This window comes from Gorilla gorilla, chromosome 9 (assembly GCF_029281585.2).
Source record: "Gorilla gorilla gorilla isolate KB3781 chromosome 9, NHGRI_mGorGor1-v2.1_pri, whole genome shotgun sequence".
NCBI classification, from domain to species: Eukaryota; Metazoa; Chordata; class Mammalia; order Primates; family Hominidae; genus Gorilla; species Gorilla gorilla.
The window spans coordinates 25,607,718-25,751,896 of record NC_073233.2 but is presented as its reverse complement, the minus strand read 5'-3'; the positions used below and the strand labels follow the sequence as shown (position 1 = coordinate 25,751,896).

General features: G+C 43.0%; 2 protein-coding genes, 1 long non-coding RNA gene and 1 pseudogene across 10 annotated transcripts in view; 2 read left to right on the top strand and 2 right to left on the bottom strand.

Annotated features, from left to right (window-relative positions):
- Positions 1–22,058, bottom strand: part of NAV2 (neuron navigator 2) — a 775,852-nt gene extending 753,794 nt beyond the window's left edge. For all 3 annotated transcript variants that reach the window (XM_055356422.2, XM_063711041.1, XM_063711042.1), the window contains exons 1-2: positions 21,955–22,058; positions 16,240–16,894 (exon numbers count right to left, since the gene is read on the bottom strand). In XM_055356422.2, coding sequence (XP_055212397.2) covers positions 16,240–16,314 — 75 coding nt within the window. In that variant the 5' untranslated portion in view covers positions 16,315–16,894; positions 21,955–22,058. The remainder of the gene's footprint in view (positions 1–16,239; positions 16,895–21,954) is intronic.
- Positions 22,059–53,717: 31,659 nt separating this feature from the next.
- On the bottom strand, positions 53,718–124,951 carry LOC109028924 (uncharacterized). 4 transcript variants are annotated; one of them, XR_008669493.2, is made up of 8 exons: positions 124,723–124,822; positions 122,752–122,934; positions 113,963–114,009; positions 85,171–85,359; positions 74,882–75,048; positions 65,510–65,832; positions 58,618–58,789; positions 53,718–55,514 (listed from the first exon to the last, which is right to left on the bottom strand). It is a non-coding gene; the product is annotated as an uncharacterized lncRNA (long non-coding RNA). The 4 variants fall into 4 exon arrangements; XR_010135448.1 differs by lacking the exon at positions 85,171–85,359 and having other exon boundaries at positions 65,749–65,832; positions 124,723–124,951; XR_010135449.1 differs by lacking the exon at positions 122,752–122,934 and having other exon boundaries at positions 124,723–124,849.
- On the top strand, positions 91,326–92,411 carry LOC101150035 (proliferating cell nuclear antigen-like; annotated as a pseudogene).
- On the top strand, positions 124,571–141,815 carry E2F8 (E2F transcription factor 8). 3 transcript variants are annotated; one of them, XM_055354967.2, is made up of 13 exons: positions 124,571–124,755; positions 126,022–126,145; positions 128,115–128,393; positions 128,756–128,912; positions 131,177–131,491; positions 131,715–131,876; positions 133,873–134,010; positions 135,410–135,613; positions 135,916–136,003; positions 136,256–136,790; positions 140,359–140,491; positions 140,608–141,002; positions 141,383–141,815. In XM_055354967.2, the coding sequence occupies exons 2-13, from the start codon at positions 126,131–126,133 to the stop codon at positions 141,563–141,565; spliced, it is 2,604 nt and encodes an 867-aa protein (XP_055210942.2). In that variant the 5' UTR covers positions 124,571–124,755; positions 126,022–126,130; the 3' UTR covers positions 141,566–141,815. The 3 variants fall into 3 exon arrangements, with proteins under 3 accessions (XP_055210942.2, XP_030872267.2, XP_018892968.2); XM_031016407.3 differs by having other exon boundaries at positions 124,628–124,845; XM_019037423.3 differs by lacking the exon at positions 124,571–124,755 and adding an exon at positions 125,281–125,704.
- Positions 141,816–144,179: the final 2,364 nt, after the last annotated feature.

The window sequence follows — 144,179 nt, the reverse complement described above, 5'->3', positions numbered from 1 at the left end:
CAGCTGTTGATTTCCCCATTTAACAAAGAATGAAGCTGAGAAACACCGAGGTGAAGTGACTTTCTGAAGGTCACTGAACCAGGACTTTCATCATTTTGACCACAGTGCATGCTCTTAAGCCACAGGTGATTCAGTGAAATGATGTATCAGGTAGGAAAACAGGGAGAGACCTGAAAGGAGTGAGAGAAGAAAGAATAAGAGGAAAGTGATAGAGAAAGTTTCAAATGGATAGAAATGTGAGATGAATCTTCAGTAGTGACTAGGGGTAGATGGTTGGAGAAAACTGGAAAGAATGAGGTGAAGGTAGACAGATTTCATCTCTGTTTCCACTAGGAAAGCCAGTCTTACTGAGATTTGCCCAAACATAAGCTATTGTCTTCTCTGAACTCTATCATCTATATCTGTGAAACTTGGGCTCTAAGCATATCTGGAAAAGAACTTCAGATGGGATCATTTGTCGCTCATTCTTTCCAAAAGGAGGTGAATTTCTTGCCCTCAAAAGAAAGCTCAGATTAATAAAATTTTTCCCAGAGATCTTCCTACAGAAGGTGAATGAACAAAAACCGAAATATTGTTGTATGGGTAAACCTAGCTTTGCATAGTAAACAAATCTGTGAAAAATAACAAGAGGTGACAGTTTTTTGTAAAGTTCTCTAACTAAAAGAATTCCATGATGACATCTTCTGTAAAGCAAATCCCTATTTTATACAGTGGAAAACAGACCCTTAACTCCTTAGATTTGGAGAACTGGATGTTCATGTGTGAATGTGGCTGTTGTACTGCTACCGGGGCATCTGTCTGCTCCAGGTCACTGTATCCCTCTTGCAGTCCTGTGCTCCAATAGTGATGACCCACTGTGTTCAGGGGCTCTAAGCAGACACTGCAGGGGCTCTGGGTAGACATTTCAGGGGACACAAATATGCCAGAACAGGCTAGCAGGAGCTAAAGACCCATTCACATATGACTAGGATCAAAATTGGAAGACAGAGACAGAGGGGGTGACACTGGCTGCTTTCAGAACACCAAGCAAGGATCAGTTGGTTCAAGAGAAAGTCTGGCCACATGTTTGAGAAATAAATAAGCAAGCATCCCTCTGTCAGGAAGGAGAGCTTCCTTTCCTGGGGTGGTAGCAATGGCAGAGCAGATAAGAGAACCAGCTACGGCTTCTGTGATACTGTGATATAATAAGAAATATAAATATATATATATATATATATATATTCTCATCACTGATTCCTGGCAAACAGCTTCTGAAACCCTTGGAATTTCCTGAGTGATAGGAGTGAAAGGAGCACCTTTTGTTATTCATAACAAGCACTTTTCAAGCATACCTGTGTTTATGTTAAGGAGGTGACTCTTTGGTGGACTTCTGGAAAGGTTCAGGATGGGGGCTGGCTGCCAGAGGAACCAACTATGTGATTAGGGTTGGAACTTTCAGCCCCACCCTCTGGGGAGGGGAGAGGGGCTGGAGATTGAGTTAATCATGCCTGTGCTGTGAAACTTCCATAAAAATCTATAAACCATGAGATTCAGAGAGCTTCCAGGTTGAAGAACACAGGGAAGTGCTGGGCGGGTGGAGGCCCTGGAGAAGACTGGAAGCTCAATGCCCCTTCCCACACACCTTGCCTTGTGCATCTCTTCCATTTGCCATTTTCCAAGTTATTTCCTGTATAAACCGGTAATAAGCAAACTGTTTTCTTGAGTTCTGTGAGCTATTCTAGCAAATCATCAAACCTGAAGAGAAGGTCTTGGGAACTTTCAGTGAGAGGTACAGGTGGTCTAGACATGCAATTGGCATCTGAAGTTGGGGCAGTCTTGTGGGTCTGAGCCCTTAACCTGTGGGCTCTGATGCTAATTCCAGCCAGATAGCATCAGAATTGAATTGAATTGTAGGACACGCAGTCAGAGAATTGGTTGGTGTAGGAAAAGAACAACCCACATTTGGTATCAGAAGTATTCCGTGGATAGAAATGAATCACAATAGCAGAGCTTCAGACATACTTGGGTTTGAATTTCAGTTTCATCACGTATTAGCTGGGGGATGTCAGGGAAAATTACTCAACCTAAGTTTTCTCACCTGTAAAATGAGGATGATGATAATAATACCTTTGGAACCAACCCAAATGTTTATCAATAGTAGACTGGATAAGGAAAATGTGGCACATGTACACCATGGAATACTATGCAGCCATTAAAAAGGATGAGTTCATCTCCTTTGCAGGGACATGGATGAAGCTGGAAACCATCATTCTCAGCAACCTAACACAGGAACAGAAAGCCACACAACACATGTTCTCACTCACAAGTGGGAGTTGAACAATAAGAACACATGGACACAGGGAGGGGAACATCACACACCAGGGCCTATCGGGGGGTGGGGGGCTAGGGGAGGGATAACATTAGGAGAAATGCCTAATGTAAGTGATGGGTTGATGGGACCAGCAAACCAGCATGGCACGTGTATACCTATGTAACAAAACTGCACTTTCTGCCCGTGTACCCCAGAATTTAAAGTATAATTTTAAAAAACCCTTCATCATCAGATTGTTGTAAAGATAATAGAACAGTGTCTGATATACAAAACATGTTCAAACATTAATTGTTGAATGACTGGATGATCAAATGAATGAATTGATAAACAAATAACAACTAATACTGACACAGTACTTAGTAGGTGTCAGGCATGTTTCTAAATGTTATTAACATGTTTAATTCTCAAAATGGCTCTAAATGATAATAATACTATTATTACCCTATGTTATAGATGAAGAAACTGAGGCACAGACAAGACAACTAAGTTTCTCAGAGTCACATGTCCAAGAAATGGTAGATTTGAATTGCAAACCCAGGTAACTACAGAACCTGTGTTCTTCTCACTATGATGATGGCAGATGGCAAGTGTCCAATAATTACAGATGTTATCTATTGCTATTATATTATTATTTATGCTACAGAGCAGTGCTTTCCAAACAGGTCTGTGTACTCCTGGTGGTATACAACATTATTTTAGGTGGTACATTGACGAACTTTTAAAAAAGTTAATGATCGTGGTTTTATTTCAATGGGTATTAGAAAAATAAGTAGTTCATCAAAACCCAAGATCTCATTGATATTATCCATGTGACAAAGCTCAATTTAAAAAAAATGAGTCGATTTAAAGACACATAAGGTGGTAATAATATGGTAGAAATTAGATCAGTGGAATGTTAATGTCTAATAATGGTATGTGATGGAAAATGGCACAGGCTTTGGAGTCACATAGAGCTGGCTTCGAGACCTGGTCTACTACTTCTAGCTGTTGGACTTATAAGAAAGTTACCTAACTTCTCTGAGTCTTTACTTTCCCATCTGTAAAGTGGGAACAATAGTACTCTCTTGTGTGTGCTGTTCAAGTGAAGTTAAAGTGACAGTACATACCTGCACCTGCATTACAGGGCCTCATCAATTGCTAGTCCATCTCCCTCTCCAGCTCATCCTCCTCCCCATCCAGAGCCACTGTCCTCACTCACCTCCTCTCCATCCCCTCTACCTTATCCCCCTAATCTAGCTGAAATCCATGATATTTGGGCATCATTATGGGAGCCTAGGGATTCTCCTCTTAACCCAGCTCCAGCAGGCGAATTCCTTCCACCACCTCACTTGTGTTGACAAGATTTGGAGACTCTATAGGAATCCAAATGGGAAGATACTCCAGGGACACAAGCAGAAATTAGATTTTTTTTCAATTACCGTAGGCAAAGGGCTTCGTGATGTTCTACTAATGCAAATGCTTATTTGCCGTTTCTCTCTTTGCTGTCCTATGGCAGGCCCTGCCAGTGATTGACGGCCACCAGAAAAGAGAGCTCACACATCCCACACTCATGTTTTCAAGCTGCATTGATCTTAGATGGCAGAGGAAGCTGGCTCCCTGGGCTTCATGTAGTGACCTCAGGACTATGGATGGCATCCAGGGAGGAAGACACTTTAGAGCCCGGAACTTTGGCCTACCTTCCGTGCAGAAGGATCCCCCCATCCCCAAAAGCAACCTAGATACCAAATGCCCACAAAAGGCTAGATAGACCAAGAAGTCAATGAATCTCACACCAGTCCAGGAGCAAACTGATACCCAAGGATAAGATGTGACACCCAGTCATGCCTGTCACTCGAGAGGTGACGTGCTGGGATTGGAACCCAAGTCCACTGTAAAGTGTGACTTTTTCTCAGATTTCTATGGACAAGAAATGGTAGTCCCAAAGTAGACCCACTAAAACCTCAATAACAAAATGTTTAGCAGAGGCTGAGAGACATAAAAAAGAGCTCACTTTTAGTCAGCACCAACAAAATACACCAGGTGTTGTGCGAAGTACTTTACTCATTTTATCTAACCTAATACAACCCTACAAGGTAGAAACTATTGCCATCCTCATTTTATAGTATCTAAGCCAGTTTAGCGAGGTTACAAAATTTTCCCAAGATTTCTGGACTTTTTCCCAGGACTTTCTGAGGCCAGGATTGAAACTCAGATCACTCCAGGTGTCACAATTTTTTCCACCTCATCATTATGCTTCCTGTTTTCCATTGTCAAGAACTCCATCTTCTCTGGTATATTCCATCTGCCAGTTTGTGGGACCTAAGTAGACATTTATTTAAGTATCCACTTGATGCTTGTTTGCTCCATTGGACTGAGCTTTGCGAGGACAGGGGCAGTTCAGTGGGAAAGACAAACATTCAAGAGATGATTCCATCACTCCCCTGACCATCTACCACAAAGAGTGCCTCCTGCTCTCCAGCCTTCTTCTTCCTCCCCTTTCTACCAGGTTTTTCCCAATAGCTTAGAGATGTCAATCACTGCCTGTCCACTCATGCCTTCTTCTGGAGCGATCCACCCTCAAAGGCTAGGTTTTATACCATGTGACGCTGTCCCTACCCTAGCGATAATTGACTGGCCCAGGGACAGACAAAGAACTTGGGTGGCTGATCTATCTCTATGGACTTGCTTTGTTTACATAAATATATATTTCTGACACTTGTTAAAACAGTCGAAGAGACTTTATGTGAGACTATTGCAATAAAAGCAAAAATTTCAACAGGGGAGAGAGATTGGGCACAACTCCAAATATACCAAAGACAGCTGAGGATTTATAGCCTATGGGCAGAGTGATAGGGGATCAGTGGGTGGAAAATTACCAAGAGGACATGTCAAGGATAGGGGGCTTCTTGCTAAACTGACCTAACAGGATGCTTGCTACAGACAGGTCAAGGACACATACATCAAACGTGGGGAATGAGGAATTTGATCAGGTCTCAAGGGTGAGAAGATTGTGCTAATAATTGACTTAGCACAGTTCTTGCTAAGACCAGGCTGGCAGGCCAAAGACAGGATGGGGGCCAAGGCTGAGATTTGGCTGAAGAGACAGCTCAAAGGAGCCTAAATGAAGTTTAGTCAAGGAAAGAGTCTTTGTCAGTTTCTAGGCACAACAAGATGGGATAAGCCAATTAGATCAACTCGTGACTCTGAACTAAGAAACCCAGAGGGAAGTTCTCAGTAGACAGTGATATTAAAAGAGACAAGTAGTGATGGTGGGTGGGGGCAATGAGGATCAGCCTTGAAGGGAAGAGGGAAGAGAAAGAAACCATGAGAAGCAGTGGAGGAAAAGTATTAGGAAGGAGAGAAAGGACCTGCTGAACCAAGACAGGCAGAGAAGTGACCCGACAGCCAAGGAGGCACGCATGGCAGCATCTTGAGCCCCTGATTTCCTGAAGCCTGGCTGACACTCAAAGGAACAACCTTAATTAGCGTCTCCTTGCTCAAAGCTGTTTCTCTTGAATGCATTCTATTTTTTGGAAAGAATAACAGCATTCCACCTTCTCTTCTGGGTAAGCATTTCTAAATGACTGGTGACGTCATTTGTTTCTATTTCAGAACATTCCGTGGGCTTCAACAGGACACTGACTCTGCCCTCAGAAACTGAGACTCCTCATTACTTGCTCTCACAATTTGCCCCATTGTGCTGCAACATGTAAGGGCATATTTTGCACTGATTTATTCAGTACATCCCCTTTTGGGTACATCTGAGCCACAGTTCTTGCCTCTTATCTTACCTCTAAATGATCAGCCAACACAGACATCAATGAAATGACCTTCCAGGTCACCTGTCACCATGGACCCATGGAAATTCAAAGGGAAAAGGCATGTCTCTACAGTGGGGGTGACAGGGATAATAGATTCACAATAATAAAACTGGGTCTTCACAGTTATGAATCCCCACACGCATAAAGACTCACAAATGCAGAACTTTTACCTCTAAGCAGTGCTGCCAGACACTATTTCTCCCATCCCAAATCAAAGACAATTAAAACCTTCTCCTTTCTAAGAAACTACTGCTCTGTGCCACAAAGAATCTAACTCAGAGAGTCAAAGGAGAGTCCTAACTCTCCCGTTTACCCTCTCGTTTGGAATGTCAACTGTCACTCATTCATTCAACAAATATTTCCTGATCATCTACTGTATGCCGAACACTGTAATATGTGTTCTGAATACAGAAACAAACATGAAACTGAATGGCTAGTGAAAAAGAGAGACTTTCAGCAAACAATTAAATATAGATTTACACATGTGAGGTGCAAAGTGTATCTAAGAACAATTATTTATCCTACTTTTTAGCTTCTCATGATGATTTTCTCATATCATTAAGGATTTTTACTTATTGCATTTTTAAATTATAACAGTGGAAACAAGGAGAAATATTTTAACTTAAATTTAGACTCACACACCTCTGTGTAAGAGGTGGGAAGAGGGGGTCTGAAGGAACCTTACTCACCTAAGAAGCAGACAAAAACCTGGATTCTGAACATAAAGGCACAGTGTTCCCAGGTATCCAGATTGGTACCTCTATGATGGCTTCACAAGAGATGAAGGACATACGATCTTGCTGTTTGTAACCAAGATCCCGATTCTTGTCCCTCAAGTCTCACTGTGACCCCAGAGATTCAAGAGAGTGTAGATGCTGGAAATGGATACAGCTTTGGGTAACTTTATCTTTACTTACTCAGCTTAAGGAAGAAATCCCCTGTACATCCAAGCCCAGTTCTTAACTTTCCTCTCTAACATATGCAGTTACATGGCTCTGGCTCATTCCCCAAATGACCTCCAATTCCCATGTCAGGAATCACCCTGACTTGGCTTCTTCAGCCACCTGTCCCAGTCCCATATTTGCCTCTGCTTCCTCCCCGCAAATGAACTCAGAATGCAGATGCAAGGCTGCAATGTTGTTCCTCATCTTTGGAAGAAGCTGGGTTGTAAAAAAACATCTACTCCTGCTCTGCCATCCGCATCTCCTCTCATTTCTCTTCCCAGCCCCCACATCCCTCTCTTTCTAATTATACCAACGAGAAAGAAGATTAAAAATTAATGCCCTGAGGATGGGAGTCAGAGATATCATTATTGTGATTCAAACCCCAGGCATGGAAGAATCTGATCCAAGCTTTGGGAGCAAAGTAGCCTAGGATGGGTTTTGGAAAACCTTGATTAATTGTAACCCACCTCTAGGTAACCAGGTATTTTTTCCTGGTGCTGAGGTTATAGGGGATGCCACAGAGTGTATCAAATGAAATTCAAAAAAAATTTCAAGTAAAAATGCAACTTGTAAGGGGTGTCTTAGACACACTTACAAAGGTTTAACCTAATCCCTACATGACAGGGTCCTGCATATTGTAATTTAATGTGTGGAAAGATGAAGTTGAAGTAGTTATTACAGGATTGCTACATAAAGGGAGATTTTGTTGTTTCCACTGACTGTACTTCTGAAACAGAAAAGTACACTTTCTTCTAGAAAGATGTGCAGAACACAAGTTTAAACCAGAAGGAATTTTATGTGACCTTCAGTTAACCAAAAGGAAATTCAAATGCAGTAGCAGCAGCCACCCACCCCCATCCCCATTTTACTCCTCCAATAGGCCTCTTACAGGGATTTTTGCAAAATAATGCAAGGGAAACATATGATAAGAATTATAATAGATATCATTTAATACTTATGTGCTAAGTACTGTGTTAAATCTTCAAGTACATTATATCTCATAATCCTCACCAAAAGTTTTATTATTAGCATCCTAATTTTCATAATGAAAATGGAGAGGCTAGAAAGGTTAAATAAATTATCCCCTTAATAAAGTCTCAAAGTTATGTGATTAACAAATACCAAACAACCTGGGTGACATTGCTGCTCTTTCTCCCTCTAGTTTAAAACCATACTTCAGAGAGTTTAAGAAAGGAATAAATAATGACACAGTATAGACCAATAGGATAAAATTAAGTCTAAAGAGATCAGGTAAATAAAAGGGCTTTAACAAATGTGCCAATCCTGGATCTCTACACAGGATGCCAGTGGGAGGGCTGGCACTGCATACCACTTAGCATTAAATTTCATCCTTCTTTTGTGCTGAGGACTCAATGATTTGGTTTCTGGAAGCCAGGTTGGGATAGAGCTGCAAAGCCAAAGTAAATTCAGTTTACTTATGTTCAGAGCTATCCTTGTGCAATTTACATGAGTCTATCAAAGAAATGGAGAATGGCCACCTATGAGGGTGCCTGAATCATTGTTCAACTTCTAGCGGCTTTAAGGACCAAAAATAACCCAACTTTTCCGGCATCATTAAAATCAGGTCCAGAAAAATGTCAAATTGTCTTCACTGTTGAAAATTAAGCCAAAATAAAAAATATCAGCATTCATTTCTGCTGATTGAAGAAGGCCGTTTTATTCCCTGGAAAACAACCCTAATACAGCCACTGTGGGGGTTAAGGTTTCATGAATGTTTGGGAAACGCAATTCAGTCCATAACAGCCAGCATCCATGCCAGCTGCAGCCCCCCCAAAAGGCCACATGGTTCCCCTGTGAGCTGCTTATTTAGTCCTCTCTTCAGTGTGCCTTTCACTTGGCCCCTTATAGGCAGAGCTCACGTTCCCCCTCCTCCAGAGAAGTCCTCCCTGACCTCTCCAAACCAGAAGGATGCTTACCTAATAACACAGTCACTGCTGGTTGAATTGCCTCCCCCAAGACACTGGAAGTGCCCAGAAACAGGAGACAATATCTAAGCTCATCATCATGATCCCAGTGCCTCATGCTGTGGCTGGCTGGCACACAGTAGGTACTCAACAAAGTAGGATGAATGAATAAATGAATGAATGAAGACTAATCGTGCTATCTCACATTCTCTTCATTGAGATGAAGGCTGGGAATTGGTCTGACCCCTTTGCCATCCTCCCCCCTGACCCTATACCTGAGTCAGGTCTCAAAGCTTACTGAATGGAGTTGCATCTGGCTACAGTCTCTCTCCTTTCTTCTTCAGTGATATTTGAAATGTGCTGTGGTAGGTCCTCACTGTCCATCCTAAGCTCTTGCTTAACACTCCCTTCATTCATGTAAGGAAGACAGGTGGGCCCTACAGGCAGCAACCTGTCAGAAGGCAGATCAGTTGTAACTAACTGCTGCTACCTCCAGCTCCAAAGGAGCAGCAGCAAACACTGGCCCAGGCCAGGAAACAAGCATTTCAGCTCATCTGGGGAGCTGGGGCTGAAGCCTCATCCTCACCTAACATGTCAGTATCCATCAATCCAGACCCCTAACCACACCTTCAATGCCCCAGAGCTCATATCACTATGGCCAAGGAAAATCCCTCTAAAGTAGCCCAGCCTCACTACTGGCCTGGGATTGACCTTGGGGACGGTGGTGGCATACAGCCCTGACTTGCTGAATGACATAGGCATTGTTCCCGGGTAAACAAAACATCTGTAAGATGTCATACAGGTACCATGCAGGACTGAAGAAAGAGAAATGGAAACAAGGGAGCCAGCCAGGAAACTATGCCACCATCCAGGCAAGAATTCCTGGACCTTAAACTAGGCTGGTAGCAGTGAGACTAGAAATTCCACTATTGATTGAAGAAGGCCATTTGATTCCCTGGAAAGCAATCCTAATCACAGTCACATTGAGAGTGGGAGTGTGTGTGTGTGTGTGTGTGTGTGTGTGTGTGTGTGTGTGTGTGTGTGTGTGTACATACTTATGCATGGATGCAAAGATGTTGGGAAAATAATTTTTAATTATGGGCAAGGTAAAATTTCAGTGGGTTCCTGGAGTCTAGCAGACAACATCAGTTGTGGAACCTTGGAGAAGTCCCTTAATCACAGATTTTACATCTGTAAAACAGATTAATAATACCTACATCATGGGTTTGGGATATCTAAATGAGATAAAGTAAAAGGCGTGCTAGTTCCTCCCTTGCAAACGGGTTGCTCAATACATGTTATTTACTTTCCCTGTCTTTACCCCATTGATCTAATTTTTTTAATCCTTTCCAAAAACTTCACTAAATCTAACCACTTGTGCTTGGGAAAATTAATTTAAAGCACTTGTTTTCCTTCTACATCTAAAAGGAATAACAATTGTCCTGTTTCCACTGGCACAAACGAAGTGCAAAGGCACTTCTACCATGAGAAGCATTAGAAGGTGTCATTACCTCAAGTCACTCCATCCAGAAGGCTGCCAGTCCCCATCAGCCACTGATGCATTGAAGATTGGCAACATCTGAGATTCATCCGCCTCCATTTGGTAGGTCTAGTCACTAATGCAAATCCTCTTGCTTCTTCCTTCAAATCATGACTTCAATATGCCTTTTTCTACTCACCAGACCCAGTCTAGACTTCCTTCATCAAATGTTTTGATGACTGGAGAGAACTCCTAAATGTCCCCTTGAATCTTATTTCTCCCTCCTCTCTCTATGAGTAGACAACATATTAAACCTAAGAGGATCAGATTCACCTCATGACCACAGGGAAAGAGGAATCTCAATCCTATAAGTCACATTCATTCATTCAACCGATATTTACTAGGAGCCTATTTCATGCTGGGGATGAAAAGATGGACAAGACCTCCTCAAGGAGCCAACCATCTGGTTCAGAGATGTGACATGTGGGAAAATGTCTGGGACATAAGGGGAATGTGGTGAACTCCTACCCAGGCTGCACTTAAGCAAGGTATAGAAACAGGAGGAGGATCCATTCTACATGGAGGATAAACGAGGAGTCTGGGAGTGAGGGCCTTCTGGATGGGTGGGCATGATACATAAACAAAGACTCAGAAATGGGGGGAAATGTAAGGTCTGTTCAGGAAAGAGCAATCAGAGCTTAACAAGAAGAGAAGATCTGGGTAAGAGAATAGGAGAATATAGAAGTCACAGTAATCCCACTTACTGAATACTTACGTGCCAGGCACAGTGCTGAGCATCTTGTAACCTACGTACCTGTAAATACCACTGGGGAAACAGCTCCAGGAGCATACAGAATGCCTCCAGGTTTAACACTGAGGTCAACGAGACTCCAGTGAGATTCTAACTTTCATCCATTATACCCTAGAAGTCAGTGATGATGTAAATTGCCAAAGGCTAGAGAGGATGGCTTCTTCTGAAGGAAGACATAGTGGGAAACCACTGAGTAGGATAACAATAGCTGGACTCTGGGACAAGTAATCTAGCCAGGAGTGGAGAATAAACTTAAGAAGAAGAAACAGAAACAAGAAAGCCAGCCAGAAGGCTGTACCACTACTTGGGCAAGAATTCCTGGACCTGAAACTATGGTGGTAGCAATGAAACTAAAAAGCACAGACAGGCGCCAGATACACGTGACACAGGAACAAGTAGGGCCGATGACTGGATGAAAAGGTGGTGGGCCTGTGAGGTGGGAGAAGGTCAAACAATCCTGAGTTGCAAACCCAAGTGACGAGGAAATTGGGAATGCCATTAATAAAAATGAAGACAAGAGGCTGATGGGGCAAATATGATAGTATATTACCCTTTGAAGGGCAGGGCTTGGCAGATCCAGAGCAGTTCAGCCAACCCTAGAAATTTTAATTACACTAAGCCCGAGTTCACACTCTCCAAAGACATTTTTAAAAACTGGCTCCAGGAAGCTTTCATGCTGAGAAGTTGACAGCTAGGAGAATATTCAGACTGAACCATCTTTGTCACTACTCAATCATCAAGCATCTTAAAAAAAAAAAAAAACCAACAATTCTTATTTTACAGTGTTCATCCGCTGTGGGAAACCTCTGTCTGTGAAGGACAAACTTCTAAAGAAGAGTAGAGAAAAATCAATCAAAAAGTCATTCCCTTGACTGATCAATAGGTGTCTGTCAGGGAAATTTTACTTCTCCCATCTATGCTAGTTAAGTAGGTTCTTAGAGCACTGAACAATACTTACCTCACTGAATTTCTCTATGCAGAAGCCCCCTGTCTCCCCGGCTTTTTCCTCACTTCAGCACAGAATTTGAATCTGACAAGAGTTAGGGATGCATAGAGAGCTACCATCTATATGTGGCACCCAGGTAAGTCTTCAAAGGAATAGGGAGGAGCTTTGAAAGCTCTGAATGATAACCTGTCCTGGCACAGGGGACAAGTGGGCACATTCACATCTGAGAGCTGCCTCCTGATCTTCCCACAGCCAGCCGCTAAGGTCTCTGCTCAGAAGACACCTCCTCAGGGAGGCATCCCCTTATACCAGCTAAAGCTCATCCTCTTGGGGCAAGAGAAGAGGTCTAGATCTTAATACCTTATGCATCTGTGGCTGCATAGGTGTGTATGAGGTAGAAAAATTCATCTTCATTGATTTGTAAGCTTTAAAAGTACACACTTTACTGAATCTAAGTTATGCATCAGTTAAAAGGGAAATTCAAGAATAATCATAAATATGAAATGTATACCTCTCTCACTCACTACACCAACTTTGCCCTATTAATTTTCTTTAGAGCATAGGCCAGTGTCTGGAAATAGATGGTGTAGTTATTTGCCTGTTGTTGGCTCTTCAGAAAGGTACTGTCTACCACAGTGGTCCCTAGCCACATGCAGCTATTGAAGTTTAAACTAATTATAACTCAATAAAATTTAAAATTTGGCCACACTAGTAACATTTCAAGTGCTCCGTAGCCAGATATGGCTAGTGGCTACTGATTTGTACAGTGCACGAATAGAACATTTCCATCATTGCAGGAAGTTCTGTTGGAGAGCACTGATCTAAAACATAGGCTTCAAGAAAAAAGTAGCTTTGTATGTCTGGTTTATATTTAGCTCTTAGAAAGGTGCCTGGCACAAGGAGGCAATTCATAAATACTTCTTGAATAGATGAATACTGGAATTATGTAATATCAAAAAACAGAGCCCAAACCAAAAACCTGGAAACATCCTAAATATACATCTATAAGGGATTAGTAATATAAATTGTGGCACTTCTACAGTGTAACTCTATCCAGTGACTAAAAGGCATGATTTGGGTGTGTATGTAAGGACTCAGACAGATACCCACATTATTTTAAATGACAAAGCAAGCTTCCTAAAAATATGTATGGCATGAATCCATTTTATTAAGAAACACAAACCAAAAAAAGTCGAGAATAATATGTACGAAACTGTTAATAGCAGTCACTGCTGGATAGAATTAGAGAAATGAGAAATTTATATTCTGTATTCTTCTATAACATTCAGATTTGTGATGTGTATGTATTACTTGAGTATTTTTTTAAGGATTTAAAACAAAATCACATGCAGCCCTCTAAGAACAAAAGGAAAAAAAGAAAGCCCACATTGCAATCTATCCCAAGGATATGTGGAACATTTCTTAAATATTTATCAAGTGCCAAAGTCGTTCCCAGCTATATTCCATTTAATCTTAATAATATCCCTATAATAAAATCCCCATTGTCCTATGTTGAAAATGTAGACTCTAAAAATCAGAGAGGTTAAGTAGGTTTCCCAGGGTTGCACAGCTAGCACACAGCACCATTGGCATTTGAACCCAGGTCTCTAGTTCTATAGTCCATGACGCTTTTCACTGCAGAAGGTATATGCACGTACCCACAAACAGCCAGATCCTATTTGGCCCTAAACTAGCCATTTCATCCATATGAAACCCCGAGCAATCACCAAGCTACAACCAGGTGCATGAGAAGTGGCTTTTCCTTCTTGGGACATTGGGAAATACAGCAAAATTGGATCTAGCTAGCCCTCTGCCTTGTCTCTTGACTTATCTCACAATTGTCTTTCGCTAAACATCTCTTACACACAGACAGAAATGCCAGGAGGATCTGGTGCCAATGAATGCTTGGTAACTTAAGCATGCTGGTGGAGACTTCCCAGCTCTCCAGCAGATGCCTCGATTGTGCCTTTGTTGGATTTTCAGCCAATCCCCCCTGAAGAGGAGTTTTCAGCTCACCCGAGGTATATGAGCCAAACACTGTAGAGTCGCCTTTCAGCTTCGTGGACAAGACATTCCAGGCTGCACGCTGAGAGGCTTGTTTAGCTTCACACTTGATGCAAATGGGGTGTATGTTTACCCACAAACACACACATGCACACACCAACAGAAGCTGCTGCCGCCAACAGAAGCTACTGCAGTGGCGGTATTTCTAGAAGCCCAGAAACTGTACTCTGGGCAATGTGGAACTCGATCACAATGCCTATCAGGAAAAACAATCTAATTCTTTCTACACAAAGTTTCAACCACAGCCCAGAAAATTCAGCAGAAGATGAAATGTAATACTCTGTTAAGCCTTATTTTGCCAGCGCAAGTGAGAGCTCACCCAAGCATGGAGATTCATTAAAATGGATCTTACATATATCATTATAAATTTAATAATCGCCATGACGGCTAGAGTTCAAGTTAAAATGAATGTCAGCTGAGCATGACCAATTGATGTTACCCCAGCTGCCGCAGAGCCTCACTTGGGGTTATATTCTACTTCCAGAGGCTCCATAGTACATGTGGACCCAACGCAGCCAGAGCCAAGAACAGATGGGAAATGCAGACATCTACACCTAGCCAAAAAGAAGCCATCATAATTGCATATTATCTTGCTGTACCAGCCCAATTAAAATTGTCTACAGTGTCAGAGGTCCCAAATGTTCCTCCACTAAGTGTCTGGATACCAAACTTGGCTAATACTTAGTCAAATGCAATCAATCCTGGGTTCTGTTCACAACTATTATTGATTTTTCTCCTATCTCTCTGAAAGCTTCCGTAGAAATAGGAGTAGACAGGTCTAGTAGGTTATACACTTAATAAATCAAACACCACAAAACAAATCCCACTTATCTAGGTTGCCAAGATAGTGGGCATTCTTCCCAAATTATAGCGACAGCAGTTTCGGAAATTGAATTTTTTGTTAAGAATGGAGTCAATATTTATAAAATGTTTTTGATTATTTTTATCCTTGGAAAGTCAGAGAAAATGCAATACAAAATCCTTTTTCATACACACACACACACACACACACACACACACAGAGAGCCACATAAAATCATAAGGAAGAGTCAGAAGGACAGTTTTCATCTCCATGTGTATTTCACACTGGGAAGAGTCAATCTTTGAGACTCAGGAGGAGAGGGATACCCACACCACTCTGAAAGAACATCAGAAGTCTCTTTTTTTTTTTTTTTTTTTTTACCATCCACAACATTTCAAAGGAAATGTCAGAAATTATTTTCAGTTCAACAAAAATTTGGACTCCGCTAGAGCAGTATTTAACCCTTGCCACGCCCCAGTCTTAGCTATGCCCCAAGAGTGAGAAGATGTAGCTTCAACTTTCTTCCTAGACAACCAACCACCCTATGCTACTCCACAACGCGTCTGCCTTTTAAAGACAAGTTGAACTTTAACTGGTAGACACAGGTCCTGGGTGACTGCAGCTTTCAGACCAATGACAGCAAATGACCTACACTCAACAGGCCATTTTAAATGGCTGTGACATTCTCACGGATAGGGCCAAAGAGTGCAGTAGAATATGTTTTTGATCCATAAACACAAGAGCCAGACAACCACACAGAGAATAATTCAAACAAAACCTCCGCTGTCAGGAGCAACATTTCCAAAAGGTGCTAAGAGTGTGTGAATCCCGAAGGGGGCTTCAGTACAAAGAAACTCATATTGGACTTTGAGAACACCAACATTTTTTGTTAACTCCCTCAGTTAACGCTTATAAATCTTTGCCTTTTTGGCTGCCAGGACTGAATTTTTTTTCCCTTTTCTTTATCTTTCTTCTTGCCTACCAGTAAGTCAAGACACCCAGCATCAAGACATAGCAAATCTCAAGCCACCATGCTACCTCCTTCCGGAGAGAAAGACAGACAAGCATGCTCAATGATAACCACCTATGCTCTCTGAATCACACTTAGCAATTCCAGCACCATAATCCAATCAACCAACAAAGTTCTGCCACTTACCCTCTTTTGATCTTCCAGTCCGTGGATAACTGGCTTTCTCTTCTGCTGCTGGCTGGACTCAGAAACCGATTCCATTTCCCAGAAATAAAATCCTCTCTCTCCTTCAGCGATGCTTCCAAATCCACAGGGGAACAAAATAACCCACACAAAAGTGATGCATGCAACAGCCAGACAGAGTTCCCGCCAGCCAAGGAAATAAGCACCACCTCTTCAAAGGTCTTCCTGTCTTCTTAAAATCCACTCGGGAACCTCACTCGGCACCGCTGCCTTTGCAATGAGGGTGACTGCTGCCGGCATCATGAGAGCTAAGTCTTGGGGTTTTACTTTAGGTCTGAGACTCGCTTCATGAGAGCCCAGAGGACAAATCTGGGCAAAGACGAGTCCATATCCTAAGGCACATACCACATTACTGCCCCAGAAACCCTTTCCTTCACTGTCTTCTTGGCACAGATAATTTATATGTCAATAACAATGTAAATGGGCATTTAATCCACCAAGCTGATAACATCCACATCCCTCTCTGGCAGCCCCTGACTCCCATAAATCACTGCAAACACTGCGCGGAAAGCCGCCCCTCATGGCTCCTGCAAGCGTTCATCACAGCGGTGGCTCCCCTCCTGGGCTGTCATCTTCCTTCATGGTGTAAGACCCATACCTGAGGAGAAAATGTTCAACAGTCAGATTTGTCTTTTGTAGAAAAGTACAGATTTGAGCTGTCTTTCCCACCATCTGGAGCCACATAGTGAGGCCTGAACCAAGCAGCAGCCGATGATCGTTTTCCAAGCTCCTCTGAGCACATCCACGGACAAGCAAACTCCAGGGGCCTCACGGGCTCCCCACTTCTCACGTTCTGGAAATAAGCACACCGGAGCTGGAAATGAGTTATCTTTCAAACTTCCATGGGGTGGATGATCATCATCATCATCATCATCATCATCATCAGAGGAATAAGGCACGAAAGTATGAAGAGACAGGGAAGCAATGGTCTGTGAAGCACAAAGCATCAATATTTTCCCCCCAACTACAGCTGCAGGAGGCAGTGTATGGCAGGCGAGACACCAGGGTCCTCAGGGAGGGTGAGAAAGAGCAGCCGAGATTGTCTCAGGGCCGGAAAGCAACTGCCTATGGAGCCGCATTCCCTGCCTGGGAATCTGCAGATAGAGCAGACACTCAGTCACCTCCTGGCTGACGTCACAGAAGCTCGGAGGGACAGGGAGGGAGGAGAGAGGAAGGGACCTCTGCACCAAGAAAAATATTCACACTTGGTACACCCTCCCATAAATAGTCCAAGAGGTGGGGACATATCTGAGGATCCTAGGAAGATCATGCACCAACAAGTAATTATGAATGCCTCCCCCCACAACACCAGCACCATCAGGAAGGAAAGGAATCGGGGGTGGGGAGCTCTTTACTAAAAGGCACTAGTCTTGCCAGCATTTGTAATGAACGCACTAGCCATTCTACAATTCAGGCCATGCCAGCCTCCGGGAGAGCTGTGGCCAGATCCGGCCGCAGCGGGTACTAGACAGAAACCCACAGACCCTCCCTTGCAGCTGTCCTGACTGGTGGCTACTTTGGAATAAGGCCGAAGCCATCCCCTGTCACAAAAGGCTTCCGCACAGCTCAGTGCCAAAGCAGGTTAAGAGGCGGACATGAGACTCGGCCACAGAGGGCTTGTGAGGGGGGAGGAGGAGGAGGAGGAGAAGGACTAGCAGATGCTTGGGAGAGAAGCAGCAGAGGGGATGTGACTTCACAGGTACATCCCTCTTAATTGAAGGCTTGTCCCACACACGTGAAACACTCGGCCAGAACAGATTTCTGCAAGTGAATTCCCAAGTCACAGATGTTCTGAATTTGGTAAGAATCAGTGAGGAGCAGAATGTTCAGAAGGTTATCTTGTGTACCCAAGAGTGGGTGACATTATAGACAGAATGACTGAAGCCCTCTGCTGACCCAGGAAGTAGCTGAGCTTTTAGAAAAAAGTAGATACTCTCTTTCTGCTCACCACCACTATCTCCACAGCCCCTTCAAGGGATCCTTTGCAAAGGTGAAACCTCAGAATCATTCTTTTTAGCTCCCGACCACAATGCAAGTGAACTCTGACAAACTGGCTATACGTATTACCCTTTTCTGAATCCAATTGAAACCTCAAACTAAAAGACTCAGGCAGACCTAGGTTCAAATCTCAACACTGCAGCTTCTTGGGTGACCCTGAGCCAGTAACTTAATCCGAATCTCAGTTTTCTCATCTATAAAGTGAGGAGAATGATACCACACAAAATTGGAAAGATCAAGATCACCTATTAACACAGAATAGGTGATCAAATGATAATTGCTAACATGTACTGAATGTTTGCTATATGCTTAGTGCTAGCTACTGCTTCACATATTCATTTATTCAGCACATCTCTGTTAAGGGCATGCTGTGTGTCACTTCTTCTGCTTCAAATAGAGATGTTTAGCTTTGTATTCGAGATGAGACAACTGAAGACAAGAGAGGTCAAGTAACTTGCCTAGAGTTACACAGCGAGGAAGTGTGGGTCTAAAATTTGAACCCAGATCTGACTTCAAAGTTCCTGCTCATATCCATGCTGCTCTGGAAGGAGTACTGTTGTCTGACTTTTCACAAGCAGGCTGAGTTCAGAATCTACACTTTTCATAGCTACTGGCCCTCCTCGTGAATAATAATAAAAGAAAAAAAAGTCCGGTGCCAAAAACGGTCTCCTGCTTGGAAGGCCTTCTCCATCGGGGCTGCCTCATTGACAGCTCTGGGCTTTCTCTGTATCTGAGAACAGCTCGGCACTCTGTGCCAGGCCCCTGTGCTGGAGCTCCCTCCTGGGTGAGACCCTGTCACATCCCATCACACCAGCCGGCGCACACGCCCCAAGTGCACATGGGGACAGACGCTCTCGCCACAGAAATACCTCCCAACCAGCAGGAAGTGGGAGGATGTTCAACACCTCCTGTGAGCCTTTTGTTTTTTTCTAGGAGTCAGTCTCCACCAGTTCTGGGGCTGTTGCTGTCCTTGTGCTGGAGCCAGAGGGGAGAGAGTCACAGGAGAAAGAGGAGAAGCAAGGATGCTGTTGTCAGCTAGCTAGCTGCCACATCCAGTCTATTTCCTGACTGGGCAGAGGGGACTTCAGGAGAGTATGCCCTGATGTAAAAGCTCTGGTTTCCTACTGCCAGAGAAATCTCAGGATGTTTAAATACACTTGAATGAAAATGAACTGAAAGAAAGGATTCAGGGAACATTTAACTGAATTGTTGAGAAATGAACATGCTTGCTGGATTGATCCCTAAATGCAGCAATGGATCAGCAGCTTCTCCTCTCTGTGTCATAAGTCAGTTAGGAGCAGCTGCAAGGGAAAGGAGAAAAACAAGAAGGCCTGGCCAAACTGCACCATAAGATGAGTGGGGAGCATTGAGGGCAAGCCCTGGCTTCTCCTCAAAGTTCAGAAGACAAGCCCACTCTTACTGAAGATCTTCTGAACACACTGCCAAGACCTTTTCCTGCCTGGTACAAACAGCCTCCAAAAGGCTTCAAACTCCCATTCCACATCTGCCCAAATCCTTCTTCCTCTGGGCAACCACCCCGGGGTGGGAGGTTGGGTGGGACGGAGGTTAAAGACAGGTTTGGAGATATAGCCCAGTACATAGATGGTACAGGAAAAAGCTTCCTAGTCTTAGAGGTAGAGGCATCCTTCAGAGGGACCCGCTGAAGTCCCTTCCTGCAGTAAAACTTCATTCCCTGTTAAATGCCAATTTAGGATTCCAGGTGCCAGACAAGTCACAGGCCAGGCCTTCTTAGGTATAACTTACTCCTTCTGCCGTGGGTGTTGGAATTGTGAGCCCAGCTTTGGCAAAATATCCTTAGATTTTCCCAAAGTTTGCAAAATCAGGCAATGCCCTTTTGGCCTTTTCCTCACTCCTGTCCCTCTCTCCAGTGGCTGCCGGGACTGGGGAAACTGGTTTTTAAATCTGGATTAAAGGTTGGAGGGTTGGGGGGCCTCACCTGTTTCATCTTATACCTGGAATTAAGCTTCTAAAAGAAGGGTGCATCTAAAAGAAGGGTCTTTCCAATGGCCTAATGAACACTTATCACCAAAATCGCATTTTTAATTCGCCCTTGGTGTCAATAGGGGAAACAGAAGAGCTTCTTGGAAATCTAGCTTTTCATTAATCAATCAATAAATAAGTTACATAAGAGGTATGAAAGAGAACCAAGGAGGCATGGTGGTTTCTGGGCTGAGTTTCTAATCTAGGGGCTTTTTTGCTCCCAAAGGGAGCCCGTGAGCCGGCCACTTCTGCTAAGCCACAGGGGAGGGAGGGCAGACCCAGCCGCCAACCCTGGCGCCTTTATCTGTGCACTGCGAGCGAGCGGAGCGTGCTCCCGCCTCTTCCCTGAAGAAAAGAAAGGATCACACACAAAAATAAGTCACTAGGGCCCCAGCTGGGCGACGCGGGCTGCCACCGCCGCCGCCTGAGTCCCTTTGCAGGCAAGAAAGGAGCCGGCTCAGCGGAGCGCACACCCGGGAGGCACCGCGGCTCCCAGTGCTCGGGCGCCCCCTCCCCGCCCGCGCCCTAGCCCGCCGCCCGCAGCTAACCGGAGCGTGGGAGAGCGAGAGCCAGGGGAACCGCAGGCCTGGCCTAGTTGCCCCCGGCTTGGCTCGGATCCGATCCACCTACACCACCCCCACCAGCACATACACACGTATGGACAGACAGGCACAGCAAAGAGACACAGACCGACACAAGCACAGCAGATACTCGCAGACATGCAGACAGACACACATACAGACTTACAGACGTACATCCATATACACAGATCACAGAAGCTCAGATCACAAACGAGGAAGCACGCCTCCACAGAGGGACCCGCGCAGACAGGTACTGGACCTACATTCGGAGACAGACGTAGCTAGAAAACAGAGGCGCAGACAGAAAACACACGCGCTCATAGATACACCTAAAGACTAGCACACAGAGAGGAGGACACACAGACCGAAAACACAGAGACGCCGACAGAAGGATCCACAAATAGCGGTATTCAGACACAAGCACCTGGAGAGGGCGTTCACAGACACCCATGCCAACAGCAAACACAGAGGGACCCAGATGCGGGGATACACCCAGAGACACAATCACGCAGAGGGGAACCCACAGAGACACGCAAACAAGACAGTCAGAAACACAAGAACACGCACAGGAGGTGGCACAGCCTCAGGCACGTACGCCCAGAGGGACACACACCCACTCCGGATGGGGGCGTGCGCAGTGTCGCTGGAGGCCGGGAAAGTGCGCCCCCGAGCTCGCAGAGCAGCCTCGGAGCACTGCGCCGGGCGCCCAGCCCCGCATCTGCTGGGGAAGAGTTTCCCAGCGCATCTGTGAACAAGGGCCCGCCGGCCGTCATCGCGCACGGGTGGCTATGCGTCCGCTGGCCCGGTATCTATGCTGCGGTCGGGTGGCTTGAGAGGCCTTGGCCCTCGGTCAGAGTCCCGCAGCAGAGGTGTGGCCCCCGAGCCTCTCAATGAGGGGCCGGCCCTCTCCCCAACGGCAGTCCCCACCCTGCTCTGGACCCCGGAGCTCAGCACAGAGCATCCCCAAGTCCTCTCCTCCTTGCCCACCCAGTTGCACCGCAAACTTTCCCAGGCCGGTCCCGCCTCCGGGCAGTCCAGCCAGACCCGACCTGGGGGAGGCAGCATAGGGAGTTCCTACCTGCGCCCACACCGGCTTCGCGGAGCCGCCTCCTCCAGCCGGTCTCGCACTGCACTCCGGCCCGCGCTTCTCAGCCGCGGCCGCTGCCGCTGCAGCCGCTCCTTGCCCTCCCGTTACCCGGGAAACCGCCTCCTCCTCCCTCCCGCCAGCCAACCAGTGCAGTTCACATGGCGCCTCGCTGCCAATCGGCGGCCTCGCCACCCCGGTCCCCTTCCAGGGTCCCGAGCCCTTTCCCAGGCTAGGGGACCAGAGAAAGAGAGAGGGTCTCTCCGGAGCTGCTGCTATTCAATGGCAGACCTGCCAGGCAGAGACATGCCAATCATGCCTGCTAACGCCCTTCTTCTGTGGGACAGACGCACCTGACACTTCAAGGAAGACCTGCATCGTTGGACAACCTGAGTCAGAAGATGCCTCCGGGCACCTGGTTCAACCTCCCACTAAATCCAGGAATCCCCTGGACAGGAGCCCATCAGGGAGCTGTCCAGCCTGTGTCCAAACACCTCTCTGGATGGAGCTCTCTGAAGCTCCCAAGACAGTGCTTATTGCCTTCCGGATTGTAGAGCTCTGGTTGACAGCAAGCTCTTTCCAACACCGAGCTGAAATCTCATGTCAAGACCCGTTTCTGCTTCTTGGACACGCAGAACAAGGATCCCTGGGCCACCTAACAGCCAGACCTTCTGTAACCTAGAGGGCAACACATCCCGTCCCCAAGATTACCCATCTCCGGACAGTTATTCATTCTTCTTACCTTACCCAGGGCCATTTTGGAATCTGGGAGGCTTGTGCTCCCCATGTCCCTTATCTCTCTTTCATGGAGTGGCCTAGTACATAAGTGCCCACATTAGAGGATATCAGGAACCCAGTACTGCAAATAAGACTTGAACTTCTGAAAAAATGTTCTCTCCTCTCCTAAGTTGAGGTCAGGTCCAAAGAGTAAAAGGGGAGGCCAGACATGTCTGGAGAGGCACTACCGTGGACATTTCTCTCTTTCCACTCCGCCTCCAATCCTATCATCCGATCAAAACTTGCCCCACCACACAGGGTGCCCAAGGTGAGAAAGCAAGGAGTCCTATTGGTCTTGGCAGGAGAGAGTCCTGGCCTTTCCAAAGTCTCCAGGGGCCACCAGCCTGCAGGGCCTGTCCATAGCCACAGGCAGATCTTCCTATACCACCGTCTGGTGAAGACCAGGTGGGTCCAGCATTCTCAGGGTGTTATGTACACAGACATCCCATTAGAACAGGAGGTCAAGACACACACCAAAGCAGAAGGCCAATCCTGCTGCCAGGCCCCTGTTTGGGAGGCAGGAAGAGATTGGGGCTCAGGAAGGGAGCTACACTTGTCTGGCGTCAGAGCAGGAGGGATTGATGAGGACCAGACAGTACCCAGCTGGATCTCTGCCAGCTCCAACCATCACTCTCCAGGTCTGGTTGTAGGAAGGGGACCCAGCTGTAGGATGAGGGGATGGCAGAGGTGAGGGAATTGCAGCTGGGGTGGAAGCTCATGCTCACTCAGAAACATTCACATATATTACACTCCTGGGCCCTGTCCCAGAGGGGCCCATTGAGACTGCTCACAAGACAGAGCTACAAAATAAAACCCATGCTCTTTCTGAGCCAGTCAGCTCAGAGAGGCTTGCAAGAAAGTCTCTCTGAGCTCATGCAAGGAAGAAAATCAGTAGGGTCATGGTAGGGAAGTGACATTATGAACCCAGTCATAAGGAGTGTGATATAGTTAGAAGAACACAGACCTGAGTTAGACAACTTGGGCTGAAATCCCCTCTCCACCATCATCAGCAATGTAATCTTGTCTCTGAACCTAGATTTGCTCATCTATAAAATAGAGAAGTTAATATTCCTCTTCATATAGACGTTATAAGGATTTGATGTGATCATGGATGAGCACAAACTTTGTAAATAATAATATATCTTACAGAGACAGACTTTTATCAATATGCCCACTTTGCCCCTGTGATGGTTAATTTTATGTGTCAGCTTGTCTAGGCTATAGTATCCAGTGGTTTTTTTTGTTTTTGTTTTTTTGTCAGACATCATTCTAGATGTTTTGGGGAAAGTATTCCGTTAGATATAATTAACATTTCAATCAGTAGACTTTGAGTAAAGCAGATTATCCTTCCTAACATGGGTGGGCCTCATCCAATCCATTGAAAGCCTTAAGAAAAAGATGGATGTCCCGAGGAAGAAGGAGTTCTATATATGTGTATATTCCATTGGTTCTATTTCTCTGGAGAGCCCTGAATAATACACCCCCTTCCTGGAATGATGATGATTTGCCAGGCAAATCCAAGGAGCAGACACAACCAGGTGGTCAAATCTGTAGCCTGATCATGAGCCTGGAAGTCATTGGTACACATGCATATGTTTCCCCAAGCCCAGTACTGGTAGGTGTTGTCTTATTTTTATAGATGTTTTCAACCCAACACTCTGTGCAACAATCTTTCACCTACTAGGGGTGGGCAATCTGGAGAATATTTTTCTAAAACAGCTACCTTTCTCTCCTGCCATTATGCCACGTGCCTTAGTCCCCACCTGCATGCTAGGAGCCAGGAGAGCAGAGTCTTGTCCATGGAGATTCTGATCTCTGTTTCTCTCTCTCTAATTTTCTCTCTCTCTCTCTCTCTCTCTCCCTCCTTCCCTCCCTCCCCCACCTCTCTCTCTCTCTCTCACACACACACACACACATATTGTGATCCCAAGTGAGAGTTGCAGTGGCAAAGACCTTAACACCTACTGCCAACAGCAAGACAGTTTTTGCCTCAATAAAGGATGACCTATTTTTTAAAATTATAGCCAATTACCCATGTAGGATCCTAACCCCAAACCTGACAGTATCACCTAAAGATAGGGTTACTTCAATTTCAGATATTGAAAAACAGGAATCAGAGTATAACCAGGTCTCCCAGGGAATGGAACCACAAGCCTAGGGACTGTAGAAACTCCCTCTATGGCTTCTGGGGGAATGCACCTTATCTCCTTTTCTGTTTACTCACCTTCCTCATGGCCTAATATGACTGCCAGTCTAAGTGTCTACATCAGGATCTCTCAGTGCAAACACCCAATAGAATTTGCTCACAACCTCTGGAACTTAGTTCAGATTTTCATGAGAGAATCTGATTGGTTGTTGACCTTTGGGACAAGTCAGGGGGTCAATCAATGGTGGCAAACAAGAAAGGGACTTTAGAATGGTTAAGCAATGTCAGACATTTGTAGCACACAATAAAAAGAGGACAGGCAAAAGTACTTACTCAGTGTAGCTTCTGACTCCTAAAACTGAGCCCCTGCTGCTCCTCAGTTTTCTTGTCTTCAAAACAAGAATATCCGTGTTGCCCTCCTTCAGAGCTAGGGAATATCTGAAGCAAGTGTATGTGAAACACTTTAGGAAATTAAAGCATGTCCTTTCTTTCCCTAATTTAAGGAAAATCTTCCATCCAATCTTGAGAAGACTTGAGGAAGAAGTAACCAATCTTAGAATTCTGGTAAGCAGACACAGTACTAGATTCAGCTTAGACACTGTCTTACATGAGCTGGGCATCACAGAGGTGAAATCTTAAGTACAAAAATGTTCTCTCATGTCTTTAGCTCTCTCTGAATTGGACACAGAGTCAGCTGACCAGCAGACCAAGAAAGGAGATGAAAAATGCATTTTCAACCTTTTTTTTTTTCTTTTTGGACTGGTGAACTTTCATTACCTTTGGGGATCCAAATCTAAGAATTTTTCCCCCAAATACTTGTCAGAATTGGTTGTCTTCTGCTCTGGAATCCCATAGTTCTTTGTTCCCATCTCTTTTATGGCATTTGTCATGTCATACTGTAATCATCTCTTTTCATATTTATCTCCCTTACTACTCATTCATTCAATCATCATTCACTCACTCCTGCAATAAATTGTATTACTTAATAGACATTCTGAGATAAAGTAATGAACCAGGTAGGGAAGGTCCCGCCTCTCATGGTGACAGTGGGAAAAGATGGGAAATAAATAAATATTTAACCCAGATAATTTGAGAGAATAATTAGAGCTAGGCAGAGAATAAAAATAAGATGATATGAGAATGACAAGGTGCTACCTTCATTTGGGTAGTTGCAGGTGACTTCTTTGAGAAGAAGAAATTTAAACTGTGATTGGTGAGAAGGATACAGCCATGCAGGATCAAGGAAAAGAACATTCCAGAAGAGGCAGCTGCTAGTGCAAAGGCCATGAGGCAGATGGCAGAACTACAAACTTGCTGTGCTCATGGAGCAAAAAGATGGTCAATGAAATTGAAGCATAGTGACTGAAGGGAAGAGCAGTGCAGGATGGATTTGGACAGTAGGCAGAGCCAGATCATATAGAGCCTGAGCCCACTGAAAGGCAACTAGATTTTATTCCAAGTGCTGCTAGAAGCATGGGAGTTTTCTGCGTTTGGAAGTGACCTGATATGATTAAATAGATCACTCTGGCTGCTTCATGGAGAATTGACAAGGATGGAAGCAGGGGGTTCACTTAGGATGTGATTACATAGTTCAGACAAGAAGTCCACTGGACCAGGATGGTAGCAAATGGATGAAGTTGAGGAATACTTTGGAGTCAGAATCAATAAGACTTTCTAATGGATTGGAGGTTGAGGGAAACAAATCATGTATATCTAGATTTTTTTTACTTGAGTCACAAAGAGAGCTCCCTCAATGCAGAAGTTATTTCTTGTTTCTTTTCCTACGCCCCACTACTGGAAATGAACCAAGCACATGAGATGCCTATTAAATGTTTGGATGGATGGATTAGTGAATCCTTTAGAAATATCTTGTTCATGTCATCCTGGGAAGAAACAAGCCCATCAGAATAGCAAGCACAGGGGAACATCCACTCTTTCTCTATCCTATACCCCTTCATGATGTCATCTTTATCCTCACCCAACATCTTTCTCTTCCTTTAAGACTTAGCTCAATTAGTCTCTTCCAACATGCCAAACTAACCTCACTCTATATTCCCTCACCTCACCCTTACCCTCATACATACCACTTGAGTTTATGGTATATTAAATACATATGATTATGCTTTCTTGCTTCTTCATTCATGTATTTAATAAATTTTATTGAGTGCCTACATATGCCAAGAACTTTCATGTCTGTCTAACATATCATTGATGAGAACACACAAAGAATCAGGAAATCTCTGAGAAGTCAAAACAGATGATGCCAAGGTTTGTAGGAAAGACCATAGCCTTCCCAGGTCCTCATTCAGGGTCTGATGCTCTTGGTTTACTCACACTTTAAATGGGTTCAGTTAATTCATTTTCAAGCCCACAACAAATTAGGTCCCTACCTAACTGGGAAAACTGACAACTGTAAGAATTAAGGGACAACAATATGACAGCAAGAGAGGAGACCAATAGACCTACGAAAAACAAAACAAAAGGTCTGGGCGATCTGGGACCATTTAGTGAATGGACAATCAATCTTACACATCTCATCCATTCATTAAATTACATGAATCCATCATAATGCTGACTCTGAATTCAGCCAAGTTTTATACAGCAGGAAAAAATTCAGTATGCTAGAAAGCTTTTCAAATAAATTGACTGGAATTTAAGGGACAAGCCCAGAGCTACCAAAAAGTTCAATTGTCAAAAATAACTGGAATTATATATAGCTAATATTTTACACTGATAGAACTGTAAACTTCAATTTATTGAACAACTCTAAATGCCAGTAGCTTTAAATGCTTGACTTCATTTAAGCTTCACAATAACTCTATGGGGTAGGTACTGTTATCTTTATTTTATCAGGGAGATAAGAGGAAGAAACAGCATCAGAGAGGTTGAGTAACTTGTGTTTGGTCACAAAGCCAGTTTGCAGCAGTTCTTTTACAACCAGATCAAAAGCTGAAGGAAAGAATAGACTGTATCTATTTCTCCTTTTTTCTTCCTCTTAATGCTTAGCATAGATCTGGACAGATAGTAAGTTTTCAAAGTAGGGACTCAGGGCTCATTCATCCAACAAATTTGTCCCAGGAACTGTTTTGGCACTAGATATACATTGGAGAGTAAGCCAGGCATAACTTGTCCTCAGGGTGCTACAGCATGAGGAATGGATGGACCTATTCCATAGTCTTTCACAAAACCAATTTGTTGTTGTCCTACTAAATATGACTCTTACTCTGGATCTTTGGGAATCAGCTGAAGTTTCACTCTTGAAAATAATAAATGCCAATAACAGCAAAGTTAGACATTTGTATTTGAAGAAAAGTCATCACCGCACCTATCTTGTACCTGTTTCTCAGGCAGCCTGAAGTCCTTATTTTATATTGCCACCCTTCTACAACTTCACTGAAGGGTGGCTTAGTGAAAGTCACTTCCAGTTCCTGTCTGGACTTTGGTATCCTCATCTGCAGAATGGCTGTGGTGGGGAGGAGGAAGGGCAGAAATGGACTGGCTGGGACATTCTGGTTCTCTCTTCCTCCTACTCCTGGCATTTTTTCCTCAAACATTTCTGTTAACATCCTTTACTCAGCACCACCATGGTTGAGTAGCTAGAATAGAAGGAAGGAGCCCGATTACCCAAGTGATGATGGGTTGAGACAATGTAGCATTATCTGAAATAGACAGTGGCTGGGAGGGAGCTTATTGTCAGCTGGCAAGGGGTGGAGGCAGAGGGTGGGCTGGCTCTGTTTTTCTTGCCATTAGGGGCTGGCACCTCTGTGAGCATGGGAGGATGCTATAAAAACAGGCCTGCAGTGAAACACCCACGGGTGGCATGAGCATGTCAGTTAGGCTGGAGGAGTCACATGTGGAGGAAGAGCCTCAGAACGGAACTTCCCAGGGAGGTTGGAATGGGTAACAAGATTCAAGCTCTACGTTTATTTCAGTAGGCTGTTTTGGTTTTCAAGGTATCTTAAAAAAAGAAGGGGGTCATATATGTACTGGAAATGGAGTCGAAACTGAAATTGTAAAACAAATCCAACAAATATTTATCAAATGCACTATCCTCACTACTGGAAATGCCACAGTGAACATGACAGGTGAGCTTTCTTCCATCAAGGAATTTGTATCCTAGCAGTGGAGCCAGTCATTAAACACAGAAACAAATATACAACGTGGATAATCTTAGATAGTAATGATGACTGCCACAAAAGAAGTAAAATAGGATGATATGATAGTGAATGAGGTTGGGGAGAACAGCATTTCATAGGGTGACCAGGGAAGGCCTCTCTGAGGAGGTGACAATTCAGACTAGACCTGGAGGAACTGGCCAAGTGAAGGTGTGGGGGAAGAAAGAGCAAAGAGCAAGTGCAAAGGCCCTGAGACCACGATGTGTCCGATGTAGTCAAGAGACCAATGTGACTAGAAAGTAGCAAATAATGAAACAATGTTACATGAATGAGTCAGAGAAGTCTGTTCTAAATGCAATGGGAAGCACCTGGAGAGTTTTACGCGGATAAATTTTCAGAAGTTTTCTTTGGCTGCATTTTTGAGACTAGATTATAAAAGAGGGAGCAGGGGGACCCATTAGGTCACTGAAGTCACCTGGCAGGAGACAATGGTGGCTTACGTAGAGATGTGAAGATGGAAATAAAGGACAGATGCTGTCTCTCTCAGACTCTGCCCACTCTCTCATCCTCAGTTCTCACTGCTAATTGGGTAGCCTAGTTCAGGCATCAAAGGAGGGTCTGATTGCCCAGGTCATTTCAACATACCAAGCCAACCTATGGGTCATCTCCTCTCTCTTCGTCAAGTGCTCACCTCTAGGGCAGGTAGGAGAGACCGGGTGCATTTAATCAAATCAGGGCCACTAATGCAGTGGGGGCTAAGGCAGGCCAGCCTTAGCTGTGTACTAAGGTGGAAGGCGCAGAAGGTGCTGTGTGCCACATGCAACAACAGGCAGGCCCAATGGTGATCTTAGCCAGCACCTCCATACCACTTATTGTCCCAGGCACTGTTCTACATTCTTTAGATATAATAATTCATTTAATTCTCACAGTTATCTCATAAGACAGATACTATTATTATCCATATTTTTCAGAAAAGGCAATAAGCACAGAGAAATTAAGTGACTTTTCCAAGGTCACACAGCTAGTTAGGGGTGAAGTTGGGATTCAAATTCAAGCAGTCTGACTCTTGAGGCCTTGATCTTAACCACTGTTGAAATCTTCTCTAAAGTCTAGCTCAAATATTACTGAGAAGGTATCCTGAACATGGATGTTGAAAAAAAATAGGAATAAATATTGCCACAGCTGCTGCTGCTGTTTTATCTAGTGAAACCACGAAGAGACTTTCTACACTGCCTGGTTTAAGCTCCAGCTCTTCCATTTACTATTTCTAGGATCTGGGTAAAGAACTATAACTTATTTGAGCCTCAAGTTTATTACCTAAAAGTTTATTTTCTAAAGATAGAGATACCATCTGTCCTTGCTGTTGTCTAGGGATTGTTTGTAAGACAACAATTACAATGCCAGGGGAAAGGTGCTCTGATAAATTAAGAGTGTGTTCTGCAAGTAAAAGCTTGTTACTCCATCTGAATAGTGTTTGTTTCTTGGGTGTGTGACTCTTCATTGACATTTTGTTTCTGTGAATTCTTCAAAGGGAAGGCTTTTTGCTTTGATGACGAGACCCACCCACCCAAGCTTCCTGTGTGTGGATCACGACCTTCCCTGGGAAGACAGGTGTGGGGACCCTGGCTTGGCTCCTTTGCATAGCACATTGGGAATATTTGCATTTCCAGTGTCTTGTTTCTCCATTGAATCGGGGACCCATTCTATTTTTTTTTTTCTTCCTGTGGCATCAGATGAAAGTAGCCTGGAAGTCAATGCAACTTCCTTTCATCTCACAGTGTGTCCAGTGGCCTCCTAACTACTCAAAGCCCAGCAGGCTAAGCTGAGCAAGGACACACAGAAGAAAACTCCCACTTAGATTCTTTTGGAGGGATTCCTGGCTACTTCCTGACTGGCACTCCCTGACTGCAGCCACACACACGTGCACGCACACACACACAGATACACACACACACACACACACACAGCAGTGCACCCACAGAGCCCCAGGGAGCACTCTTCAAGACATCTTTGAAGTCTGATGATGCCATTGTCTTCTCCCATGGGGTTGGCTAACAGAAGCCTACATCGTCTAAATCCTCAGAGAAAATACAAAAAACTCTTTTTTTCTGGGTCAGTAGGTAAGCTTTGTATAAAAAACAAAAACAAAAAAAAACAAAGATGTATTCTTCATGGAGAAAAATGGCAGTATGAATGTTTTTACCACGAATCTCATTGCCTTCCTTTATCTGCAGAAATCTCCCATGGGGATGGGATGCTTGGCTCTAAGCGATGTGTAAGTGGGTACAGGTGATAGTATGTCGAATGCCAGGGAATCTTTGAACCCAGAGATTCTGGCTCCACAAGACCTTGTTTCTGTTTAGCTTTGGTTCTGAGACAGTTTTTAAATATTTAGGGTCCAATTCCAGCAGGCTTACTAAGCATTTTGGGGGCAGAGGGTGTGATAAGTTTACAATTTGTAAATATAGGAACCATTATTTTTGCTATCAGACTGAAAAAAAAAACTTTTTAAAGTAGCATTAAACATTACTGGTGAGGGCAAAAGGAAACAAATTCAACAAATATTTATTAAGAACCTACTCTGTGCTAGGCATTGCTCTAGGCTAGATTCACTATGGTACAGGAAATAAATGAACAAAATCCTTGCTTCATGGAATGAACATTCTAGTATAATTCATTGTGCTAGAAATGTGTATACCTACTAGAAAGTAGGATGCATGGAACACCTTGAAAATGTGTATGTGTGCCCTTTGACCTGAAAAGTTGTGCACCCATATATGTACAAGAATATAAAGTTTGTTTGGGAGAATAAAAATTTAGAAAAGAAAAACCTAAATATATAACATGAAGGTACCATTTACATTCATTATGGTCTGCTTTTATAACTGAATACCATGCTACTACTAAAATAATATGGAAGAACATTTATTGATTTGGAAAATGCTAATGATACATTGCTACACAGAAAAGTAGGTTTCAAAATGGTAGGTAGAATATGATTCCACTTGCATAAAAATGCTTATGAATGGAAAAAATTTCCAAAAGGTTATTGTTTAATTTAGCAATATTTACTTAGCTTACTTACTGTGTGCCTGGGCCCTGGGGTTACCAAAATGAACAAGATAAGCCAAGTCCTCTCCCCTCATGGAATTTGTGGCAGTTATCTTTGAATGGTAGAACTTGGGATAACTTTCATTTTTTCCATTTGTTTTTCTGTGTTTTCCACATCTTCTAAACCAATCAGATATTCCTTTTAAAATTAATTTAAATTAAACATAATTTGAAAAATAAACCTTGGAGATACTGTTCGTGGTTCAGGATTGAAAGACGAGCCTTAGGAATTAAAGCACACCTGTTATGTCCTTCCTCCCTCTGAGGAGGTAAATGAGATGGCCAAAAATGGTATAGCCAGAGGACAAGAACCAAAGAGATAGTGCAAGACAAGGACCAGGGTTGAGAAGGAGAGGCCACGTCTCTAGCCAGGATTTGGGGAGAAGCAGACAAAAAGTCAAGACCAGGAGGTAGAGAGAACAAGCACAAAATGGAAGACAAGGAGAAGGCCCAGCTCTTTGCCATGAGTAGGGCAGAAGTGCCCAAAGCCCCTCTTCATGCTGCCTCCAAGTTTCGTGAGATGTCAGTGGGGGACAAAGGTGCAGGATCAGCGACAAAGGTACAGAATCAGGTGGGAATTTTCTGCCACCTCCTTAAGCACACCCACCATCAGATTAGCAGTCAAATGCTGAAAACCAACCAAACACCCATAAATGAATGATTAAGGTCCTTTTAACACTTATCCCTATGGTGGCGAAATAAAATTTTGAGATGCTAGCTTATATTTTATTATTTTTTCCTTATAATTCCTTAAAGATTTGGAAATAAAGTTCAAGTGTTAGGTATTGGTGGGTTCTCTGAGAACGAGGTCCCATGCCTTCACCCATATCATCCTTCCCTCCATCCCCAAGGCCAGTCCCTGGAAAGAGTAAAAATTATTTTTAAAAACATTGTTGGGGGTATTTGAGAGCTGAGGAGACCCATGACTCACTTCTTTAGGGTAGCTCAGAAAGATGGTCCCCATAGCCCCTACCCCAGCATGATTTCACGCATTGGAGTAGAAGCAAGTCTACTTGCAGTGGGGAGGCTGGCGTGTAGAAGCAGGAGAGATCAGGGTGCTTCTCCTGCTCTCATTCCACCTTCCTTGAGTAAAGTTCCACCACCACAGGTATCTGTGTCTCTTTTGTGATTCTAGCTCCCGCCAACTAAACCCTCCCTACAAGGTCCTATAGCTCCAGCCAGGCAGCCTCTGCCCTGGTTCTAGCCCGAGGGTCCTGGCTTCTGGGCCCTGCAACCCCACCATTTCTTCATGTCCCTCCATCCCTCGTGGTGATAGTAGTTTCCCCCGTAGCTAATCCTGTCCCGTTTGGCATCTCAGCCCTTCTATATCCATGTATTCAATTTCCTGTTGTATGTTTGATTTTGTTTGTCTTAACTGGACTTTGACTAATCAGAATCAGAAGGCTCCTCACTCACAATTGAGATCTTGATGCCCTGTAAGTCCCCTGGGAATTTATCACAATCCCAACAGGAAGAAGGGAGGCAGAACACCTTCAATTAACTGAATGCACCCTCACGAAAACCTGGGAAACCTTTGGATGGTTTCGTTTCCATGGAACTGATCAGTGGGTTTTTTGTTTGTTTCTTTGTTTTCTACCAATAGGTGTAAAGGGAGTTCAAAATAGAGCTAAAGTTATAGAAAAATAGAATGATTATCTTTGCACACTTGAATATGTAGCTGGTGAAATTCCTACTCACGACATAAAATATAAACCAAATAGTCCGGGTGCAGTGGCTCATGCCTGTAATCCCAGCACTTTGGGAGGCCGAGGCGGGCGGATCACGAGGTCAGGAGATCAAGACCATCCTGGCTAATGCAGTGAAACCCCGTCTCTACTAAAAATACAAAAAATTAGCCGGGTGTGGTGGCAGGCGCCTGTAGTCCCAGCTACTCAGGAGGCTGAGGTGGGAGAATGGCATGAACCTGAGAGACGGAGCTTGCAGTGAGCTGAGATAGCACCACTGCAGTCCAGCCTGAGTGACAGAGTGAGTCTCCATCTCAAAAAAAAGAAAATATATATATATATATATAAAATAAATGCATGCCATCATTTTGACTAAGTAAAATTTATATGCATGTGGACAGATAAGCAAAGGAATAGGAAAACAATTCCTTATGATAAGGTGGGAAGATAATACTTTATTTTTAAAAATATGTTACCCTTTTTAAAATGAGATGTTTTCACTATAACTCTTACAGGTCATCTAGAAGCCTTAGTAAAGCAGACATCTTCTCCATCCCAGGGTCATCATCTGTGGAAAATGGCAAATATTCTTCCCCTGGAGCAGCACAAGTGAACAGGGGCATTTTAATTCTGTGGAAAGGCTGACAGAACCTGAAATGTAAAGCTAAAAATATAGGCAAGCAGCAAAGAATAGCAAAGGCGCTAAGATACATGTATCCGAAGCAGGTGTTAGACACTTTCTGAAGCCACATCATAATTCAACTAGGTCACATGGAAGGCTTAGATGACACAAGACTGAGAACTGGTGCAGAGCCGAGGCACCCTGAGAAAAGGAGGGCAGTTTGACCATTTTGGGGGTTACCTCCCTCCTGAGGTTAGATGACATTGTTCTGCTCTCTCACAAACCAGTTCTTGGTAGCCTTCTGAAAAATATAAGCCTGGACTAGAGGGGTTGATCCATTCTCCATGTCTTCATACCCAGGGGGATGGGTGAATGGCCTCTGCAGAAAATTTTGAAAAGGAGACACTTAAGAAGTAATAGCATCTTTTGCCGGGTATGGTGATTCACACTTGTAATTTCAGCACTTTGGGAGGCCAAGGTGGGAGGATCACTTCAGCCCAGGAATTTGAGACCAGCCTGGACAAACATAATGAGATCATATCTACACACACACACACACACACACACACACACACACACAGACACACACACAGAGTAAAAGAATTAGTTGGGCATGGTGGCATATGCCTGTAGTCCTAGCTACTCAGGAGGTGGAGGCACGAGGATGGCTTAAGCCCAGGAGGTCGAGGATGCAGTGAGCTATGATCATGCCACTGCGCTGCAGCCTGAGTGACAGAGCGAGACCCTACCTCAAAACAAAAAAAAAGGAGTAATTGAATCCAAGAGGAAACAGTTCAGCATAGTGGTTCTGATCACAGACTTGGAGCCTTGCAGACCCAAGTTGGATCCCAGCTAACCACGTACTAGATATATGACTCCAAAGCAGCCCTTAACCTCTCTGGGCCTTAGTCTCCCTATGTGTGTAATATGGTTGATAATAGAATGTACCCTAGAAGATTTGGGAGAGTAGTAAATGAGATCATGCTGATAAAATGTTTAGCACATAAGTGCTCGATCAATGTTAGGTGCTACAATTTTATGGAACTGCAATCCCTAAGTTTGATTTCTTAGGATAAACTAAAGATGTCAAATGCAATATATATTGAGCCACAGACCCTGTAGTAGTCACAAAAGGAGAAAGTGAAACGAATATGCTCCTGTTAAACCTTTCTTCTGTTCACTGTTAGTTGGCAGAGAGAAGGGAGAAGAGAAAATAAATAAATAAGTAAAACCCAATCAGAAAAGCTGGAGGCCCAGTGGAGAACCCTTTACTGAGGCTGACATGGGAAGTACGTATGCTCCAGGTTACAAAGGATTTTGAATAATGTGTGTCTCTGAGTGTTTACGTAGAAGTTCTCATCTATTTTATAAGCAACTCTGCTCTTCTCTCAGAAGTTGGGACAAATAGGACTCAGGTCACTCAGAGGAAAGATAATGGGTCCTTGCCCATGCCTCTGAGATCAGGTAAGCATCCCTCACAATTCAACCTGCTCCCATGGCCTTCTGAACTTGGGCACCATTGTGGACCCAGGGAGCTACAATTTGGATGGGCAGAGGGAAAGGAACTGCTGGTTGTTAATTTGTGTTTTCAGACCACACATCCAGTCTCAGGAAATTAAATCACAGATCCAAGCTGGATGTTCCCCAGTCCTGTGATTCTTAACATTTTGAAGGGCCAGTACTCTTGGAAATCTGATGGAAACTTTGGACTCATCCCCAGACAACACACTCAAGCACGATGCACACATGCTGATGCATACCCTATTTTTCATACTATTTCAGAGTATTTATGAAGCCACGTGAACCTTCTAAGATCCAAAGATAATTTGATTCATAAGACTTTTTAATCCTTGAACAGGAAATTTCAAGTGACATCCACTTAGGATAAATAACAGTATAAAAACAAACAAACAAAACACATCCTTTCTGTAGCAAAGACCAGCTGCTCCCCTTGCTGGTTTTTGCGTGACTCTTACAAATTTCAGGGATTCATGTGGTAAAAGCCCAATTTCCCCTCACATTCCAAAATCCAATCACTCCCTCATGTAATGGCCTTCCTTCCAAATATTCCCTGGACATCCCTAAGGCACATCCCTGTTGTCCCTCCTAAGCAGCTGGGCAGTCAAGGCAAGCCTCATTGCAAAGTTGTCAAGGCAAAGGCAGGAGGTTACATAATTCCAATTAGCAGAAGCCCTACCAACTCTAAACAGCTCCTTACCACTTCATCATCCTTCCCCTCCGAGGAAATAATCACAATTGCCACTAACATCCTGGAAACAAAAGCCAACAGAATAAACACAGTGCTCTCTGGCAGACCTCAGGATTAAAATGTAATCTCAAAATAAAGTCTAATAACTTTTCCCCTTTTGAACACACTTGGAATAAAATTAGCATATAAATCAAAGCTTAATTAGGACATTGTAACACTGAACAGCACCGGCTGGTATTAAGGGTTTCAGGCCCAATATGATGCATCAAATAAACACCGTAATTAGAGAACAAAATCAGGGTGGTCTCCTGGTAATCAATCACCCAGCTAGGTTCAAGCTTTTCAACTTGAGGGTCATCTCTGCTTTCTGTCTTGTGGATCTTGCCTTCCAGCCAGTCTCTCCCAAGGGATGTCATGCATCTTCCAAACTGTGTTTCTGGCACATCTCTCCAGCTCTTGGCTCTCAAAGGGGAGTCCTGGCACCAAGCAGGGGTGGGGAAACTTGCAGATTGTTCAAAACAATAGTTTGTGGGCTTCCAGAATGAAGCATTTATTCCTTCTATGAGCTGTGCTATGCCCATTATCCAATCTAGACAAATACCTGCCTGGGACAGAAAGTCAAGAATCCCTGAGAACCGTCCCCTCTGCTTTCACTATGCTCCAGCCACATTGCCATCCTTGCTGTTCCACACACACACACTAAACAAATGCCTGCCTCAAGGCCTTTGCACAGGCTGCTCCCTCTCCCCAGAGTGCTCTTCTCCCACAAGGCTTTCTCCCTCACTTCCTTCAGATCTCCCCACCAAAACGTCACTTCATCATAGAGGTCTTTCTCACCTCCCTTATCTAAAATAGCACTTCCTAACCCTTTCTAACTCCCTTCGTTGGAGAGTTTGAGGGGCTACAAAATAGCACCCTTCTGCTCCGTGTTAGTTCTGATGCAATAAAGAAAAAAAAAAAGCAAGGCAGATGGGAGAACAAAATCTCACCTTTATTTCCAGTACAGTTGATATTAGAACATGTGGCTGATATCTGTGGGCAAGAGGGCTTCTGGGTGCTGACATGCAGACTAGGAAGCGGGGTCACCTGAGAAGTAGGGCAGGAGGAGCAGAGCTGGCTGGAGCTTGCCATGGACAGGCTCACTCCCTGCAGAATGGAAGAAAGAAAGAGCAGGATCTTATGTGCCCTGTTCTTTATCCCAAAATCACCAAAAGTGAACTGGGCCCTTCTGCCAGGAGGAGTGTTCTCAAGGGCAGGTGCTCCCACCCCACATGTCCTAGTATAATTACCCATGAGCTCCTTGAAAAGCTACCTGATTTCTCATCTGCTTCAGCTTTCCTGACCTCCATGAATGCAGGACACTATTTGTCTTGCTCACTGCTGTATTTGCTGCACCGTGGCAAGCCCTCTTCCCTTGGGAGGGGTCCATGCAGCCTGAAGTTGGGCTTGGGTTTACAGTTTCCTGGGGCTGGGCCACCTGTTTGAGGTCATGCTGGGGCATAGGCAGAAGTCTCCTCCAGTTTCTCTGGCTTCCTCATCCTGCTTCTCTTCCTAGTGTCTGCTGGCTCCCTGACACTGCTTCCAGACCACCAGAGCCCTGCATGGGAGCAGAGATCCCTGCCTGAGCCACATCTCTTGAGCATCTGAGCTTCACCAGTCTCTGGCTCTGCGGGGAGTGGGGGGACCCAGACAAGGTGTCACAGACCATGCTCAGGGAACGCAGCCTGGTAGGGAAGGTAGATGTATAAATATCTTCAGTGTGGTCATTTCTGCATTAGACTGACCAATACTAATGACTAATACTGATGATAGCTTCCATTACAGAGTATCCTCTACAGGCCAAACCTAAAGCTGAGTAATTCACATCTATTAGCTAATTTAGTCCACGATTATTTTATGAAACAGTGACTATTCTAGTCCCATTTCGCAGGTGAGAAAATTGAGGCTGAGAAAAGTAAATTACTTGTTGAAAGTCCTGCAGGTGGTAAGTGATGAAGTCGAGATTCAAGTCTAGGTCTGTCTAACTACAAAGCTGAAGAGCCTAAGCTCTTCCAGCCTAACCTTTCCCCTCCTGGGTTCATCTTCTCCCCAGGCTACCTCTCCCCACGCTGGCCAAGAATAAGGGATTAATGACCCCGCAATGCTGCAGGCTTGGCAGCCTCTGCCTCTTCCCACATAAGATCATTTGCCAAACAGGCGCTCATCTCTCCCCGTCTTGTTCATGCCCGGCAGGGAACCTGTGTCCTTACCCTGAAAAATCCTTCTCATCCTTCTAGGCCCAGTTCAAATGTCACCACCTCTATGACCACTCTCCTAGAGTCAAATTTAATCACACTGCTTCCCCATTCATGTCAAGAACATGCCCCTATTTCAGTGGTTCTCAAAATGTAGTCTCTGGACCAACAGGATTTGCTGCAAGTAGAACTTGTTAGAAATGCAAATTCTTGAATCCCAACCCAGAGTTACTTCAATATTAGAATTACTGAGGGTGGGGCCAGCAGTCTATGTTTTAACAAATCCTGCAGCTTTCATACAAAAGTTGAAAAGCACTGCTCTATTTTAACACATCTCATTAGAGCCACATATATAGGTTTGAGAAAATTTTTATTCTGCGAGGACCTACACGGCCAGGACTGGACGCTGTTGAGAGTTTGTCACACAGTATGTGCTTAGTTGGCTTTGAAAGTGCTTTTTTCCGCCAGCAATTGCCTGGCAACCATGGCTTAGTGACGTTAGCAATGACAGCCAGACTGAGGTTGGAGGCATGGGCCTTTTGCATCCTTTGCAGCAGGCTTCCTCCTCTTGTCTTGTACCTGCTTGTTGAAAAAAAGTTAATGATTTTTCCTTCATTTATTTCACAAAAATTTATTGAGTGCCTACCAGAGACCAGACACCACTAAATATGAGAATACAATGACAAGTAAAATGCCCACTCTCTCCTCATGGGGCTAGCACAGGAGACACATACTCGTCAAATAAAAAGGGCCAAATCAAAGTGGCATTTACATTTATTAGCTTATTTAATTGTCACAAGTAACCCTAAAAGTGAGTAGTGGTGTCGTCTCCTGTCTACCAACAAGGAAGTGAATAAATAAAGAAACTTGCCCAAGTTCACGCAGTTTGCACATGACAGAGCTGAAGTTTCAACCCTGCAGGCATTTGTTCCTGCTCTTAATCACTACACAATGCTGCCTTAAAATAATTACAGAACAAAATTATAAACATTGATAATCACTTTGAAAAACAGTACATAAGGGCACATGACAGGGAAACCTTATGTAGTCAGTGAGGGGAGAGGGTGCAGTCAGAGAAATACCCTGGAAGAGGCCACATCTGAGCTGGAACCTGAAGGATAAGCAAGAGTTAACTTGCCAATCAGTGAGGCAAGGCAAGCGTGGGTACAGATGAGGCCTTTCCCCAAAGAGGAACAGCACTTGTAAAAGCCTTGAAAAGGAGGCCTGGGGGAAGTTGCCAGTGGCCACAGCACTGGGTTGAGGGTGGAAGAGGATGTGGATAGAGGCTGGAGGTATGGGCATTGTCAGACTACCATGACAACAGTCCTTATCCTTGGCCCACTTTTCCAAAGCAGTGTTGTCAAACCAAGGGTTCCACATGGATGGATGGCTCCACTGTGTGTGAAAATGTGGCTGAAGTGCAGGAAAATCTCATCATTCATCCACTCAGTCATTCAGAGATATTGATTGTGTGCCTACCATGTGCCAAGAGCTGTTGTAGGTATCGGGGACACAGCCCCATTCTCCTGGAGCATATCCAAAGCAGGCCTGGGGAGAGAGGACTCTCTGACAACTGACATTTGCATTCCTTCATCAGCACTGAGCCTGGGCTGTGTGCTGCTTACTGTGTTAGGTGTTCTATTGGATGGTCTGGTTTGCATTTTAAAAAGAAATTGAAGGCACATTCCAAAATCACAACTATACCTCCTAGTGGCTAAAATGGACATCTCTTAATAATTTCAACAACCACTTATAGCTCAGGATTTGAAACATTCCTGAAGAAGCTGGCATTAGATAAATCATTTTGGACTGCTCCATAAAGTGAACTTTGCTAATAGAATCTAGGGTAATGAAATGAATGTCTCCAGACCTGTAATTCATCCTGCATAACATTTACACACTCCACTCTGCTGAAATCTTGTCAAATGACTTCAGTCAGCAAAGCTCAGCCTGAAGAGGAGGTGGAGAACTAGCACAAATTTGTTCAAAAACACCTTCCAGAAAGCATTTTCAAAAGCTGTCTTCATTGCTTCTTGTTTTTTTCTTTTTTCTTTTTGTTTATTTTAAGTTCGGGGGTACATGTGCAGGTTTGTTATGTAGGTAAACTTGTGTCATGGGGTTCTGCTATACAGATTATTTCATCACCCAGGTATTAAGCCTGATATCCATTAGTTATTTTTCTTGATCCTCTCCTTCCTTCCACCCTCCACCCTCAGGTAGGCCTCAGTGTCTGTTGTTCCCCTCTATGTGTCCATGTGTTCTCATTATTTAGCTCCCACTTATAAGTGAGAACATGTGGTATTTGGTTTTCTGTTCTTGCATTAGTTTGCTAAGGATAGTGGCCTCCAGCTCCATCCATGTACCTGCAAAGGACATGATCTCATTCACTTTTATGGCTGTATAGTATTCCATGGTATATATGTAGCACATTTTCTTTATCCAGTCTACCACTGATGGGCATTTGATTCCATGTCTTTGCTATTGTGAATAGTGCTGCAATGCGTGCATGTGTCTTTATGATAGAATTCTTTATATTCCCAGTAATAGGATTGATAGGCTTAATGGTGTTCTGTTTTTAGGTCTTTGAGGAATTGCCATTCTGTTTTCCACAATTGTTGAACTAATTTACACTTGCACCCACAGTGTATAAGTGTTCCTTTTCCTCCACAACCTCCCCAGCACCTGTTATTTTTTGACTATCGAATAATAGCCATTCTGACTGGCGTGAGATGGTATCTCATTGTGGTTTTGATTTGCATTTCTTTAATGATCAGTGGTGCTGAGCTTTTTTTCATATGCTTGTTGGCCGCATGTATGTCTTCTTTTGAAAGCTGTCTGTTCATGCCTTTTGCTCACTTTTTAACAGGTTTGTTTTTTATTTCTTATAGATTTGTTTAAATTCCTTATAGATGCTGGATATTAAACCAGATGCATAGTTTGAAAATATTTTCTCCTATTCTGTAGGTTGTCTGTTTGCTCTGTTGATAGTTTCTTTTGCTGTGCAGAAGCTCTTTAGTTTAATTAGATCCCATTTGTCAATTTCTGCTTTGTTGCATTTGCTTCTGGCATCTGTCATGAAACCTTTGCCTGTTCTCATGTCCAGAATGGTATTGCCTAGGTTGTCTCCCAGGGTTCTTGTAGTTTTGGGTTTTACATTTAAGTCTTTAATCCATCTTAATTTGAATTTTGTATATGGTGTAAGAAAATGGTCCAGATTCAATCTCCTGCACATGGCTAGTCAGTTATCCCAGAACCATTTATTGAATAAGGGGTCCTTTCTCCATTACTTGTTTTTGTCATCTGTGCCAAAGATAAATGGTTGAGTGTGGGCAGCCTTATTTCTGGGCTCCCTATTCTCTTCCATTGGTCTGTGTATCTGTTTTTGTACCAGTACCATGCTGTTTTGGTTACTGTAGCCCTGCAGTATAATTTGAAGTCAGGTAATATGTTGTCTCTAGCTTTGTTCTTTTTGCTTAGGATTGCCTTGGTTATTGGGGCTCTTTTTTGGTTCCATATGAATTTTAAAAGAGTTTTTTCTAGTTCTGTGAAGAATGTCATTGATAGTTTGACAGGATTAGTATTGAATTTGTAAGTTGCTTTCGGCAGTCTGGCCATTTTAACAATATTGGTTCTTCGTATGCATGAGCATTGCAATGTTTATCCATTTGTTTGTCATCTCTGATTTCTTTTAGCAGTGTTTTGTAGATATGGAAGAGATCTTTCGCCTCCTTGGTTAGCTGTATTCCCAGGTATTTTATTCTTTTGTGGCAATTGTGAATGAGATTTTGTTCCTGATTTGGCTATTGGCTTGATAGCTATTGGTGTATAGGAATGCTACTGATTTTTTTACATTTATTTTGTATTCTGGAGATGTCACTGAAGTTATCAGCTTAAGGAGCTTTTGGGCTGAAAGTATGGGGTTTTCTATTTATAGAGCCATGTCATTTGCAAACAGGGATACTTTGACTTCCTCTCTTCCTATTTGGATGCCCTTTATTTCTTTCTCTTGCCTGATTGCTCTGGCCAGGACTTCGAATACTATATTGAACAGGAATGGTGAGAGAGGGCATTCTTGTCTAGCATTGGTTTTCAAGGGGAATGATTCCAGCTTTTGCTTATTTAGTATGATGTTGGCTGTGGGTTTGTCATAGATGGCTCTTATTATTTTGAGGTATGTTCCTTTAATACCTAGTTTATTGAGAGTTTTTAACATGAAGGGGTGTTGATTTGGCATCAATATGCAGATACCACTGAAACTGTGACATGTTGGTTTCTCACTGCACACAGAATAAAAATCAAATTCCTTTGCTTTGTCTATAAGGTCCTACATAACATGGAAGTCCCCCATATCTGATACTACCACTCTCCTCACTCCTCCAAACCAACATTTTCTGGGCACCTCAAATAAGTCAAGTTCATTCCCATCACAAAGCCTTTTTTATTGCTATTCCACTGCCTAAAAGGCTATTTTGTAAGATTCTCACATGGCTGGCTCTGATTCTTAATGTCACAGCTCAAATGTCACCTCCTTGGAAAGACTTTTGCTAATCACCTTAAAGTTCCTCACCTTTAGCACTCACCATTCTCTGAAATTTTCTTGCTCTTTAAATTTACCTGTTTTTTCTTGAATCTCTCTCCCCCTACTGAAATACAAGCACCATTTAGAGCAAGGTCCATGCCATATTTTCAGTTTGAACACTTTGACCTTGGAAGCTAAGTGTGTAAGATGCAATGCCTGGGTTCCTGAATCACTGGTTGGAGGAGAGCTGCCAGGTGATAATGAACAACTATTTTTGTATTTCAAATGAGATTTGGCAGCTTGTCTGTTACATTAGCAAACATATCCTTAGCTAATCCAATACTTTTTGACCATTTTCTATCAGGTTGTTAGAACTTGTTTGATTGATTGGTAGAAGTCTTTTATATTCTGGATAGAAATCTTGTCTATGTTACACAAGTAGCAAATATTTTCACTGGGTTTGTCACTCAACTTTGAACTTTCTTTACGGTGTCTTTGTTTTACAGACATTCACAATTCTTATCTAGTCAAATCTGTCAGTATTTTTTATCATATTATAGACTCTGTTATATGCTAAGAAGGGTTTTCTCTATACCAAGATTATAAAAGATACTCTCCAAAGTTTCCTTCTGGTTCTTCTATTTTCCAGCTACAATTATTCTTATATATTTTATAGATATTTTTGTTATAAGCACCTTTTCTCCTAGTTGCCTAACTAGGTAATGTTAATATATAGGAAGGTTACTATTCTGTATTCAGCACCTTAAGTACAAATTCTTAAGAGTCAATCTTCTTAGATAGTTCATCCAAACAATTTTATCATCCTCAAATAATTATAACTTTGCCTCTTTCCCTCCAATATTTGTATCTCTCATTTCTTTATCTTATCTTACTGCTTTGGCAAAGGCTCCAATACCATCTTGATTAATCCCAGGGACAGTATGTGTCCTTATACTTTTCTTATCTTTACTAGTGAGGCCTCTGTTATTGTACCATTAAATGTGATGTTTGATCCCTTCTTATGCTCTTTACATTTTAAAACCCTCCTTCTCTTCAAAATTTACTAAAACCTTTAATTAGGAAAAGATGTTGAATTTAGTAAAATCTGTTTCAGCACTCAGAGAGAAAGTCATATGGTTTTTCTCCTTTAACCTATTAGTAAAATGAATTCATTAACAGACTTCCTAATGTTAAGCAATATCTGCTTTCCTGGAACAAAACTTTACTCTGTCATCATATGTTGTACTTTTAATACTTTTCTGGATTTGATTTGCTAATATTTTATATAGAATTCTTTTGCGACTACATTCATAATCATGTGTATCTATTTGGGGCCAGTGCTCTTGAATGTTGGAAAACATGATATTGAAAATCATAGATCCTCATGAATTAGGTGGTTTATTAAAAGGATACCTGGGATAAAGTAACAGAATGTATAGGTGTATCTGAGGCTGTTGGTGAATCCCTCAGCCAAGCCAATCTACTCCTCATTTTAGAGGCCCTGCTGATGCTCTGGAACTAGAAAAGAAAACCAGAACATGTGGGAGATTTGAGGTTTGGTGAATTTAATATTGAAGACGCTAAAGAGGTGTTCAATCATTGCAGTAAAAGATAATAGAGGCTAAAGTAACAAAAGAAACCCAGACTGCACCCACGTATCTGGGTGGGACCTCTCTAGCTGAGAATAAGCAGAAAAAGGAAGCACACAGGAAGACATCGTGGGCATTTTTCCTCCAGAATTTTACAAGCAAAGGGAATTTCATCTTGAAATTTAATGTCTCAATGGGACCATAATAATGAAAGAGAGTTTACATTCAAATTTGGAATGTTTCAGATTGTGTAGGTGTGTTGTACATATTTTGTACTAGCATATACAACATGGCTAGGCATCATTTGAGATGGAAATTGAATGTAAGATAAATTTTTTTATAATGTAGAATTACCCGGAGTATTCCTAAGATACAGTGACCTAGAGTTAAGAAATGCTTTTCTGATAAGTGCTTGAGGGGATGGATACCCCATTCCCCACGATGTGCTTATTTCACATTGCATGCTATATCAAAACATCTCTTGTACCCCATAAATATATATGCCTACTATGTACTCACAAAATTTTTTAAATTATGAAAAAAGAAATGCTTTCCTACTGCCCATGTCAGAGGCTACATTGCACATCTGATCCTAGGAGAATAGAAAGGAGCAGTAGGAGACTTCAGGTGAGCAGCCTCACAAAGGTGAGATCAGGACCCTTCTGATAAGAACAGCGTCACCCCTGGCGGCTGACCTTGGGTTTGACTATTAAGACCAGTGGATTAAGACAGAACAAAAGGAGGTGGGTATAGAGCAAGAGGACCCTTCAGCCCCTGTGCCATGAATCCCAACTCTGCCTGCTCCCTTGATAACCTCACCATTACCAAAGGGACTGTGGATTGGTAACCTGATGGGTCAGAGCCCAGAACTTTCAGTGGGGAATTTTTTTTTATAAAGTTACTTTTCTTTAAAGGTCAATAACTATAGAGTGCTCTTTTCTCCTTCTTACCTCCAATTAGGGCTTCTTGTCTTCAGAAAAAAAAAAATCTGGCCATAGCTTTCTTTCTCTCTACCTTGTCTGTATTTGTCCAAAAAAAAAAGGGGGGGCATGATCTATTCTGCAGATTGAGACAGAGAGAGAGACAGAGAACGCTCTCCAACTTTCAGCACAGCTGAACTTGCTATTCCCAAGATTTCGATTTAAACTGGAGAAGTGGAAAAACCCCACTCCTGAATCTAAGCCAGACTCTACAATTTAGCTTTTGCCAAAGGCCCTGTCTTGTGCCAAGCACATGTACAAGTATTAATATGGTTATGCTTTGATTCCCTTTCTTCTGTTTCTGAGTAGCACATGTGTCCTCAATTGCATGAGAAGAGGTCAGGATCTAGCCATTGCCTGGTTTTTTAACCATCACAAGGGACCAAACATCTCCAACCACAACAGAACCAGAGTAAGGATTGGAGCCCTGGCTGTCTTTCTCCATAATTGGCTCTCTCTACTTCTGCATGAGACCATAGATATGCATCATTGGTTTCGTTGCTCACAAGTTTCATGCACCTTTATCTTCCCCTTTGTTGGGTGTCTTGTGCTAATTATTTTTTTAGTTGTCTGAAGAACTTCCTTAAGGAGTTATTTGTTTAAAGTTACATGAGCAGCGTACTTGCTGAGACTGGGTCTTGAATATTTATTTATTTTGCCTTCACATAAGAAGAATCATTAAAATGATTATAGAATTATAGGGTATCTATTTTTTCCCCGCTAAACTGTATAAACATTGCTCCTTCGTATTGCAGCATTTAGTGTTGCGGATTAAAAATCCAATAACGGCATAACCCTCTCTCCTTTGTAACTGGCTTATTTTTCCTTTTTAAAAGATTGCAGGATTTTTCTCTTGGTTAGAATTCCAAAATTTCAGACGTATATAGGTTTGTACCTTGATAAAAGTGAGAGTTTTAGTCTAAATTCACATTTCTTCTGTTACGAGAAGAAATTTTTTTATGTTTCCTTGATTATTGTCTCTCCTTTATGCACTCTGTTCTCTACTTCAGTATATTTATTTTGTGGTTCTTGGACCTACTAAATTCTATCTTATAAGTTTATCATTTATTCTCATAATTTCTATCTTTGTATTTTTGCTCTGCATTCTGGGAAATTTCTCTAAGTTGTCTTCTAATTCACTAATCTTATTTTTAGCTATATGCCCCTTCTAACAGTTACTGTCTCCATTTCTCTTTTCTGTTTTGTTCTCAGGATTCTTTTCTATTGCCTGATTTCCTCTATTTTGTGTCAACTTTCTCTTATTTTGTCAATTAAGTGTCTTTTAAAATACCTCTGAGAATATTCATTAAACTTTTTCTTCCATTTCCTACATTAGCCCTGTTTCAGACAGAAACAGTCACTCCAAATTCTCAGCCTGATCACCTTCCTTTGAGCTCCTGATTCTCCTCATAGTTCTGATTTGTTCTTTGCTTTTCGTTAATCCTAAATGAAGACCTATCCTGGTCAAGACTGATGGCTGATATGGATTTCATCAGCTACTACAGAGACCATTACTTGGGTTCCTCTCCAAAGCCAGGTGTGATAAGATAGAAGAAATGGGTTTTAAGGTGGGCCTCTCTTCGGGTCCACAGGATGAGTGCAGGATAGCCGACAGATGACCCCCTTCAGGCCCAGGAATGGCATCAGCAACTCCCAACAGAGCACAGTGTTCACACCTTGTGCAACCTGAGGATGAAGGCTGTGGTCAGACTCTCTGAGTGAAGCTAGACAACTCCCCAGGTCTTTAAATTTGACGCTTCTCTCTACACAATGACACCCTGCTTCCTACCTCCCACACTTAATGCTCATCCTAAATTTCCTAATCACTCCCATTGTATTAGGCCATTCTTGCATTGCTATAAAGAAATACCTGAGACTGGGCTCTTTATAAAGAAAAGAGGTTTAATTGGCTCACAGTTCTGCATGCTGTACAGGAAGCACAGCTCCAGCACCAGTTTCTTGGGAGGCCTCAGGAAGCTTACAATCATGGCAGAAGGGAAGGCAAAGCAGGACCAGGCACTTCACATGGTGGAAGCAGAGCAAGAGAGAGTGAGCGAGGTGCCACACACTTTTAAACAACCAAATCTTACAAGAGTTCACTATCGCAAAGACAAGCACCAAGGCGGAATGGTGCTAAACCATTCATAAGAAATCCACCCCCATGATCCAATCACCTCCCATTCACCTCCCACCAGGCTCCACCTCCAGTACTCGGGATTACATTTCAACATGAGATATGGATGGGAACAAATATTCAAACTACATCACCCATATATACCCTTAGTGATCAACACTGAGTAACCATCTGGCTTTGGTGATTGATAGGCTGGGGGAGGGAGCAGGATGATTGCAGGAAGATGCACAACCTTCCGGCCTGGACAACAAGGTGCGCCCCCAACAGACTATGAGCATTTGGAGAGCTGAGAGTGGGTCTTATGCCCCTCTATTTTTAGCCCCTAGCACTGTGCCAGCACACGCTGCCTGCTTGGTGAGTGACAATGGAAGAAACGATGTGCACTTCCAAACCAACAGTCTTTTGTTCCAAATTTGATGCTGTTTGGCAAGTCCTTCTCACCCCCATCATTACTCATTCCCATGCCCTGGTTTGACCATCTTTGGCACAGACTTCAAGGTTGGCTCAAATATCGCCTTAAAGGAAAACTTCTCTGCCCTTTCCTGTGTACCTTCAGACCTCATCAAAACACCTGTTGTACTCTGTACATTTGTGGTATAGGCTCCAAACAAATGTGAAAATGAATAAATGCACAAATAAATAAACCCCCCACAAAACTGTGATCCCAAGGCAGAGATCACATGCCATTCAATTTCACATCACTGATGAGAATGCTTCAGCCTGGCACCTGGCACAGAATGGCCAATTATCATATAACTGAATTGAACAATACACAGAGTATGATTATCCCCAAATTAGGGCATTTCCATATTATTGTCAAACACTAGGAAATAAAAAATACTTAATGATGGAGTCTCAGGCACCATATTCCCTTAGATTCAGGCAGGAGAATGACAGGAAATTCATTATTGGGCACCCTAAGACATGCCAGGCACTGTAACAGGCACTCTCATCATCATAAAAGAGAAGATAATATTTATCAAGTACTTACCTACTGCCAAACAATGTTTTAAGTATTTCATATATGAAAACATATTTGACAGCACTGTCAGATAGACATTAACATTGTCCTTACTTTTTATAAGAGTAAGTCAAACTAAAAGGTGATGTAATTGTTCAAAACTGCAGAGCCAGTAAGTGGCAGAGCTAGGATGTGAACCCAGGCAGTTTGGTTCTAGAATATGGCTCCAAATAGCTGCAGTATTCCAGCTCCTTCATATAGTGTCCACACCAACCCCAAAAGGTACTATTCCCCCATCGTGTAGATCAGAGAACTGAGGCTCACAGAGTATGTAATTTCCTCTCATTCAGCCAACATCTACAGGTTAGACACTGGAACACGGCAGTGCTGGCAGGGAAGCCAGGTCTGCCAGTTCTCAATCAATGCCATCCCTGCCACACACACACACTGCTCCCCTTCCTCGCCTCCCTGAAGTGGGGGTGCAGAGGGCAGCCTCTTGGCTGAGCATCACACCACAATCCCCAGATGCCTCCATGATATAGTACTAGGAAACCCCGGGAAGCCAATAACATGCTTCACCCTTGGGTGTCCTGAGCAGATTGGGGGCCCGGCCATGTGGACATTTGAGAAGCACCTGTGATCTGAAGGCTTGGCGTTCGAATGGCTTCCATTTACTAGGGACTGGCTATGGGCCTGAGATATTATTTATACTCAGCATCTCTTAATTCTCTCCAGAATACCATGGGACACCATTTTACAGATTAAACTGAGTCTACAAAAGATGAAGTTCCTGCCCCAGGTCTCTCAGCAGTGAGTGGCAGAACTGGATTTTGATCCCAAGTGTGTCTGACACCAAAATCCATGATCATGACAGAGAGGTTTAGCCCCAAATTCACCTTCACCTTCCCCGCAGGCCTGCTTTACAACTGTCAAGCTTGTAAGAGAGTTGGTAGGAAGAACTAGAAGAGGAGGGTGGATTTGGCCCAGAGAAGAGTGAGAAGAATGTCTCCAAAAAGGAGCAGGAAATGGTGAGGAGGGTTGGGGTGCACAGAACTGGTAGAGATGTGGTGTAAATGTAGGGTCTTCCCAGTGCCCATCTCCCAAGGGAGATGGGCCAGAGAGAGGAGACCAAAGAGAAGCATGTTTTAGAATGTTGAATGCACAGCTAAGGAGTCTGGTCCTGGTCCCGGGTGCAGGTGAGGAGTCGGTGCCACTGGCCACAGGTCCTACCTCTGGACTCTATAGAGAAGGCCTCCTAGGTCTCAGGCTCAAGGTCAGAAATCACTAGATGTCCAGGCTTCTAGCCTCATCCAGTGTATATGCCACATAACTCAGGGTCTGTTCAAAGGCTCCATGCTGGGGATCACAGTAGAGGCACAGCCAGTGGCTGCTGGTGGCCACAGAGGGCCAGCCCTGGCTGGGACTTTGGCTTCCCACTCTCCTCAGATCACACACAGTCACAGCCCAGCAGCACGGCCTTAAGCCAAGTCTGATTTTGCCTCTGGGACTGAGAAAAAATGAGCTCTGCTACTCACAAAGGAAGGCCACTTGCCAACAAGTTGCTCTTCCACACTCTTTTTGGAGCAGACACAACACTGGGTTTGACCAGCTGAAATCTTTCCCTGAACAGTTTTCTCCCAGGCATCTCCTCCCCAGTCTTTACCTGGTGTAAAGCCTGTTTAAAATCAGCACACAGTGATTTATGGAAAGCTTTGAAATGCCCAGCGTTGTGCTGCTTGCAGTGGGGCAATGAGAGTTTAAGGCATAATTCCTGACCTCAAGGAGTTTGCAAAATCTCTGCAGGAATTAAACCCACCACAATAACACCAACAGTAAAGTGTTACATTCAGTTGGTGCCCATTTATCACGTTAGTATGCCTTATATTATTTAACCGTCAAAATAGTATAGCAAAGACAATTACCAGGACTTTATGACCTGGTGTTCCTGTCTGTAATGTAGCTATCATTGGTGGATACTGGAGTTGCAAATGGAATGAAACATCAAGTTTTTAAGTTCCCTAGTGATCAAATAAAGTAAATCTAATAATCTAATAAATCTAATAAAGTCCAAAACACTAAGAAAAAAAGTATTTAATTAAAAAATAAAAAATACCTGAAAGCCCTATCTGACCCCCCAAATTAAGGTGAATTACAGGCCAAAGGACAGAGAAGGTAAACAGTGTGTTAGAAAATACATGCACGGGGTCTTCGTTGTGAGGTCTCCCATGTATACATGTTAAATAAATTTGTATGCCTTTTCTCCTATTAAAAAAAAAAGGATAGGAAAATGCATGCATGAGACCCATGCCACAGTTGGACCAGAAGGGTCTCCTTGGAGGAAATTGTCCCACTTAGATGGACCACTGCATAAACAAATGCCCAGGGACCCAAGAAGGACCGGGTGAGAGAAGATGCCAGAACAGCCTGTGTCATCCAGGCTAGGCCACAGAGGCCCGAGGCCTGTGGAGGCTCCTGCTGGCCCTGACCCAACAGCACACTACTCTGATGATCAGCCTGCAGACATCACTGAGGAAGCTGAGAACTTCAGCGACAGATGCAGGGGTGCTTGGTGGGGGCAACTGGATACCTGCAGGCCTACAGCTATAGACCCACTCTGTGTGACCTTGGGCAAGTCACTGCCTTTCCAGGCTTCATTTTCTTCCTCTGTAAAACAAAGGACTTGTAGAATACCAGGGATTCTTTAACCTCCAGGTTGGGGGATTATGAATCCCTCCGGTAACTTGAAAGTTACAGATTTGTGTTCCTTGGGGAAAGGAATGCATAGATATTTGGCATAAAATGTCAGGGATGTTTCCACCAACATCTACCCTCCCCAAAAGGCCCCTAGGTAACAATAAGGCTAAGAGATCTCCAATAATCATTTTAGGCCTGGACAAGATAGGTTGAGGAGGCCTGGACAAGATTTGTAGGAGGTCTTCAATGCCAGGTTCAAGCGGGGTTTAGGGTCTTAGGCTCAAGCAGTAGGAAGCCACAGAAGGTAATAACTGAGAAATGATATGCTCAAAATACCCCCTGGTCCAAGTTCTGTGACTTCTTCAACAAGGACCTAGGACTAAGCAAGCCTACAACAGACACAGAGACGCCCATTTGCTGCAGAAGCCGAAAGATTTGTTGTTGATATAAAGTGATATAATGACCCCGAATTCCTAGGAGAAGGATCTCGCTGAGCCCATAACAGCTGAATATATTCATCTCCTAGGGCCCATATGCAAGCATGAGCCCTAAGCCTTTTAGATTCAAGATGCTTCTTGGCTCTCTGGCCAGCTTGTGGACTCATATGCTTACCTGTAAGTCCTGCTCAGAAGACATCTGTCGCTAACTCCAGTCCAAGCTGCCAGTTGGCTGAAAGGGTTGGAACAGAAATTCAGGACCCCGCGGACATTGTGAGTTAGGTTTTACATCTCCTGCTTAAGACATCAAGTCAGAGCTAAGGTCTTGTCTTAGTGGAAACTCATCTCTCTTTCCATGTCGTGAGGGGAAGGGGCCTGTGAGCTGGAAGAACAGATGCAAGAAAAATTCCATGCATGAGATGGGAGGAGGTCTCAGTGCAAGGCTCTTATTCCTGGTTGCACATTAGAACCACCTGAGGAGCTCTCGAAATATACTGATGCTGGTTTCCACTTGGCCAGGTGAGTCAAGGCTCCCCAGCTGGTTCTAATGTGCAGCCATGGCAGGAAACCACCATCCTAGGCAGCCCACACCTTTAATAAATCAGCTACAGGGCTCTAAGACCAAAAGAACCCTAATGCAAAGCAGTCAGCAGTGAATGGCACAAGCCATGTGCAATGCCTGAGAAAAACCATAATTCTGACTTGGAGAAGGTTCCAGAAAGCTTCTTGGAAGAGGTGTCCTAGAGGCAGCAAATCTTCAACAAGCAGACATGGAGGTGAAGGGCACTCCAGACAGAGACAACAGCTTGAGCAAAGATCCAGAGGCAGGACAGTGCTGGGGAATCAAGTCCCTGTGCTCTTTGAGGGGAATATCTCACCAAGTGAACTCTAAAATGCATTTTATATGAAACCTGGCCCCACAGTTCCTGCATTCTTTGAGCCTGATTTAAAATGTTTCTGACTTTAGTGCTTAATTTTTTCTTCTTGAAAGGACTGTTCTTAAACTTGAACTGGAGGTGAAAGAGGATGAAGTGATAGATTTCTGAGTAATTGTTAAAGGCTTTTCACCACTTTTTAATTTGCTTCCCTGGAAATCATCCTTGGGAGGGAGACAAGAGAAATGTAACTGATTTTCTAGAGGAGGACAGGAACAAAGTTAAGTTCCCCCACCCCTGCAAGGCCACACAGGTGGGTACCATAATAGCAGCCTGTTAGCAATTTTGCTTACACTGGGCAGCCTACGCTTCAGTACATAGAGCCCAGCCGGCTGGATCACCTAGAAATTTGGAGAGAGGAGCCACAGTGCTATGCCAAGGCTAGAGAGGGCAGTGACAGAAATTCTCCGTTAATTCACCAGTCTCATCTGTTCATTCGACCAGGAACAAGAAACTAAGAAACCAAACAACAAAGTGAGCCTGGCCCTGCTGTAGCTTGATAAATGGGGAATCAAATTAATCTGTGTAATCTTTCAGTATCCAAAACTGCAGGCATACTCAACACATGCTTAGATGTCCATACCCTAGATTATTATCAGCCATTTAAAATGATGCTTTTGAAAACATTTTATTGACATTGAAAAATGCTCCCTCTATAATATTAAATAAAATTATATCTGATGTCATGGCATTATGAATTCATTCATTCATTCTGTAAATGTGCCAGGTATTGTTCTGGGAATTAAGGAACTTGCAGTGAACAAAACATGAAATCCCTCATCTTGTCAAGCTCCCATTCTAGAGAAGGAGACAAACAATGAAAACCTAAGTAAAGGACGGTGTTAGATAGTAATAAGTGCAGTTGAGAAAAATGAATCCAGAAAGATAGGAGAAATTTTTTTCTCCTTGATACTTTAATGTATTTTCTAACAATTTTTTTTAAGAGATGGGGTCTTGCTAGCTGTCTAGGCTGGAGTACAGTGACACAATCATAGTTCACTGTAACCTCAAACTCCTGGGCTCAAGGGATCCTCCCAACTCAGCTTCCTTGAGTAGCTCCGGTGTGTGCCACTGCAACTGGCCCAGAAAATATTACACGTAGGATCAGAAAACATACATACTTTTTAGAGAAAAAAAGCAATACCAAAAAAGTGATTGATTACATTAAGAAATGAAGTTGGCTCACAACTTGGACCTAAGCTGGGATATGAACATGTGACTCTTTTGGTAGACTGATGTCCTACTGCCAGATGAGCGAAACAGATATTGGCTAAAGAAGGCAGGGCCCTGGTCTGCAGTGACCCAAAAGATAAGGCATTTAGTGAGGCAGCAGCCTGAGTCCTAGACCCAGGCTCGGATTGAGGAATGTGGCACTAGTGGAGTTCTCAGAATCAGGACAGTACTGACAGCAAGATGTCCCTGGTGCCAGTATCCCCAAGTCCATCCCAAAAGTTTCAAATATGCTTGGATGTGCTTCCCTAAATAAGGCCAGGATTGATCTCTGAGCCCAGGGTGGAGCTGAGGCTGCAGGAGGTGAGGGGCATTCTAATGTGACCTTCCAACGTGACGTAACTCTCACAGTAGGCAGATAAATCAATGACTTCCGCAGTGAGTACTTGAAAGTTCCATACAAGTTTCTGTTTTCTTTCTTTTTGCCTTTTTCTGGGGCTGTTCGAGCCCAGCTACCTTACCCCGGCTTTGCTGAGGATGGTGCATGGACCTGTGAGCCAGTGAATTGGCTAAATCTGTCAGGAGACCCGTGGCCATCACGAGACAGCAGTCTGTACCAGAAGGACCGTTTGACTTCCCTTGGGTCCGGGACACTCCCCAAGGATATTCTAACTCCAGGTGCACCTTTCTGCCTCCTTCCTGGAAGGGCACCATAACACAGAGGGCAGGACAGGCAAGATTCTAAAATGTGGCTTGACCCTCCCTTAGTCATGTGATCATGGGCAAGGTGTTTAACCACTCTGGGACCCTGTTTTCTCATCTGTAAACTAGGGGTTTCCCCACCTCAAGTAATCTTTGAGAGAATGAAAAGAAAGCACCTTGGCAGAGGGCCTGGCACCCTACAGGGGCTGGGTAATTGTAACTGTTGCTGTTAACATTATTATCTTCCTTTCTGTTTTCAGAGCAGCCTGGCATCCAGCACAGGCTTTTCTCCACCTGAACCCCAAAGAACTCCCTCAGACCTTTCTTGCTGTGGCCTTGGACCACACCACTTGTGGGGACAATAGTCTCAGGAGTGAGTCCACAAGGATTCGGTTTTGAGGGAAGAAGAAGATTGGAAGTTTTCCTAGGTCTGGGTCAGCCCAAGCCAACCAGTTCTTCTCTGCTCTCTGCTGCCCCCTCTTGGTTCCAAGCCTGAAGAGCCAGTTGCCCACTCGTCCATAGTGTTAACACCTCCTGTGGAAATGAGGATGAAAGAGGAGAAATTGTAAGCAGTTTAAAGAAGAAAATAAGCAAACAAAAAACTGGAGATTTATAGACATGCCTGCCTTGCCCTGCCATTGGGACACTAATGGCTCAGGTGCCCCTGTGATCTGAGGCTTTACAAAAAAAATGGAAACCAGGCTTTGCCTTTTACCCATTTGGGTGGCGGCGGGTTCTTACCGTATCTCTAAAGAAAATGAATTAGAGAAAATTCTACAAAACCTGGCAGGAGGGTTACCGTTTCCCCCATTCTTAGGCCTATGTCAGGCATTACCGAACAATTACTTCATTTTTTTCCTGCTGAATGCAGACCCAGCCTCAGAATCTTTCTCAATACAGCTGTACTCCGAGCAGCCAGTCCTAGTCATTGGTCAGAGTTGGTGCATAAGAGCTGAGGGCTGCAGCCAGAGAGAAGATGCGGATCAAAGCTTACTGCTGTGTGCCTGCTCTTATGTCAGCTTTCTCCAGGTGACCTGGATACTTCATAGCTGCAACAGGGCAGCACCGGGCTTCGGTTCTCAAAATGTACAATCATCCCTCGGTATCCACAGGATTCCAGGGCTCCCTGCAGAAACCCAAATCTGTGGATGCTCAACTCCCTTATATAAAATGACATACTATTTGCATATAACCTATGCATATGCTCTCATGTGCGTTAAATCATCTCTAGATTATTTATAATATCTAATACAATGTAAATACTACGTAAATAGTTGTTATATTGTTATTGGCTTTTATTTGTATTATTGTTGTTCTTTTCCTTCAAATAGTTTCAATCCTTGGTTGGTTGAATCCGAGGGTGCAGAACCTGTGAATATGAAGGGTTGACTGTATTAGCAATTTTATTTAGAAAAATCTGTATATAAGGTGTCACTAAATTGGGACTTCAATGCATCACTGAGCCACAGGGTGTGTTGGTATTTTACTGAGGGAGCTGAAAAGATCGCTGGTAGGCGGGAATATTGCCCAGGCTGAGTCACCTAGGAATGGCAAATAGGTGCGTACTTGGATGATATTAAGTGGTGTATTTTCCTCCAGTATCTCTTAAAGCTGCTAAACTGGACCATGAAGCACCTGTTGCCTCCTGATTGGGTGATTACAGCAGAACAGAAGAGAGCTGTACAGCCAAACCCTTGGAATTTAAGGTTGCAAACCTTTCCAGACTCTTGAGCTACAAGACCTGGGCTTTTGAGCTTCAGATGCCTAAGTCCTGCAAGCAGCCTGGGGATGAAGTTGATGCTGTATACAACAGACCTGGAAGAAACCGTGACCAGTCTGAACCACTCCTTACCACTCCCCACGAAATAAGAACTGCAGGTGCTGTTGCGAGAGGAGGAGTAACAAGCAAATCAATGATCTCCAATGCAGGGAGGCCCCTGAGGAGGAGGCCTGCACACTGTTCACCCCCCAGCCCCTGGTCCAGCCAGGCCCCGGGGCAGGATAAGTTGGGCATTTGAGAGCAGATGAGACTGAGGCTCACTTCCTGGGTAAAGCCTGGGCAGGTGACAAGTCTGACTGAAGTTTCCCTCCCAGAACCCAGCAGAGAAAGGAAAGTTAAGTAGAAATGGTTGCAAGAAATGTAACCTGTATTTTTGTATAACAGCAGGGAGAAATCTAATCTCAGACAATTTAATACGATACTATTCAGTCCGGTGTTTCACTATCTCTCCTCCCTTGTGGTGGTCATTTTGTTTTATTCTGTTTGAGGTTGCCAAGGCATGGAGGAGGGAGGGGGAATCTGTTCTTGATCATCACCTGTCCCCTTGTCATTCACAGAGCTGTCCTGGCCTGTCTGGTCTCCAGGCATTAGTTCACATGAAGGGCTGCTCTAGTCACCTTGACCCATGGCCTGCTGAGTCTCCGTTTCCTCATCCACAAGACCACATTCTATTGCTTTTCGTGCTTTGTGTGAGCATGCGAGGGCCCTGGGAGACTTCTACTTATTGCTAACTCGCAGTGTTAGCTTAGGCTAATTATATAATTAGATAACTTCTCCATAACTCAGTCTCCTCATCTGTAAAATGGGTATAATAATAGTACTTAACTCACAGGGCTGCTATGAGGATTAAACAAGTTAACACATGTTAAGTGTCTAGAACATTACAGATGTGTCAGTTCATATTATTATTTGCTGCTACTACTATTAAAGGGGCAAATGTAAAAATGGCTCTATATACAAACATGAAATACTTAATATTTATCACAGGCATTCTGATGTGCCTTCCTGGATAGGAGAAAAAAGGAGAAGTTACAGCCAGGGCTTTAGGAACAGCACACCATACTGGAAAGTGCTGATACTCCAAATCAGAACCAACAGAGGAGTCCTGGAGTCTGTGCCAGGCATGACCCCGTCAATTGCTGGATGGTGAAGAGCAAGTCTTGGAATGAAAGGGCAGGTGGCCAAGGCAATAGGTGGAGTGGGAGGGGTGGGGACCTCCAGGGGCTCAGGGCACTGGCTCTTTAACCAACCGAAGTTACAGCACTTTACTGTTTTAGCAACCAGTGTTGCCTTACCAGTCTGAGCTGGCTGACTCACCCCCACACTCCAGACCTGGACATACCCACAGTAGCATCCTATGCATGTGAGCATCATTCCTTTATTGTCATGAGACTGGACCCACTCAGCTGAGAGTAGGAAGAGTGAGGAGTGGGCAGAGGGGCTTGTTTGGCTGCCCCTTGGCTGGATGCTTAGCCAGGGCACCTCGGAAAGAAAGGGCATAGCTCAAATCTAGTTAGTACCAGATGTCCCGCCTGACCAAGCACCTTAAAGCCAGCTTACATGTCCTCTTTGTGCAGGGCCAGCATCCAATATGAATAGCCTCCTGGAAACCAGGCTCTGTCCTGGGCCAATCCAGATTCAGCTGGCCTTATCCTACATGTATAGCTCCTGGATTCTGCAGTCCTCAGACTCTCTGCCTGGCCTGATGCCTGAGGTACTTCATTGGCTAAGCCTTACTTTCTGCACATGGGTTTCTATCTGCAATGGTCCCTTGGATCATATCTGCTTCTGGAGCAATGTCTGAGCCTGACAGCAAGTAAGTATTATCTATTGTGCCAACTTATTGGAAGCACCCACCTGGAATTCCATGCTTGAAAAGTGGCCCACTCGGAGGCTGGAGGGTGGGAGGAGTGGATGATCACTTAGCCCTGTCTATCAGAGGATCAGGGAGTAGAAGAGACAAGAAGCATGTGGTCTGTTGGTCATCCCTACCCCAGGCCCATCAGCCCAAATGTGAGTTCTTCAGCTCCTGTGGGAGAGAATTGGGCACACGGATAATTAAGAAGAGAGGAACAGATCTGGGCTCTGAGAGACTCATGAGGTAGATTCATCAAAATCTGGAAGCAATCACCAAAATATCCTAGGGGACCATTAGCAACTTACCAGGCCATGGCCTAGGACCACCTGTCTTGTCCCATCAGTCCTTACAGGTAGGTTTACTAACAGTCTCACTCAGCCTGGGACTGTTTCTATTTCAGCACTCAACGTCCCACATCCCAGAAAATCCCTCAGTTCCAAGCAAATTGGGACAGTTGGTCACCCTACAGACAGAAGACATGTAAGGCCTTACCTGTCCCTACGCCCAGAACTGATCCTGAAGCATAGTAAACAGAAGAACACAATCCTCTTCAGAGCGGAAGATCCCCACAAGAGCCTGACTCTGAGGATACTCGGTGGGTCTTAGATAAAATATGTGCCCAAGATCCTACAGACTTTCAGTTCCCCTGGTGCCTCCTTGCGGATGAAGATGAAGCATGGGGGACTGTGGAGAGAGATCCATCTGGAGCCGGGGGACTGAGTGGCTCTTCCCTTCTCCAGGAAATAAAACCTATGGGACTGCATTTACACAGCCCATCTGCTAGCAACTGACTAATCACAAGGAAAGCACAGAGAAAACGCAAGATGCTGTGACCACAAGGTAAGGCAAGCATCTCTCTCTTGCAGAGGAAAATACACGTGGAGTCAGACTGGTTTCACCCTTCCAACTCTTATTTCTCCCGCTCTGCAAATCACTAAGGAGTACCACCCTTCTTTAAATTCCTAGTCAACTGCCCTCACATAATAAGCTACCTGCAACTAGGAAGAATGCTATTTAGGTATCCCAGAGATTCCTGGAAAGAAGAAAATATTCCTTCTTGTTTGTAGAAATTTTACTTTTCAAAGCTAGAAAAAAGGAGGAAACAGAAGCAGGGCACAGGGTAAAGTCATTTGCATTGGTCAAACATTCAAAATTAGCCATCCAAAGGGAAGGAGGAAATTGAAAATTAACTGAAGCTCCCTGGTTTATGTCCTTTCTGCCTTCAACTTGCTAAGAAAAAAATCTCCATTTGCACTCAGCTATGTCTGCTCAAGGGGACATCTGTCAACCTGGAAGTTTAATTGTTGGTAATAGTATTTCCCTGTTATTCGGGCACCACACAAATAGCATAAATATGATTTAACCACCCTTGCCAGAAATCACAAATTTGTGTCGTGCATGCTGAACGCTAAGGCTGATTAGCACAAAATTTAATTTTCGTTAATATCAGCCTAGGACAAGTAGAGCATGAAATTAACCTAATGTGTTAATATTGTGCTTCACTGTTCTGACTGTATCCTGTAGACGCTGTCACTGGAGACAGGTGCCGCTCTACATGGGAAGAACTCTAGCAATCGGCACAGCCTGGGGGGTGCAGAATGAGCTGGCTCAGGAGGTGGTGTTCCCTGCAGCTGTAGGCAACCAAGGAGGCATTGGATGACAATATTGGAAGCACTGCATAGGAATCAGATGTTATGGGGGGAATTAAGGACTAGTAGCCTTTGAGGCCCTTTCCAATGCTGAAGTGCTGAGATTTTCAATCTTAAAAGTTCCACAGGTCAGATGCTGTTACCCAAGAGAGGAACTGGCAAACTATAGTCTGCAGACTGAATCCAGCCCACTGTCTGTTTTTGTACAGCCCTCAAGCTAAGAATAAGTTTTACATCTTTAAATGGTTGAAAACATTAAAAAAAAATTTCATGATGTAAAATGTATGTGAAATTCAAAGTTCACTATCCATAAAGTTTTACTGGAACTCAGCCATGCCCATTCATTTTTGTATTGTTTATAGCTGCTTTTTGTACTACAACAGCAGATTTGAATAGTTGCAACAGAGACTATATGAACTGGAAAGCCCTAAATATTTACTATCTGGCTCATTACTGGAAACGTTTGCCAACCCCTGATCTAAGACAATAATGGTTTTTCAAATGGGCACTTTGGAGAAGGGACCAGGACATTAAGAGAGAGGAATGGCGCTTCAGGCTTTAGCCAAGGCAGCTGCCCTTCTATCAGTTGTACATAATGTGCTTTTGTTTGAAAAGAAATTGTAGCTAAACAAGGTCCACGATACACATAGTAGTTCAAAACACATTTCCTTTGGAGAGGCACATTGTGGTTTGAAAATGGTGGGCTGCTGGCCAGGCGTGGTGGCTCACACCTGTAATCTCAGCACTTTGGGAGGCTGACACGGGCGGATCACAAGGTCAGGAGATCAAGACCATCCTGGCTAACATGGTGAAACCCCGTCTCTACTAAAAATACAAAAAATTAGCCGGGCGTGGTGGCAGGCACCTGTAGAACCAGCTACTCGGGAGGCTGAGGCAGGAGAATGGCATGAACCCAGGAGGCGGAGCTTGCAGTGAGCCGAGATCACGCCACTGCACTCCAGCCTGGGCGAAAGAGAGAGACTCCGTCTCAAAACAAAGAAAAGAAAATGGGAAAATGGTGGGCTACAAGGTGGCTTCAGGAGAGCTCCAGGAAATTGAAGACTAGTCCAAAATTCAGCTGAAACCAAATCTACATGTGTGCCTGCATGCATGCATGACCACGTTACTCCTATGAATAAGGGGTTTGAGACCAGGAGCAAGTATGCAGTGAAATATCTTATAATCCTCATGGAACACATTTCAGGAATTCTTCTCTGTAAGAGGCTTCCCTTTTCTCTTTGCCTGGCAAACACTTACTCATTTTAAAATAAACATGCTCCTATTATTAATCTATTAAACCATCCATGGTAGACCAATATCTACCGCAAATCCCTAGAATCTGTGCTCATTAGCTTATTTGGGGAAAGGGTCCTTGTAAGTGTGATTAAGTTAAGGACCTTGAGATGAGGAGATAATTCTAGATTATCTGGGTAGGCCCTAAATGCCATCACAAGAATCCTTATAAGACAGATACATAGAATACAGGACACACAGAGGAGGCAAAATGACAACAAAGGCAAAGATTAGACCTGCTGGAGTTTGGAAGTCTGGCCTCCAGAACCCTGAGAGAATAAATTTCTCTTGCATTAAGCCACCAAGTTCATGATAATTTGTTGAAGCAGCCTCCAGAAGCAAATCACAGATACGAAAGGGTTTTATCATAAATGGTTCCACAATTCTGATACAATTATTTTCATTACGTTGCCATACTCAAAAGTATCACTCAAAAGCCCAGTCAAATTTCTTTTCATATACTGTAAGAAGAGTATGAGGTAATTTAAAGCACCCTGGCACATACTAGAGACTTAATAAATAAGAATTTCTTTCTTTTTTAGAGGCAGAATCAGTTGCTCCAACCTTTGAGTCAACATGACATGATGCTTTATACATATTTTAATGAGAAGTTACTTTTCTCAACTACACTTCTGTGTTCTCGATGTCAATCACCCCTACTAGCAGGCTATAAACTTCTTGGGGACAATAATCATAATTCATTCTTCTTTTTATCGTAATTTACTTTTTACTGAGGTTTGACTTACTGCTATGGTTTGGATGTTTGTCCACTTTGAATCTCATGTTGAAATATGACCCCCAATATTGGAGTGGGGGCCTGGCGGGAGATGATTACATCGTGGGGGCAGATCCCTCATGAACGGCTTAGCACCATCCCCTTGGTGATGAGTGAGTTCTCGCTCAGTTAGTTCACATGAGATCTGGTTGTTTAAAAGAGCCTGGGACCTCCCCCTTCTCTCTCTCTCTCTCTCTCTCTCGTTCCCTCTCTGGCCATGTGATGTGCCTGCTCCCCCTTCACCTTCTCCCATGACTGTCAGCTTCCTGAGGCCTTCCCAGAAGCAGATCCCAGCACCATGCTTCCTGTATAGCCTGTAGAACCACGAGCCAATTAAACCTCTTTTCTTTATAAATTACCCAATCTCAGGTGTTCCTTTATAGTGATGCAAAAATGGACTAACACACTGATATATAGTAAAGTGCCCATATCTTAAGTATATATCAAAGACTGTTTACAAGTGTTTACTTCTGGGCAACTACCACCCAAGTCAAGAGATAAAGCATTTCCCGAACCCCAGAAGGTTCTTTAATGCCCCCTCCCAGTCAATATCTCCTGTAAGAGTGGCTTCTATTCTGATTCTTTTGACGTTAATGAATTCTACCTGCTCTTGAATAGATACATTCTTTCGAATATGGCCTCTCTCACACAGCATAATGTTTTTGACATTTATCCATCATTTTACTGGGTGGACTCTGGGGAGTTTCCAGTTTGGAACTATTACAACTAGTGCTGCTAGGAAAATTCTTGCACTTATCCTGCCATCGAAGAAAGCACACTTTTCTTTTGGATATTTATAGGAATAGGATCACGGGGCAGGTATACAGCCAGATTTAGTAGATACTGCTGAATAGTTATTTGTGGAACTTAACTATGGGCATATCTTGTTTCACTGTGCTACATTTTATTGTACTTTCCAGTTATCGCATATTTTACAAATTGAAGGTTTGTGGCAACCTTGAATCAAGCAAGCCTATTGGTACCATTTTTCCAACAGCATGTGCTCACTTCATGTCTCTGTGTCACATTTTGGTAATCCTTGCAATATTTCAAAGTTCTTCATTGCTATTATACCTGTTATGGTGGTCTGTGATCAGTGACCTTTGATGTTGCTATTGTATTTGTTTCAGGGCACCACAGCCACACCCATACAAAAATGTGAAGATAATCAATAAATGTTGTGTGTGTGCTGACTGCTCCACCAACCAGCTGTTCCCCCATCTCTCTCCATCTCCTCAGGCCTCTCTGTTTCCTGAGACACAACAATATTGAACATAGCCCAGTTAATAACTCCACAATAGCCTCTAAGTGGCAAGTAAAAGGAAAAGTCACACATCTCTCCCTTTAAGCTAGAAATGATTAAGCTTAGTGAAGAAGACCTGTCAAAATCTGAGATATGCCAAAAGCTAGGCCCCCTGAACCAAACAGCCAAGTTGTGAATGCAAAGGGAAAATTCTTGAAGGAAATTTCAAGTGCTACTCCAGTGAATACATGAATGATAAGAAAGTGAAACAGCCTTTTGTGATATGGAGAACGTTCTAGTGGTCTGGAAAGATAAGCCAATCACAACAGTTTCTTAGGCGAAAGCCTAATCCAGAGCAAGGCTCTAACTCTCCAATTCTATGAAGACTAAGTGAGGTGAGGAAGCTGCACAGGAAAAGTTTGAAACTAGCAGAGATTGGTTCATGACGTTTAGGGAAAGAAGCCATCTCCGTAACATAAAAGTGCAAGGTGAAGCAGCAAGTGCTGATGGAGAAGCTGCAGCAAGATATCTAGAAGATGTAGCTAAAATGTTTGATGAAGGTGACTACACTAAACAACAGATTTTCAGTGTAGACTAAATAGCCTTCAGTTAGAAGAAGATGCCATCTAGGACTTTCATAGCTAGAGCGAAGTCAGTGCCTGGCTTCAATGCTTCAAAGGACAGGCTGATTCTCTTTTGAGAGGCTAATGCGGCTGGTGACTTTAATGCTCATTTACCATTCCAAAAATCCTAGGGCACTTAAAAATTATGCTCAATCTACTCTGCCTGTGCTCTATAAATGAAATAACAAAGTCTAGATGACAGCACACCTGTTTATAGCATGTTTTAGTGAATGATTAAGGCCACTGATGAGACCTACTGCTCAGAAAAAAAAAGATTCCTTTCAAAATATTATTGTTCATTGACAAGGCACCTGTTCACCCAAGAGCCCGATGGAGATGTACAGGAAAATAAATGTTGTTTTCATGCCTGCGAAGACAGCATCCATTCTGCAGCTTATGGATCAAGGAGTAAATTTGAATTTTCAAGTGTTATTTCAGAAATGTATTTCACAAGGCTATAGCTGCCATGTATAGTGATTCCTCTGATAGATCTGAACAAAGTTAATTGAAAACCTTCTGCAAAGGATTCTAGATGTCTTCAGGAACATTCTTGATCCATGAAAGGAGGTAAAAATATTAACATTAACGGGAGTTTGAAAGAAGTTGATTGCAACCCTCATGGATGACTTTAAGATCATTAAGTTTGGAGTTCAAGACTGCAGTGAAGGAGGTAACTGCAGATGTGGTGAAAATGGCAAGAGAATTAGAAGTAGATTCTGAAGATGTGACTGAATTATTGCAACTTTATGACAAAACTTGAACAGATGAGGAGTTGCTTCTCATGGATGTGCAAAGAAAGTGATTCCTTGAGATGGAATCTATTCCTGGTGAAGATGCTGTGCATGTTTTTGAAATTCCAACAAAGGATTCAGAATATTATGTGAGCTTAGTTAATAAAACAATAGCAAAGTTTGAGAGGATTGATTCTAATTTTGAAAGAAGTCTACTGTGGGTAAAATGCTACCAAACAGCATCACGTGCTACAGAGAAATCTTTTGTGAAAGAGTCCATGAATATGGCAAACCTCAATGTTGTCTTATTTTAAGAAATTACCACAGCCACCTCAGCCTACAGCAACCACCACCCTGATCAAGACAGCAGCCATCAATGTCAAGGCAAAACCTCCACCAGCAAAATGATTACAACTCATTGATGGTTCAGATGATTGTTAGCATTTGTCATCAATGAAGTATTTTTAAATTAAGTACATGTTTTAGACATAATGCTATTGCACACTTAGTAGACAACAGTATGGTGTAAACATAACTTTTATATGCACTGGGAAACCAAAAAAATTGTGTGACTCACTTCATTGTGATATTCACTTTATTGCGTGGTCTGGAACTGAACACTCCAATATCTCTGAGGTAGGCCTGTACTTTTGTTGTACAGATCTTCATTTTCATTAGCACTGTCTGAAATTTGGAGCAATGTGTGAAATCCTCACCATCCTTGTCAGTCTTTTTAATTTTAGTCATTCTGGCGGTGGCTAATTTGTCTTTATATTCCTCATGTACAAGGTCAAAATTTGTAGTACATGACCCTACCTTCCTTCCTGGCCATAGGGATCAGGCACAGTTATCTAACCAAAGGCCAGGTAAACCACAAGCCAGCTACCATCTGATGCTGCCCTGCAAGAAAAAAAAAATGAGTTGGATCAATTAGATTTTCTCTCTCAGAAATAAAGCAACCAAATGAAGAGAAAAACACAGCCTTCAATGGGAGCAAATAATGAAATGCTGTAATGGCTATGATTCATCAATACAAGCCAAAGATATGGGAAAAAGGAAGGAAGTAGAAGCTATAACAGAGAAACAATGCAGAGTAAAAGGGAAAGAAGCCCACTGAGACCAGGACAGAAAGAAGCAGGTACTGTGAGAACAGCAGTGAACCAGGCCACCGACCTCAAGGCCATGTTCTGAGGCCACTGGAGTGACCCTATATCAATTATACCTTAATAATGCTATTTTTAAAATGGAAAAAAATAAAGGCAACATGATTTAATTTATATGACATTCTTGAAAATAAGGCCTTGGGGTAGGGCCTGTTCTTGAATCTCCAAGATATTCTATATCCCGTTCCTCTTAATAAACACCCTTGCCATAAGCCTCTCTTCACTTTAGCTGAAATAACTTGAGTGGTCCTTTGTTTCCTTTAACTAAAAACATTCAACTGCCATGCCTGGTATATAATATCAGTGATGTGCTAGTAAATGTTTAACAACCAACCATCTAAGAATCAAAGGCACTGATTTGAAGCATTTACCAATATCTGTGGTGTAAATACTCCTCCCATGGCCAGTTTCAAGCTATTAGTGTGACATCGCCAAACACAAGAGATGGGAAATAGAATATAATTATATAGTATTTTCACTGCACAGATGCAATAAATGTAAGTAGCCTCAAGAATGTAGTTAATAGTAAAATAATTAGTTGAGTATTTATACTCAACTTCAGTATAATTATTTATTGCCTTTGTCTTTAATTTATTTAATTAAAGTGTATATATTTTTTATAATGATGGTGTTTAATAACTGGCTCACAAAACTCCTGCAAATTTAACAATCATCTCTTACAAGCTGATACAACTGACTCTGACACACCACTGAGGTAGATATTCACTAAATATTTGCATCCTTTCTTGCCTTCTCTGCGTTTTCGCAGGCTCCTCATTGTGTGGAGTTCACTGCCTGGCTCCGCAGCCAATGGCACAGCCAAATATGAGCAAAACAAATCATATGATGATAGTGTTGTACTCAATTTTCCACAGTAGATTCCCACTGGTGATATTCTAAACCATGGAAATAGACATGTCATAGCTGTATTTACCCAGACAAAAGAGTGCAGCTTTTTGGTTTGGGAATTTGATTTGTTTTTATATCATCTAAGAGCAGTACACAAGCAAGCGTGTAATATGTTAAGTGGTCACAGGAACTTTCTGATTCACTGGAATGGTCCCTTGATCAAAAGCCCAACAAATATCTGAGCTCCATCCACAAGCCCACTACTGTGGACACAGTGAGAGTTGTAGTTTTTGCTGTTAAAAGGCTTTCAACGGTAATGGTACTGATGAAGCCAGTGGACATTTATTAAGTGCTTACTGTATAACAAGATTCTTTTCTAAGTGCTTTATGCAGATAAACCCAATTAATCCTCACAAGACCCTTTGTGGTAGATACTGTATTGTCTTCCTAATTTTACAGATAAGGAAAAATGACACAGAGAGAGGTTAAACAGGAGCCTAAGGTTAACTATATGAACCTAACTATCTAACCCCAGAGACCATGCTGCTAAACACTGGGCCACTCACCTTAGGACAGTAAGATACAAACACTGTTATATAAAGAAAGACCACAATGAGAGGTTGTCTGTAAGTACATTAGGAGTAGAGAAGGAAGTAGCAAGTGTGGGCTGAATTATTCTCAAAGGATAACTTTAAAGGACCCTTTAGACATTGGGTGGTGGGGAGGGCTAAAGCTAGACTTGAAGGATGGGCAGGATTTGGAGAGATCAAAAGGGCCAGGTGGTAGCTTAAGGGAAAGAAAGCCACCTGAAGGAGGGCATAACAGTGGAAGTGAGCATTGTGCCTCAGAGTACATGCAGAGAACCATCAGTTTGCTGAAAAGCAGTGACAGTAGAAGTTGAGGACACTTTTAGGGTGATGGGTATATGTTCACTGTCCTGATTGTGGGGATGATATCACAAATGTACACATAACCAAGACTTACGTGTTGTATACTTTTGTATGTACATTTTATTGTATATCAGTTATACCTCAATAATGTTGTTTTTAAAACTAAAAACAATAAAGGCAACATGATTCAATTCATATGACATTGTAGAAAATAGGAACAAAAAACAGGTCAATATTGCCAGGGGCTAAGAATAGGGGAATGGGTTGATGACAGAAGTGTGAGGGAATTTGGGGGTGAAGAGGTCATGGAAGCATTCTATGTCTCGTGTTCTCTATCTTAATTGTGGTTAAGGATTACATGATTGTATTTTTTGTCAAAACTCAGAACTGTACACATAAGAAGGATGAATTTTACTGTATGTAAATATATTTCTATAAATCAGACTTTTAAAAAAGTTAAAAGATTACACACACACACACACACACACACACCCATATGACTTGTATGTGTCTGCTTGTTAACGGTGATAAGTAAATAGAAAGTAAATCTTTCTCCTCCTGCTGGAGCTGAAATGCTGGAAAATCCAAAGCAGGCTTCAAAGACTGACTTCCCATCTATGTACTGTCTTTTATACTTTTTAAAGTCTTTTCAAATCTAATGTCATTTGATCCAGTTGCCAACCCTAGAAGGAAGGGAGGGGAAGGGGTTACATACTGATTGGTGAATGAGGAAACTGAGGCCAGGGAGGTTAAAGATTCTCACTCAACATCACGCAGCTCAGAAGCGGTGAAGTCAGGACTAGTGCCAGACAGACCTGACTTCTAGTCTGTTGCTCTTCCCATGTGCAGCAGTGCCCCACTCCACCCCATCTCCAGCTTTGCAGGGTCCTTCTTGATCAGCAATCCATGGTCTTGTGCATCCAGAGGGAAGGACTCTGAATCAAGACCCTCATCCTGTAGGAGGCTTCTCAGAGCCTGCCCTCTGCCTTCAAATCATGGTGGAACCACAGGTAAATCATGTGGACAGCACCTGGGTACATCCCACAGGTTGTGATGAGAGGACACTTTACCTTGGTGGTCTTCCTCCCGGAAACCCATAACCCCAGTGTAATCATGAAAAAAATACTTTGCAAACCCAAATGGAGGGACATTATATAAAGTACCTGACCAATACTTCTCAAAATTATCAAAGTATCAAAATAAGGAAAGATTGGAAAATTATAACTAAGAAGACACAACAACTAAATGTAATCTGATATGCTGCATGAAATCCTGGAACTGAAAAAGGGACATTCATGGAAAAGCTAGTGAAACCTGAATAAAAATTATAGAGTTTAACTAACAATAGTAACCTGTCAATGTTTGTTCCTTAGTTTTTCTGAACGTACTGTGATGATGTAAGATGTTAACAATAGGGAAAACTAGGAGAGGGGAACATGAGAACTCTTCGTATTAATTTGTAAATTTTCTGTAAAAGTGAAATTATTCCAAAATAAAAAGTTTATTTTTAAAAAATCTCAGTGGAGGCACTAGATGCTATTGTCCTTCCTGTTGAATCTTCTCTGAAGAAGCAAAGGGAATATTTTGTTTTTAGCCAGGATAATCAATTTTTAAGCCAGGGGCAGGAGCTTCTCTGCTTCGGCTCATAAAACCCCACACCAGGTTGCCTGGTGGTGAGAGCCATCCACCTCTTCCCATCCAGAGTCACTCTGCCTTCTCCCCATCAGCAGCACCACCTGGCTCTTTGAACTCAATAAAGGCATCCTTTATTGTGCATCCAGACAGCTGAGGGTCAGAGGGCAATGGCAGCCTCATCCACTGCTCTCTTGAAGCCTGGCTGGTCAGATCCCCTCTGGGCAGGACCACTGCTGGGGCAGGATTTCCAATGCTCCCAGTAGATATAGATAAAGAAGCATGGGTGTATGTGTGTGTGTGTTTGAGTGTGTGTGTGTGTGTGTGAGAGAGAGAGAGAGAGAGAGACAGAGAAAGACAGAGAGACAGAGAAAGAGAAAGAAAGAAACAGACAAACAAACGGAGAGAGACAGACAGACATACAGGGAGACAAACACAGCTGATCACTGAGTGAGGACGTTATGGTGAGTGACCTGAAACAGGCTCCTAGAAATAATCTCTCAGTAGGGAAGTATCGAATCCCTTTGGAAACCAATGAAGCAGGAAAGTGGTGTTAACCAATCTATTGTGCGGGCCTTTTTTATTATCAGTAAATAATGAAAGGCTGAAACTGTCCTATTACCAAGACTAATAGTTTCTGTGACTCTCTCCCTCTCCACACCCCACCCTCTGCCGGCTTTTGGTGACCAATTTTTCACCCTGCATTCTGCCTCTAGTCCTTTCTCTTCCAGGCCTTTCTCCTTCCATCCTCCTTCTCCTCTTCGTCTGCCTTAAAGGATTATTCTGCTTCCCAAATGTGGACACTCACATTGAGGTCTCATCCCTGCCTGCATTCTTGGAAGCAGCCGTAGCCCACAAAGCACAGTCCCCCCAAGCCATGCCTCCAGGGCATCTTCAGGGCCCAGGTGGTCTGCTGGCTCTGGTACTTCTACAATAAGTAGAATTATACAATAAGTACAATCAGGATAAAGACTAGACTCCCAGCACTCTTCCTTCAGAGTAACATTGACACATTTACTCATAAAATGAATCTTCCCTTCTCAACTGATTCTCAACTGGTTCATTTAGGGAAGGTGAAGTTTCCACTCAGGAAACAAAAATGACATCAGAAATTTTAACAGAGATCATTTAGTGTAAATCATTGCTCACCAGGAATTGGAGAACTGAGATGGCAGAGAGGATAATGCTGAAGTTTCACAGAGATAACTACAAAGTGGCTATGCCACCATGGCTGGAGGAACAAAGGGAAGAGTCTAGGGCTACTAGGACCTAGAGACATGAAGGAACCCTTCACAGAGATGGAGCCCAGACCTCTGAGGAAGGTATGCCAATAGGCCAGGGCTGGGATCTCCAAGGAGGGACAATGGGACTGGTTCTGAGAGTGTGGAAAAAAATGAAGACTGGAGCCAGCTGCTCTGCTGAAATGAACTGCCACTGCCAAAGCAAAGAAGCATTGTTGGAGTGATGCTGGCGGGAACTGGAAGCAAACAGGAAGAGGCATATCCCTTTTCTCTTCTCCAGGAAGCAGTCTCCACATAGCACCTTCTAATAGCGGAATCTGATTTGGATCCATTTGGCAAAAGGAAAAAGGGTTTGCAGAATCCCATCCCAGCATCACAAAGCTGAGTATTAAACAGTAGGTGTGAATTTGAGGCACAGTAGCAAGAAACCAATGGAAAGAGAAGGAAAAAGAGTATACCTGTATAAATGTACAACTTATCAACTGACTGTTTCATAGCTAAACTATGTGAATGTATATTCATGCATGAATACATCATGTTTTAATGATAACCGCCAATTTCAAATAATAATATCTAATATTTACTGAGACTTTGCCAGGTACCAGACAAATGCTAAACTCTTCACATGAATGATCTAATTTATAAGAACCCAAAAAGGTAGATACCAAAAAAATCTTAATTTTACAGATGTGAAAATTAAGACTTAGAGAGGCTAAGTTGCATATGATCCTCAGAAAGTAGTAGAGTCAAGACCAGACCCTGTAAAATTCATGCACACTCACTGCATCACCTCTTTTCTGCTGAGATCCATAGCTACAAACTCTTCCATCCTTTCCTCTCCCTTCCCACTAATATCGTCAGGACCTCTCTAGCAAGAGGGCTAAAAGATTCCTCAGTGCTGTCTCTTCAGATGCGCCATACAGCTCCAATTTCATGTACATCAAAATGCAGCATTTCACAGAATTAGAAAAAAAAATCTGGCCAGGCACGGTGGCTCACACCTATAATCTCAGCACTTTGGGAGGTTGAGGTGGGCAGACTGCTTGAGCTCAGGAGTTCCAGACTAGCCTGAGTTACATAGCAAGACCCCATCTCTACTAACAATACAAAAAAAAAAATAGCTAGGTGTGGTACTGCATGCCTGTGGTTCCAGCTACTTGGAAGGCTGAAGTGGGAGGACTGCTTGAGCCAGGGGGCAGAGGTTGCAGTGAGCCAAGATCATGCCACAGCACTCCAGCCTGGGTGACAGAGCGAGACCCTCTCTGTATTTTTTTAATTAAAAAAAAGAAAGAAAGAAATCTAAAATTCATTTGAAACCAAAAAAGAGCCCAAATGGCCAAAGCAACCCTATGGAAAAAAAAATAAATAAATAAAGAAGCTGGAGGCATTATACTACCTGACTTCAAACTATACTACAAGGCCACTGTAACTAAAAAAAGCATGGTACTGGTATAAAAGCAGACCACAGGCCAATGGAAAGGGTTAGGGAACCCAGAAATAAAGTGGCACACCCTCAACCATCTGATCTTTAACAAAGCTGACAAAAGCAAGCAATGGGGAACGTACTCCTGATATGGTTTGGCTCTGTCCCCACCCAAATCTTATCTCATATTGTAATCCCCACATGTCGAGGGAAGGAACTGTTGGGAGGTGATTGGATCATGGAGGCAGTTTCCCCCATGCTGTTCTCCTGATAGTGAGTTCTCAAGAGATATGACAGTTTAAAAATCTGTGGCTTCCTTCACTCTCTCTCTCCTGCCACCATGAAGACGTGCCTTGCTTCCCCTTCACCTTCCACCATGATTGTAAGTTTCCTGAGGCCTCCCCAGCCATGTGGAATTGTGAGTTAATTAAACCTCTTTCCTTTATAAATTACCTAGTCTAAGGTAGTTCTTTATAGCAGTGTGAAAATGGACTAAAACAACTCCCTATTCAATAAATGGTGCCGGGATAACTGGCAAGCTATGCAGAAGATTTAAAACTGGACCCCTCCCTTTCACCATATACAAAAATCAACTCAAGATAGATTAAAGATTTAAGGGTAAAACCTAAAACTATAAAAACCCAAGAAGAAAATCTAGGAAATACCATTCTTGACATTGGCCCAGGCAAAGACTTCATGACAAAGACTTCAAAAGCTATTTCAACAAAAACAAAAAATGACAAATGGGAGCTAATTAAACTAAAGAGCTTCTGTACACTAAAAGAAACTATCAACAGTCAACCTACAGAATAGGAGAAAATATCTACAAACTATGCATTTGTCAAAGGTCTACTATCCAGAATCTATTTTTAAAAAAACTAAAACAAATAAACAAGAAAAAAAACCAAATAAACCCATTAAAAAACGGGCAAAGGATATGAACAGAGCCTTCTCAAAAGAAGACATATATGCAACCAACAAGCATATAAAAAATGCTCAATATCACTAATAATTAGGTAAATGCAAATCAAAACCACAATGAGATACCATCTCACACCAATCAAAATAGCTATCATTAGAAAGTCAAAAATAACAGATACTGGTGACGTTGCAGAGAAAAGGGAATGCTTATACACTGTTGGTGGGAATGTAAATTAGTTCAGCCACTGTGGAAAGCAGTCTGGAGATTTCTCAAAGAACTTAAAATAGAACTACTATTCGACCCAGCAATCCCATTATTGGGTATATGCCTAAAGGAGTATATTCTGTACTATAAAGACAAATGAATGCATATATTTATCACAGCACTATTCACAACAGCAAAGACATGGAATCAACCTAGATGCCCATCAACAGTAGACTGGATAAAGAAAATGTGGTATACATATACCATGGAATACTGTGCAGCCATTAAAAAGTGAAATCATGTCCTTTGCAGCAACATGGATGGAGCTGGAGGCCATTATCCTAAGTAAATTAACACTAGAACAGAAAACCAAATACCACATGTTCTTACTTATAAGTGGGAGCTAAACATTGAGTACACATGGACGCGAGGGTTGAAAAACTACTATTGGGTATTATGCTGATTACCTGGAGGCCAAAATTATCTGTACACCAAACCCTGGGACACATAATTTGCCCATATAACAAACCTGTACATGTCCCCCTTGAACCTAAAATAAAAGTTAGAAAGAAAATAACAGCATTAAAGCATGACCAGCATTAAATCACATATACACAACCATACACCAAATGAAAAGCAGAAAAGAATGTCCCCATACATAAATACATTAGTATCATCTGCAGCCAATAAAATAATGATGTGGCAATACATGAGTTAACATGGAAAGATAATCATAGCTAACATTTAACAAGAGCATCTCATATGCTGGGAACTGTATTATGGAATTTTTTTGGCATTAACATATTTAACCCTCACAACAACCTATAGTTAGTATATTCCATCATTATCATATAGTTAGTATATTCCATCATTATCATCTTCATCTTACAGATGAGGAAGCTGATGCACCATAGCAATTATGTAACTTGCCCGAGATCATACAGCTAGTAATTGATAGAGTCAAGATCTCAAACAAGACAACCAGACTTCAGAGCATGTGATGTTAACCACCACATTATTCCAATTTCAGTAGATTATAAAAATCCATAACATGCTATTCAGTGAAAAATAAAGCAGATTAGAGAATAGTATATATAGTATTATGCATGTCTAATACACATACATGGATATCTATACAATGTATTTTTTATTTTAGTCCATAGGGAAAAGTATGGGAGGGCTTATAATAAAATATTAACAATGGTTATCTCAGAGAGGTGGTTTGATTTTTTTTCTTTTTTTGCTTTCTTGTATTAAAATAACTATGTGTTCTGGTTTTTCTACAATAAACACATTCTTTGTAATAACATTTTTAAAATTTTTGTAAATAAATAAGTGTCATCTTGGAGAAAATGATCTGGCAATTTGAACAGCTTTTTAATATTTTGGGTGAAAAAGAAGAGCAAATATGTGTTCCCACAGACATGCACAATAGAAAAGAGATTCAAAAGCATCTACTTCATCCTAGCAAGACAATAAACCAGTCCCTAACAATCATTCCGATATCTGAATAAGCCCAGGAGCCAAGTCCCTGGAATTATTTTAAGCATGTTCCCTTTTCCAGTGCACTGTGAAGAGATTGCAAATTTATTAAATATGAGATTATTCCACTTTGAAACTCATACCTCCACGATTCTAATCAAGATGACTTGGCCCCTCTGAACATCCGACATTTGCTCACTGGATAGCATTGTTGTGGCAGCTGTGATGTTATCCCTTTCCATCGGGAGTATTCTCTCCAATTTCCCCAAACCATGTGCTGCCTTGGAAACATCATGATTCTTATAGAGATCTAAGCAAACGGAAATAATAAAAATAATAAAATCTTACACTTAAAGTCTATCTTTCATGCCACCAAGGTGCCTTGCTAAACCCTTCCTCTATATAAAAAGACAGACAAGCAGAGTGGCCCATACCATGTGTCATCCTCATAATCAACAATTAGAGAAAAGACACCGATCTCTGCTCCCTGGATAATTCCAGTCACAGTAGTTTTCCACCTGAATTAAGCAGATTGCCAAGGCCAATATTTTCATGAACAGAAAGACTGAGTTGCCTATCTAAAGATGCTGACATGAAAGAGGCCTCTGTGAGAGAAAGCAGTGTGGCATCTTACCATCAGGGCATCAACTCACATGAAATAAAGGTCTGTGGTAATCCAGGGAATCTTCCCTCTAAAGCAAAGGTTCACAGACTTTTCCTACAAAATGCCAGATGTAAATATTTTCAGCTTTGCAGACCGTATGATCTCTGTCACAACTACTTAACTCTGCTGTTGCAGGGTGAAAGCAGCCATAGACACTGTGTAAAAAGAAATCAGCATGACCGTGTTCCAATAAAACTTTATATAAACAGATGGTGGGCCAGATTTGACCCATGGGCTGTAGTTTGCTGAACCTTGCTCTAAAGTATAGGCTAAGGATCCTCATGGTGTGTCTGCAATATTCAAGGCTGCCTCTGAGGAAAACTATAAAGTTGGCAATATTGTTCTCATTGGCTTATTCAATAAATGCATTGCATCCCTTAAGCCAGGGCCTGGCTTAAGCCTTGAGAATCAGAAGTAGAAAAGCAAATAAAACCCCTAGCGTTTACATTTGGGAGAGGAAGTACTAAGCAAGTAAACAACATGTAAACAAAAAAAATTTCTGGTAGTGGTAAGTGATATAAAGATGATAAGTAAAGGCATTGGGTTACTTGCTGGGGCAGGGGAGTCCCGCTTTAGATAGGGTAGTCAGGGAAAACTGAGGAAGGTACTTTTGAGTTCACATGACAGTAAAGAGAAGTAGGTACAAATGCAAAGATCTAGGCAAAGAGTAGGCTCTCAGGTATGGAGAACTCAAATGCAAAGAGGCCTGAGGCAGAAAAAAGGCTTAGTGGGTTTGAGGAGCAAAGAGCCCTGAGGCAAAAAGGCTGCCTAGTTGGAGAATTTCTTGAGGTAAGGAGTTTGAGACCAGCCTGGGAAACACAGCAAGACCCCATATCTTAAAAAAATAAAATAATAAATTGGCCAGGGGTAATGTAGTCTCAGCTTCTTGGGAGGCTGATGCAGGGGGATAGCTGGAATTCACAAGTTTAAGGCTGCAGTGAGTCACGATTGCACCACTGCACTCCAGCCTGGGTGACTGAGCAAGACTCTGACTCTAAAGAAAAAAAAGTAAAGAAAGTACAAGACAGGTCCATGTCAAGGAGAACTAACTGATGGAGTCCTCCAGCCTCTACAGGTCTATAACCTGGACTACTGGTGTGAGTATGGCTTGCCCTGCAGAGCCACTAACACTTCATCAAGGGTCTTCTGCAGTCCTTGAAGTTTAAATCCAGATGGGGCTGAGGTTAAGGGCACATCAGAAAGAAAGGACAGCAGCCAGGCAAGGAAGGCGCCAGAGGAGGAGGGCCTTGCCTTCACCTGTGTCTTTGCCAGGTTAGCCTTGCCTTCTGAGTCTACCCAGTGATTCCAACGGGCTTCAGCTCCTGCTATAATCCAGGCTCAAATCACAAGATTGCTTCTCTTTGAGATCATCAAAAGTGCAAGCACAGAGAGTGACCGTAGGGTTCTCAGCTTGGTGTCTGCTCTCTCCTTATGTCTGCTGAGGCATATTTCACTCTTTTCTTTCCACTCCAGTGGTCTTGGAGCACAATAAAAAATCTAAAATATTTGTATTCCATTTGAGTTAATACCACATTTTCTGTAATTATCCCCGCTGCTAAAATCATTTCGTTGTGTGCTTTTTGAGTGAGAGGGAGGGGGTGGAGGATCAAATTAATTCTTTGGCAACAAAAATCTGTTCGTAGTCATTTAGAGCCTCTTCAGTCTGTGGAAACTGCAGCCAAAAAAGAGTAAGAACACTTAGTTTGGTAGTGAAAAAAAATCAGGTACTGTTTAAGATACCAGTTTTTATGAATGTGCAAGTGGGAGGCTGGGTAGGTAAAGGAGAGGACGGTTTTTGCAGTCAGTCTGAGCTGGGCTTGAATCGCATATCTGCCATTTCCTGGCTGCATGACTTTGAGGAAGTTACTTTGTCCATCTGGTCCTCAGTTTTCCCACCTATGAAATGGAAATAATGATGTCCTCTTTTAGGGTCAGTGGAGAGATTGAGATGATGTCTGTAAAACCTTTACAGGTGTTTGTCACATGGAAAGCAGTAAGTGTTAATGATGATTTATTAGCATCCCCAAGCACTGCTGCTATTACATAAATTACAAATTTTTTGGGAGACAGTTTTTAAGCTTTTTCAGAAATGTTCTTTAGGCTGGGCACAGTGGCTCATGCCTGTGATCTCAGCACTTTGGGAGGCCAAGGTGGGTGGATCACTTGAGCTCAGGAGACCGGCCTGGGAAACATGATGAAACCCTTTCCCTACAAAACGTACAAAACTTAGTCAGGCTTAATGGTACGTGCTTGTAGTCCCAGCTACTCAGGAGGCTGAGGCGAGAGGCTCACTTGAGCCCGGGAGGCAGAGGTTGCAGTGAGCTGAGACCCCACCACTGCACTCCAGCCTGCATAATAGAGTGAGACCCTGTCTCAAAGAAAAAAAAGTTCTTTAATATATATACATACATATATATGCACGTCGTGTATATATATCCTTTAACTAAATGTATTATGATTTTAGAAATACATACTGAGGAAAAAAGAGATAAAGAGATTTAGCTGACGGAATGTTCATCCTGCTATTGACTCTAATAGAAAATAAGAAAATCTAAACGTCCTAAAATAGGGATTAGTAAAATAAATCATGCTACACCCATAAAATGGATAATCACTCTTCATATCACTGCCAAAGAGGAATGTTTATTGATGAAAATATGTGTTCATAGTTAAATCAGGGGAGGCACAGGAAGCCAGTTACCCGTTTGTAAAGTATAAACCATATTTATTTTGTTAAAAATATTTTGTACCTGTGTATGTGTATATATACAAACTCATACACACACACACACACAGAGAGAGAGAGAGAGAAAGAGAGAAAATGTTCTGAAAATATGACCAAAGTTTTTTTTTTTAATTTTTAATCTTCAACTTTTATTTTAAGTTCAGGGGTACATGTGGAGCATGTGCAGGTTTGTTACATAGGTAAACATGTGTCCCGGTGGTTTGCTGCACAGATCATCCCATCATCTAGGTATTAAGCCCAGCATCCATTGGCTGTTCTTCCCTATGTTCTCCCTCCTCCCACTCCCCATCTGGCTCTACCCATCCAGCTAAGCTGCTGGATCAGAGTTCCTTCTGCAGCAACTCTCAGCAGCAGCACGCTGAGCAATAAGATGAAGGCAGGGCTGTGATTTTTCACAGAACTGGAGATCAGTTTGGGGAGTACTGAGCTACAAACAAAGCCAGAATTGCATTTTGGAGAAAGAGAGGGAGGGGAAAAGTTACAAAAAAGAAGAAAAAAGGAAAGACAGACAAAAAATACATATATTAGCAAAGGATCACTATCCTGGTCTTACCCATATTCTCCCTTTATGATTGAAGCCTATACTTATTCCACAACAAGCCCCTAGACTATAGTTGCAGGATCCCCTGTCATCTCCATGCAGAGTCCATGCAAATTCCAAGTGGGGGGGGGAACATGCTTTGATCATGGCTGGGCAAGGCAGAAGGGTAATGCTGTCCTAAGAATGGAAGGCCCTGATGGAAGTTTGAAGGCATGTCTTTGAGACTCTCAAGAACGTTCCTACAGACTCCTGCAAAACATGAAGCAGATGCCCATAATAAAATGGTATCCTGCTGGATCTCTGATGGAAGAAACAAACCTTGAAGCAAAAGAACCTCTACATTAGATGGACCATTTCAGCTTAATGGTAAAAGAGAAAGCAGTAAATGCAAAATTGGAAGAATAATAATAAAATCCTCAAAACAGCCTGACTTGGACGGTCTGTATTTATTCATTTAATTCAACAAATGCTATGTGTATCTTAATGTGCTGGGCCTATGAGAGTTACCAAGAAGTCTAGGACAAGGTCAATCCTCATGAGCTCACCATCTAATGGATATGTTTCTTCAGGTTCCTTCATGCAGCAGATTGAGTTTTCCAAAAGTAATCAGCCACATAATAGTTCTGTTCACACATCTTTCAAAACCTTGCTACTCCTCTATCAAAAAGGGGAGTCTATTTCCCCTTCTTTAGTGTCTGGATGGGCCTTTGTGACTGTCTTGACAAGTAGAATGTAGCAAAACTGAAGCTGCACATCTTCTGAGGCTAGATCTTAAAAGATGGTGCTTTCCACCTGGTTCTTTTTGGAAGGACCCTCACTTGCGGTTTGGCAGAGGCAGTGCCATCATGCTGTGAAGAAGCTCAAACTAGTCCATACAGAGAGACTTGTAGAGAGACCTATGTGGAGAGCAACTGAGGCCCCCAGCCTCAGGCCAGCCTCCGTCACCAGATATGGGAGTGGGCGGGCCTTCAGATGGGTGTAGCCTCTAGCCTTCAGGTCTTCTGGCTGAGGCTCTAGACATCATGGAGCAGCAACAAGTCACCCCTGCTGTGCCTTGTCTGAATTTATGACCCATAGAATCTATAAGCTTGATAAATCGTCTTATCCTAAATTTTGGAGTAATCTGTTACTCAGCTATAGTAAGTGGAACATCTTGGTCTCTTGAAGTTTAGAGCCAGGCAGACCTGTTTTTAAATCCCGGCCCTGAGATTTTCCAGTTGCAGGAGGCTGGCAAAGTTATTTAATCTGTGTGAGCCTCACCTTTCCTCTCTGTAAAATGGGTGTAACATCTACCTTGCGTGGCTGCCTTGACAAATAAATGCTACAATGTGTATAAAGCAGCTAGCCTGGTACTGTAGAAACAGAGAGAAAATGCTGTGGGCAGTCTGGGAGAGGATTCATCCTTAAGGACTAGAGTTGTCAGATAAGCATCCTTGAAACAGGTGAGATGAGCATGACCTGGAAGAGTCTGGCCAGGAAGAGAGGAGATGCAGGGCTTCCAGGTGGGCCCGGAGGGGCATCCCCCTGGAGGGATCCCCTCCCACCTTGTGGGCCAGGTCTAGATGGCCTTGCCTGGCTCCCTGCCCCTAAGCCCTGCAGTCTAATCCAGCGGCCACTTGACAGTTATTTGGAGCTTCTGCTTTGTTCTGGAAACAATTCTGGCCCAAGCCAAGGGAAGAGTAATTTTGATGCCCTAGTGACAGTTCCTGCCCACTCTGTCCAACTTCTCCAGGAAACAGCTGACCAAGGCAGCTGCTGAGAATCCAGGAAAAAAATCCCGGCAACTGCCCAGGGACTCTCCCACCTCTCTGACCTCCCACCCACTTCTGACCTGAGCTTTGCCCCGCTTCCATCCCTGTACCTGCTCTGTGCATTTGTGGAAGGATCTTGGCTTCCCCAGCCTGAATTTAAATGCCCTCTGAGGACTCTGGCTCCTCCCCAGTTTTCTGGTTCTTCCTGCCCGAACCTACCCTCGAAATCAGCCTAACCATACTAATAATAAGCAGCTACCATTTATTGACCACCCATGCCAGGCAATTCCTCACATTATCTCCTGTAAACTCCAGCAGCCTTCTGAGGCTCGTATCAATAGTACCATTTAAGATGAAGAAACGAATGTCACTCAGAGAAATTAATTAATTAGCCCAAGGACACAAAGGAGATAGTGATAAAGACTCTGGGATTCCCCCAAGTCAGCATATTCTTTATTTTTATTTTTATTTTTTGAAACGAAGTCTTGCTCTGTCACTCAGGCCGGAGTGCAGTGGCACGATCTCAGCTCACTGCAACCTCCGCCTCCTGGGTTCAAGTGATTCTCCTGCCTCAGCCTCTTGAGTAACTGGGACTACAGGTGTGCGCCACCATGCCCAGCTAATTTTTGTATTTTTAGTAGAGACAGGGTTTCACTATGTTGGCTAGGCTGGTCTCGAACTCCTGACCTCAGGTGATCTGCCCATCTCGGCCTCCCAAAGTGCTGGGATTACAGGTGTGAGCCACTGCGCCCGGCCCAAATCTGCATCTTCTTAACCCTGGTATCACACTCGCTAACTCAGCCTACTTAGCATGCACACACTCACCTTACAGCCTGCAGTTGTACCACATCATTCCTCACTGCCTCCTTCCACCTCTGGCCTGAACTACTTCCCTGAGAGCCTGCAAGAAGCTGTCTGGACACTGTCCCTCTGGCACTGCCTGCTTGTCTTAGTTCCTTTCTTGGCAGCCAGGACCCTCATCTCCAACAGCCAGGTTACCTAGGATGACGCACGTGCTTGAAGTGGATCTGCTGCAGGTGATGGGAAGAAGATGGGCTAGGATGGGAGAACTACCACAATGTCTCAAGAATGTAGAGGCAGGCTCTGGGGCTTGGCCTTCCCAGTCCTGGCCTTTCCTGAGACGTCACTGCAGGGCATCTTGTAATCAGCCAGACCTGTAGATAAGACCAGCAGCCCAGAAATTCTCAGATTCATGGTTTTTACGGGGTGGAGAAAGAAAGTGTCCCTGACATTCCAGGCAGTCCTTCTCAGTTACTGCTGCTAATTATCAAAGCAATTGTCAAGCTATTTACTGGAAACTGCCCCCCTCATTACAACTAAGTTAGAAAGTTACCTCCAACTATCAGGAATCTGAGACAACTAGACGAAGTAACATGGAAGGTGTTTAATAACTGTTTGAATGAATGAATGAATGAATGAATGAATGAATGAATGAATGAATGAATGGATGAATGAATGTGTGAATGCACGCGTGCATGAACAAGCTCACTGCAAGCTCCACGAGGACAGATGCCAGATCTGCTTTGCCTGTCTCTATACTTCCAGTTTCCAGCACTGTCTCCTGTAATAAATTATTTGGGGGATGGGGATTATTATAGTTTGGGGTGAAGTGATAAAGACCTGGTCCTCAGGGGTGGCAGAAGGAAGGGGAAGATGAAAGAGGCCCTGAGAAGGAAAAAAAAAAAAAAAAGGCAAACCAGATGACAGATTTAGTCATGGATGGTGGAGGAAAGAGAAAAAGACTAGGATGTCCCTGAGTTTAGAGTGTAGGATACCAGAAGACACAGGAGGCTCTGGCCCATCAGGCAGGGGACGAAAGGGGACGATTATTAAAAGGGGCACAGGCCCAGTGTCAGCATCAGTGGATATTTGTCAGAGGACAGGAAGGAAGGCACACTGAGCTCCAGGGGCTTTAAGGATCTCACAGGACAATGTCTAGCAGGTAGCTGACTAGAGAGGGCCACCCCCCAGGAAGTCCTCTGCAGAAGTGATAATTGAGGCTGGCAGAGAAGGGAGGGGAGGAAGGAAGTCACTGGGGAGGAGGAGGTGAAGTGCCAAAGAGGTGGGCACGTTTAGCAGGAGAGGAAAATGCTCAACTGGCACGTGGTGACCATTTTCTGTGAGAAGAAGAGCTTGCCATGTGAGGGAGGGGACTGGCATGATGCTGTAAGGGGCCATTGACCAAAGTTGCAGAATCCCTAACTAAAGCTACAGGGACCCCAAGACCACAGGAACAAGCAGAGACTGTGGGAAGAGACCCAGTGGGTAGAGGAAGGGAAGTGTGAAAGGCAGTCAAGTCAGAAAGGCCAAAAGCAGTATCAAAAGATCAAAGCCAGTCTGGGAAAGAAAGGAGAGCTGGGTCAGGGAATTAGAGGGCCAACCGAGAAAGGCTGGACAACTGTTTAGGGTATAGGAGCTCAAAAGACCAGACAGGAGGAATGGCCTCAAAGAGAAAGACCAGGACCAGGGAGACAAAACCATAGGGATGCAAATTCCAGCCCAACAGCAAGTATTTTTTACATCCAAAGATGGGACAGAGTAACAAAGATGTGAATTTCCCCCTCACTTGGGGTATTTGACCCAAGGCTGGATGCCCATTGGAAGGGATGCACAGAGCACACTGGCTTCATCTAGGGTATTGGACAAAGGACCTTTAGGGTCTGTCCTGCCCTGAGACTCAAATTCTCAGCAGCCATCCTGTCACTCTTCAGTATGTCTATCACCCTTCATTCCTGTTCAGCACAGCCTTTTCACCAGCTCATATCTTCCTTTTTACCCATTAATTTATAATCTCACTCCCCACCTCCAGCCACCATATTATTATCTATTACTACAAAACAAATTGTTTTGGGCTGCTTATTTATTTGTGTCTTCCCAAAATTCATATATTGAAGCCCTAATTCCCAATAGGAGGTGGGGCTTTTGGGAGTGATTCAATTTAGATGAGGTCATAAGGGAAGAGCCCCCATGATGGGATTAACATCCTTCTAAGAAGAGAAAGATGGCCGGGCGCAGTGGCTCATGCCTGTCATCCCAGCACTTTGGGAGGCCAAAGCAGGAGGATCACATGAGGTCAGGAGTTAGAGACCCAACCTGGCCAACATGGTGAAACCCCATCTCTACTAAAAATACAAAAAAATTAGCCGGGTGTGATGGCACACATCAGTAATCCCAGCTACTTGGGAGGCTGAGGTGGGAGGATTGCTTGAACCCAGGAGGTGGAGGCTGCAGTGAGATGAGATCATCACACTGCACTCTAGCCTGGGCGATGGAGCGAGACTCCATCTTAAAAAAAAAAAAAAAGAAGACACTAAAGCTCTGTGTCTTTCACTCATGTGAGGACACAGTAAGAAGGTGGCTATCTATAAGCCAGGAACAGGGCCCTCACCAGACACTGGTTCTGGCAGCACCCTAATCTCAGAGTTCCCAGCCTCCAGAACCATGTGAGATAAATGTTTGTTCTTAAGCCACCTAGTCAATTGTATTTTGTTTTAGCACTCAGAACTGACTAAGCCAGAAATTGCCCCAAAACTTAACAACTTAACATTAAAAACATTTACTATCTCACAGTTTCTGTGGGCCAGGAATCCAGGAGTGGCTAGCTAGAACCTATGGCTTTGAGTCTCACAGGCTGCAATCAAGGTTTTGGCTGGGGCTACAGGTGCCCTCAAGCCTCCACTAGAAAGATCTGCTTCCTAGCTCACCCCTGTGGACACTGGAGTGACGCCTCAGTTTCTCATGAGCTATTGGTCAGAGGCCACCCTCAGTTCCTTGCCACGTAGGCCTCTCCATAGAGCATCTCACAACAGGGCAGCAAGCTTCATCAGAGCAAGTGAGAGGGCAAGAGACAGAGAATGCTGTTGAGATAAAAGGCAGTCTTTTGTAGCCCAATCAGAAGTGACATCCCATCACTTTTGCCGTATTCTATTTCTCAGAAGCAAGTCTCTAGGTCCACACCACATTCAAGAGCTAGGCTGTGAGTGCCAGGAGTCATGGTTCTTATTGAGAACCACATCAGCAGCCTCATGCCATGCTCCTGCACCCACCCATCCCCAAGGGCAAGCTCCATGACAGCAGAAACCTCATCTGTCTTGTTCTCCACCCTACCCCAGTACCTCACTCCTGGTAGATGTTTGATATCTATTTTTTAAGGAATAAACAAAGTAACCAAACTATAAGCTCCAGGAGCTCCCAGTATTGCATCCTTGAATACATGCCTGTATTTTTTTTCAAATTTTATTTTTAATTGACAAGTAATTGTATATATATATGGGATACAATCTGATGTTTTGATATATGTACACAATATGATATGATTAAATCAAACTAATTAACATTTCCATCACCTCACATACTTATCATTCTGGGAGGAGTGTGAACATTTAAAATCTACTCTCAGCAATTTTGCAATATACATTACTAAATGCTTGTTGAATGAATGAATGATCTGAATGTCCTTTGGTGAACATTTGACACAGTCCCTAAATCACTAGATTAAAAAAATGTAGGAAACTGAGTGGCTTCATGAGTACCATGAAAAATAAGAGTTTTTCAGATATAATTACCCATAAATCCTCATTCCAAACCACGTGTCCATGGGGCCATTTTGCAGATGCTTAAATGACTTAGGAATCTCCCTGGAAGATATGTGGGAAGAGAGCTTGCTGTCACTAGAGAAAGGAATGGAAAGCAGACCTTTATCCTCTTACCAGGTTGTGGCAGGGGCTCCAGAGAGTTTACATTTTAAATTTGCATAATTGTTTCCCCTTGACTGGCTCCCCTTCCTGCTAAGGCTGGTGTCCTGGAGATGCATGTCCGAATTACAAGTATATTGCCAACGCAGATCAGATCTGTGCATCACTGCTGCTGCTGCTGCTGCAGTCAGCTGATTGGCAAGCCTATTAAAATACAAAGAGAGCCCCAAATGAGCAACTTTGGGGACCTGGAGGGGGAGGCTGGTAAGAACATGTCTTTCCCACCCCCACCCCACCTCTACCACAGCTGTTAATTGCAAAGGGGAGCCTTGATAAATGAAAGTGAAAACAGATACACAACTCTACCGGTGTTTATTAAAGAAATAGCAAATGGCAAGATGCCAGCACGGATAAGCTTCACTATAATCAGTGTGTTTATTTCACCAAAAAAAAAAAAAAAAAAAAAAAAAAAGCTCGTCTGGGCTGCTTTTAGGGCTGATAAACTCATTATGCAAAGTTTCAGCCTCCATAGAACTGAGGCTTTTCTATATGTTAATTCATTTCAGTAAATAATTAGTGTGTTTGGCTGAGGAAACACATGTCTCCATAATTTAATAATCGGGAGGGTTATTACATGTGATTAATAGGAGTCATAAACTAACACTGAGAGTTTAAAACCATTTTTTTCCACTTTGAACAGATATAATAAAGAAGGCTGATGGGAAGGTAGGGAACATTCTCCTCCCCTTCACCCCTACCCCCTTCTCCTTTTCTTTTTAGAGTTGGGAAAGCAGTGCTCAGAACAGGAGAGGTTGTCTTTCTTCCCCACCGGAGGTCTAACTCTGATACATGGTCTGCTTCTCTTTGGAGCTTTGAAATGTGCCTCAGTGTGTCTAAGTGTGTCTGTATGTAAGAGGTGAGAAAGGAAGAAGAAAGAGAAGAAGAAATGGAAGAGGACTAAAAAGAGAGACAAAGAGAGAGGAAAGAACTTGAGAGACTGGTTCCTCCAGGCCAGAGGCTCCCAAATGCCCATCTGAGCCCGGACCTGTCTGTTCACTGTGGATCAGTGAAGTTTACCCCAATCCTCAGTGAAATGGGAAAAAAATTAGAACAATGTAGTAACTTTTTCATAGAACCAATATGTATCCAATGATTTAAAATTCTAGGATCACCCTTCACACAATTGAAGTGTTTAAATGCCCTTTTACGAAATAACAATTGTTGGTAATATCTTTCTCCATCTCCTTACTCGGAAAAATGAAAAGCTGGCAGCTTTTAACCACTTCCCCACAATATTTTTTGGCATTTTTAGTTTAGAAATGTATTAATACCAAGTCTGTAAAGCTTCAAAGTCCTTAGAATCAGAGAGAACTATTTGGTCTCAAGAGTAAAACCACCCTGAGCCAGATTTCCAAATCTGATTTTTCTGGGCTACTTCCTTGTTCAGAAAACGGGTGAAGTCATTAACCTACATATTAATCAGCAATTCAAAAATATTAATTGAGCATCTACCGTGTAATAACCACTATTCTTAGCACTGATGATAAAGCAGCTGATGTATTTTAGTAAACCATCATCTATTTTGTTGCAGGAGTGTTAGTTACCCCTATAAATGTAGATATTTCCTATATGTGACTGCTATAGTTTGGATGTTTGTCCCCCAAACCTCATGTTGAAATTTGATCTCCTGTGTTGGAGGTGGGGCCTAATGGGAGGTGTTGGGTCATGGGGATGGATCCCTCGTGAATGGCTTGGTGCCCCCTTGAGGTAATGAGTTCTCTGTTAGCTCCCAGGAGAACTGATCGTTATAAAAAGCCTGGCACATCCCTCATCTCCCTTGCTTCCTGTCTCACCACATGACCTCTGCACACACCAATTCCCCTTCCCCTTCTGCAGTGAGTGGAGACAGCCTGAGACCTTCACCAGAAGCCATCAACAGATGCCAGCTCCATGCTTCTTGTACAGCCTGCAGAACTGTCAGCCAAATGAACCTCTTTTCTTTATAAATCATCCAGGCTCAGGTATACCTGAGTCCATAGCAACACAAATGGACTAAGACAGTGACTGAGGCAACATCTACAGTGCCTGGTTCTTACACGGGATCAACACATATTTGTTACCTAAATTAATAAACATACTACACATGGTTGTTATGAGATAACAGATATGTAGGATCTTTACATATTACAATATTGTTGCCGTTTATCCTGCCAAGAAATGGATCTTTCATGCCCAGGTAGGGCCAGCAGAGAAGTCCTAAGTATCAATAGCTTATAAGAAGCCACCTGAACTGGGCCCATATTATCATTTCAGAAATGTTGGCTACTCTATTAGTCTGTTTTCATGCTGCTGATAAAAACATACCTGAGATGGGTCATTTTTAAAGAAAAAGAAGTTTAATGGACTCACAGTTCCACGTGGCTGGGGAGGCCTCACAATCCTGGCAGAAGGCAAAAGGCACACCATACATGGCAGAAGGCAAGAGAGAATGAGAGCCAGGTGAAAGGGGTTTCTGCTTATAAAATCATCAGATTTTGTGAGACTTATTCACTACCACAAGAACAGTATGGGTGAAACTGCCTCCATGATTCAATTATCTCCCACTGGGTCCCTCCCATGACACTTGGGGATTATGGGAGCTACAATTCAAGATGAAATTTGGGTAGGGACACAGCCAAACTATATCAACTACCCAGCTCCCCTAAATGCCCACCAAGGACCCATTGGCTCTTCCCAGCCCTAGCCCCAGCCCCAGCCCCAGATCCCTGTCTTGATCTTTGACCCCTGATGTCCTGATCTCAGCCATTCTCAGTCCCGACCTTTCCCAGTCCCGCCATCCATGTCTGTTCTGGCCAGAGAGATGCTGGTCTACCAGTCCACCATCCAGCTCAACTAGAATCTGCTTCAGACTGGGACACGTTGGTTTTGGCAGAGGCTGGGGGGCTGGGGCTGCATCTTATCCAACATGCCTCCTCTTTTCTAAGGATATAGTGAATCTAATAAAGTACAAGCTCTGCCACTTTGTAGGCACTAGCATCCTTGGCCAGGATTGCTCTTCCTGTGAAAGTAGCACACCTAGAAGCTTCAGAGAGGTAAAAGCTTCAAACCACATTAACTCATTCAAATATGTTTAATTTGAATCTAATATGCCTAATGTACCTAATATATGCGAGTCATTCTGCTAGGCACTGGGCATACAGCAATGAACAAAGCAGGCAAAGATCTCTGGCCTTGTGATGCTTCATTTCCAGTAGATAGATAGAAATGCATATACAATAAAATGCCAAGGAGTGATCAGTGTTATGGAGAAAAACAAGGCAGGCCAAGGGGGCAAGGTGGCAGAGAGGGCCTCTCTGAGGAGGTACATTTGAGGTAGACAGTGGGGGAAAGGCATATCAGGCAGAGGGAACAGCAAGTGCAAAAGCCCTGAGGCCTAAGTATGCTGGAATGTTTTAGAAATGGCAAAAGGCCAATGAAGTGACATTCCAGGGGCTGCAGAGTGGAAGAGAGAAGACAGTGGGCAGCCAGCTCAATGGCACCTTGTGGCCCATGGTGAGAACTCTGGATCCAACACGTTCAATATTTAGGGAACCAGTGACAAATTTTCTGATAAATTAAAAGCAAGGAGAGGCTTGAGCCAAAACCTGGCCTGGCCCACATAGTCATGAAAGAAGCAGCTCATCTTCAGAGAATTCGTTCCAGCCCTTTCTTCCTCCTGCGCTCTTCAGCCCCGACCTGACACCCTTTGCCCTCACCCCAGGTCTCTTGTCTCTCCTTTGCACTATTCATTTGGTCACTGACTCATCAGCAAACAATCCTGGAGGTAGGGGATGAGAATCATGTGCTAAGCACCATGTCATGGCCAGGATTGGTTACTGGGATATACACAATCAGAAGGCAGCCTGGCTTGAGATCATACTGGACATGGGCTCAGAGGAGCTGATTCTATCCAGCTTTGCCATTTAGCAGGCTTTGTTTTTAAATAGAAACTGCAATAACTGCTCTGCTCTCATGCAGTGCTGAGGAGCCAGTGATGAAACTGGAGTGGCAGTGCTTTAGGTAAACTGTATAGCGAGATGCCCATGTCAGCTGCTCATGCCAAAGTGATTGTAGTCATTAAGCCCTAAACCTCCCTATAGGATCTCGCCCTTGCAGCTAGGTGCCTTCATAAACACCATCTTTCTTACTTCCCTGGGTCCTGGGCCCCAGAAATGTCACACCTCCATTCCCTCCTTCAAACTCCCCTAACCTCACTGTTGCTCAACTCTAGGAAATACTGATCTTTCAGATCCCAGAGGTCACAGAAAACTTGCACAAGTGTAGGGCGTGGCCTCGTGTATGACACACCCAGCACTATGCTAGCACCTTTTGTAGACACATACCTCAACAGCCTCACCCACAGAAAGAACAACACACACTGCACCAAAAGGGCCCTTGGGCAAATGCGTATCCTCTGCTTAGCTGATCAGCTGATCCATGTAATGGGGATGTTTATTCATTCATTCATTCATTCATTCATTCATTCATTCATTTGGTGAGTCATCAAACATTCCTTCAGAGGCTTCCCTGGGCCAGCTCTGTGGTAGGTCCTGAGGCTCCGGCCATGACCTCTATGGCCTGGCCCTGGCGTATGGAGGCCTGAGATCTACCTGGGACAGACTCTGGAAGACTGCTTTATGGCCATGGCCATCTCATCAGCAAGTAGGAGCTATGGGAAACTGCATCCATCTGAGGGGTCAGCGATAGCAAGGCTGCCTCTGAGGTAATGTCTGCGTCACCTCTGTTGGAGACTATGTTTGCCATTTTGAGTGGCCCATGGGACAAATTGCTTTCTCCATAGAAGGGGCCACCTCTGCAGCCCTGTAGTTGATAGTGAGTCAAGTGAGCAGGGATTTCATTCTGCCTTGCCATGCTATGTCAGTTTATGACTTTGGATACAGCACTTCTGCTCCCTGGGCCCTGGGCCCCCAACTGTCAGAGCAAGAATTGCAGAAGACAAACATTCCTACAAACTTCTCTTGTCCTAGACCCATCCTCGTTATGTTTGCTCTATACTCCCCTACCACCTTGATTCACTGCATTTTATTTAACAGTTACCGATGTGATGCTTAGTGTGAGCTGGGACATGCTGTAAGTGCTTACATGAACTAACTCATGAAGTGGGTACTACTGTTATTCCTTAAAGATAAGGAAACTGCAGCACAGTGAAGTACTTACCCACTGTCCCATAACTGGTAAGTGTGGTGCTGGGAGTCTGACCATGCACCCGTCTTCAGAGTTCATTCTCTTAACTACTATGCTATGCTGCTTCCCTTAACAATTTTCTTTAAACAGATTCACTTTTTTAACATTATTTTTAAAAAACCATTATGACCACTGATTGAAAACCTATATGACCTGCCATAAATAGAAGAGACATTAAAATGCATGACTATTACATTTAAAACCCAATAGTCCTCCAAGTGACTCCTAAGATCATCTCTCAGATGACTGGGGACACTTGCGGACACCTGGGGAGGAAGCACTAATGGCTTTTCTGACACTTTAGGTACCTGCAGGCCTCCCAGGAAGAAGCTTGGGGGCAGACAGCCTTTATGCCTCTGTGGCCCTCCTCTCCTGCCTACAATAGTACCACTCAGCAATACGCAAGGTAAAGGCTTCAAGGAACTTGGCTACCACCAGCCTGGGGCTTCAGTGACTCACTGCCAATCCCTGGGCATGATGCATCCACTCAGGGGCTGGTGACAGCCTAGCCAGAGGCTTCCTTTGCTCTCTGCTTTCTGGAGCGACAGCCCACTGGAGGCATGTCCAATCCCTGCCAGAGTAACGGAAAAGTCTCCACTGTCTCCAGTGATGCCAGCAGAAACTGCAAGGGCAAGAGGTGGAGTGGGTGTGGATCCCAGCATGGCTCCTGGGTTTCTGCCAGGAAGGTATTCTGAGGATAGCAATCTGTGAATTCCACCACTCGTGCTCCTGAACCCGCACCAGCTCTTCATTAAAAAACCAAGTCTTGATTAAACAGTTGCAGGCATAGTGGACTTGTCATCATCTTTTGAGGTCTCAGCCTCTTCCCACGGCGTTTGCCCACTTGCTCTGAGCTTCATAAAGCCAAAACTGCCTAGACCTTCTTCCTTCGCACCTTCCTGTAGCCGTGTCATTGTGACTCCACCATGTTCGAGGTACACCTGGTCCAGGGCTCCATGCTGAAGAATGTGTTGGAGGCCCTCGAGGACCTCATCAGTGAGGCCTGCCGGGACATTAGCTCAAGCAGCTGAATGTGCACAGCATAAACTCGTTCTGCATCTCCTCGTGGCAGCTCACCCACTGCTCCAAGGGCTTCAACACGTGCTGCTGCGACTACAACCTGGCCATAGGCATGAATCTATCCAGTATGTTCAAAATACTAAACTGTGCTGGCAATGAAGACGTCATGACGTTATGAGCTGAAGATAATGCAGACAACTTAGCACTAGTATTTGAAGCACTAAATCAGGAGAAAGTTTCGGATTATAAAATGAAGCTAATGGATTTGGATGTTGAACTTGGAATTCCAAAACAAGAGTACAGCTGTGTAGTAAAGATGCCTGCTGGTGAATTTGCATGCATATGCTGAGATCTCAATCATATTGGAGATGTTGTTGTAATTTCCTGTGCAAAAGATGGAGTGAAATTTTCTGCAACTGGAGAACTTGCAAATGGAAACATTAAATTGTCACAAATAAGTAATGTTGATAAAGAGAAGGAAACTGTTGCCATAGAGATGAATGAACTAGTTCAGCTAACTTTTGCACTGATGTACCTGAACTTCTTCACAAAAGCCACTCCACGCTCTTCTACAGTGACGCTCGGTATGTCTGCAGACATATCCCTTGTAGAGTATAACACTGCTAATATGGGACTTTTTTTTTTTTGAAACAGAGTCTCACTCTGTCACCCAGGCTGGAGTGCTTTGGCATGATCTCGGCTCACTGCAACCTCTGCCTCCCAGGTTCAAGCGATTCTCCTGCCTCAGCCTCCTGAGGAGCTGGGACTACAGGCATGTGCCACCATGCCCGAATAATTTTGTATTTTTAGTAGAGACAGGGTTTCACCATGTTGGTCAGGCTGGTCTTGAACTCCTGACCTCAGGTGATCCATCCTCCTTGACCTCCCAAAGTGTTCGGATTACAGGCATAAGCCACCATGCCCGGGCAATATGGGACATTTAAAGTAAATATTACCTGCCTCCCAATATTGAAAATGAAGAAGGATCTTAGGCATTCTTAAAATTCAAGAAAATAAAACTAAGCTCTTTCAGAACTGCTTCTGGGATGCCAGTATATAATAAAGTCTTTTCTGTCACCAAATTTATGCTTCTGAGTACATATGTAAGTATAATTTTCTGTAAATAACCTACTTTTCTCTATTCTCTATAATTTCTTTTTTATTATTACACTTTAAGTTCTGGGATACTTGTGCAGAACATGCAGGTTTGTTACATAGGTATACATATGCCATGGTGGTTTGCTGCACCCATCAACCCGTCATCTAGATTTTAAACCACACAAGCATTAGGTATTTGTCCTAATGTTCTTCCTCTGCTTCCCCCAACCCCCCAACAGGCCCCAGTGTGTGATGTTCCCCTCCCTGTGTCCATGTGTTCTCATTGTTCAACTCCCACTTATGAGTGAGAACATGTGGTGTTTGCTTTTCTGTTCCTGTGTTAGTTTGCTTAGGATAAAGGTTTCCAGCTTCATCCATGTCCCTGCAAAGGACAAGAACCCATCCTTTTTTATGGCTGCACAGTATTTCATGGTGTATGTGTGCCACATTTTCTTTATCCAGTCTATCACTGATGGGCATTTGGGTTGGTTCTGTCTTTGCTATTGTGAACAGTGCTGCAATAAACATATGTGTGTGTGTGTCTTTATAGTAGAATGATTTATAATCCTTTGGTTATACACCCAGTAATGGGACTGCTGGGTCAAATGGTATTTCTGGTTCTAGATACTAGAGGAATCGCCACATTGTCTTCCACACTGGATGAACTAATGTACACTCCCATCAACAGTGTAAATTCATTCCTATTTCTCCACATCCTCTCCAGCATCTGTTGTTTCCTGACTTTTTAACGATTGCCATTTTAACTGGCGTGAGACGGTATCTCATTGTGGTTTTGATTTGCATTTCTCTAATGACCAGAGATGATGAGCTTTTTTTCATATGTTTTTTGGCCACATAAATGTCTTCTTTTGAGAAGTGTCTGTTCATATCCTTCACCCACTTTTTGATGGGGTTGTTTTTTCTTGTAAATTTGTTTGAGTTCTTTGTAGATTCTGGATATTAGCCCTTTGTCAGATGAGTAGATTGCAAAAATTTTCTTCCATTCTGTAGGTTGCCTGTTCACTCTAATAATAGTTTCTTTTGCTGTGCAGAAGCTCTTTAGTTTAATTAGATCCTGTTTGTCAATTTTGGCTTTGGTTGCAATTGCTTTTGGTGTTTTAGTCATGAAGTCTTTCCCCATGCCTATATCCTGCATGGTATTGCCTAGGTTTTCTTCTAGGGTTTTTATGGTTTTGGGTTTTACATTTAAGTCTTTAATCCATCTTGAGTTAATTTTTGTATAAGGGTGTAAGGAAAGGGTCCAGTTTCTGTTTCCTCCACATGGCTAGCCAGTTTTCCCAGCACCATTTATTAAGTAGGGAAGCCTTTCCCCATTGCTTGTTTTTGTCAGGTTTGTCGAAGATCAGTGGTTGTAGATGTGCGGTGTTGTTTCTGAGGCCTCTGTTCTGTTCCATTGGTCTATATGTCGGTTTTGGTCCAAGTACCATGCTGTTATGGCTACTGTAGGCTGTTATGGCTACTGTAACCTTGTAGCATAGTTTGAAGTCAGGTAGCATGATGCCTCCAGCTTTGTTCTTTTTGCTTAGGATTGTCTTGGCTATGTGGGCTCTTTTTTGGTTCCATATGAAAGTTAAAGTAGTTTTTTCTAATTCTGTGAAGAAAGGCAATGGTAGCTTGATGGGAATAGCACTGAATCTATAAATTACTTTGGGCAGTATGGCCATTTTAACAATATTGATGCTTCCTATCCATGAGCATGGAATTTTTTTCCATTTGTTTGTGTCCTCTCTTATTCCCTTGGGCAGTGGTTTGTAGTTCTCCCAAAAGAGGTCATTCACACACCTTGTAAGTTGTATTCCTAGGTATTCTCTTTGTAGCAATTGTGAATGGGAGTTCACTCATAATTTGGCTGTTTGTCTATTATTGGTGTATAGGAATGCTTGTGATTTTTGCACATTGATTTTGTATCCTGAGACTTTGCTGAAGTTGCTTATCAGCTTAAGGAGTTTTTGAGCTGAGACAATGGGGTTTTCTAAATATACAATAATGTCATCTGCAAACAGAGACAATTTGACTTCCTCTCTCCCTATCTGAATATGCTTTATTTCTTTCTCTTACCTGATTGCCCTGGCCAGAACTTCCAATACTATGCTGAGTAGGAGTGGTGAGAGAGGGCATCCTTGTCTTGTGCTGGTTTTCAAAGGGAATGTGCCCAGCTTTTGCCCATTCAGTATGATATTGGTTGTGGGTTTGTCATAAATAGCTCTTATTATTTTGAGATATATTCCATCAATATGTAGTTTATTAAGCGTTTTCAGCATGAAGGAGTGTTGAATTTTATCAAAGGCCTTTTCTGCATCTATTGAGATAATCATGTGGCTTTTGTCATTGGTTCTGTTTATGTGATGGATTACATTTATTGATTTGTGTATGTTGAACCAGCCTTGCATCCCAGTGATGAAGCTGACTTGGTCATGGTGGATAAGCTTTTTGATATGCTGCTGGATTCAGTTTGCCAGTATTTTATTGAGGATTTTCACATCAATGTTCATCAGGAATATTGGCTTGAAATTGTCTTTTTCTGTTGTGTCTCTGCCAGGTTTTGGTATCAGGATGATGCTGGCTTCATAAAATGAGTCAGGGAAGAGCCCCTCTTTTTCTACTGTTTGGAATAGTTTCAGAAACAATGGTACCAGCTCCTCTTTGTACCTCTGGTAGAATTCAGCTGTGAATCCATCTGGTCCTGGACTTCTTTTGGTTGGTAGGCTATAAATTACTGACTGAATTTCAGAACTTGTTATTGGTCTGTTAAGGGATTTGACTTCTTCCTGGTTTAGTCTTGGGAGGGTATATGTGTCCAGAAATTTATCCGTTTCTTCTAGGTTTTCTAGTTTATTTGCATAGAGGTATTTATAGTATTCTCTGATGGTAGTTTGTATTTCTGTGGGATCAGTGGTGATAACCCCTTTATCATTTTTATTGTGTCTATTTGATTCTTCTCTCTCATCTTCTTCATTAGTCTGGCTAGTGGTCTATCTATTTTGTTAATCTTTTCAGAAAAACAGCTCTTGGATTCACTGATTTTTTTGAAAGGTTTTTCGTGTATCTATCTCCTTCAGTTCTGCTCTGATCTTAGTTATTTCTTGTCTTCTGCTAGCTTTTGAATTTGTTTGCTCCTGCTTCTCTAGTTCTTTTAATTGTGATGTTGGGATATCGATTTTGGATCTTTCCTGTTTTCTGACAAGGGCATTTAGTGCTATAAATTTCACTTTTAACACTGCTTTAGCTGTGTCCCAGAGATTCTGGTACGTTGTGTCTTTGTTCTCATTGGTTCCAAAGAACTTATTTATTTCTGCCTTAGTTTCATTATTTACCCAGTAGTCATTCAGGAGCGGGTTGTTCAGTTTCCATGTAGCTGCGTGGTTTTGTATTCTCTATAATTTTTTAAAGAATAAAGTCTAAAGTCAAATCTGGTCTTGTTAATCTAGAACTAACTTTTGCCTTACTTAGAAATATGTCTTGTGATTTTTTTAATACAAAAGGGTCTTGACTCTAAATGCAATTTTAAGAATTGTTTTTGAATTTAAATAAAGTTACCTGAATTTCAGTGCTTTCGTTTGGACCAGGACTGTTGCAAGTATCTACTTAATTATCAGCTAAAGCTACCATTTCATGTAAATGCTTTTTTAGTCTAGAGCACCCTGGTGAAGGTCAAAAATACTTCAAACACAGTAGGGTACCAGTTATTTGGGGGGAATCTGTCAAGCTTATTTTGCTCTTATTCTAACCGTGCTCAAGTAACGAATGGGGAGAGTAAAACAAATCCTATGTATTTCATCATTTTGTCATTTTAGTTAGCAAAAATCAACACTCTTCAGAAGCCTAATGTGCCCAAAGTCTTGTGGACTTTATAAGATTATAGAGGTAGCATTTCTTTTCAGCCTAGGGCATCTTTTACAAGGGCTTTGGACGTTTCAGTAGATGCGTGATGGGGCCCTTGGAGTATGGTTGTGAAAAAAATTCTCTAATATAAATACCCTTTTTTGTGACTTCAATCCCTTAAAGGATTAAGATGTCTTAAATTCCATGGATGTTGGACCCAACCAAGAAAGCAAAAAGGCCCTGAATTTGTAAAGAAAGACTTTAAAACATCCCCAGTAAATGCTGCAAGGTATATTTTGTGTTTGGTAGATTAAATGACTGGTTTCTTTCTTGTATTACTTGGACTGAGTTCTAGTTACTAGACATTACAATTAACTGTATTAAGTAGCTGGTATTCATTTACCTCAGTGTGCTTGTGAGTAGGGAAGGAGGGCTGCAAAGGGGCCCAATGGAACTTTTTGGAGTGATGAAAATATTTTATCTAGATTGGTGATCATTCCAGGAGTGTATGCTTTTTTCAGAACCCATCCAATTATACTTTAATTTGTGTAAATTACACTTTAATAAACCTGACTTTTAAATAACCAAGGTTTTACTTGCATTGGCAGTGGAGGGAGGAAAAGTGAGGAATTGGCACAAGACAAAACGGTCTTCCATTAAACAGTTTTCTTTAACTTGGAGCACACATTCACTTGGGGAAGATGTTTGGGGAACCAAATCATACATGTGCCATTGAGCAGCAGGCTGGGTGCTCAGAGGGCATGGTTGAGTCATAGAGGTAAGAGAAATCGAGCTGGAATCCCCCAAAATGAAGTTTGATTCTTGTCTCTAGCACTTGGGCAAGTGTGTGTGTGACCTCCTCTCTTGGTCTCCATGTCCTCATCTCTAAAATGGGGATGATATCCTGGGCCACCCAGCTTACAGGGCCATTTTTGGGACTGAGTGAAAGAGTGGCTCTGAACATGCCCTGGAAACAGTGAAGCTCCCTGTGGATGGGGGCATTTGAGATGATGAGGAATTAACCACCCTCACCTGGTGACACCAAACCTGGTGTCAGGGACAAGGGCAGTTGGTTTTAGATCTGTCCTCTGAAAACAAGGGAGTAGTCATGCCCACTTCCATGGCCATCATAACTTGTCAAATGATGCATTATTTGATCCAAAAGATAACCAGACTCACAGGAGGGCAGAATGCCAATGAAATGAAGCATTGGTTTATGCAGAAATGGAAATATTTTTAAACTCCTTATTTTGTTCTGGAATAAAATATAGGTTTGATTCCCATTGCAACTAGTTTACCAAGTAAAATTTGGCCAGGAGGCATCGGAGGGGATGGTTCAGGGAGGCAGGGAACAACTTTAGCTCAGTTGGAAATTTCAGTAGATGACAGATACTCGGTTCAGTTTAGGTTCCAAGCAGGAGGGTTGTTTGCCCAGTTTGGGTTTAGAGGCTGTTACATTTGCGGTCCACTGGCCTTTTGTAATGGGGTTTGGCTGAGCAAGTGACATTCATCATAATGTGCTTTTTTAGTGTTTGCAAGTCAGAATCCATTTGATGGATGACATTCAGCTTTGGCTGTAACCACTAAGAGAATAAGCTGGCACAATGGCTTACCCAGACACACAGGAGGCATCTATCCACCCTTCATTCATTCATTCAACAAACATTTATTAAACTCCTATTGTGCTAGGCTCTCTTCCAAACAATCAGAAAATTAAGATACTGAAGATTTAGTCTCTGATCTCAAGGAGTCCATAGTTGAGTAAAAAACAAGCCTGTAGAGAGATATATTACTATATAGGGATGTTAACAGTTATAGTCAATGCCCACACAGGAGCAGGACAAGGACAAAAAGTCTAAGCATCAGTTCATGATTCATAGAGGAGGTGGCCCCTGGTCTGGACCTCAAAAGATGACAAGTTCACCAAATAAATGACACTGCATTCTGATTCTTATTTGTTTACCAGTGAATGGGTGTATTCATTTCTGCACGTGCATACACACACACACACACACGCCATTAACTTTGTCTTCTTCATTGCTAACCAGTGAGAAAAACTCAGCAAGAAAAGGACCATTGATACCTGATATAGTTTGGATATTTGTTCCCACCCAAATCTCAAGTTGAATTGTAATCCCCAGTGCTGGAGGTGGGGCCTGGTGGGAGATGTTGGGTTGGGGGGCGGATCCCTTATGGCTTGGTGATGTCTTTGTGATCGTGAGTTCTCATGAGATATGGTCATTTAATAGTGTGTGGCACCTAACCTCCCCCCCACCGCCCCCACCTATTCTCTCTCTTGCGCCTGATTTCGCCATGTGATGTGCCTGCTTCCACTTCACGTTCTGCCATGAGTAAAAGCTCCCTGAGACCTACCCAGAAGCCTAGCAATGTCGGCACTATGTACAGCCTGCAGGACAGTGAGCCAATTAAACCTCTTTTTATAAGCTACCCAGTCTCAGGTATTTATAGCAACACAAGAACGGCCTAATACAATACCACACATAAACCTTCTTCCCCTGACAAGCCAAGGCCCTGGGAAGGGCTGAGGTGACAGTTACAAGCTGGAAAGGCCATTCTTATAGAGCTGCCACTTGCAGTGATAGCAAATAAGGAAAGAAAGTTCATTTCAGATTCTACTGGCTTAGGATGGGTAGCCCCACGACAGCCAAATAGCCTTGACTTTGAGGAAAAAGCAAGAAGTCAAAACCTAATACCAGTTACTATCAAGACAAAAAGGTAATTATGGCATTTGGTCTGCAGGTATCAAAGAGCAAAGCAATGTTTGACCTTGCCAAAGGGTAGGGATTATGTCATGAGGATGTGTTAGCCACCGTGCGCTCTGCTACTCAGTATCAGAGGAACTGGGGAGGAGGGAACTTAATTCTCCCAGCAAGCAGGCAAGGCTAGCAGAGGCAGCATATTCAGTAGCCAATTGCCCAAGGTGGCTGCAAACAAAAAGATTAGACTTGCTTAACTGTTCAAGCTGCAGAACAACTCCCGAGGAAGGCTCATTGACTGCAGCTTCAGAAACAACAGCAGAGAGAAGGAACAAGGAGGAGGGAAGAGGAACACATGTGTTGATCCTGCTCACACCGGCAGGCAAAAGAGCCACCAGCCAGAAAACAAGTCAATGCAGAAACACTGGCCGAAAGTCACTCATTCTGGGGAAATTAAGAGAGAGGTGACATTCAAAAAATGTAAAGCTGGCTCACACCTGTAATCCCAACACTTTGGGAGCTGAGGTGGGCAGATCACGAGGTCAGGAAATCGAGACCAACCTGGCTAACATGGTGAAACCCCGTCTCTACTAAAAATACAAAAAAATTAGATGGGTGTGGTGGCATATGCCTGTAATCCCAGCTACTCGGGATGCTGAAGCAGGAGAATCGCTTGAACCAGGGAGGCAGAGGTTGTAGTGAGCCAAGATGGCACCACTGCACTCCAGCCTGGGTGACAGAGCAAGACTCTGTCTCAAAAAAAAAAAAAAGTGAAGCATCAAGTGACAGCATCAAGATGAATTTGTAGATTTAACCAACCATGAAGATGTACCTCTTAAGTAAGGTAAGTCCCCTAACCCACCACTCTTCCTCTTAAATGGTCACAGACTAGTAGCTGGCAGGGGCTAGACAGGCCTCCAGACCAAATCCTTTATTTTATACTAGAGGCATCAGGGGTGGTAAGCAGATCAATGGACTGTGATCAAAAGTCCTTCCTCTCACTAGCTACAGGATCTCAGACAAGACACCTCAGCCTGTAAGCTGCAATTTCCTCATCAGTAAAATGGGAACACTAAGACTGATGTCGTTTGAATGTTGTGAACACTAAATAAGACATGTGAGAATGCATCCTAAGGGTTAGGGATATTTTTAACCTGTGAATATACCGCGGTTCCAAGAGGTAAAGTGATTTAAGCCCAAGAAATCAGCAAATGGGATGCAGAGCTAGAATTCCTGACACCTCAGGTGGTGTTCTTTCTGCTAAGCCACACCTGCCAACATGGAAAAAGTTTCATTTCAAGGGTGCAAATCTTGTCTCCTAGGCAAGCTTCTGTGGGACAAGGATTATGTATTCGCCATGCCCCACAGTGGTTCTTCGTACTTAATAACAACAGCCAACATGCATGGAGGCTTTACAGTGTGCTGGGCTTTGTTCTAGGTGATTTTCATGTGCTAACTCATTTTATCCACATGTCAAATCTATGAGGTAAGATAGTATTATTATCATCAACTCCATCATTACAGATGAGGAAACTGAGCACTGGTTAAGAAAGTGCCCAAGATCACACCGCCAGTCAGTTGGTTATATTTATTTTCAAATCAAGGCAGTCTGACCCAAAAGCTCTGCTCTAACCACTATAAGGAGAAGCACTGATGTCGGAGCTGGCTGTGTTATCCCAGGGGTAAAGTAACCTGCTTGGATGTAGAAGACTGGCACAGGACTTGTACACACTAGGGACTCAATCAATTGTTGTTTCCCTTTATTTCATGGAAGTCCTGAAATAAAATAACTTGCCATGTGCAGCCCTGGTGCTGGCTTCTTGCCATCAGGATGACCCAGAAGTACTTCAATCCTTTCTGCCTGTCACATAGGACTCAAGGAAATTTGTCTTAAATGCACTGGGCCTGGACTTTAACCAACAAGGAGAAACATTCAACCTTGCTGCCAATCAAAAAACACACATTAGAATTACATACTTTTAGGCTGAGTGCAGTGGCTCACACCTGTAATCCCAGCACTTTGGGAGGCTGAGGCGGGTGGATTGCTTGAGCCCAGAAGTTCAAAACCAGCCTGGGAAACATGGTGAAACCCTGTCTCCACAAAAAAATACAACAATTAACTAGGTGTGGTGGCACATACCTGTGGTCCCAACTACTCAGAAGGCTGACGTAAGAGGACCGCTTGAGCCCAGGAGGTCGAGACTGCAGTGAGCCATGATTGCGCCACTGCGCTCCAGCCTGAGTGACAGAGCAAGACCCTGTCTCAAAAAACAAACAAACAAAAGCCTACATACTCTTTTCACCTATCAAATTAGAAAAAAAATTAATATTTAATGCTTTAATGCTGGCAGATGTGTGGTAAAACTGATATTCCTAGACCCTGTTATAACAGTATAAATTGTACTTCACAGGAAAATAGTTTAGCCACATATAGTTGACTCTTGTTATTCACAGTGGTTATATTCCACAACGTCACCACTAACACTGAACTAACGAATCCTGAACCATTGCTTCTAGGGGAGTCATGGGGTTAGGCTCCTGTGATCCTCTGGTCACATCTTCATCAACCAATCAATGCATAACCTTGTTTTATGTGTGTTTCTGTTTAAAGACACGTTATTTAATATACTATATACTGTTGATTAACACTGAACTCACAGCCAACAGCACTACAACTCAGGCCTGAACGATGCTCAAACACACATATTTTCTCTATAAGGCACATCACAGCCTTCTTGCACTTAGAAACACAAGACAGCACATCAATACTATGATGGGGGTCATTTTAAACAGCAAAATCGCCCACATAAAGCACAAAAATGCACAAGCCATAGCACTAACCAGACCGTGAAAAGGACATTCGTTTATAACTGAATCAGGAAGGCAAGTGTCACCTTGCTGGACCTCAGCTGCGAATGTGCATGACAGGTGTCTCACTTGCTCTCACAACGTGCGTGTCCAAGAATGACCATGAAAGCACAGCCAGCATTGATTTGGGAGTTACAAATAACTGTTAGCATGCAGATGAACTCACGAACTCAGAATCTGTGAAAAATGAGGACCAACTGTATATATTAAGAACCTAACAAGCTTGTGCACATTGAAAAGCATGGGTGACAGAAATCTGGATTTGATTTCACAAGCAGCTTTTGAACTGATCTTATTTCAGCTGAAAAAGATCCATCTGAGACTACAGTGTGGGCTCAACTGATAAGAACTACTGTTCAGTTCAGGCTTAGCATTGCAGCAAGGAGAGTTAAAGGCCCCAAGCTTGGATTTGGGGATGGGAAGCATCACAAAACCGGGCACAGGCTCCCCTGCCCCTCACAGACTCAAGGCCCTGGCCTCCAGGGAGAAAGCTCCCACCAAGAACCAAGACCTTCTCAAGTGTCTGCTGAACCCACGGTTCTAGGGATAGCCAGGAGGACAAAGCCCCTTCTCCTGTTCTGACTTATCTCTGCCCCTCTTCACCTCTCTGATCTGTTTGTGGTACACTGGCCTCCTTGCTGTTCCCTGAACACACCAGGCAGGATATGGCCCCACCTCAGGGCCTTTGCACTTTCTGTCTGCCCCCCTAGAACACTCTCTAGACATTTGATGGGCTCCCTCCCTACCTCTTTCCTCTCTGCTCAGTGAGGCTTTCTCTCCCCTCTCTGCCTTCCCTGTTTTGTCTCCATAGGAATTACCACCATCTGATAGATCATTTGTTTTGCTTGCTCATTTATTATCTCTCCCCCATGTAAACTGGGGAGAGGGGGGTTTTTTGGTTCTTATAGTACCCCTATTCCTAGGGGAAGGCCTAGCACATAGTAGGCACTCAGTAAATGGTACTATTTGTTAATTGAATGAATGGATGTAATATACTAGTAATGATGATAGTGGGAGTTAACATTTTTGCATCAGTTACTGTGTCGGGTGCTTTACACAGGTTACTGCATTGAAATTCCAAAGACTTAACACGTGAGCACTGTTATGCTTATTTTGCAGAAGAAACCAAGGCACAGGGAGATTATGCAACTTAATTAAGGTCAACCAGCCAGTAAAAGATTGAACTGTAATAAATCTCAGCTTTTTCTGACTCGAAAGTCACTATACCAATTTTCAAACTTTCTGTGGTTAAGAAACCAGTTGGTTTTTTTCTTCTTCTTCTTCCCAGTCTATCATAGATTGATTAACAGAAAAATGAAATGGGGGAAATCTACAAAATACAATACGTGCTTGAATGTCATGGCACTATCCAAGTTTTTAAACACCTTCAATGTTTGTACTTATCTCCCCACCGACAGGTAGAAACAGTTTGGTCTACAGTGCAGTTTTTGAGTATATTGAGCTCTGCATTAAACCCAAGGAATCAAATACTGTCGTTCTGAGTTTCTAGGTCATCTGGGGACTGAGGTTGAGACTCCAGAAGAAAAGTCCATGATCTCTTTTACCTGTAGGAAACTTGAAAATGTCTCAAGTCAAGTTTCCTTCATTTGACCCCTTACAGTTGTTAGAAGTGGGTCCTCTCACCCTCAGTTTTCAGGTAAGAAAACCTGTTTTTCCTCTGCCCAGAATGCCCCTCCTCTGGGCTCTGCCGGGGGTCACCTCCTTAGAGTGACCCTCCCCAACCAACCATGCAAATAGCATTGCTGACCCTCTCTTATCACACAGTCTTATTTCCATCACAGCATTTTTTACCATCAGAAATTATCTTTTTCCTTGTTTACATATTTGCATTCTCTCATCCCTCTTTATATTAATAACACAGACTCCAGGAGGGTGGAAACCTCAGTTCATCAGTCCCTCTACCCAGCAAAGAATTTGGTCCCTTGAAGGATTAATTGAATAATGCAGTAAGAAAAAAGAAACACAGAATGATTAAATAGCTTACCTAAGGTCAAAAGCAGGTAAAGGCCTGAGATGGAAATCACATCCACTCAGTTGTTCAACAGAGAATGTTTCAGTGTCTCTTTCTCCAGCATGGGCATGGAGCTGGGCACTGGGGTCTTGGTGGTGGATGAGAGAGGGAAGACTCCTGTCTTGATTGGGGCCCACAGGACTCAATCCCAAGCACAGCGGTTCTCCTCCCCGCCTTTCTGGCCCTCTCCATGTTCTTTCATCTGTACATACTATTCTGTTTTCAAACACTTTCTCACAAACAGTCGTGTTATTGTGTAAGCAGGATATTGTATTACACTCACTTTTAGCATTGCCAGATAAAATGCGTTACATTTAAATTGCAAATAAACAATGAATAATTCTTTAGTATGAATATGTTCCATGCAATGCTCAGGAAATACTTACACTGAGAAATTGTTCGTTGTTTATCTGAAACTCAAATTTAACTGGCTCTCTTGATTTTTTTCTTCCATTTTTTTTTTCCCGTAAATATGGCAAGCCTACACATTTTACTGATTAGAAAACTGGGGCTCAGGGAGGACAGAGAACTCCAGTAACTTGGCCCTAAAGGCAGACACCAACACCCAGCCAGAGAGCAAGAGCTAGCCCTATCCACCACAGAACAATGAACTCAATGTTTCTTGAGTCAGATCACCTGACCCCCGACAGCTCCTTTTACTTCTTTCTTAAAGACCCAGTGCTTCTGAGCCCAGGCCAATTCCAGCATGGCTGTCCAAATCCATATCCCCTGAGGATTATCTTGCCATTGAAATGTCTTCCTGGCCTCCAGCAAAGAAGCAGTTGCCATGTCTATGTTTAACCACTTTTAGTAAATTTTTCTTCTGATGATAAAAATACCTTTGTAATATATTTACACAATGGAACACTACACATCAATGAAAAAGGAACAGATGCTGCTACATACGACAGAACAGCTTGGTAAGTTTTTATATATCTATACACATCGACCTAAAGAAATAGCACTGAGTAAAAGTCTCGACACGAAAAAAGAAAACATCTGGTATGACTCCGTATATAAGAAGTTCAAAAATAGTCTCAACTAATTTGTGGCAGTAGAAGTCAGAACAGTGGTTTCTGAGGGGTGGGGGTCATTGGGAAGGGACATGAGGGAACTTTCTGGGGTTTTCATAATGTTCTGTATCTTAAGCTGGGTGATGGCTATATGTATATATAAATATATCTTAAAACTTACGTGTTCACTTAAGATTTGTGTACTTTTCCAGTTGTAGATTACACTTTAAAGAAAAATTTTAAATAAACAATACATGCTGACTGTAAAAAAATGCCTAAAGTAGACAAGTATTTATTTATTTATTATTTATTTTTATTTATTTATTTTTTTTGAGACGGAGTCTCACTCTGTCGTCCAGGCTGGAGTACAGTGGTGCAACCTCGGCTCACTGCAAGCTCTGCCTCCCAGGTTCACGCCGTTCTCCTGCCTCAGCCTCCCGAGTAGTTGGGACTACAGGCACAGGCCACTACACCCTGCTAATTTTTTTTTGTATTTTCAGTAGAGATGGGGTTTCACCGTGTTAGCCAGGATGGTCTCGATCTCCTGACCTCGTGATCCGCCCGCCTCGGCCTCCCAAAGTGCTGGGATTACAGGCGTGAGCCACCGCGCCCGGCCAAAGTAGACAAGTATTTTTTAAAAATTAGGCCGGGCGCGGTGGCTCACGCCTGTAATCCCAGCACTTTGGGAGGCCGAGGCGGGCAGATCACGAGGTCAGGAGATCGAGACCATCCTGGCTAACACGGTGAAACCCCATCTCTACTGAAAATACAAAAAAAAATTAGCAGGGTGTAGTGGCCTGTGCCTGTAGTGTCAGCTACCTGGGAGGCTGAGGCAGGAGAATGGCGTGAACCCGGAAGGCGGAGCTTGCAGTGAGCCGAGATTGTGCCACTGCACTACAGCCTGGGCGACAGAGTGAGACTCCGTCTCAAAAAAATAAATAAACAAATAATTTAAAAATCATCTGTACTACCACCACTGGGAGATATCGCAACTAACATTTTAGAGTGTCTCCTTCCAGATCTTTTTCCAATAGCATTAACTTTTCATGAGTATTTCCTAAGAGAGGAATTCGGGACCTAATGCCAATCAGTGGAGGTGCTAACTTACTTAGGAGTCTGAATTTCCTGGACGTGACTTTCACTTATCCAGGAAGCCCTGACACAACTAGATTTAATTTGACCATTTTTAGAAAAGCATGGAACAATTAACAGCAAATAAATGGAATTTAAATCAAATTGAATACAGCTTTTCAATGATATGTCTTAAAATTTAATTTTAAGCACAGTAATGAATAGGAAATGAAAGCTTAGCTTTGGAGAACTCACGAGCCTTCTGGGACCAGGAGTGCCACCTACTGGTCACGGCCTGCCATGACACATCCCAACATCTGTGTCACCCTCCTTAATTAAAAGCCACAACTATGATGCCTCCTTTTCTCATAAGTTTATACATCTCCTCCAAGAGCTTTCCAGACATCTGTTTCTACAGTGCATTGTATACATCCTATAACATAGAATTATCTTAATAAATATTTGCTCAATGAATAAATGCATGGATGGGTAGATGGATGGATGGATGAGTTAGATGGGTGGATGGATAGATAGATAGATAGATAGATAGATAGATAGATAGATAGATAGATAGATAGATAGATAGATAGACAGACAGATAGATAGATAAAAGATAGACAGACAGACATTCTTGCACCTCATTGTAAAATAAGAGAATAATCCCTATCCTACCCACTTCATAGTCTTTTTTCGAAGAATAGATAACCACCAGTAAAGACCATAGGGATATGAGTGAATATTATGACAGCCAATGCCAGGAGACTTTAGGGGTCAAATGGTGACCATGGTAAGCAGTGAGGCTAGAGACAGAGCATTAAAAACAGGAAACCTAAATAAATGTGAAAATGTCTTGAGCCAGGGACTTAATAGGAACTTGAAAAATGTTAGCTCTTTTCCCTTTCTTCTGTCCCCATTTACAGCCCCAGCTCACAAATCCTTTCTGTAGTATATGAGGAGTTAAGAATGAAGATCTGACCGGGTGCAGTGGCTCACTACCTGTAATCCCAGCACTTTGGGAGGCTGAGGCAGGGGGATTGCTTAACCCCAGGAGTTTGAGACCAGCCTGGATAACATAGTGAGACTTCATCTCTACAAAAAAAAATAAAATTAAAAAAAACATTGCTAGGCATGGTGATGCATGCCTGCAGTCCCAGCTACCTGGGAGGTCAAGGCTGCAATGAGCCATGACCATGCCACTGCACTCCAGCCTGGGCAACAGAGCAAAACCCTGTCTCAAAAAGAGATCTGTCCTTTCCTGGGCTCATTCGAGGTAAAGTGATGTTCAATGTTTGCCTGTTGTCAGTTTTGAAAGAGGCCAAGATCACTGTGCTTGTAATGTGAGCTGGCCCATCAAAGCCCCTTTCAGTTAGGAAAAGTGGTTTGTGAACCATCACTGTCAGTCTGGCTGATTGCGAGGTGCCCATCTGAGCATGTCCACTGTTGACAGCATTTGACAAGCATCGTGCGGGCCTCACTTCTAGAGGCTGCACAGTGGGGGCTCTGTTCTGCATAAAGGCTGCATGATGTGGCAGAAAGAATACAGACAATAATTAGGAGGATTAGGATTTGCCACTCACTGGCTGGGTGACCTTGAGCAAGTCAACTTGCCTTTTGCCAGTATATAAACCACCTCATTAGAACAATGTAACAAGATAACGCCTGGGAAAACACTTTGTAAATTAAAGCACTGGACCCAGGGTAAGGTGTGGCTATTAATAGAATCCCAAGTGGGCCAGGTGCGGTCACTCACGCCTGTAATCCCAGCACTTTGGGAGGCCAAGGTGGGCGGATCACCTGAGGTTGGGAGTTCGAGACCAGCCTGACCAACATGGAGAAACCCTGTCTCTTCTAAAGATACAAAATTAGCTGGGCATGGTGGTGCATGCCTGTAATCCCAGCTACTTGAGAGGCTGAGGTAGGAGAATCGCTTGAACACAGGAGGCAGAGGTTGCGGTGAGCCAAGATCACACCATTGCACTCCAGCCTATGCAACAAGAGCGAAATTCCATCTCAAAAAAAAAAAAGGGAACCCCAAGTGAACTTCTGCCCCAGAGGTGGCCTGACCCAGCTGAAAAACCACAGCCCCAGCTACTCAAGAGGCTGAAGCAGGAGAATTGCTTGAGGCCAGGAGTTCAATGATGTAGTATACAATTATCACACCTGTGAATGGCCACTGTACTCCAGCCTGGACAACTTAGTGAGACTCCATCTCTAAAAATTTTTTATTTTAATAAGCAAAACTGCAGGTAGTGTCACTTGCACTGATCTGGATCAGACTTCTACTGATGAACTTCAACACTATTTTAGCAGCTACATAACAAACTTTTTCATGTTAAGCTTATGGTCCACTAAGACCTACCCCTGATGGCTTTTTTAAAATATGGACTACAATCCTTCGTATTTCACCCACACTTTGATTGGGTAATTGACATTTTTAAAGCTAAATATAGACTTTGTGTTACATTTCCTCTAGATAAATTTAGTATTATTGCTTTGGTCCATCCATCCAGGCTATTAAAATATTTTTATTACTACTTTGGCCATTCCATACATTACCTTGCCCTGTTGACTTGGCGAGAGTTGAACATTTCAACAGTGTCCAATCCATTCATCCATTCAACCTACATTAACTGAGCACTTACTACTCTCTAGATGTTACGTAGGAGCCAAAGATGCAGAGGATGTATCTGACAGAGGGTGGCAAGTACTGCTGTAGAAGCAAGCCATGGGTTCAGAGAGCAGGGAATCTCTATTGCTGCCGGCAGCAATGTGAAAGGTTTCCCAGTTTATGAGACATGGCAGAAGCCAAGACCCAGTCTCCTTTTCTTTCTGAGCATACTGCTGGGCTGTATTTTCCAGCCCCCAATGATTCTTTGTGCTTCCACATTAATGACCAGGTCTTTCTTCCCAGGCAGATAAACAGGTGAAAGTCCACTGTGGTAATCCTTTCATGATTTCCTCTGCCTTCCAAGCAAAAAAAAAATCTGCAGGTGGCAGTAGTCTGTCCTTATCTTGCTGACCTCATAACCCTATATTCATCCCCTTGCTAGTACACATGTCCATTTGGCAAATATCAGTAGAGTTCCCACAATGGGCCAGGCCATCGCATTCTCTTAAATCCTCTCTAAGCTCAAAATCTCCACACTGGGGAGTGGTGCCTTCCCCATCCTGGTGGGTCCCCATCTCCTTTGCATCCTTTGCTTTTGCATCCTAGCTTAGATCAAGGTCTGGGCATCTGCATCCATACACCCTTGCTTAGCACCAGGCATCCAAGCCACTGTGTAAAGGTGCTGCATGAGGGAAGGAGAGGACAAGGAGCACTCTGTCCACTTAGTCTCTTGATTAGTAGAGCACTGCAGTAAGAAAAACCTGGACATCAACTGAAGAGACAGGGGCTCAAGTCCCAGACCTGCGAGCAACCAACTCTGTGATTTGGGATATGCCCTTCTGAACTTTATTATAAAACAAGCTAAATAGACTTTCAGCTCCAATATTGTGATTCTTTCTAGGCCAATCCCTAATTCCTGGTTGAACCCTCTATTCTATTCTAATCTAGATTTACAATAAAACAAACAAACAAACAATTTTAAGAGGCAGAAGAAAGGGAAAAGAGTTTACCCAGCCTTCCTTATACCAAAATATCTGCTGGCAATGTGCAGCCCAAAGCTGAAAAACAATTGCTAAGGGTTATAATTCCAGAATATCCTCAGATTTGTCCTTGCCCATAACCTGATTTCTTTTAAGGCCAGACTAATTGTGTCCAGACTCAAGCTCCATGCTAAGTCAGGACTGACTTCAATTATTCATGGAATTTCCACACTGGGATGGTTTGGGCGATACTATTTGCAGATGTATTTATCCTTTCCCATCTTCAGGAACTCTTAATAATGAGCTGTTTAGACAGGCAATCCCTTAGCTTCCTTGAGCCTCCATTTCTTCACCTGTCAACAAGGAACACAGTTCCTCCCTTGTCTTTGGCTCTCGAATATCTTTGGTTCTGTGATTGCAGGTGCCTCAGCCTGAGATTTCACATGCAGATCACAACCAACAGCAAACCACATAGACATTTTAAAAAAAGAATGCCATTTGATGATTAAACTCAAAAGGAATTATGCAATTAGCAAAGGACGTTGATCACACAACATGTGAGTCTAATTGCAGTGCATGCAAATGTTTGCTAAATTAGATAAATATAGGCTTGCAGGCACTCTGGTGCACAGACTGAGTTTTAAAGTTAAGAAAAATATAAAAGTTAATTATAAGATGGGAGTGATAAATACAGGGTATGCGCACTAGGCCGATTAGGATTATTAAACAAGTGATCACCTCATGCCAAAGGTGGAGTGTTATAGGAGTCATGGGCCCATACTCTGACTACTGTGTAATGAAATTATCATGTTTTATAGAACATGAAAAACTTGCTTCATTTTTACACAGCACCTGTCATCTGGGGAATCTCAGCACTTGGAGGTGTTTCCACTCTCTCACCACTTTGCCTGATGCACATTGCCGAGGTGAGCAAGACTTCGTGTACTGGCTTAGGGAAGAAATGCTGGATGTTAACCATTCTCAGGCCCTCAGGAACCTGCCACGAATGAGAAATCCATAAGCCCACAAGGCAGCTCTTATAGGAGTACACCTATTAGCCTGCCAGGACCTTCTAGGTAGAGGAAAAAGAGTGCTGGAAAGCTACCTACAGCGGGAGTCTAGGTCCTGGAGGCAGATTGCTCAGATTTGAATCCTGGATCAATCACTAATTCTTTGACTAGCTCAGCTCACCATGCCTTAGCTTCTTCATCTCTATAATGGAGACACAATATCATCTACCTCTTAGGGTTATTGTGAGAATTAAATTATTACTTTGAATAGCACTAAGAATACTGTCTGACACATGGGAAACAATAAATGATTTATTTCTTATTATTTGCTTTTCACTGTTCATTAGTTTACATACAACAAAGGGACCACTACATATAAGGCACTATGCTAATGACCACAGTGGGGGATACACACACATGGGTTCCATCATCACATTGGTATATAGGGAGGAAATGTTGGCACACAAATAATTACAGTGAAGCAACATATGAGAAGTACTGTTTAAGTGTTTCAAAGTGTTCAAGGTGGGGGGATCATTCCTGCAAGGTGACTGGAGAATGCTTCATTAAAGACAGGCCACTTCAGGCAGACCATGATGAGATTTTTAGCAGAGGGGAGGTTGGGTGGGAAGGTCACATTCTAGGCAGAAGATACCTCATGAGCAAGATGCTGAAGTCAGAAAATCCCAGGCAACATCAAGTTATTGCAGGAAGTGATGGGCAAGGCTGGAAAGGAGTTGATATGTTTTGGCTGTGTCCCCACCCAAATCTCATCTTGAATTGTAACTCCCACAATTCCTACAATTCCCATATGTCACGGGAGGAACTGGTGGGAGGTGATTGAATCATGGGGATGGGTCTTTCCCATGCTGTTCTCATGATAGTGAATGGGTCTCACAAGGTCTGATGGTTTTAAAAATGGGAGTTTCTCTGCACAAACTGTTTTGCCTGCTGCCATCCATGTAAGACATGACTTGCTCCTCCTTGCCTTCCACCATGATTGTGAGGTCTCCCCAGCCATATGGAACCGTAAGTCCAACAAACCTCTTTCTTTCGTAAATTGCCCAGTCTCAAGTCTGTCTTTATCAGCAGCATGAAAAAGGACGAATGTAGAAGCTTTGAGGTCTACCTGGGGGGACTGGGGGCTGTGTCAGGTCAAGTACTGAGTCTTTATCTCATGAGTCCCTGGGATATTTTAAATGAAATAGGACAAAGCAGTGTTAAAGGAAGATGAGTCTGGCAGGGTTAGTGGAAAAGATGAAAAAGGGAAAGACTGGTGACAAAGGGAGCTGCCAGCTACAGCAGTGCCCCAGATGTGTGGCAACAAGGGTAAGAATGAAAAGGCAGGGGTGCAAGGGGGGACACTGGGCCAAAGTGTCAAGACTCAGTGACGGAGTGGAGGTACAGAGCAAGAACAGGGAAGAGGAGGAGAGGATGGTGAGGGTTTGAACTCGAGCAGCAGGGACAGAAAAGAAGTCATACTCGTCCTCCAGAGGTTCTGATTCCTGGTTACCCAGCACTTTATCCAGATAGGATCTCTGCAGCAAGAGGCAGCACAGGGCAGGATTTCCCAACACAGGCTTGAGAGTCAGACAGCTCAGGGTTTCCTACTAAGCTGTGTTATCTTCACCAAGTTTTAACCAGAGCTTCCATTTCCTCTTTTGCCAAAGGGGGATTGAAGACAACATACCTCAGGGATGTTGTGAAGATTAAATGAGATCATGTGATGATGAAGCACCTGCACATGGGGAAAATCCTGGGGCGGGGGAAGAGGCCAGTGCCCCAGAATGCAGAATATCAGAAAAGACGAACAAATAAAAATGAAAAATATTTTGCATTAAAATTCTTCTGAACAGGGGTTGTTCACGTTTTAATGATTCAGAAGCTCTTTGTGAATCTTGCAGCACCACCAGCGCCTCCAGCATACTATCACTATACTGAGGCCTCACAGAAGCGCTAGCTGGCACATATTCGAGTCAGAATAAAGATAAACCAGCTCATCACATGGATCTGCAGCCAGAAAGAAGGAGAGCAGTGATCAACAATCCCAGATCCTGCTGATGGGCTCAGCCTGTGAATTTCGGTAAATTTCTCCCATGTTTTCATCAAAGATCCCAACAGTTTTCTTCTCCTCCCCTTCCAGCAATGCTAGCTTCCACATGCCTTTCCCAATTTCCTGTGACGAAGGTTGTAGAGACCATCCCAGGGGCTGCTGACCAGTCAGCTGGTGTGCGTGGACTTCAAAGGCCTATTGACACAGCTGTACACCACTGGGCCAGGGGCCAGCGGCAGGCCTGCCTGAAATGCTTTATCCACACCTTGACAGCAATACAGCCCTCCCCAAGAGGACCAATAAACCATCTCAGCTCTTAGATCACTGTTATTTAGTCAACAAAAATTCAACATACAAATGCAAACTGGTTCTACCAAGTGGGCCACTGGAGTTTGGAAATTATAACCTGAATCTCTGCCTGATCCGTTTTCTGCCACTGCAGAACTCTGCTCACAGCTGATGTCTTATTACGGACAAAACTGTCTTTCAGCCAAGCTGCTGTTACTTTTCAAAAATACCCAGATCATTCTGAGATAATCCTTATGGGTACAGAGAGACAAAAAGAAAGCAAGCTGCGAAGCAGGGGATTAACCCCAGTCCATCACACTTCAAAGCCTGTACTTTTTCCAGTTTTCAAGGAAAGCTCGGCATCAGCATAGACTTGTACGATGTCGGGAGATTTAAGTAATCAAGTCTACACTCCCTATGTTACAGGGGAGACGAGTGCAGCTCAGAGGAGTTCAGTGACTTGTCCAAGATCACACAGCAAGTGACATCTACTATGAAAACCAATAAGCTAGCAAGAGATTTGATCATATTAATAAGACTATGTCCTTATAATCAAATAGCAATTAACATTTTCAAACAATATTTTTACACATGTAGCCTCAGCTGGTCCCATACCATCAATGAAGTGTTTATGCCATAGATATTATCAGCCCATTTCACAGAGGAAACTGAGGCTCAGAGAGGTAAGTGGTTTCCCTAAAGTTGCAGAGCTAGTAGGTGTCAGAGTCGGGAACTAGAGCTGGAGTCTTCAGATTCTAAGCCAGTTGGCAAGTGTTAACCAAATCCAATTCTATGCCTGGGCCTGTACTTCAAGCAATTAAGAAATCTCTGTGCTGGGAGCAAAGAGACAGGAAAGTGAAGCACAAGAGAGGTGATATTTACTAATAGAGCCAATAAACTAGATACGAAACCTTAAATTATGATGCATTGACTGATTCTAGTAATAGATAAGAACATGTTACCTTAACGTATTTTTCCTCTTCAACATGTCTTTCTCAAGCCATTTCTCCTTAAAAAAAAAAAAAAAAAAAAAAGATAAAGCAGACTTCTAGTTGTAAGAATTCCAAAGACACTGGGCATTCGCTAAGCTGAGCACTGAACATAGCTACACCTGCAGTAGGGGCAGTGGGAGGTCGGGGAAGGGGGTGGAGGACACAGATTCTGCTGCTTAGAAGAAACAATTTCCTCGCGAAAGGTTCTTAGACACAATCTAACTATTGGAAATCTCTACGAAGTGATTGAGAAAGAAAAAATAAACACAAAGGCAGATACGCATTTCTCTGGATTGGTTTGGATTATATTATATATAACATATGATAATAATAGCTATTAAGTACTTGCCATGTGCTAAACCTTGTGCTAAGTACTTTGCATCTATTATCTCATGTAATCCTCATGACAGCCCATGAAGATGTATATTTTAATCCCAATTTTAGGGAGTGGGGGGAAAGGAGGTTCAGAGAGGTTAAGTCATTTTTCTAAGGATGCACAGCTATAATGATGAGATGGCCTTTGAACCAACCAAGGTCTGTTTCACCACAAAGTCCTAATTTTCATCCACATCTTATCCTATCTCAAGGAAAGATTACAGACTAGAAGATACTTCTCTGTCCTCCAGACCCTGATTTCTTTAAAAGCAGCCATCTTAGGCCAGGAGTGGTAGCTCACACCTGTAATCCCAGCACTTTAGGAGGCCCAGGCAGGAGAACTGCTTGAGACCAGGAGTTCAAGGCTGCAGTGAGCTATAATCATGCCACTGCACTCCAGCCTGGGTAAAAGGGCAAGACCTTGTCTCTAAAAATAAAAAAAAGGAAAAATAATTTAAAAGTAATGTCATTTTGTATTCCTCAAATCAACTTTAAAACAATTTTAAATTGTTATCTCAAAGACTGAATCTGTAACAAAGCTTAACACTATTTTATCTATTTTTTTAAATAAAATGCTTGTTCCAATTTTTAATTTTTTTTCAACTTTCATTTTAGATTCAGGGGATACATGTGCAAGTGTGTTACCTGGGTATATTGCAGGATGCCGAGGTTTGGAGTATGAATGATCCCATCACCCAGGTAGTGGGTATAGTACCCAACTGTTTATTTTTCAGCCTTTGTCCCCCTTCCTCCCTCCTCTCATTAGTAGTCCCCAGTTTCTACTGTTGCCATGTTTATGTCCATGAATACCCAAAGTTTAGCTCCCACTTGTAAGTGAGAACATGTGGTATTTAGTTTTCTGTTCCTATGGTAATTCACTTAGGACAGTGGCCTACAGCTGCACCCATGTTGCTTCAAAGGACATGATTTCATTCTTTCTTATGGCTGTGTAGTATTCCATGGTATGTATGTACCACATTTTCTTTATCCAATCTACCGCTGATGGGCACCTAGGTTGATTCCATGTCTTTGCTATTCTGAATAGTGCTTTGATGAACATGAAAGTACATGTGTCTTTTTGGTAGAACAATTTGTTTTCTCTTGGATATATACCCAGTAATGGGATTTCTAGGTCGAATGGTAGTTCTGAGTTGTTTGAGAAATCTCCAAACTGATATCCGCAGTGACTGAACTAATTTACATTCCCACCAACAATGTATAAGCATTCCCTTTCCTCCACAGCCTCAACAACATCTGTTGTTTTTTAACGTTTTAATAACAGCCATTCAGACTGGTGTGAGATGGTATCTTATCGTGGTTTTGATTTGCATTTCTCCATTTAGTGAAGTGGAACATTTTTTCATATGTTTGTTGGCTGCTTGTATGTCTTCTTTTGAGATGTGTTCATGTCTTTTGTCCATTTTTTAATGGGGCTGATTTTTGCTTGTTCAATTATTTAAGTTCTTTATAGATTCTGGGTATTAGACCTTTGCTGGATGCATAATTTGCCATTTTTTTTCCCATTCTCTAGGTTGTCTGTTTACTCTGTTGATAGTTTCTGTTGTTGTGCAGAAGCTCTTTAGTTTAATTAGGTCTCACTTGTCAATGTTTTTATTGCAATTGCTTTTGAGGACTTAGTCATAAATTCTTTCCTAAGGCTGATGTCCAGAGTGGTGTTCCCTAGGTTTTCTTCTAGGATTCTTAGTTTGAGGTCTTACATTTAAATCTTTAATCCAACTTGAGTTAATTTTTATATATCTTGAAAGGCGGGGATTCAGTTTCATCCTTCTGCATATGGCTATCCAGCTATACCAGCACCATTTATTAAATAGGGAGTCCTTTCCTCATTGCTTATTTTTGTCAACTTTGTTAAAGATTAGATGCCTGTAGGTGTGTGGCTTTACTTCTGGGTTCTCTATTCTGTTCTATTGGTCTATGTGTATGTTTTTGTACCAGTATCATGCTGTTTGGGTTACTGTAGCTTTATAACATAGTTTGAAGTTGGGTAATGTGATGTCTCTGGCTTTGTTCTTTTTTCTTAAGATCGCTTTGGCTATTTGGGGTCTTTATTGGTTCTGTATGAATTGTAGAATTTTTTTCCAATTCTGTGAAAAATGATGTTGGTAGTTTGATATGAATATCATTGAATCTGTAGATTGCTTTGGGCAGTATGGCCATTTTAATGATACTGATTCTTCCAAGTCATGAGCATGGAATGTTTTCATTTGTTTGTGTCATCTCTGATTTCTTGAGCAGTGTTTTGTAGTTCTCCTTGTAGAGATTCTTTCACCTCCTTGGTTAGATGTATTCCTAGGGGGGTGTGTGTGTGTCTATTGTAAATGGGATTGAGTTCTTTATTTCGCTCTCAGCTTGAATGCTATTGGTATATAGAAATGCTACTGATTTTTGTACATTGATTTTGTATCCTAAAACTTTACTGTTTACAGTTCCAGGAGCCTTTTGGCAGAGTCTTTAGGGTTTTCTAGGTATAGAATCATATAGTCCACGAAGAGATGGTTTGACTTATTATTTTCCTATTCAGATGCCTTTTATTTCTTTCTCTTGCCTGATCGTTCTGGCGAGCACTTCTAGTACTACGTTGAATAGGAGTGGTGAGAGTGGGCATGGCAACCTTGTCTTGTTCCAGTTCTCAAGAAGCATGCTTCCAGTTTTCATGATGTTGGCTATGGGTTTGTCATAGATGGCTCTTATTATTTTTATGTATGTTCCTTCGAGGCCTAGCTTCTTGATGGTTTTTATCATGAAGGGATGTTGGATTTATCAAAAGCTTTTTCTGTGTCTATTGAGATAATCATATGACTTTTGCTTTTAATTCTTCATATGTGGTGAGTCACATTTATTGATTTGTATATGTTGAACCAATCTTGCATCCCAGGAATGAAGTCTACTTGTTCATGGTGAATCAACTTTTTGCTGTGCTGTTGAATTCAGTTTGCTAGTATTTTGTTGAGAATTTTTGCATCTATGTTCATCAGGGATATTTTCCTGTAGTTCTCTTTTTTTGTTGTATCTTTACCAGGTTTTGGTATCAGAGTGATGCTGGCTTTGTAGAATGAGTTAGGGAAGAGTCCCTCCACCTTGATTTTAGGAATAGTTTCAGTAGAACTGGTACCAACTCTTCTTTGTATGTCTGGTAGAATTAGGCTGTGAATCCATCTGGTCCAGGATTTTTATGATTGGTAGGATTTTTTATTACTAATTCAATTTTGGAACTAAATATTGATCTGGTCAGTGTTTCAATTCCTTCCTGATTCAACCTTGGGAGATTGTGTATTTCCAGGAATTTATCCATTTCCTGTAGATTTTCTAGTTTGTGTGCATAGAGGTATATTCACAGTAGTCTCTGAGGATCTTTTGTATTTATGTGGGATCAGTCATAGTGTCACCTTTGTTGTTTCTGATTGTGCTTATTTGGATCTTCTTTCTTTGTTAATCTAGCTAGTGGTCTACTGATCTTGTTTATCCTTTCAAATAACCAACTTGGTTTTTGTTAATTCTTTGTATGGATTTGGGGCCTCAATTTCATTCGGTTCCACTTTGATTTTAATTATTTCTCTTCTTCTGCTAACTTTGAGATTCATTTGTTCTTATTTTTCTGGTTCTTCTAGGTGTGACATTAGATCATTAATTTGAGATCTTTCTAACTTTTTGAGGTAGGCGCTCAGTGCTATAACCTTTCTTCTTAACACTGCTTTTGCTGCAACCCAGAGATTTTGGTATGTTGTATCTCTGTTTTCATGTATTTCCAAGAGATTTTTAAATTTCTGCCATAATTTCGTTGTTTACCCAAAACTCATTCAGGACTAAGTCGTTTAATTTCCATGTTATTGTGTGGTTTCTGAAAGATCATCTTGGTATTGATTTTTACTTTTATTCTGCTGTGGCTGAGAGTATGGCTGGTATGGTTTTGATTTTTTTTTTTTTTTATTTATGGAGACTCGTTTTATGGCCGAGCATATAATCAATCATGGACTATGTTCCATGTTAGCACTATCGTAAAAGAGTATATAGAACTATATATTTTGTGGGCAAACTCAAATGCAATTCATTAATAACTATAACCACACGTGGATTAATATACTCTAGTCAATTTCCATATTGATAACTGCTGTGAGCTTTTATTAAGCTTTTTTTTTTTTTTGAGATGGAGTCTCACTCTGTCGCCCAGGCTGGAGTGCAGTGGCACAATCTTGGCTCACTGCAACCTCCGCCTCCCAGGTTCACACCATTCTCCTGCCTCAGCCTCCCAAGTAGCTGGGACTACAGGCGCCCACCACCACGCCCTGCTAATTTTTTGTGTTTTTAGTGGAGACGGGGTTTCACCATGTTAGCCAGGATGGTCTCAATCTCCTGACCTCGTGATCTGCCCACCTCTGCCTCCCAAAGTGCTGGGATTACAGGCGTGAGCCGCTGCACCCAGTCTAAACATTTTTGATTAAGGCTTAGAGGAGAGCTATCTAATTCTTTTGGAAAATAAGTTGTTTTGTCAACAAAATTAATCTGTGTAGGTCCTATTCTGTCTCTGTATTGTACAATAAAGCAGTTCAATGAGCAATAAAACTCTACCATAATATATCTGGATATCATGAAGCATATTAGGTCAAATCATATCCTGAAAACCGTAACTTTAAGGGGTATTCATTAGTGCCAAGAAGTTGGAAGAAATCAGGCAGATTTCAGATTTCAGGGAGGAGTGGATTATTAGAATGTTTGGTGACTGTTTAGAACCTTATATGGGGGATGCCCCCAGCCTGACACAGCTGATCAAGAGCCTGCTCTGTCTTCTCAGTGCCTGAATTCACAATGACTGAGGGCCACTGAGGTGTAAGGAACCCACTTATGCCAACTTCAGTATCATTCCAGGAGAAACAGGGCATCCTCCAGTGACTAAGAGGCCACAATCTTGAAGAACTCAGAGAAGCAGACAATTTGTCCAGATGAAGTCCACATCTCTGCAGAAGAGGGAGAAAGAGAGAGGGGGAGTGGGAGTAAGTGAAGTTGGCTTTGTTGCTGGGATCCCAAGGGCAGCCAACATGTCCTGTAGCTGGTGCCTAGCTGAGTCCCTAGGCTTGGAGCAAGTGATCCATACATATGGGATGAAAGGAGAAGAGAAGAAAACTTGGGTTCCTAGGGAAGAAAAATATCTACAGAAACTTTTAAAAAGTACTATAGAGATAGAACATTTATTTTTAAAAAAAAAAATAAAAAAGGCATATTTGTTGAATTGAGGAATGGCGAGAAATCTCACACTTACAGGAAAAAAAAATACAATAAAAGCTAACACTTTGCACCAGACACTTTCTACTGCTTGAATATAAACTCCAAAAGGGCAAGGACTTTATCTCTTTCACTCACTGTGTATACCTAGCACCTAATTCAGGGTTTAGGGGCATAGTATAGCACTCAGTATACTATTTTTCAGTGAGTAAATAAATAAAACCGAAGAACCTAGCTAAAGTAAAAAACCTGACATTTAAAAGGGAGTGGTAATTACGAGCTCATTTTCCTAGCATTATGGAACACCAAGTGCGTGCCAGGCATTGAACTCAGTACTGAAGATAAAGAAATTAAAAGACAAGGTATCATCTGAGGTTGGTGGGATAACATTCCAGAGTAGAATTTTACTCCATCAACCAACACCTATCAAGCCCCTGCTCTGGGTCCGGCACTTTGCTGGGCACTGAAAAGACCAAGAGGTGAAGAAGTCCCTCTCCCTGCCTTAAGGAGCACACAGTGGTGTAGGTGGGAAGCATCCATAACAGAGGTGCCTATATAGGGGTATGATCAAGAACAGGATGTGATAAATCTGCCTGGAGGGGATCAGCACAGTTACCTTTCACTACCAGCTTTAAGCAAAGAGCAGCAATCATTGATTGATCAGGAAGGTTATAGGATTCCTGCATTGAATGGGACTTTTGTTTGTTTTTTTTTCAAGACAGAGTCTTGCTTAATGGCCCATGCTGGAGTGCAGTGGTGCAATCTTGGCTCACTGCAACCTCCACCACCCGGGTTCAAGCAATTCTCCTGCCTCAGCCTCCCAAGAAGCCGGAATTACAGGCCCCACCAGCAGGCCCAGCTAATTTTTGTATTTTTAGTACAGACGGTGTTTCACCATGTGGCCAGGCTGGTCTCAAACTCTTGACCTCAAGTGATCCACCCGCCTTGGCCTCCCAAAGGGCTGGGTTTATAAGCATAAGCCACAGCGCCTGGCTCCAGTAGGACTATATTTTAGGTAATAAATTCCTGAACTCTACTCCTAGGAATCTCTACATATACTTCTTTAATGTCCTAGAACCTGGAAAAGCAGGTTTTTCCAACCCACTGATAAGCACTGGATTACATGACATTATGACAATTTTAAGATTCCATGTGCAATAATAAAATGAGAACAGAACTCAGACTCCAGCTTCGCATGAGGACTCTCAGAAAAATTTGTGTTCTATTATCCCCAAAGTATTTTTAAAATTTAGAAGCTGGCTGGGCGCAGTGGCTCACGCCTGTAATCCTAGCACTTTGGGAGGCTGAGGCGGCCAGATCATGAGGTCAGGAGTTCGCGACCAGCCTGGCCAATATGGTGAAACCCCATCTCTACTAAAAATACAAAAATTAGCCGGGCGTGGTGGCGCGCACCTGTAGTCCCAGTTACTCGAGAGGCTGAGGCAGGAGAATTGCTTGAACCCAGGAGGCAGAGGTTGCAGTGAGCCGAGATCACACCACTGCACTCCAGCCTGGGTGACAGAACAAGACTCTGTCTCAAAAAAAAACAACAAAAAAAGAAATTAGAAGCAGTAATTGCTCAATAAATGGCAGCAACTGTTGCTGCTGCAGCTGAGTCCAGGGCTGCAAATGTCTATATAGGGCTCATCAGGATACATCAGGGCCCATCAGGAATTTCCCACTGGAGGTCACAGGAGAGTCTGAAGGGATTTCACACACAGCCCTGCTGCTGCCTGGGACTTACTCTGACCTAGTCTAGCTCCACAGTCAGCACAAGCCAGCTCCAGGCATGCCCACTTCCTGGGTCCCTTGCTTGTATCCATCCTCTTTAACCCTGCCCAGACTAGACCCAGCATGATTCATTTGCAGGCTTAGTACAAGGACCAGGAATAGCTGAGATCTAGTTGTGAGCAGCCACAATCCAACCCAGCACATAGGGATTTGTGCAGTTTTAAGCTCCAGAGAGCTGTTTTGTGGTATCTATGCCAACACGTACTGCAGATACAGCACAAACCCAAATTGCCCCACTAGGTCAGGAAGCAGAGTTGGTGATATAAGCACCTAGGAGGTGGGGCAGCAAGACAGACAGGAAAGGTCAAGAAACCCATTAGCTAGAACTCCTTCCTTAGCCCTTCATCCTTCCCTGCTCAGCAGGGGAAGGTCTTGCCTGTCTTTTTGGTGATGATGAAAAGGGACACGCTTCAGAAATCCCAAATGTTACCTTTGAATGTAGGCGCCCCGGTGATGCCTATCTTTCCTCCTTACCTTTGATATCTTTTTTCATAATACTTTATTTAATGCTGAACATGTTACACAACGTATCAGCCCTCCGAGTTGTGCAATCCAGAAGGGCGACAGCACAGAGTAGAAAAACTGGTCTAACTTCAGTGAGACACAGATTACACAACATGATGAACAAAAGACCAGAAACAAATACACAAATATTCCCTTGGATTATGTAACTAATAAGTGGAAAACATATTTGATGGGAAAATTTAAAAAAAAAAAAAAGGTTTCAAGCTTATGCCCTGATCCTTCCTTCTTGGTTATGCAGTAAACATAAAAGTTTTCAGTAGTCTTTTCCCTCTTTTACACTCATGCTGCATTTCAAATTGATACTCTACACAGTGATGAGTAGAACCTTTCTTTCTTTATTATCTTTCATTACATGAAAGTGTTGTTAAGACTTCAAAACTGTATCACTTCACTCTTAATAAAACCACTTTTCAACATATTCAGTGAGTTCGACTATAATTTCACTTCCTTCAGAAAGACATGACAACTATCAGTAAGCAAGAATTACACTCTCACCTTCCTGTTTTTTTGTGTGTTTAGGGAGGGGTTGAAATGGTTAAGGGCTAGCCTGAGTTGGCACTAACATTGCTCTCATAGGAACTTTCAGAGGCAGTGGAATGGGATGTATGAACTTGGAGCAGGTAGACCTGGATTCTAATTCTGGCTCTATAGCTAACTTAGCCATCAGTTTAACCCTTTTGTGCCTCAGTTTTCTTCTCTATAAAATGGGACACAACTATCCTATGAAGCAAGTAAGGATGAGCACGCCGCACAGTGGTGAACCCAGCTTTCAGTGGAAAGCCCTGAGACGTTAAACACCCTTGGCTTCAAATCCCAGTCCTGTCACTTACAGTTAGACCTTGGGTTTGTCACTTTAAAATGCTGCTTCCCTCTCGGAGTCATAATCCATGCTTTCACACCTGTGCTGAGTATGAAATGAGAGGCCATCTGTCAAGTGTCACCAGAGGTGGCTGCTCCCTGCATGATGTGCCTTACAGGTAATTGTCACTCAGACATCTGCAGCATGAATGGCCCTGTAGATCACAGATTTGAACGAATTAGTCACTGTCTCTGAACACAGGTGCATGAGGCAGACTGCTTCTAAAGAACTTTAAAAGGGATTTATGGCCCACAGGACTCCGGGGCTGTAATAACTTCGGGTACATTAGGCATAGCTGAATCTATGCACTCTTGGGAGCGCTGACCATTCAGGGGGTTGGGGGAGATGACAATCTGGCCAACAGCTAGTGGCTAAAGCAGAAGCACCAACTCTCCACTTTTTGTTGATACATTTAGAACCCAGCCTTGCTCCAAAAAAGGGGTACCTGGGCTTAGTAAGAACCAGCCGCTCAGTGCTAGCAACGGTGGAACCCTGTATAGTGACCTCTGCTTTATTTCAGATCTGCGAGCCACAGGCAGTGGCCCCTCTGCACAGTACCTGAAAGGCCTGCTTTCAGGTCGAAGCGCCTTCTTGAGCAAGACCTGTACCTCAGCTGGCGACGAAAGGGGGACAGGGACACGACGGCGCCAACATTCCACGGCGGCCACCCCACAAGCCTGCGGTCGCGTTCCGCGGGGAGATGAGCCTTCGCTCGCCACGGAGACCCCTGGCCCTATGGCCGGCAGTTGCTGCGCTGCGACCCCAGCCTCAATATCATAGCATCCCCGCCCTCATCGCGTTTCGCAGAAAATAAAAATGCCTCGCCCTGCTAGTCAGCAATGGGAGAGTCACTGATCCCCAAGTTAGCGGTGGGAGTGGGGAAGCGTGGCCCCGGGCCCTGCTGGAGCCTAAAGACACGCGATTACAGAGGAGGACGAGCCAAACCGAGTCCAGATCGAGAGACCGGCGCCCAGATCTCGGCGCGGTTGGGCAACACTCAGCACCAGTCCGCAGAAAAGTCTAAGGCAGAGGAGAGCAAAGGGAGCCAACGCGGGCGCAAATGATCCAGGTGCAGCCGAGGCAGCGCCGCCGCCCCGGGCCTCGGTGTCCCGTTCTGCAAAGTGAGGACGAAGGATCGAAGTGTCTCCCCCACCCTGCTAGGGCTCTACAGGGAACCAGGCTAAAGCTGCCTGAGGCTCGGAGACCGGAAAAAGAGGGAAAGACAACAGGGAAGAGAAAGGGAGGAGTGGGTGGGAGACCCTGAGGAAATACGGCGGGGACAGGGTTGGAGGGTTTTCCGCCTTCCTCCTCTTCCTCCTACACCTGAGTTCTCACCGCTGGGCCAAGGCCCAGAGCCCACGGAGCTTAGGCACCAGTAGCCAAGCTTCTCCCTCCTCGCGCCAGTTTCTGCGAGGCACGGGGCAGACGGTGGGCAGCACAATCATGCCTGCCAGGGGTGCAAGGGGGAGAGGTCCGGCTGGAGTCCGAGGGCAGGTGAGCCGGCCTGGGGCTGGGCAGGGGTGAGATAGCCCAAGCGGGGAATCGCAGGGCGCCTGCGGCCCAGCCCGCGAGCCCCGGACGGGCCAAATTTTATTCCCCAACTTTGAGCAAGGGTAGGGGGTGTATGTAAAAAAAAAAAAAAAAGGAAAAAAAAGTTGCTGAACTTTTCCCCCAACTCTGCCGTAGAGGCGGGAGTGGAGGGCGGCGCCTGCACCGATTCGCCGGCGGCTACGGTCGGGAGGCTCGGATTGGCGCGCGGGGGCCGGGGCCGGGGCGAGCGGGCGTGGGGGAGGGGAGCGGCCCTCCCCGCCCGCGGTATCGGCTCGCGCCGGGAGCGGGTTAATTTCAAATCGGGGGCTTGGCTGCTCCTGGACGGTCACGCTCCCTCTGCCCGCCAGCCGGCCCGCCAGTCCCGGTCCCGGCGTCTCTCTCCGGCACCCACCTCGGCGCTGCGGAAAGACTGACTGACTGCCAGGTACGCGGGCTCCCGGGCCTGAGAGGGGCAGCGGTGCTGACGAGTCCCGGCTCAGCCCCCACCGGCTCCCGCCGTGAGGTGGATTGACAGGTCAGCGGGACGCAGAGGGGCGCGGCGCCCGGGCGACACGGCACCGGGAGAGGGCTCAGGAGGGTGGCGGCGGCGGCGGCGGCGGCCGTTTCCCGCCTCCCGCTTCGCCGGGGGCCGTGAGGGAGGAGCTGAGCTCCCGCGCAGAGGGGCGGGGGCGAACGAGGGGGAGGGGCGGGGATGCCGTGGTTCCGGGCGCGGGTTTGTCCGCGCTCAGGCCCCGCGCAGCTAAGGGGAGGCGCCGGCCACGGTCGGACTTTCCGCGCCAAATTTTTAAATCGAAGGCGGAAGGTCCGGCCCCGCCCCTGGCGCCGTCGGCCAATCGCAGGCCCGCTTCCGGCCCTCTGATTGGTCGGGAATTGTTGTCCTGGAAACCACGATGATGCTGTCCGGGAACTGTCGGGACTGCGGCGGGCGGACAGGGCCTGGGGGAGGGGCCTTTGGCCGAAAGTTGGGGGAAGTGCACCGAGCGAGTGGCGGCCGGGGGACTGTACCTGCTTGCCTTATCGGGCAAATACAGCCTTCCAAGGTGGAGTCTAACGCCGTGGTGTGAACTGGCCACCCGAACAGGGAGTAAATAGTGCTTTGTATCTTTAAGGAAGCCCTTTCCTAAATTAAAAAAAAAAGTCTTAATTATGAGACTCTTTAAATGCCCAACTGCATACTTGGAGCTTTGGGACTGAATTTGGAACTTTCCTGTCAAGCGACCTCCCACGACTTTACTGCTGAGCCTGTGCACGTGTGTGTTAGGGGAGAAATCCAGGCATCTAGATGCAGACTTGTACCCAGTTACTTGGGGTCGCGTGCGCTCAGCTGGGACCTGGGCTCGTGCGCTTAGTCCGGAGCCCTGATCTGCGAACAGGTGGGTGCTTCCTAAAGTATTTGCTGGGGTCCGGAGAATGGCTCGCCTTTTCTACAGATGGGAGAGGGCTGTCACTAGAAATTCCGTGGGTTGCTTGAAGTCTTAGGACCGCCGATCCGTTTGCTGAAGGAATTTACTGGCATTTGTTGGCGTTCTCCGCTCAGTGGGGCGATCTCTGGTCGAGAATAAAATGTAAATCTAGTTTGTCATTTTTCGTTAGGCTTTGTTTCCGTAGCCTCTTGTCCGTGAACGAATTTTCAACAGATCTTTTGGTTCTTGTTTTTCTCTAACTTTTTCTATTTCCTTTTTTCTTTAAGGATATTAAAACTTTTAGTACAATTGATTGGACTACTTGAACCATCGGGATTTGGGGAGGAACTCCAGATTTTTCATTTTTAAACTCTAAATGTATGAGGAATTTACAGAATGGAGAACGAAAAGGTACTTTATAACTTCAGTATTCATCATTGCAATTTTAAATTCAGTATCATCCTGATTTAACTCCATAATTTTTCCCTATCCAATGTGTTTTCTTAATGCCACATCCTTGGTTAGCCTCTGTAAAAACCTGGAAAAAATGAACCTTATAGTTTCAAAAATATATAGTTTAAAATATATACTAATTTAATTAATATAGTTTAAAAAATGAAAATTATCTTAAAAAGAAATTCAGTCTCCAATCATGTCAAATGCCCTTTCTGAATTCCAGTTGTTCAAGAATCCTCAGAAATGTTGTAATGAAACTAACAAATTTTATTATTCTTAAAAATACCTTTTCTCTCTTTATGTCTGAGACAGCTACCAAATCATTAAAAACTAGAAAGAGTGTAAAGGGGCAAACCTACCCCTCTTCAAAAATTCGTTAGTTTCATTACAACATTTCTGAGGATTCTTGAACAACTTGGAATTCAGAAAGGGCATTTGACATGATTGGAGACTGAATTTCTTTTTAAGATAATTTTTTACCAAATTGGCAGCTTATTTATGGGGTCTGCAAAATGCTCTGTTTAGGGGGCAAACATTTTGTAAAATTACAAAAGAATTGTCTGTGGGGGGTGTCCAACTACTAATAGGTTTAAAAAAGTGAACTTGCATGCACATTTCCTAATAGTTTTAGATGTTAGTCAAATAAGAGAATTACTATTGCTTCTGATAATCTGAGGCAAAGAAAAAGCCTATTCTCAGATCAGCACATCTCAGATGCACACACTGGCAAGGAGCTCCTGTTGGGTCCACCACACTGACTTCCATGTAAGAAGAGCACCATACTTGGAGTGAAAATATCTGGGTTCCACTCCTGTGTGACCTCTCTCAGCCTGCATCTTCTCTTCTGCGAGCTAAGAATGCAGGATTCCATGAACATACAAACGGAAATGCACTTGATAAACCCAAGATGTCACAACATGTCCCATTTGTCCATGTTCTTAAAGTTATTTGGTCTGCCTATTATTTTACTTATTGCTGTTCCAAGCATTTTCTTTAAAATAGATAAAGATGGGAGTAGTGTGTGAAGTCCCTGGTGTCCAAAACTGGAAGGAACATAGTCTCCATTAGCCTTATTTATGAACTGCTGTTAATTTACCCTTTTGTCTCAGTGGCTATCCTGCTTCTGCCAGGATCTAGCTTTGTGGTCTTAGGTAGCTGTTAGGTTGATGCAAACATAATTGCTGTTTTTGCCATTACTTTCAATAGCAAAAGCCACAATTACTTTTGCACCAACCTAATCATTTTACTTCTCTGGGCCCCATTTTCTCTATCTGTAAAATGAGGGAGTGGATGTTCAAAGAGCAGACTTTTCTGGTCAGAAATCCTGCTGTTGGACACTCTAGATTTCCCTGATAAATCTGACCATATGCTATCCCTCACTCTTGTCTCCTTGTCTCTCTGACTCTTCGGTGGTATTTTATTTAGCACCCACTGCATGCAGCCATTATGCTAGGTGGATAAGAATTTCTGCCCTGTAGGCCTTTACTTATTACAGTGCCATGAGTAAACAAAAGTCATTTCTGGGAGTTTGATCATTTAACATTGTCAGTCCAATTAGAGGAAGCTGAGTGAAGGGCATTTGGGAACTCTATACTGTCTTTGCTTCTCTTCTCTAAATCTAAAACTATTTCAAAGTACAATTAAAATTATAAGTCCTAACTAAAGTTGTTTTTTCAGTGGTTGAAACATAAGGTGAAAACATTTATGCCTTATTGCAAAATTAAAAATGGGAAATGTAATTATTAGAATTGACAATACACGTCACATGACCATTAGAATACAGTTATTAATTTCCTCAACTCTACAATCTCATTAGACATTTTTTCCTTGGCATGATTCTATTCATTATTCAATTTCTAGAATCCAAGCTGTCTGATAAATCCTGTTTTACCATGGATTTAATTATTTACATTTTTTAAACCAGGAAAATCTCTTTTGTGAGCCACATAAAAGGGGACTAATGAAAACACCTCTGAAAGAATCCACCACAGCAAATATCGTGTTGGCAGAGATCCAGCCTGACTTTGGCCCTTTAACCACACCTACCAAGCCCAAGGAAGGCTCTCAGGGAGAGCCGTGGACACCGACAGCCAACCTGAAAATGCTCATCAGTGCTGTGAGCCCTGAGATCCGCAACAGAGATCAGAAAAGGGGTTTGTTTGACAACAGAAGTGGACTACCTGAGGCCAAAGACTGTATACACGTAGGTTTTCAGAGGACTGGTTGGGGGTCGGGGGGGTTGTAGCTATTAGAGAAGTGCCAGCAATTTAAAGCATCACCGCCCGAAGGCTGTTATTAACTTCCTTCGGAGCACCAGAAAGGTTTGGACCCCAAGAAATATAGCACTGGGAATTCTGAACCTTTGCGTTATTTTCGTTTCAGGCTTTCCTTTCAGGTTTGCCAAGCATTTTGTACTGGCCCCCCTAACCTTTTCTCCCATCCAGACTTTGCAGCTGTTGAAGCTAAGCGTGTGTAAGTCGGTGTTAGTCATCGAGCACAGATGCCCCTAATAAATCTGTCAAACTTTATTTTAGAATAAGACATTGTTTACCTTTTCCTTTGTAGGAACACTTATCTGGAGATGAATTTGAGAAATCCCAACCAAGTCGAAAAGAGAAAAGTTTAGGATTATTGTGTCATAAGTTCTTAGCACGATATCCTAATTATCCCAACCCTGCTGTGAATAATGACATCTGCCTTGACGAAGTGGCAGAGGAACTTAGTAAGTATGCAAAGAACTCACTGAAAGAATTAATAATTAAAGTGGCTTTATGGACTTAACTCCTTCAGACCCCCGCTCATCTAGCCAGTGTTTGTAAATGACACAAATAAGCCGGCATGGAAATTTTCTATCTCTAAAGCCCTCTTCTAATATAAGAATGAAGGCAAGTAGTTGCAAATTTCAGCAAATCTTGGAGGCAGAAAGTCACAATGGAGGTTGCTTCTGACTACAGTTGTCTGTGAAGCTTTAAAGAAAGGCAATATTGTCTCATGACTTGTTTCACAAAGTTACAACTGTGAACTTTTGCTTCATTGCTCTCCCTTGCTGTTCTTGAAGAATCAGGCTGATGAATGGTTATCTTCCTAGTTGACGCTGAGGACCAGCTTCTGTGAGTGGGAACAGGACCTGTGCACTCCTGGACCTTCAGCACTATTCTGAGGACTAGTTTTCTGAATGTTTTGTGTTGGGCACAAGTTATTCCTCCTGCCCCTTTTTACTCTGTTCAAAGACCTGAATCTATTTGGAGCTAAAAAGGGGCCCGTGGTGAATTTGGGGTACCTTTGGAGTCATGTGGGTATCTTAATTTAAACCTGTGAAGTGATGTGCTGTGCAAGATAATACATTTTAATACAAAGCAATCACCCTGTGAAGAAAAGTTGCCCTTCTAATACATGTTTGTAAATATCAACTTTATTTCACATTTTAAGAATATACCATTTAGATTCATCTACTTTTCATATATGCTTAATGGTAGCTGGGTAGGATATACCTGTTAATTCAGCAAATATCTATTAATCTTCTACTACTATGTGTCAGGCAATGTTGTAGGAGCCTGGGATACATCCATAAACAAAAAGGGCAAAATCTCTTCTCTCTTAGAACCTATATTCTAGTGGGGCAATAGATACTGAGTAAAGGATATAGGAAGTAAGTAAGGATAATACATGCTAGAAGGTAACATGCATAGTGGAAAAAATAAATTATAGATCAGGATCAAGGGATCAGGAGTGCTGGGGAGGTGCTTTGCCATAAGTGGTCAGATCAGGCTTCGTTGAAAAGGTGACATCTGGGCAAGGACTTGAAAGAAGCAAGGTAGGGAGCTGTAAGGACATCAGGGAGAAGGGTTCCAGGCAGAAGGAACAGCCAGTACAAAGCAAGTGCATATCTGGCAGGTTCCAGGAAGAGCAAGAGGTCAGTAGGATGCACCCTTATTAAAATAGTGTTTTATTGATCACTTTTCCAGAAAGGCTGATCTCATCAAGTATTTAAATTGAAATTAAGTTTCTTGAACGAAGAGAATTCTAACATTACAGAATATTGAAAACCCAATTTAAATAGATAGATGAGAGTCACAGAATTACTAATATCATATTGTTAATGGTAGCTAGAAAGTAAGCAAAATTAGACCCAAAAAGGCATATTTTATTTTTATGTAAGTTTTTAAAAACTACATCATGGTTTTTGTACTTTTCTGATATCTCAGCATTTTGTTTCTATCTTATGATCATTATAGATGGGTGTGTGTGTACGTGTTTGTATTGGAAGCGGTTGGAAGGTGTGAGATGTAGAGTTTTAAAGACTTGGTTTGCTACTTACTAGCTCTTTTGGAGTGAGCTACTTAGCTGGTCTGAGCCTCTGTTTTCTCATCGTTTTTTTGTTTTTGTTTTTGTTTTTTGAAACGGAGTCTCGCTCTTTCGCCCAGGCTGGAGTGCTGTGGCGCGATCTCGGCTCACTGCAAGCTCCGCCTCCCGGGTTCACGCCATTCTCCTGCCTCAGCCTCCTGAGTAGCTGGGACTACAGGCACCCGCCACCACGCCCGGCTAATTTTTTTGTATTTTTAGTAGAGACTGGGTTTCACCTTGTTAGCCAGGATGGTCTCCATCTCCTGACCTCGTGATCCGCCCGCCTCGGCCTCCCAAGGTGCTGGGATTACAGGCGTGAGCCACCGCGCCCAGCCTTTCTCATCCTTTTTAAAGTGCAGATCATAATACCTACTTCACAAGTTTAGGGTGAAAACTTCCTAAAGCTGTGTAGCACATCTTAGGCCCTCATTAAATGTTGCCTTTCTAATTCATATGGTTTGTGCCCTTGGAAAGCAAGCACATGTCTTTCTCACCTTCACAGTATTTGTTGAGTGTGTTCACTTACAGTTAGGAAAGTGATATTATCCAGGACCTACTGACTAATAAACCATGGAAGAAAAAGCTATTCAATTCTAAACACGTTACAAAAATCTGTAACACACAATTGCACATTCTTTGTAGATGTTGAACGTCGACGCATTTACGATATCGTGAACGTCCTAGAGAGTTTACATATGGTGAGCCGCCTCGCCAAAAACAGGTACACTTGGCACGGGCGACACAATCTCAACAAAACCCTTGGCACCTTGAAGAGCGTCGGGGAGGAGAATAAGTACGCCGAGCAGATTATGATGATCAAAAAGAAAGAATATGAGCAAGAGTTTGACTTTATTAAGAGTTACAGTATAGAGGATCATATCATCAAATCAAACACTGGCCCAAATGGACACCCAGACATGTGTTTTGTGGAACTCCCTGGAGTGGAATTTCGGGCAGGTGAGAGATGGTAGTGAAAACTCCAGGCGGCATGGCATTTGTCCTCTGTCTTAAGGAAAAGGTTCTGTGGAGAACACGGCTCTAAAGCTACTGCTGCCTTTAATGTTCAGATGCCACAGTTGTCAGCTGTATGATCAGGTGGTAGTATTTTTAGCCTTGTTACTTTAGAAGTCACTTGTCCCTTTATGAATTTTAATTCTCTAATCCTCATCCTTCTCTAAAGCTTCTGTAAACAGCCGCAAAGACAAGTCTTTAAGGGTAATGAGCCAGAAATTTGTGATGCTGTTTTTGGTGTCAACGCCTCAGATAGTAAGCCTAGAAGTTGCTGCCAAGATTTTAATTGGGGAGGACCATGTGGAAGATTTGGATAAAAGCAAGTTTAAAAGTAAGTGTCATGACTGCCATGGATTTTTGAACCTATTCTTAAACAATAAAATCTCAGTCGTAAACTCATTTCCAAATTAGGAAACATAGGTGCATAAACAGATCTTCTCTAATTATGTTTTTATATCTTCACTTCTCCCCAGAAGCCATGATAATATTGATTTAGCTAACTTGTTATGATACATAAGTATCACTACTCTTTTTTTTTTTTTTTTTTTTTTAGACGGAGTCTCGCTCTTTTGCTAGGCTGGAGTGCAGTGGCGAGATCTAGGTTCACTGCAACATCCGCCTCCCGGGTTCCAGCAATTCTCCTGCCTCAGCCTCCGGAGTAGCTGGGATTACAGGTGCGCACCACCACGCCCGGCTAATTTTTATATTTTTAGTGGAGACGGGGTTTCACCATGTTGGCCAGGAGGATCTCGATCTCTTGACCTCGTGATCCACCCACCTCGGCCTCCCAAAGTGCTGGAATTACAGACCTGAGCCACTGCGCCTGGCCAAGTATCACTACTCTTATTTGACACATTGCTTGATTTGATATTGTAACGTTGTTCTCAAAAGTAAACACGGCCAGGCGCGGTGGCTGAAGCCTGTAATCTCAGCACTTTGGGAGGCCGAGGAGGGCGGATCATGAGGTCAGGAGATCCATACCATCCTGGCTAACACAGTAAAACCCCGTCTCTACTAAAAATACAAAAAAATTAGCCGGGCGCGCTGGCGTGCACCTGTAGTCCCAGTTACCCAGGAGGCTGAGGCAGGAGAATGGCGTGAACCTGGGAGGCGGCGCTTGCAGTGAGCCGAGATCGCGCCACTGCACTCCAGCCTGGGGGACAGAGCAAGACTCCGTCTCAAAAAAAAAAAAAAAAAAGGAAACACTAGAAGAATCTGTTCTGTGTAAGCTATAAATGAGAGTAAATTGTAAAGTGGGTCTGCACCCTGGTCTCCTTCCACCGATGCTGATTATAGAGGGTTTATAAATGACTCATAAAATTGTCCCCAGAAGTGACCTGCAGCACAGGTAGTCTGCCATTTTGAAAGAATGGTTTTAGCTAGACTACCTGCTCAAAATTGGGAAGGGACTGTAGATTGGATTCCTAACAAAAGAGCTATGCCCTCACCATTACACCAGACTTTGCAGGAAGGGTGTGGAAAGAAGTGCTCAGAGGATGGGGAGGAGCACTTGGCTCGGGAGATCGGGAGATCTGCAATTTCAGAAAACACGTCCTGATACTACTGAGGGGTTACTTGCCTTTTGTGAGTCACCGGATAGTTTTCATCTTTGTTTCACTGGTTAGTCATAGCCTTGAAAACTATTCCAGGAACTGCAGAGGTGTAAGTTACTGAATCCCCAGGGAATTCAGAACCTTCTGATATGGCTAGGAAGGAGACTCGATTTGTAATTTGTACTATCAAGAGGGCAGTAAAAAAACAGACTTTTTGTAACAAAACTCTTTAAGATATGTGAGGTTTGTCAAGTTCACAGATCTATGTTTTGCATGTTACATAGACAGTATTAAAAAATTACACATGTTGATGGAGTACAGAATTTTCCATGCTGCCATAGTAAATAAATTTTGTTATATAAGCTATTACAAGCAGAAAAGCAAGACATTTATCACAGATACTTTTACTTCTCTGTTCATAAAATTCTTCTGAATCCTCATTAGAAGATACCCAGGAATGGTGACTTTATTTTTGAAACAGTCTGTAACATAGTTTCAGATGGGGTGATCTCATCAAGTCGTTTTTCCTTTGTCAACATATGCTATTGTCATTTCAACATTGAGTACTAGCAGTAATTGAGTCTTTTAAATATTTAAAACTTTTTTATCTTAATTAAAGTTGTATCACCAGAAGAACTTAAAAGGAGGCAGATGTTTCTCTGTCTGACATTGATGGTTAAGACAGCTCTTAGAGTATACATGAAGTCCTTCTGAAGGAAAATTCTTTGATCTTTTCATTATTCCATTAAGTGGTATATATACTTTTTTTCCCAGCAAAAATTAGGAGGTTGTATGATATAGCTAATGTTCTGAGTAGCCTGGATCTTATCAAGAAAGTTCATGTTACAGAGGAAAGAGGCCGAAAACCAGCTTTCAAATGGACCGGCCCAGAGATCAGTCCAAATACCAGTGGTATGTATTTTTTTCTTTCACCCTTTGCTTTATTATTTGTGTGTGTGTGTTTCTAATTTTTAATTTCCAGTGTGTGTTGTTCCCCTCCCTGAGTCCATGTGTTCTCATTGTTCAACTCCCACTTATGAGTGAGAACATGCAGTGTTTGATTTTCTATTCCTATGTTAGTTTGCTGAGGATGATGGCTTCCAGCTCCATCCATGTCCCGCAGAGGACATGATCTCATTTCTTTTTATGGCTGCATAGTATTCCATGGTGTATATGTACCACATTTTCTTTATCCTGCTTTATTATTTTGAATTAATGCACATTGGGAGATATTTTCCCTTCCCCTTCCTACTCACCGCCCCACATGGAAAAGATATATATGATTGAAAAGATGATTCAAGATGAATGGCAATATAGAAAGTTTGGCTACTGGCTCCATCAGCTAACCAAGATCCATAACAACCTCCCACCCTGTGTTCAAGAAGTAGAATCTGTATGTGAAAGGATTCGGAAAGTTGAAAGCACCACAAAGCATAAAACACTATTGCTGCTATGCGGCACAGTGACCACAACAGAACCTGTGCCCATTGAGAATATGAAATGAGTTCACTCTGGTATCAAAGTAGATATTTCTAGCCTTCATCTTAACTCTGCGATGCTGACATTTTGCATTCTACCAAAGATCCCCACCCAGAATCATTGAAAATGACAAGAACGTGGGCCATGAAGACAGAAGGAAACTTAGGTTCCATTCCCAGCCCTGCCACTCTGGCTTTGCGGCCTGAGACAAGCTACTTCTTCGAGGATTAGTTTTCTCATTGGTGGAATGGGAAGAACAATGGCACCTCAGTGGAGTTACTGTGATTTTGGTATAATCTCAGAGAGAGGTCCTTTGGTGCAGGAATTTGGAGTGAAAGTTCTGGGGCCATATTGACCAGGTTCATATCCCAGGCCCACATGCTCCCAGTTGAGAGACCTTGAGCCAGTAGGTTAATGTCTGTGTGGGTCAGAGCTCTCATCTCCGACACAGGGCTGCATTTCTTGAGGAACAGTTACCTCATGGAGCTGTGAGGATCACCCATATTTCATCAGATCTAAGACTTCACTGATTGTAAGATGCACAATTCTTTCTATATCACTAAGAAAGAAAAATCACTAATAACTACACTCTAGCACACCACTGGTTATAAGATATAGTGCAGTTTCAGAAATGCTAATGTAGGAAATATTGTGTCTCAGAATCCATTTAATAAGATAAACAAGGCTTTCTCTGTAAAGCCCTTAGAACAGTGATAGGCACATGGTCGGTGCTCTGTAACTTGCCACTTTTATTCCTAAAATTGTTTTATTTCATATCCCAAAAGCAAACTGAGCCATCCAGCTTTTAATACACAGACGTTTTCTGTTTCAGGCTCCAGCCCAGTCATTCATTTTACTCCCTCTGATTTGGAGGTGAGACGGTGTTCAAAAGAGAACTGTGCCAAAAACCTCTTTTCCACACGTGGGAAACCAAACTTTACTCGACACCCATCTCTTATCAAATTGGTAAAGAGTATAGAAAGTGATCGGAGAAAGATAAATTCTGCGCCCAGTAGCCCTATCAAGACCAACAAAGGTATGTTTTCAGGAATGTCAGGGATCTGCTAGGAAGAATTCCCTTTTATCTCATTTTTTCAGCTTACTTGATCCTTGCAATAGTTGTCAGAGAATTATTTCAATATCTATATACCCAAACCCTCTGGAAGCCTAACTAATGCATAAATTTAAAAAGTCATGTGTGGGGTTTATTGTTTAATCGCTATGCAACTTTGAGGGGAGGTGCACACTTTCTGTTCCTCTGACTTCAGTGAGGTTTCATCTGTGTGAACATTTGTTCTTTAGCTTTGACCGATGCTCTCTTCCTTTCTATTTTACCAGCTGAGAGTTCTCAGAATTCTGCACCCTTCCCAAGTAAAATGGCTCAGCTCGCAGCTATTTGTAGAATGCAGTTAGAAGAGCAATCAAGGTAGGTTGGCAATGCTCTTTAATAACAGGATGAGTTACTTTTACATTACATTGTTAGGATTACTTATTTTATGTGAGAAGAAGCACTAGCCTTGAACTGGAGAGCTAATCTTTTCTGTATCTCATACTCACTCATTACAGAAATTATCTGCATGTTCCATAAAAGCGTGGCTTCAATATGAGGCTTAAAGCGGTAGAACAGTTCAGAAAAAATGTATATCCATCATGTCGTGTATTAAATCTTGTCTTTCAGTGAATCCAGACAGAAAGTGAAAGTACAGCTGGCAAGATCTGGACCCTGCAAACCAGTAGCCCCTCTGGACCCCTCAGTGAATGCTGAGATGGAGCTGACAGCACCGTCCCTCATCCAGCCCCTGGGAATGGTTCCCCTGATCCCCAGCCCCTTGTCATCAGCAGTGCCCCTGATCCTACCTCAGGCCCCTTCAGGCCCATCCTATGCCATCTACCTGCAGCCCACTCAAGCCCACCAAAGTGTGACGCCACCCCAAGGCCTGAGCCCAACGGTGTGCACCACCCACTCTCCTAAAGCTACTGGATCAAAAGACTCCACAGATGCCACCACTGAGAAGGCAGCCAATGATACCTCAAAGGCCAGTGCCTCTACCAGGCCTGGAAGCTTGCTGCCAGCACCAGAGAGGCAAGGGGCAAAGAGCCGAACCAGGGAGCCAGCTGGAGAAAGAGGCTCAAAGAGGGCAAGCATGCTCGAGGACAGTGGTTCCAAAAAGAAATTTAAAGAGGACCTAAAAGGACTTGAAAATGTCTCCACAGTAAGTACAGCCTTGAACTGCACAAAGCTTTAGGAATTCCCTAGTCTATTACAGGAAGATTGGTGGCTTGTGAAATTTACCGAACAGCATTCTCTCAGAAGACAAGAAACTGTTCCTTAGCATCCCATAATCCAAGTGAGGCCCTCAACAGCTAATCCCCTGGCTGGGATAAAGGCAGGGACATTTTTAACCTTTGGGGGAAGGGATTATTTGCTCTCTTTTTAAAGTACCATGGGTGGTTGTCCTTAAGTCCATTTCTCCATCACACACTGGAATGCAAACACCTGTCATGAAAGTCTTAAATAATTTACAAGCAGACGTAACCCCAAATGAACGTGTGGATGCGTAGGGTTCCTGTAACTCCTGCTTTCTGAGTCATTACCTAATGTTTGTTTGATGTCATGTAACTGGCATCTGTTGCCTAGAAGATAAATTGCTCCCCGTTTTTACTTTCTACCTAAAATTTAAATCAAAATTTCTATTTCATGTAAATAGAAAAATCAAACTGATCTTGGCAAATTGTAGATATAGTTCATGTATTGGTTTCTAGAGATTTTGACATGCTAGACAAATTTTTTTCCTAGGTGGAGATTAGTTCAGGAGGGAATTAATATTTATTGGATGCCTACCCACATATAGCAGACATAATAGATATTAGTCACTTTTACATACAGTATCTCATTTTTCTCCCTTAGGACAATTATATATGAGAGACATTACTGTATCATCCGATAAATACCACTAAATGTGCATTTTGCCCCTGCTCTTAATACAAGCTATTTTACTTCTCTATGTCTTATTTTTCCGCATCGGTAAAGAATTTATTCCACCAGTTTTTCCTCATCACCTACTGGATATAAAGCACTGTGCTCTGGATCAAATCTAACCCAGCACCTGCCTTTGGTGGCAGTTGCTTTTGGGTACTTGCCTGTGGGCATATGATAGTTTTTGTGGGGTTAAGTGAATTTATTCCATGATGATACACATAAAAGGGTTTGATCCTTTTAAGACGTGTTATAAGCTGAAAGGTATTATCTGTTACGTTGTTATTAAAGAGGAAGCTTAGAGTTTGTCAAATCTTCCCTGAGGATGGCCTCATGGTAACCACTCAAAACGTCTATTATCTTACATAGTATCCTTTTGTATTTAATGTATATACCAAGTGGGAAATCACAAAGTTTCAATATTCTGGGAGGTCCATAACTTCTTTTGGCCAATGGGTATGATTTAATAATGGTCTCCTGTTGCTTACGTAGTTATTCAGGATTAGGATTTTCAGTGGATAGATTTTCCATATACTCCTGCTTCTTTTTTATATCTCTGCAACTCTAACCATTTCTTTTTTCTTTTGAGACAGGGTCTTACTCTGTCACCCAGAATGGAGTGCAGTGGCATGATTTTAGCTCACTGCAGCCTCGACCTCCAAGGCTTAAGTGATCCTCCCACCTCAGTCTCCCAAGTACCTTAGACTACAGGTGTGCTGCCATGCCTGGCTAATTTTTTATTTTTTGTGGAGATGGGGTTTCGCCATGTTGCTCAGCCTGGTCTCGAACTCCTGAGCTCAAGCAGTCTGCCTGCCTTGGCTTCCCAAAGTGCTGAGATCACAGGCATTTGCCATCATGCCCAGCCCACTTTAACCATTTCGTTTTACTATGGCCTGAGCAAAACAAAGACAATGAGAGATTCATGTGTTAATTCATTCAACAAATTTTTACTGAGAATTTATACTTCTAGGGGTGGAAAGAAGATAAGTATGCAAATAAACACAAACATATCAGGTAGTGAATGATAGGAATGAAGATGACATGATAGGAGGAAGGGGTGGAAGGGCTACTGTAGGCTAGAAGAGTTCAAGTTCAAATATGTCAGATTCATTCGGCAATTTAATAGTTCTAATTATTTTATAAAAAAGGGAATTGGCATAGGTTAAAAGATTCTATAATGAATATAGTTTGTTGGAAATTTAAAAATTATTATTCTATTATTGTGGGTTTTACTGAAGACTTGAAAGAGTTAAACCAGCAGTCAGAATAATTTGTACCATGAGAGAATATAACTAAAGCTAATAGAGAGCAGGTCTTCATAAAGCACCTAAATTTGCCCCTTAAAAATTCTCTCTTCCTGCAGTTTTCAAGGCACCTACTAGTAGAGATTTTGAGTGGGACCAAGTACCTAAGAAACAAAATTAAAAGCTTGTAGTGTACTTATAGCTTTGTGGATTCTGAATTTCCTGGTTCCCAAGGAAAAGACCTATTAACAACTAGATTAAACTTGTTTTGACAGTGGAGAGAAGAAAGGTCTGAAGGAAGAAAAAAGGAGGTCCCTAGTTTATAAGAGTGGTTTTTAGCTCTTGCCAGTCCCGCTCATGGTAAGGCTAAAGCAGACTTTTCATGCAGTTCAGGCACCCGTGTAAACTTTTTCTGTTTGGAAAAGTACAGTGATCTAACAGGCATGTTGGGAGGTACATGCAACCCTACCCTTGGGCCTTTTCTAGTTGCAATATAACTTTATTGCCTAAAGCTTTTGTTCAATGGCATGTGCGTCTCTAATATGAATTAATCAGTTCTCTTATTTGTAATTTTTTTAACTCTGGTGTACTTTGCGTATTTTAAGACTGCTTGTTATCATTAGAGCAAGCAGTACTAGAAAGAAATCTTTACTTATATAATTTCTGTTTTAAATCAGGGGCCAGCAAACGTTCTTTAAAGGGCCAGATAGTAGACATTTTTTGGGTTTTAAGGCCATATGGGCTCTGTTGCACCTAGTCAACTCTGCCATTGTAGCAGGAAAGTTGCTATAGGCAGTACATAAATGAATGAGTATGATTGTGTTCCAATGAAACTTTATTTATAAAAACAGGCAGGGAGTGGGAATTGGCACATGGCCAATAGTTTAGCCCCCTTTCTCTAAATCAATGTCATTTAAAGTGTTTCCTTGGAATACTAGTCCTCCTTAACTGCCTACTGAAAATATAGTTGCCAAATAGTTTGGGAAATGCTACCTGCTGTGTGCCCCACTTGGAGAATTTTAAGGCATGCCACCATTAAAATCTCTTGGAAATTCTCTAATAAAGACACCATTTGACTTTGTTTAATTCAGTATTTTCCAATTATTTTTGACCAAGAATCAGGTAATGCCTGTTTGCAACCCATGGACCTCAGGTCCCTCAGAATGCCCTTTGGGAAATACCGTTCTATATAATTCAAGAACAATCAATTACTACTACATCATACCAAGGAGTCCAGTAGCAAGAGTTAGGTTATCAGTTTAAGAGTGGTGTGCTGGATGAATCCTTACCCCTAAGCAGGGTCAGTGCCATCATCCAAAGGTGTCCTAAGACCACAGGTGGCATTTAAGAAACGTTCTGTATTATTCGGGGCAAGCATTGGAAAGGGTGGGAGGGTATTCTCCTCTAGGAGCCAGGTGACCAGCCTGCCTGCAGCCCACTCCGCTGGAGGCTTTGGTCCAATGAGGCAACCACCAAGGGATATCAGTCCTGAAAGAGGCACGTGGCCATTTTTCTTCCTGTATTTGTGTGTAAAATAAACCCTTCCTCCTTGTTTTCTAGACCTTGTTCCCATCAGGATACCTAATCCCTCTCACGCAGTGCTCATCCCTGGGGGCAGAGTCCATTTTGTCTGGTAAAGAAAACTCAGGTGCTCTTTCCCCAAACCACAGGATTTACAGCTCCCCAATTGCAGGTGAGTGCACATAAAACACTAACCAGATGTGGGCCGGTCTCAAGTTCACTTAAGCCTTGTCAACTTCTTGGATAAATGCCTGTGCTTTTAAGATATCTTCCCCCTTTTCCTTCCAGGTGTTATTCCAGTGACATCATCTGAACTCACTGCTGTTAATTTTCCCTCTTTTCATGTAACACCTTTGAAGCTAATGGTCTCACCAACTTCCGTGGCAGCCGTACCTGTCGGGAACAGCCCGGCTCTCGCTTCAAGCCACCCTGTTCCCATCCAGAACCCAAGCTCAGCCATTGTAAACTTCACCCTGCAGCACTTGGGACTCATCTCACCCAATGTGCAGTTGTCTGCCAGCCCTGGGCCTGGAATCGTTCCTGTGTCTCCAAGAATAGAGTCTGTTAATGTCGTACCAGAAAATGCAGGCACTCAGCAAGGAAGGGCCACCAACTATGACTCACCAGTCCCAGGCCAGAGCCAGCCAAATGGACAATCAGTTGCTGTGACAGGGGCACAACAGGTGAGAGGCTTTCTACTTAATTTAATTTTTCCTGGAATTACTAAGCCCCAAGTATCCGTGTCATAAGAGATTTGCTTTTGCTTTTCCTCTTTGGAGCGGGAAAGGATGGGAAAGTCAGGAGATTGAAGGCCTACGTTTCTTCCAGAACCCAGGAAGAGTGTCCAAGGCATCCTTATTATTGGGTTATCATGAGATTTTTGTCTCTCCCCTAACAAAAATAATTGAGAATGTAAAACTCACCAAAGCTTCCCTCGCCAATTTCAAGATACGCCAGTTTCCCAATGTGCAATACATTCATCCAGCCCAATCTTCCAAGTCTGGTAAGACTATGTACCTGTGTGTGGTTGACTTCTTTTGTCCATTCTTCTCCTTCCAATCAGCCTGTTCCTGTGACACCCAAAGGGTCACAATTAGTGGCCGAAAGTTTCTTCCGTACCCCAGGTGGACCCACCAAGCCAACCAGCTCATCCTGCATGGATTTTGAGGGTGCTAATAAAACCTCCTTAGGAACTCTCTTTGTCCCACAGCGAAAACTGGAAGTCTCAACAGAGGATGTCCATTAATCAACAGATGTTGGCTTAGTTTAATTTTCTAAAGAGTTGTTTAATAGAGAAAATGTACACAGACTGATTTGGAGAACACATTCTCTGAAAATACTGTAAATACGTTGGGGATTTGTTCAATGTGAAATCAGATACTTGTTTTCATACATACATATATATACACACACACACACACACACACACATATATTTGTATAAAGCTAAGTTTAGCTTTCAATCCTACAAAATAAAAGTAAAATGTTGAACTCTAAGATATATTAACTTCTAGGGGGAAAAATCCATTATTTTAGCTATGCCTATACTATTATGCAAAGTAACTGTATTAAAGTTTACTTCCCTCTAAGTAAATATGCTTGACATGCCTAACACAGCATTCCCTTAAACATTTTGCACAAAGAAAATGCTGTGTGATGTATAATGTTGTATTTTTAAATAGGGGTATAGCTATATTTTTTGTAATTTCTTTAATCTGTTGTTGCAGTGTATCTTTTTGTAAAGTTTGCAACAATCCTCAATCAAGTCTATGGAAAAATTATTTATAAAATGTATTTTTAATCATAAGTTGTTCAAATTAAAACTTTTCTAAAATATAGTTAGCATTTTCATTTGGCTGGTTAAGGCACTGTTGGGAGAAAATTAAAATTTACCTAATCACAGAGGCAAATTCTTAGTAAAGAGTATCCATGCTGGGTTCCGTTAGATATGCAAAGTTTATAGAATGTTTCTACATTCTGTCCCCCATTTTGACCCTTGAGATTGCTCCACTTTTGCAGAAGTAAAATTGGCTTTGGAGAGGTTGTTGCTTGGCCAAGAACACCTAGCTAAGTCCCATGTGCTTCCTACCACACTCCACGAGATTAGAAATGAAAGGTAGGCGCCTAGGGGCCCTGGCGTGACCAGCATCTGTCCCACGCTTCCTGCTGTACACAGAGGTGGGTCTGTACCAGCTCTCTTAACATACTTCTTGGATGGCCCAGCTCCAGGGACAGGAAAACAGCAGTAAGGATTCTAATGTCCTCCACACCTGGAGAACCCCCAGGAGCTCCAAGAGAAGGGACGAGTTCCAGTGTGTTAAGTGTGCATCTCTTTGACCCGTTTGTTATGGGAAGAACTGCACCTTGAGAATTGACAAGTGCTTTCTCTGGCTAGGGTCTTAAAGGAGCATCATAGTATCTATTTCCTACATGTTTACTATATGTAGACAGGGTTATACGTTTTAAATGTATCATATCTATGAGCTACAACTGAGGCTCACAGGGATTAAAGCAACAAGTCCATGGTCACACTGCTAGTGTATGCAAGTCTCAGCTCATGTCTATTGGACCTCATTATCCATTGCCCATTTACTTCTAGAGACATGCCTAGCAGCTCTAGTAGGAATCAAGCACATTGTTCAGGGTAATCTGAGCATTAATAAAGTCAGCCCTTTCAAATACACATGTTTTGTTTGCACAACCAAGTACAGCTAGGAGAGGGCAGATTTGCACCTTGACCTAGAAAACCCTTTTCCTCCACCACTAGAGAACCAATATGAACTATTTCCTCCAAAGTACCTTTGTTTTTATCCTTCTTAGAGAACAGGTGAATGGTCTCTGATTTAAGAAATGGCCCCTGCCTTCAAGGTGCTTATAGTTGAGAAAGATAGTATGTACACATGAATAAATAAAGCATTTCCATGCAATAAAGAGAAAAGATAAGTTGCCCAATGGTAGATAGAGACAAAATGTATAGTTCTGTAGAGGCTACTAGATTTAATTGGTTACACGGAACTATGAGAGAAACACCAAGACAGACAGCTGCTGTGTCTCTGAGGAGGTTCTTACATCTCCCTCCCACTTCTCCTCTGTGGTTGAGCTAGAGAGATTGGAAGCCAAGGTTTTGTTTTGTTCCCCTCATCAATTCTCCACATAAAGAATTACCTTTCTGGGGAAATTAGACGCATAGGAAGAAAGGAGGTGTTAGATTTCCAGGCAGCTCTGGACACTGTCCCACCCAGTACTGCTTCTCTGACAGGTTTGTGAGGTTGCCCCTTGATCCCCACCTCCTGGTGTTTACACCCTTGTGTTCTCCCCTCCCCTTGAGTGTGGTTGGGACCTGTAACTTACTTCTAACCAATAGGATACAGTAAAGGTGACGGGGCGTGTGACTGTGTGTGTGGTTATGTGGTCACATGTCGTAAGACTGTGGTGCCCATCTTGCTGTAGTCTCTCTCCCTTGCTGGCTTTTAGGAATCAAAGCAGCCATGTCGGTGGGCCCAAAGTGGCAAGGGCCTGTGGGCAGCCTTTCAGCAAAAGGCAGGCTGTAGCCAACAACCAGCAAAAAACAAATAAGTACTGCATATGGCCACAAATTCTGCAAACAACCTGAATGAGCTCAGAGTGGCTCTTTCCCCAGTCAAGCCTCAGATGAGACCACAGCTCCCAGTTCCACTTTGATTGCAGCCTTATAAGGCCCTACAGAGGACCCAAACTAAGCCATGTATGGATTCCTGACACACAGAAACTATGAGACAATAAATATGTATTTTAAGATATAAGTTTGTGCTAATACTGTTATACAGCAATAGATAACTATTATAGCCACATAAACCCCCATTGTTCACAAAAGTCTTCCAG

Coding starts and splice junctions, on each gene's coding strand:
- E2F8 (XM_055354967.2), top strand. Junction 131,877..133,872: donor GGATAAAAGCAAGTTTAAAA/GTAAGTGTCATG, acceptor TTTTTTTCCCAG/CAAAAATTAGGAGGTTGTAT. Junction 134,011..135,409: donor GATCAGTCCAAATACCAGTG/GTATGTATTTTT, acceptor TTTCTGTTTCAG/GCTCCAGCCCAGTCATTCAT.